Source organism: Malania oleifera, chromosome 5, assembly GCF_029873635.1.
Source record: "Malania oleifera isolate guangnan ecotype guangnan chromosome 5, ASM2987363v1, whole genome shotgun sequence".
Taxonomy (NCBI): Eukaryota; Viridiplantae; Streptophyta; class Magnoliopsida; order Santalales; family Ximeniaceae; genus Malania; species Malania oleifera.
In genome coordinates, this window is record NC_080421.1 from 51,470,371 (window position 1) to 51,614,549 (window position 144,179).

The window sequence follows — 144,179 nt, forward strand, 5'->3', positions numbered from 1 at the left end:
TCCTGTTTATTATCTTCATATTATTCATCTTATTATCGTGATTCTGATTGCGTGCCTACGTTTAGAGAATTACAATTTGAATATATTTGTATTTCTAAACTGTTGAGTAAAATGACCAAAGAAAATGATGATTTGAAAAAGAAATGTGAAAATTGATTAAAATTGTTTGGTATTACAAAAACCCCTTATGCTTCTATTTTAAAAGAAAAAGATGTGACCATTGCTGAACTTGAGAGAAAAGTGGAGGATAGCTCCAAAATTATTTTAAAATTCACCGAGGGCAAACAAAATTTTGAAAAACTACTTGGTGCCCAATGGAATTCCTTAAGTAAAGAGAGTCTTCGTTTTAATGGTGTTGAAAATGTTAGACGACCTTATCTTTACTTAGGACATTTCACGCGTGAGTTAAAATCTCATGTCCCTCCTAAAGATCTTAAGTGTAGAATAAAATGCTTTAAATGTAAACAAATTGGTCATATTCAGTTTGATTGCCCACATAGGAATATGAATGCGAAAATTAGAAAAGTATGGGTAGTTAAGGAAGATCCAGCTATTAACCCCTGTGGACCCAACAAAATTTGGGGACCAACATCAGTTACTTAGTTTATCTTGAAGGTATTCCTAAGATCGTCCTCCTCCAAGGACAGGTGGTGCTTGGATAGCAAATGCTCACGGCACATGACCAGCGACAAGGGAAAATTCACTTCAATCATTCCCAAGGATGGAGGTTATGTAACATTTGGCAACAATGCCAAAGAACGCATCATCAGGGTAGGTAAGGTTGGTAAGGATTCCTCTCTTACTATTGATAATGTTTTATTGGTGGATGGGCTAAAGCATAATTTACTAAGCTTAAGTTAATTGTGTGACATAGGATATAAAGTATCTTTTGAAAATGATAAATGCATAGTAGAAAATAAATCAAATCACAAAGTGTTTTTTTACTGCCAATCGCCATGAAAATGTTTATACTACTGCTCTTGACAACTTAGCTTCACAACAAGTGACTTGCTTTTTTACTGTAAATGAAGCTAGTTGGTTATGGCATAGGCACTTAGGGCATGCTAGCATGGACTTGTTATCTAAACTGGTTAGAAAAGAATTAGTAAAAGGTTTGCCTAAAATGTCATTTGTAAAAGATAAAATCTGTCAAATGGGTAAGCAAACAAAATCTAGCTTCAAGAAAAAGAAATTCATACCTACCACTAGACCTCTTGAAATGCTTCATTTAGATTTATTTGGTCCTAATTCTGTGCAAAGTTTTGGTGGAAAATCATATGCTTTTGTTATTGTAGATGAATTTTCTAGGTTCACATGGGTGTTATTTCTTGCACATAAAAATGAATCATGTGAATAGTTTACCAAACTTTGTAGGAGAATTCAAAATGAAAAGGGGTATGAGATCATTCATATAAGAAGTGATAGAGGCATGGAATTTAAAAATGAGGGTATAGAAAACTATTGTGACTTAGAGGGTATATCACATAACTTTTCTGCTCCTAGGACACCTCAACAAAACGGAGTGGTAGAAAGAAAAAATAGGTCACTACAAGATATGGGTGGAACTATATTGAATTAACATGACTAACCTAAATACTTTTGGGCCGAGGCTATAAATACTGCTTGTTATGTCATGAATAGATGCTGATTAGACCATAAATTAATAAAACCCATTATGAATTGTGGAACAACCATAAACCTAATATTTCCTATTTTCATGTGTCTAGTTGTAAATGCTTTGTGCTTAGGGATAATGAACACCTAGGGAAATTTGACTCTAAATCTGATGAAGGTATTTTCCTAAGTTATGCACTTAATAGTAAAGCATATAGGGTTTTCAATAAAAGAACACTGACTATCATTGAATCTATTCATGCTGTGTTTGATGAATCTAATCCATTTTCTAAGAAAGATGATGGAGAAGATATTGATATTAGAAAATGTTTAGATAAATTATCTCTTGAAAACAATGCAAGTGAAAACCCAGAAGCAAATGAAAAATCATCTGAAGATAATGAAAATCAGGAGTTGCCTAGAGATTGGAAATTTATTAGAAATCATCCTATAGATCAAATCATAAGTGAACCATCTCGTGGTGTAGCCACAAGATCCTCCTTGAGAAACCTAGTGAATCATTCTGCTTTCTTATCCCAAGAAGAACCTAAAAATATTAAAGAAGTCATAGAGGATGAGTCTTGGGTGATGTCCATGTAAGAAAAACTTAATCAATTTGAAAGAAGCAGAGTATGGACCCTAGTTCCTAGGCCTAGTGATCATATCATCATTGGAACTAAATGGGTATATAGGATTAAGAAAGATGAGAAAAGGGTACTAACTAGGAATAAAGTTAGACTAGTTGCCCAGGGTTATAATCAGCAGGAGGGGATTGACTTTGATGAGACATATGCTCCTGTTGTTAGGTTAGAAGCCATTCGTATGCTACTTGCTTATGCCACTTTTAAAAATTTTAAATTGTTTCAAATGAATGTTAAAAGTGCCAATGAAGAAGTATATGAAGAACAACCACCCGGTTTTGAAAATCATAAATATCCAGATCATGTTTACTGGTTGTCTAAGGCCTTGTATGGATTGAAATAATCTCCTAGAGTTTGGTATGAGAGGCTTAGTGGTTTTCTACTAGAAAATGGGTTTACCCGTGGAAAAATTGACACTACACTCTTCATCAAATCCAAAAATGATGATATGCTCCTTGTTCAAATTTATGTGGACGATATCATTTTTGGAGCAACTAATGATGAGTTAAGTAATGAGTTTGCCAAATGCATGCAAAGTGAATTTGAAATGAGCACGATGGGTGAACTTAGTTTCTTCTTAGGGCTACAAATTAAACAGGTTAAACATGAAACTTTCATATGCCAATCTAAATATATCAGTGACTTGCTTAAGAAATTTAATATGGAAGATTATAAAATTCTTGGTACACCTATGAACTCTTCCATTAAGCTTCATAAAGATGAGCAAAGGATCCCTATTGACGTAAACATGGCATGATTAGGAATCTCCTATATCTTACTGTTAGTAGGCCTAATATTATGGTTAGTGAGTGTATGTGTGCTAGGTTTCAGGTTGCCCCTAAGGAATCCCATCTAAAAGCAGTTAAACGAATCCTTAGGTATCTAGTTGGGACTATAGAGTTAGGCTTATGGTACCCTAAGCATACTACCTTTGAGATTGTGAGTTATACTGATGTTGACTTTGCCAGTAGTAAGGTTAATAGAAAAAGTACCAACGACACTTGTAACTATTTAGGACAATCCCTTGTTTCTTGATTCCCCAAACAAAACTCAGTTGCCTTATCCACAGCCGAAACAGGATATATTGCGGCTGGAAGTTGTTGTGCCCAAACTCTTTATATGAAACAACAACATAAGGATTTTGGATTGCACTATGATACAATACCGATTAAATGTGATAATACTAGTGCAATCAACTAGAGTCACTATATCCACTGTATTTAAGTTTATACACAATACACAGCCCAAAAGATGCCCTAGGGTCACTTCTCAAAAGTCCATCCGACCCTATCTAAGTACTTACCCTGTAAGAAGGGCAGATTGAAAATAACTACCTCAGCGGAGCTTTATCTGCTCTCCTATCAGGGGTTCTTGAAATGTTTATGAAATTTTGGGGTGAGACACCTCTCAGTAAGGGAAATAAACTAATACTAGTGTGTGGCAACATGAGTATTTCTGTGTTCTATATAAAATCATACATAAACATATCAGTATAGTTGTTTGTATCATATCTGGGAAGCATATATTCTCATTTCATGGCAGAACATACATGATTCTCATAAACATAATTCATCTCATATAAATATAATATAAAAACAACCCTGGTAGGTTAGTTGGCTGTTGTCATGTATTACCCCAACATGACCAGGTTGTGTGGCCCGAAGGCGGGACCTGACAATGGTTGGTCGACCACAGCCAAGTTAAAAGTACAGTCTGTAAGTCCGAAGGGTTTACCAGACCTAGTCCATACACCAGGAGCGCTCACACTTCTTAAAACCACATCGACTATCCATCCTCACGCTATTCCGTACAGTAGCGTTAACACAATATCGTGATGATCACGAACACATAGTAACAGTACCATGCAAGTACTAGCCTAGACCAAGCCAACCAGGTTTTGATAACATATAGCATATACTGAAACTGTGATACATGTATATTTCATACCATTAATTACCAAATCAATATCATCATATCATTTTGCATATTTACGTATATCATGAAAATCATCAGCCCGTACGCCAATATTTCATATTTTACCATAGATTGGACCATACGCTGGCAAACATATCCATAGCTTGGCTCGTATGCCGGCAAACATTTCCATAGCTCGGCCCGTACGCCGGCAAATCATATCCATAGCACGGTCCGTACGCCGGATAAAATATACCCATAGCTAGGCTCGTACGCCGGAAAATCATATAAAAATCTCGGCCTGTACACCGGTCTTCCATTATAAAAATTTATATCTTTATCATATTCCCAAAAAATGGTATTTCATTATAAATTCTACTCATGTCACATGAAATAAGTTTCATACATATTTAAACATATCATCTTTTACAGCAGTATTTCTTAAACATAAAGCATATATAAATATATCTATTTTCTTGAAATTAGATGTTGTAATAATATGCATACATTTTTTATAAAATAACTAACTTAGTTTATCCCTTTACCTAATTCCTGAGAAGCTTCTAAAATAAACAGTCCTGCACCTGCAGGGTTCCCCGATCGATACCTTGAAAATGACATTCCCCAGAACAAAACTTCAATATTTCTATGCGTACTACGCTCTCTATAACTGTCAAGAAGTCAAATATTGAGTAGAAAGTCATACCCTGAATTTGGGATGGTTTCCAACTCAACCCCATTGATGATCCACTCCAGTAGATTTGAAGAGAACTTTCCCAGGAGTGTCGTGGTGGCTTCAGATCGTCAAATTGGTAGAAATCTGGCCCAAAAATTGAGAGAGAAGAGAGGGAAACCGAAGAAGGAGAGAGAGAGAGAGAGAGAGGACTTATGTGGCAAAAATCAGCTAAGAAATGGCGTTTAGGGCTAGTTATACATTGGCCTTCATCGATTAGCCACGTCACCTTGTCGACGAGGAAGAAGACAATTTATTGACAAACTCTCTCTTCATTGACAAAATTTAGAATTACCTAAAACCTCTTTCGGTATTTTTTCGTCAATGAAACGTACCCTCATCGACGAGCCCAATTGTAACTTCGTCGATGAGGCCTACAGCCTCTTTATTTTCCTTTACATTATTATTTAAAATATTATAATTATTCGGGTCACTACATTCTCCCCTCCTTATAAAATTTCATCCTTGAAATTTACTATCCATACAACTTATCATTCCTTAAAACAAAGCGATCTATTTATTTTATTACTTACCTTCACTTATGGCAGAGGAATACCGTGGTTACATTCTGTGTCTTGGGAGATTACATATGTAACAACCTCACAATTTATATCATTTTTTTTTTCATATCTATGCCGTAGATATACAAGTCATAAAACCATATATACTAAACAATATCAGAATTTAGTACATTCAAACCATAGCCGTATACAATAACTCCCTCCAATATCACCATAGTCATATATAATAACTCCCTCCAGTATCATCTACCCCAAAAATACAAAAACCCTATCAAAAACTTACCCTACAACCAGGGTAACCTAGTCAATTCTCTATCCGCGAGCGTAATATGTTCGCCTAGCTGACTCACCTGAAAAGTGGTAAAGTAATGGAGTGAGACGATGCTCAGTAAGTGGAAATATGCTATTACTAGTGTGTGGCAACCGAGTCATAAAACTATATTAATAGTGTAGCATGCATATGATAAAGTCCAATTTATTCAAGGTAGAATCAGTGCAGCACTTATGAAGCACTTTATGGTAGGATATGTCATTCTCCTTTATATTGGAGTGAGCTTGGTGAGAGGCGAGTTTTGGGACCAAAAATAGTGTAGCATGCATATGATAAAGTCCAATTTATTCGAGGTAGAATCAGTGCAGTACTGAGTCGGCAGAAAAGCTACGTGGATACTCACTGTCAGGAATTGGAATTTGAAGTGGGCGACCATGTGTTCTTAAAAATAGCATCACTGAAGGGAGTCATGAGATTTGGGAAGAAGGGTAAGTTGAGCCCTAGGTTTATTGGCCCATTTGAGATACTTGAGAAAATTGAGTCAGTTGCCTAACGGCTAACTTTACCACCAACTCTATCCAAAATATATGATGTATTTCATGTTTCTATGTTAAGGAAATACATCTCAGATCCTTCCCATATTATTAGTTATGCAGAATTAGAATTCAGTAATGCTTTTGCATATGAGGAAGTTCCAGTATAGATCTTGGATAGAAAAGAACAAGAATTGCGCAGTAAAAAAATTCCACTAGTAAATGTCCTGTGGAGGAATCAAGCGGTAGAAGAAGCTTCTTGGGAGTTTGAAAATGAAATTAGGCAGAAATACCCACATTTATTTAGTGGGATATAGTAGTATTTTTTAAATTAAAGTAATGTTTATTTTATTTTATTTAGTACAGTGTAATTGTAAAGTAGAGTATAGGATAGGTAGTTTTTTTGGTTTTGGGAGAATTTTTCTTTTATGGGCATAATTGTAGTCTCCCAGGACCTTGAATATAACCACGGTATTCCTCAACCATAAGTGAGGGTAAGTAATAAAATAAGTAGACTATTTTTCCTTAGTGGATAGTGCTCAACATAGAAAGTAAATTTCGAGGATAAAATTTTATAAGGAGAGGAGAATGTAATAACCCAGAAAATTAAGCAGAGTCTCGTCGACGAACACAGGGAATTCGTCAACGAGAATACATGAGGGTCTCATCGATGAGGACACATCTCGTTGATGAGAAGATACCGAGAGGGGATTTTAGCAGTCTGAAATTCGTCAACAAGGGGTTCATGTTTGTCAACAAACTTTCTTCAGGGCCTCGTCAATGAGATGACGTGTCTCGTCGACGAATCTAGATCTATAAGTACACTTAAACTCAAATTTTCACATGAAAACCTACGTAGGAAAGCTCTCTCTCTCTCTCTCTCTCTAAAACATCCCTCTTCCCTTCTCTCTTTGATCCCGGCTTCGTTTCTCGTTGGATCGACGATCTGAAGCCACCACGACACTCTTGGAAAAGTTCTCTATAAATCTACCGGAGTGGATCGTTGGTGGAAGTGGTTTGAATTTCATCACAATCTCAGGGTAAGGGATTTTATTTAGTATTTGCCTTTTTCACAGTTATAAGAAATGTAGTATACGAAGAAATACTGATGTTTTGTTCTGGGGAATGTTATTTTCAAGGTGTTTAATAGGGAACCTTGCGGGTATAGGACCAGTTGTAATAGAGGCTTTTTAGTAATCAGGTAAGGAAAATATACTATGCTAGTTAAAGTAGAGATTTTTACCAGTAAAATAAAGTATTTGTTCGTGGGTTTTCAGAGCAGGAATTTACATGGTTTTATAAATTATGTTTAATGAGTTTTAGTTATGTGGCATGAGAATATTGATATAGTACAAATTTTTATACAACATTTTACAGAATTACAATCATATAGTTTCTACAGTATCATGATTTACAGTATATACAGATAGGAAGATGTTTTTACAGTTTTTTATAGTACCATGACTACACAGTTTCACAGAAACCATGACATACAAAAATACAGTTGAAATAGAATTACAGTTGATACAGAATTACAGTTTACTACAGCGTCATGGTTAATACAGTTAATACAGAATCATGGTAAAACAGATAGATTTTATATAGAAATGTATTATATAGTATCAGACCCTGATGAACCATTATAAATCAATTTACAAAGCATAGTACCGTAGCTATATTCAGTTCAAAGTGCGACCACATTACTCAGATAGTATGTGGTATTCAGTAGTCGATCGTGCCTACGTTGTGGACAGACTCCACTTCAGATAAGAGTTGAGGAGGTCGTTCTGACTGTCAAAGTTCAGTTGACTTATCCTGATTGGCTAGCCAAGATAGGTCCCACCTATGGGCCACACAACCCTATCATGAGGGCTTAAATCATGACAAACAATTATCCATCCAGGAAAGTTTTCTCAGTTATTATACATATACTTAAACTTACAGAAACAGTAGATGTAACTATGAATATTAGAAGTATTATGAATAGAAAATTTATAAGAACAGTTATGTTAAGTAACATAGGTATAATTTGTACTGAACATTATTTATACATGCTTTCTCAGATTCAGTTAACTATGGTATTTCAAAATTAGATTTTATAAAAATGTAACTCATTTTCCACACACTAGCGATAGCATATTTCATCTTACTAAGCGTCATCTCATCCAAGTGATTTAATATTTTTCAGGTGATCTAACTAGGCGAGCAGATCAAGCTCGCAGGTAGAGGGGGCTACAGTACTACCCTATCTGAGGGTGAGTATTTTGGGGATATTATTGTTGTTTGACCCTAGTTCATTTGGGGGTATTTTGGGGAATAGTCTTGTATGTACAGCTTGGGGAATATTCTAACACTCTGATATTGTAAATATATATGTGGATATGTTTTATGTAAACAGCTTCTCACTGCTTAGGTTGTTTGTTGTAGCACAGTTTTCATGGGTCCTATCTGGACCGAGATGTTGGTTGACTTATAATAATAGGTACCAAAGTAATGAAATTTCATAGCTTATATGTTGGGAAAAAAAATTATTAAATCAAGTCGTTACAGCTCTGGATAGTGAATTTGAAATTGCAATTGAAAATTTGAGTTGAAATTGCAATGTACACTGAAATTGCACCATTGTAGCAACAGCAATTTGCAAAACCCCAAACAGCAAAACTAAGCTCCTTAGTGTGTCAAGCACCTAAAGCCCAATCAGCTGAACAATCCACACCATAATCAAAACAAATAGTAACAAAATCACCGTCGTCAATGGTAGACATCTCGCAGATCTCAATCTCAAACTTTAATCTGCCACTGCACTCACAACCCCATGTCCAAAAAATCCAACATGGGACTCACAAATCAACTGGGATACAATCGAATAATCTAAGTTTATAGACCTCATAGATGACACAAACGACACAAAAATAGTCTGCGAAATCTATAGCACTGCACGACCTGCAGTTCCCTTTGCCGCAAATGATCGAACACTTGGTACATACACATCCAAACCCTTTGAAACAAATCCATCCCGAACCGATTTCGAATCCTAACTAATATTGAAAAGACCAGAACTCACATCTAACCCCAATGAAATCAAAACTGCAAGAACCTGTCGAATTGAACAACCATCCCAAGATCATAAATTACCAAAATGTTACTGAAAATATAGTCCAAAAGATGAGCACATCTTATTAGGTAAAGAAGAATCAGCCAAACTAATGAGCAATGCTCGTGAGGTCAGAAGACTGCCCAAAAAATGAACACAACTCATTAAGCAAAGAAGAATGGCCCAACTGATGAGCAACACTCGTGAGGCCATAAGACTACCCAAAAAATGAGCACAACTCTTAGGTAAGGAAGAATCGGCCCAACTGACGAGCAACGCTCGTGAGGCCAAAAGACTGCCCAAAAAATGAGCACAACTCATTAGGCAAAGAAGAATCAGCCCAACTGACGAGCAACGCTCGTGAGGCCTAGAAACGGCCCAAAATATGAGCACAACTCATTAGACAAGAAACGGAAAAAAAAAAAAAAAAAGCACGACTTATTAAGCCACAAGTAACCCAAAATGCCTCAAGAATAGCTGCTCGACAGGAAAAAAAAACTTCTTTCAAACTTTGGAAGCTAACTTCAAAAATTCGAACCTAAGGGGGGGCATCTGATATACACCAAATATATCACCTACCTAGAAAATACCAAAGCGCATCATTATAAGGGCAGTTACCATCCAAGTCAACCACCCAATCGGAGCAATTGATGCCCGCCTTATAATAAGTAAAGCGATTCATGCTAATGAGGTAAGAACCGGAGCGATTCACGCCCGCACCATAACTCGCTAATAAATGGTATTATACCCTTGGGTCAACCTCCGTACTATAAATAGGGATTTGGAGAAGAGGTTAAGGTATCTCATTCTAACACACTTTACTGTTGCATAAAAACCTCTCAATCTCAGCCCTTACTTAGGCATTGGAGAGGTCCCCCGTAGTACACACTGGGTCCTCAAAGTCACTTTTATTTATCTCTTTTCAGGTGGTCTTGATCAAGAATAGATTCGTGAAAATTGTTCAATTTTTGACTACAACAAAATTAGTTCATCAGCCAAACTCAATGATCTTTATTTCTTTGGAAGCACATGGTCCCAACTATAAATACTAGAAAGCTTAACCACTACCCAAGTTCGCAACTATATTCTCCTATGAAACAAAATCGGAGCATGTTTCCTTGTGCAAATTCAAAATCCAAAGGTCATTCTCAAGCTCGATTAGGTAATCAAATTACTAGATCCATCCTTACATCAACAAAATGCCTCCCAAGTTCAAAATTCAAAATTCTAGTTGAATTGAGGCATCATGAACCTTTTTAATTAATTATCCCTATGTAGAACCTTGTCCCAACCCATAGTTTACAGTGAATGTTATTTTAACAGAATAGCATGGAGAATGCATACCATACATCGTTTATCTTCGGTAAAAATAAATCACATAAAAAAAAAACTATAATTAAAAAGCCCCCACTCAGATTAAGCTTTCCAAAAACAAAGGTAAAAACCAAAAGAATAAACCATTTCAGATCTTCATTATTATAAATGATGTAAATGTTAAAACCAAAAGAAGAAAAAAAAAAATGCTAGAACTAGAGAAAAAAATTAAAAAAAAAAAACACAAAATTTAGTCCGCAGGAAAATGTTAGCTAGCGTTCTACGCTATATCCTTCACCCACCACTTCAATTTAATATAAACCTATTTCTACCCATCTATAAATGAAGAGACAGGTCAAGCTTTTGATCTTTATCTCCGTCATCGCGGCCGAGGCTGTTGCCCTTATTCATCATCGCTGATGGATGAGGGCAATCAGAGCCCTCATTAATATTGAAACCGCCGTTGCTTCTTATGCTTCTTTGCCAATTCTTGAAGCTTTGCTCGTACTCTTCACAATGATCATATGGCCTGTTGGCACCAGTGCTTGAGCAACCCCCACTATAGAACATCACATTGTCGAACCTGGGTGCACCGCTGGGTCCGAACCAGTTGGCGAATTGGTGAGTGGCTCCGGGCAGGTGGCCGAGGCTCGCCGCGTGGGCCGTGATGTACACCGAAGGGTTAAAGAGGCCTAAATGATGGCCGGGAGCGAGGAATAGAGGCTGCGTTACCGGAGATGATGGGAAGTGGGCGAATGCGTATTCGGAAGCCCTTTTGGCCTTTCTTGCAGCGTTCCTCTCCTTCTTGTGGGCGTTTTGGTGGCCTCCCAGGGCTTGTGAACTGTAAAACTTTCTTGAACAGAATAAGCAGGGAAACACTCTTGGTGTTGTGTCTTCTTCATTGGTTCCTCCATTTGCCGCTTGCGTCGTCGTTTTGTCAGCCTGATCATCAGCTTCCATGCTGTGTCTGCGTAAAGAAGATCAAAAAGCAAAAGGTTCAAATCTAAAAGAGAAGGAAAACCACTTGAGGAGGAAAGCAATTTACGTAAAAAATAACTGGAAAAACAAAAGATGCGATAGACCTTAATTTATAAATGGAGGAACGGGCTATGAGAAGTAATGGGATGGGGGAAGAGCGCGGTAGATGTAGCAGAATGGCAGAGGAAAGGAACTGTTGGGTGAACCCAATAATAACCCAACTTACTGACGACTGGGGGTACTTTAATTTGGCGTTTGATCTGCACAGAAGATTGGGGAGTAAAGAGAGTAGTTCAGAAGAAAGTTTTTTTGAAGGGTTGGAAAATGTGAAGAGTTTTGTGGTGAGTAGCGTAATTATTAAAGAGAGAGCTGGGGACACAAGACGGGGGTGTCATGGGCTTGGGAACAGAAGAGATAAGAGGGATAAGTGGTGAGTGGGCCGTGTAAGTTCCCTCCAATGCGTCTCTGCATGCTATGGTGAATTAAGACAGTACTGATTGGTGGGAGGACTTGTAAATATTGGAAAATGGAATCTCTCTCTCTCTCTCTCTCTCTCTCTCTGTTTGTGGGGCATTTTTTTTATCGGTTTCATGCATGGATGGGCGCTTGGGTTTCTTTTGCAGGCGGTTTCCTGCTGTAGCTTAGTTTCATTAAATACCTAGTTTGAATAGAATCAACTTTTTGAGGGCAATTAGTAGCACCCATTGAGTTTCTGGCTTTGACACTATTCTCCCTTTTAAGCCGGGGTACTTCCTTCAGCAATGAGGGGCAGTAAGACGTATCAAAATCAAGATGGAGGGCTCTATGTGTCAACGCATGGTAAACATCTAATCTTTCAGAGCAGTCAACCAATTAAGAGTGAGAAGTGTGAGAGAACTAATATGAACTATTAAATGGCATAAGGTTAGGTTAACTAATGAGAGATAGACAGAGAGAGGTTGAAATTTGGAGGAAAAAGAGTGAGGGTGTCAGAGTAGATGGGTGGGCTTTAGACGATCAGGTTCGTGATCCCCAATGGGGCAATGTGAAAGGATTGGGCAACTTAAAAGCCATAAACAGCAGTCCCCCACAGGGCTCTGAACGCTCTCTCTCAATGCAAATGGCTCTCCTGCATTTCCTGTGCTTTAAAAATAAATAGTTATGGGGGCATGCATAAGGGCCACTAGGCTTTCTGCATGTCTCAGCAGCCTGACCTCTCCACCGCCAATTCCATGCAATTTGTCACTTTTCCATCGATTCTTTTGCACTCACTGATACCCCTCCATCAGCTCCTTCCCATCCAAAATAATCTCATGCCCCTCCGATCAGAAAACCAAATGCCTCCGATTCCCTTACCAACCTCCCATATTTTGACCCACATGTTCTCTTACACGTGGCATAAATAACAAAAAACAACCCTTGCTAATTTAAGAGAATGGGGTTATAAGAATTAATTACATTTAAGTTTGGAAGCATGCTTAGAATTAAATTTGGATAAATTTAAATAATATTCAAAATAATTATATTTTAAATTGTATTCAAATATATACAAATCTAAATTAAATATCACTCCAAACATGAGGGCAAGGTGTTCATTATCCTATCCCCAAATAATTGAATTTTGAAGTAGACATAAAATAAGGTATAATTCCATGCATGGTAACCCCTAGCAGAGATCCATATTTTCGAAATCGATTATCAATAGCAAGTGCATCATTGGAAATTATAAATTGTTTAATGAGTGTCAACAGGTAATAAAGCATACAAATGCCTTAGCTGAAGCTCCTAATAAGTAGAAATAGAAGACCTCCCTAAATCTTTTAGAAAAACACTTTTAGCTTTGGGGTGATTTTTAGGCTCTATAACTAAAACCATGTAGATATCTAGGTACTTTAAAAAGGGTTTAATACTGTGTCCTCTTCATTAAAATAATAGCATTTTCTCGTATAATCACGTTAGGTTTAAATTATTAAGCACTACAGTTTTAATAAAAGGAGCATAGTATCCCATTACATACAATTTCAAGAGAGAATTACTTACTTTTTCTTGAAAAAATAAAATCCACCTATGCTTTCTATAATTACAATTGCCAAGAATAAGTTGACTCCATGAAAATGTAGAAAAATATAAAATAATTCCCTTCATCTGATTATTAAAAAAAGTAAATATATAATATATTAATAAATAATTTTTTATATTAGAAATTTAATTTAATTTTTACCAATTTTCATTCATAATTGAATAATGCTCAATAGCATTGGAAAAACAGAGATAAAAACAATGAAAAAATAATAATTTTTGTTCATTTTTTTGGATATATATCTAACAGAATCCTTGGCCCCTAAAAAATTTTTAAAAAAAAAAAAAAAAAAGGAAATAAAAAATTAAAAAATGTACCTCATACGTTCTAAAATTTGTAACCCTGCACTCAAGATCATAAATTCATTAACAGGAAGGACCATGAAACATGCAAATTAATTTCAACTCTTAAAATCATAACTCCACAGCCTAAGCCATGTTATGCAATCTAAATGGGTTCCACTTGAACTTCACGGTTTGACTTCAGACCACCGCCCCCATCCATCCAAGCAAAAAGCGATACACGAGCCACCAGCCCGAATCAAAGAAAACCCTATCAGTATCAGCACGGCAGCAACAAACAACTAGAGGAACCAATTCAGGGAATCATACCTGCAGTGCTTTGCAGAAATGCTGCAGCTTAATCTAATTGGCCAAATAGTAAAAACAATAAATAAATAAACAGTAAGTCTGGGATTGCTCAAATAAATATGGACAGGCTGCAAGTCTTTCCATAATAAGAGATAATGAGTTTAATTTTACGAGAACTACTTCTTTACTAACCAAAGCATACTTACAGGGTGAACATTCAGGGGGTCGAAAGCGCTTATCCGCAGTCTAAAAGTTCCAAGTTACCAGAAAAAGAAATAATAACAGTACCAAGCATATATCATATAATTATACTCTGGAGTATTCGGCACATTTGACAATCCTTGGTCCCCTACTAAAGGCTGTGCTATGTCCAGCTACAATAATTAGTATATGGCATTCACTGTTCTTCATCCATGGAGAATTCATGCTTTTTTAAAATCTTACTACTGGATGCTTTAACTGCAGTAAATGCAATGATGTACCACATTTGTTATAAGGATCCATTCAAGCATTACAAATATCTCAATAAGAAAGATGAAAGGCGTGAAATCAATTAAGATCTCATATAAATACATTGCATATTCTGGGAAAGAAAACCAAAACTGCAAATAACAACTCGTTTTCTGCATCAAAATGATATTGCCAGAAAAAATGAAGACAATAAGGTTATGGAATAAGAGGAGACCTATAACAGGATCCACAAGCAGGCGTACAGAAGTTTGGTTAGTTGAGAACCCCATGTTAATATTATGCTACAGTAATGATGTGACAATAAGATCAACAGGAGCCAACATCCACCCAAGAATTATGAACAACCAAAGCATCTACTTATGGAGAAAAAACTTGGTGTTACTGGTGCTGGTGATGACTCAGGCTCTGACTTCTTGCGAGGTAAATGTTTAAAGAAAGCTTTCACTGCTCCTGCGACCCCATCCTCATTCTGCATGGCATTTGCTAGTTGAACAGCACGCTCCTTCACCTGCATAAATTTTCAAGTTATTTTCTCCATCCTAGAACCCACAATATTTTATCAAACATACAACTCCTTCAGATTCTACAATCAATTTCATAAGTGCAGGAGCATGAGCTTTCAGGGGAATACAATGGTCTAGAACTTCAAATAACTGCGTTCGGCATTTAGGATTTTGCACTTCAATAATAATTCAAGTACATTTCGTGTTCTTGTCTGAAATTTATGTGAAAATATAATCTGAAATATCAACATAGCATCCACTAGAACCTCCAAATGTAGGCAGTCATTGAACAGCCTACACAAAAATCTGAGATCAAGGTAAAACAGTAGCATGTGGCTGCCTCATCTTGAAGAAATGTAATGGCCAAGTCATCACAACCCGCTAGCAGCTCTAGAAATGGATGGGAGACATTCTATGGGTCAATGCCAAGAGTTATCAGCATGCATGTACACAAAGACACACATATACAGAGAGAGAAAGAGAGAGAGAGAGATAGAATGCATGTACAGTACTATTGGACCCTGGTTTTACCAATAGTGCTTGCCAAGTCTCAACCATGTTCATGAGCATTGTCCCTTTGGTCATCCATCATTGAACAATTGAAGTTGCTTGTTCTATCATTGAAGCTGGCATCTGTCCTAGGGTATGAAACATGATAACTGAGTAAACACCCTGGCGTGTCTTACTCTCCTAGGGTGACTGGTAGAGTTATTGGTCCATTTATTCTGATGTATGGGTCCGACATGTGTCATGTCCTGTGGTGGATTCAGATATTTTGTTAATCTTATTGATGATTATTTAAGAATGGCATGGTATCATAGCTTTAACCAAAAGTCAAGTTCAATCCCCCTACCACATCCATTCTTTTAATTAAAATCCAAAATTTCAACCCATGGTATAGTAACTTGTGTTTTCTTCACTCGTCAAGTGTGTCCAGAGGCATGTTAGAGATAATTAAAAACTACTATTGCAGCAATGCCTAAAAGCTTAAGTTCATAAGAATTCAGGTGAATCAGTGGCAAGAGAGGCTGCAATAAAGCAATTCCTTTCCTCTTTCCTCTCCACTTCTCTTAATCCAACAAAATGTAAGGATCACCAAAATGCTCGCCAATGATAATTATTACACTATTACTGCTAATTGACTTGTTGGAATATGACAATTTTGCAAATCAGTGTATGTGGTGGTAATCACACTCAACAGGATTTCACTATAGGTGCAGACATAGTTTAGGATTTTGTTCATTGGATTTTACTTGCAGTATTTATTTTCAGGGATTTGATTATTTGATATATGCCTTTGTTAGATGTTAGGGGTAAAAGCCTATATGACGATTCTATTATGTAATGTTTGGGACAGCCAACAAATTCAAACATTGAGAACCCCAATTGTGTTTTCCCTTTCCTTTTTCACTCACAAATAGGTCCCGCATCAATTGGTATCAGAGCCTCACTTCAACCCACTGATATTCCATAATTGCCGTGTTCCATGATCCCTGCCTTTCCCCCCAACCATTTCTCCCACAGCCACAACCCTAAGATCCAGTCATCAACAACCCAGTCCTTACCCTATAAACCCTAGCCCCATCATCTACACCAGGTACAGCCCATGTCCTAGTCATTTCCCCTGAGAAAATAGCCACAATAATGTTCAACCCAAACCACACCCAAAGTTCAATTTCACCGGAAATAAATAAATAAATAAAAACCAAGGTTGTTGCTTAGAGCAATAGAAAGGAAAAGTAGCAGGAGCTTTTCATTAAAGAAAAAATTATGAAATCAATGAGGCCAGAGTTTGGCAAAAAAAAAATCACCTTTACTCAAAAAGAGGAGAAGAAAAAGAAGCAAGGGACAGGGGCAGGAGGGAATTCCTATTGCTGTCATCAAAGGTCAGTTTCGCCAGAGAAGCAGCAAAACTACATACCAGTGTCCTGCTGGAGAAGAATCCTGGTGAAAGGGTCTGAATCAAAGCATATTGCATTGGCTCTCTACCGATTGCTCGCCTTATTTGGAGCAATTCTTCATGCCATTGACCATCCAATCACTTACCACCAGGACAACCACACCTTATCAGTCCTTTCCCACTCTCCATGCATCTTTTTTCCCATTTAACCTTAAATGAAACCAGACTAAACCCATTCCATAACATCTTAACCGTACTTGAATACTTCACTGCTTCATACACCAGCTCTACCCATTGCCCAAGCCCATTTGTGAGCCAAGCCAAACTCATACTAAGGTAGGACCAACCCAGTTCTTTTGTACTCAGCCCTTCATCCATGTCAATTATTCAAAAAAAAAAGAAAAAAAAAAAGAAAAAAGAATTAGATCAAAGAGCAAAACAACCAAAAAAAATAAATAAAAGGAAAATAACTCCTTTATCAAGCTATCATATACCAGCTCTACCCATTGCCCGAGCCCACTTGTGAGCCAAGCCAAACTCATACTAAGTTAGGACTGACCAGTTCTGTTGTGCTCAGACCTTCATCCATGTTAATTTTTCAAAAAAAAAATCAGATCAAAGAGCAAAGCAACGAAAAAAAAAAAAAATGATCCATCTTCTTTCTGGCCAGCTTCATTCCCTTAATAATAAAAAAAATTTCTCGCTAATGACGCTTGGATCCTTCCCCTTTTCTATAAAACCTAATCTTACCTTTTACCATTTATCTAACCAGTTATAATAAGCTGACCTTCCCTATTCTGTCCTTTTACCTATAAAGCTCTACTTCATTTGCTATTGACTGAAGTCACTCGCCAGTGCTACCCCTTAGCTCACTGGCTTGTACTACTTCTGAGCAAGTTAGCAATTTCATAGAACTTGAATGTTGGATTACAATGGCTCAGCTGTTTGCGAACTTTTTACAAAGAAAATTTTTGGCAAAGTTTATCTGTGCTGGTTTGTTGATGAGCTCATTTGCAACTTCAGCATTTCAAAATTTTGGTAAAGGTATAAGTTCCAAGCCTCAAAATTGTTTTTTAGCATTCTCTTTGGTTGGTAGTTTGTACCCTATTCATCATGCCTCCAATTCTGCTAGCATATTTATGAGTCCAGAGCTGAACTTTTATAGGTGAATTCCTTGTCACCTACTTTGATGATGTTTTGATTTAGAGTTAGCTGAGAGAAGAGAGTTATGTCACCTTCTTGAGGAATTCCTTTTTTTTTTTGGCTAGATAACTTCAAGAGGTATTCACTTAAGAAATGCTCCTTTCTTAATACTCTGTTGTTTTCTTAGGACACAGCTTTGCCCAGGTGTTTCCGCTAATCTTGAGAAGGTCAAAGCAATTTTAGGATGATCAACATCCAAATTCATTTTTTGAGGTAATCATGGCCGATGCCCAAATCCATTTCTGAGGTGACCATGGTTTAGCTACTTTGTATAGAGAGTTCATCAGGAGTTATAGCACCATCATGGCTCCTTTCATTGATTGTATAAAGAAGAGGGATTTCAATGGTCAACTACTGCTACCAGAGCTTTCAATGAGACAAAGCTCAAGATGATTGACCTATCATAACATCAGTCTTCAAGATCACTTGCCATGCATCTGGAATAGGCATTGTGGGAGTGCTAAGTTAGAAAGGTCACCCCATAGTTTATCTACTTCAGCAAGAACTAAGTAATTCTAAGTCGAGGTGTATAACATATGAGAGAATTTAAGCTGTCATGTAGGTGCCTAACCATTGGAGATATTATAAACCTCAGGAATTTGTCATGCATTCTAATCACCTAGCACTTAAGTACCCTCAATCTCAGATGAAGCTTAGTGTTGCGCTACGCAATAAACTAAGGATACTAAGCCACAGTATATCACAACATATGAAAAATATTTCTAAGCTGTCAAGAAAGTGTCTGGGCATTGGAGGTATTATTTGCTACTCAGAAAATTGTCATGTATTCTAATCATAGATACCTTGATGATCTCTCCGGAGATTGAGCATACACCCTCTCACCCCTTGGCTCTCTTATTCTTCGTTAATCATTTTACCCTGCCCTCCATTATGCATGTAAATATTAGCTTCATTTCGAGACTATATTGTTCATAACAACCATTTGTTGGTTCAATTAGGTTGCTCTGAGCATTTCCTGTTGCATAATGGTGTCATTTTAACTTCATTATAAGTACATAATAGATCATATCACTTGTCTGTACTGGCATTGAACATTTTTACATTACATAATTTGCATGATTGCATGATCTTAATCATAGTTTATGCATATGCTCACCACATCATTTTTACCTACATAAGAATAAGTCCATTGATAGATTAAGAATCTATAGCCAGGAGAACATCTTCTTAACAAAATCTGGGATAATCCAGATAAAAAACAAAGACAATGAAGAAAACCAAAAAGCGAAAAAAAAAAAAAAAACGAAACAAAAACCAGCGCAAACTATCAATCCAACAAATATCGCCAATCGTGCTGAATATCCAGAAAGCTCACCCCATTAAAGTTCCCATGACCCACACACCAAAGTGAAGCCATATAATGAATTTTCTCCCAAACCAGCAGAAATGACAACTTCTTCCACGAGAAAATCCGTGCATTCCATCCACAGCCTCCAAAATACTGCAAAGAAATCACATTTCCAGAGTGCTGCCCTTTCCTTTTTCCTACCAGAACCAACAAAAGAAACTACCAAAAAATCCTCCACTGTCTCTGGACAAACCCAAAATTCTAAAACAAAAAAAAAAAGAAAAACAAAAAACAAAGAAACGGAAAAACGAAAAAACAAAAAACAAAAAAATAACAAATAACTAACTTGAAACCCTGCAAACAAAATCGCATTGCATAAAAATATGTGATGCTGATTCTGAACAATTAAAACAAAGCATGCAAAAATCTGAAGAGAGAACCTTCAAAGGTCTTCTACTCTGCAAGAAGTATTGGTATTGATTCTACTAAGCACAACCAGGCAAAGAAAAATCTTGATTCTAGGGGGTAACTTTGGCCTTCCAAATAGATTTTTATAGAGTAAAAGAAGAATCAAAAGTAGTCAAAAATTCACACAGGATTTGCAAGAATATACCCCCAAAGGATTCAAAGAACAGGACCATCTGCTTCCAAAGAGACCCAACAGTTATTCAACAAGACTGACAAAGAAGTTGACTCTTCCATCTTCCTATCATTCAAGACCCATGAAAGTGAAAATCCCATGGAGGTAAAGGACCACCTGGCTCAACAATAAAATAAGAAATGGTCCCATTCTGCCCTGAGCTCAGATAAAAGAGACAAGGAAAAGAGGTGGACAAAACAACATTCCTCAGCCAAAGGCATTTCCAAAAACAGATATTACAACCCCTGTGCAACAGGAATTTAATATGATGGGATAAATCTGAGAGGGAGTCCATGGACTTCTTGAAGAACACCTAGAACCCAAACTAGCATCCCACACATTCTTGTCTAGTCCAAACTTGCTTTTAACAACTCTGCCATAGGGAAGAATCTTCTAGCAGAAACCGCCAAAGCCATTTGCCAGGAGATGTGTGTTTTCAGACACCAAATTTCCCAGAACCCAAACTGACCCCCTGTTCAGACTTACACACCAGTGACACCACCCCCTACCTCACCAAATGATCCCTCAAGCCCCAACCCCAACCATAGGAAATTTCTCATTATTTTCTCAATCCTTCTAGTGACCCCCATAGGAATCTTAAAGATAGAAAATACAGCAGGATACTAGAAAGATAAGCCTGGATAAAAGTAATTCTACTTCAGAGAAAAAAAGGAGCACCCTTCCACCCATGTAAATGTGCAGGCACCCTCTCCACAACTGGGTCCCAAAAACTAACACATCTAAGATTCTTTTCCGCATATATGATTGCAGTTTTGCTTTCAACAGGCTGAGCCTCTCTTTCAGGAAAATTGATTCCATCGCCCAATGATTAGTCTTGTTTGCTGTCTACATTTTCTAAGGCAGTTGTGTTGAATTGGCTAAGCTGATGAACGTCATCCTAAATTTGTGCTGGGAGGATACTCTTGCCCTAACCGTGATATTTCTTATCAATGTAAATTTTCATCATTAACCATTCCTCTATTTTCACATCTTCACTGCATAATACCCACTTTGCTGCATTCTCTTAGCAAAATTTAGTTTCATTTATTTAGCTTCAACATTATCACATTTTACTACTAGACTTGGGTTCATTCCGTTTGACTTCAAGGCTTCATATTGGGATTGAAGTAGTATTCATCCCAATCACATGGATCTTATCATAATGGTCATTATCCACCATCCTAAAAATAACTCCAACCCATCCAGTGTATCCTTACCCCGGCCTAGTAACTACATAGAAACAAATGCAATTCCAGCCTATGGGTATGATCCAAGATGAGGCCAAGGAGGAGAATTTGCACCTCCTTTATCTCTTGAACCTCCTAGACTTTCACCACCTCTGGATTTTTAGGAGGAATAGAGGAATATTACGAATTTGGGCTCATCTAGTATCTGCTTTCGTATGGATGGGAAGATTATGCCCAATCTCACACTCAAATTGATAACAAAAATGAAGACTACCTCCACATCATTCTTTATGGTGGTGAGACACACCACCCACATCAGCCAATGCAGAACGAGTGTAAGATGTATGCGATAAATATAGACACTTTTTTCTCCTTGTTTCATGTCTCATATTTATTACTTGACAATATTAATTTTCTTTCCAAATTTTTTAATCATTAAAGTAGTGAAAAGTAGAGCAAATATCTTTTCCTCTTTGCCAAAAAATGGACTAAAATTTATATAAAAATTATTTTCACAACTAAAATGTGTTTGTAAGCCAAATGAACATGCTAGGAATATATTATGAATCATATTTTAGAATATTACATGCTTATTCTTCAATTTGCACATAGCTGTGCTTCCTTGAAAAAATTTCACGGCTACTACAACCGCTTCCCACCACTTAATATGTCTGCTATTCCTGCTTCCCATGACTCTGGCAACAGCATTATAAAACCATGTCCCCCACCTTGGGAGCAATGATGGGAATCATGCCTAATAGGATTTTTGCTTCTACCATAACACAGAAGTAATTTAGGCTTTCATCTACCAGATTTTATCCCACAGCTTTTGACTTTTATGGTTTTCATATTGTTTGTCCGGATTTTTGAGGAAAAATTTACACCAAGGTTCTATCATGGAATATTTTGGACAAATTGCAATATTGAGCATTGAGAACCCTAATTGTGTTTTCCATTCCTTTAATATTTCTTTATTTCATTCAATTTTCTTTTACTTTCCTTGATTTTCCTTCACAGTCTCTCTTGATAATTGGTCCTGTACCTAGTTTGGACTATGGAGACATAAAAAGCCTTACAGAAAACATGGGCGGTAGAATGGTTTATGTTTTTAGGATTTGATTACATGACTACTCATATTTCCTTCATTGTTTTAATTCTGCATCCATAGTCCCATATATCTATACACTACATTATGCACAAAAGTAAGAATAATGTAAATCATTTTGTGAATAAAAATATCCTTTTCCATTGGACGTAAGACCAAACATTCCTAAAAGAAGTAAATTTGTATACTATATATAGAAATATTAATAGAGGAAACCATTTTTTGGATAAAAATATCCTTACCTTTTAAGAGAGAAATAAAAAATTCATAAACAATAGTAATTCAATCAAATTAGATAAAATTATACTTAGAATATGTAGGAGTTAATGTCTGAACCTAAGAGAAAAAAGTTCCATTTGGTTAAAAATTAAATAATAATAATAATAATAGATAACATACATATAAGTCTATCTATATTGACACTATAAAAATATAAGTACCAATAGCCTTTTGTGACAAAAATACACATATTTAAAAATAAGACAAAACATTACTAAAAAGAAAGTAAATTCAACCAAATTAGATAAAATTACTTTATAAAATATATTTTAGATAATGTTTGGACCTAAAAGAAACTACTAAAAACAAAATAAAGTAGTATATATGTTTTTTGCATAACAAGAAAAGATGATTTCAGCAAAGGAAGAATGTACAAAAAGGAGAATAAGAAATCCTCCTAAACAAAACATTAAGAAAAATGAAAAACAAAGGAAGAAACATGAATCAAACCCACAAAGACAACCAACCCATTGGATGTCAGAGAATCTCACTCCTTTAAAGCACCCAGAACCAACACACGAGAGCAAAGCTAAGTAAGAAAAATGAAAAACAAAGGAAGAAACATCAATCAAACCCACAAAGACAACCAATTCCGTTGGTTGTCAGAGAATCTCACTCCTTTAAAGCACCCAGAACCAACACACGAGAGCAAAGCTAAGTATGAATCTTGTCCTGCAGCAAAGAAATATTTAGCTTCTTCCTATAAATAAACGCACATTATTCCAACCATAAACCCCACAGCGCTGCCAACAAATGCACATCTCCATAATGCTACATCATTCTTGTTTCTACTAAAACCAGAAAAAAGAGATGACCAACAAATTCTCCACCATATCAGCACAACCCAACTTTCACTCAATAAACCAAAAGGTTTGTTCCATGTGTCCAAGCAAAATCACCATGCATAAACAAATGAGGAACTGTTTCTGAACTGTTAAAGCATAAAAAGCACATGGAAAGTGCCCTCAAAGATCTCCTAGTGTGCAACATATTGTTGGTGTTACCTATATAAGCAAAACAGAAGCCTCAACTTTGGGGGAACCTTGACCTTCCAAATTATTTCGTGGAGCGAAAAAGAGAAAATAGAACCATCAAAAGATCGAAAAAATATTAGCAAGAATAAACCCCTGAAGAATCCAAAACCAAGAACACTATCCACTCCAAAGGAGACGAGAATTATCCCAAATCATCAATAAAGAATAAAGCTCCTCCACCTCCATATCATTAAGAGATCAATGGAAGTGGAAATCTCAAGAAGGTATAGGGCCATCCAAAACTAAAAAAGAAGAAATAACAGCATCATGCCTCAAATTCAAAAAGTAAAGGCATGCAAAAGAAATCGACAAAGCAACATTACCCACCCAGATATTTTCCCAAAAGCGAATTTGAGAACCCACACCCAAAAGAACATGAGGAATGAAAAGGGGAAAATCAGAGAAATAGACCCCATGGACTCGCCCAGGAACATCTAGATCCTAAGTTAGCATCCCATCTGTTTACATGCAATCCAAACTTACTTTTAATGACTCTATGCCAAAGAGAGGTATCCTCTAAAGGGGCATTTGGTTTACGCCTTTACGGAATCAAAAGTATTCCCATGGAATGACGAGAATCTCATTCCTAGGAATGGGATGTCTGCCTCAGCGGAATATTTTTGTTTGGTTCACGTCAATATTTGGTTTAACGAAATCAAATTTCAAGAAGATGACTATTATACTCTTGACATGTGTACAACCAATATATAAAAAACAATTATATTTTAAACACCAAAACCTACCCAGAATACATAATTAAATCCATGTCCTAAAATTCTCAAAAAACATAAATTAAAACTATTCAACACTTAAATAATAAATTAACTGAAATAATTGATGGTAATATGGTGTTTAAACATTAACCATCATATTATATTATTTTAACACAATAATAATATTGCTTTCATTATATAAACAATTAACTTGTTAAAATAAAATAATAGTGTAATAATACTATATTTTAAAGGCATTGCTGTCCAACCTACCAAAATAGTGACGGCAATTTGAGCAGAAAAGTAGGAATCCCATGGGAATGGGGTTCCCATGGAACTTGCACATGGGGGAGGAGGGAAGATGCCCACCACATAGGTTTCCAATGCCCAATCAAATGCAGGAATAAGATGTCATGGGCATCACATTCACAAGAATGTTGAAAGACATTGTGAACCAAACACCCTCCTAAGGGGAACAACTAAAGCAATTTAGCCAAGAAAGCAACATTTTCAGACACCAACTTTCCAAGACCCAAATCCCACGCCATTTTAGACCTACACACCACATTGCAAATTAATCAAATGATCCCTCTTCACCATGACACCACCAAAGAAAATCTCTCATAATTTTCTCCAACATATTAGCAATACCCACCATAATCCTAAAGATAGACAAGTAATACAGAAGGATACAAGCAAAACAAGCCTCAATAAGTGTAATGCAACCCCCTAATGAAAATATCGCCCCTTTCCACTCATCTAAAGGCTTAGACACCCTTTCCATCATTGGTTTCCAAAAGCGCCACACCCCCCCGCCCCCAAAAAAAAAAACTTAGAATTGCAACCCAAAGGCACCCCTAAATAAGGCAAGAGCCAATACAAAATACTAAAACCCATTAATGAGGCCAACTCCTGAGATATAGTAGCACCAAATTAATAGCAGCAACACCACTCTTGTCAAAGTTAATTTTAAGCCTAGAAACTCACTCAAAAAATATGAAGGCTCAAAATATTCGAAAAAGGTATGTGATCACCTAAAAAGAACACAGTATCATTGGCAAATTGAAGATAAGAAACAACCACCCCTTTCTCCCCACTTGTAAACCGTTTATCCGTTACCCTATTGAGCATTCTACTCAAAACATCAACCACAAACACAAACAAAAATGGGGAGAGCAAATCCCCTTGTCTCACACCTCTTGATGCACTAAACCAAGATTTAGGTTCACCATTCACTAAAACAGGTTAGAAAACATTGGACATGCAACCCCTCATCCGAGAACGCCACTTCTCCCTGAACCCCTCTCCCCTTTCTAACAAAAATCTTCTCCATGAAATTCCAAGTAAGCCTACCATAGGCCTTTTCAAAGTCCAATTTTAAAACCCCCTTCTTTCTCGTCCAAACATCCTCCACTATATAGCATACAAAATCTGCCTACACCAGACAAACACACTTTAAAACTTAGAAATAGTATTATCAAGCACAACAATCAATCGATTAGCTAGCACTATAGAAATTATATTCTAAGCTACTAGGTCTAGAATTAGCGATCATAGTAGATCTACTCTTTTTAGGCACCAAAGTGATGAAGGTGGAATTCATGTTCTTACTCGAAATTCCTTCCAATAAAATTCATTAAAAACCTTTAGAAATATCCGTTAATTAAATCCCGACAATCTTGCAAAAAGGCCATGTTAAACCCTTTTGGACCCAAAGCCTTATACATATCCATCTCAAACATAGTAACCCTCACTCTATCCTCCTCAAAAGGTCTTTCTAACCCAGGAATTTGATGCATACAAACGGGATCCCAATCTAACCCCTCAATCATAGACCTACAAGCATCCTTTTTAGTATAGAGATCAAAGAAAAACCAGTTATCTTAGAAGCAATCAAACAAGGATCCAAAGTAACCTCACCTATACCCAAATCAAATTCTCTAATCAAGTTCTTTCTCATCTTTCCATTGGCTAACTCATGAAAAATTTTTGAATTACAATCACCTTCTTTAACGCATTTAAATTTAGTATTTTGTCTCCAACTTCTCGCTTCCTTAAAAATCAAATCCTTCATCTAATTCTTCAAAGAAACCGGATAACCTTGTCGCTCTCTAAAAGACTATCATCTTCAACTTTTATATCTAGGTAATCCAACTCACTGAAAATGGTAGACTTTATGATCCTAATATCACCAAACACCACCCTATCCTACATTTTCAAAGTCTCTTAAAGACACTTAAGCTTCCTTATAAACCTCTACCTTTCCAACCCCTCTCCAAATCCTCACCCCAAGAATCTCTAACCAAACACCAAAAATAATCATGATCCAACCAAATATTCTCAAAACGAAAAGGAGTAGGGCCCCAAGTAACCTTGCTAGACTCCAATAAGAAGCAAAAACAATCAAACACAGGTCTAGATAAAAGAGTTTGGGAGACGCTCGAAACTCATCCTCCTACTGACTACAAAACAAAAACATGTCTAGCCGATTAGCAACAGACCTTGCACCACCAATTGACCAAGAGAAAAGTGTGTTACATACAGGAAGCTCTCTTAAGCCACAATCCCTAATGAACCTATCAAAATTCTGCATGCTTGAAGTAACCCTCCCAGCCCCTTTTTTCCTTAGGAAACCTGACTATGTTGAAGTCACCAACCACAATCCACCTAGGGGACAAAAGCTAAAATCAACATATATCTCGTTTCAAAAAGAAGTTCCTTAGGATCTAAAAGGCCCATAAGCCGAAGAGACCCATGAATGACCCCAACCTTTCACATCTACCAAGATCGAAAGGAAGAAAAAACCAACACTATCAACTTTGGAAATGGAACAAGTACCCACACAATAAAAATGCCCCCAGCCCAACTCCAAGAAGAAGAAATACCCAATCCTAACATCTCCCCTCCCAAATGCTCCTCACAGCCCACACCGCCCCCCCCCCCCCCCCCCAAAAAAAAAAAAACTGCACTGTCAAGCATTAACACACTCAAGCTTAGTTTCCTGAATAAACACAATATCAAGAGAATGCCTAAAAAAAATACTTCCCTAATCAAACCCCTCTTCCTAAAATCCCCTAAACCCCTAAATTCTAACTACTGAGCTTCATTTTTTTTTTTTTTAGATCATAAAAGAGGTATATTAGATTAAGAAAGAGAAGTAACAACCTAAGGAAACAAAAGGTCCACCTGAAAAAATAAAAAAAAAACAGAAATAAAACAAAAAAAAATAATAATAAAGATGAAAATTTAAAAAAAAAACAAAACATACTCCTATCCAAGAAAACCCCTTTTCAATCCCTTTCTGTCATAATTTACCAAACACTTTAAATTTGCAAGCTCCTCTGACCCTTCTTCGCCTTATACTTAACCCCATCAAAGCGCACTTCAATTCCACCAGCATCATACATTTTTAAATCCAATTTATCCATTATATCTTGAGCTTCTAAGTTCTTCCTAGAAATCACCTACACTGGTGTAGGTAAAATTCCATCATTGCACAGCTGTTTATTATCCAAATCATTGTTCTCAAAATAGGAACCCCCTCCCAACTTTCAATTGGGGCAGGATGTACATATGATAGATCCCCGAGAACATCACAGGAATCAGAAACATAACCATATTGTTCCTGAATAGCATGCAACAGCAAGCCACCACCACAGTCAAACTCGGTGATATCATCACTATTGTTATCTGAACAATCTCCCCATTTCTTAGCCTCCTTTCCTTTGCTAACTCCATCGCTTGGTGTATCCTCATCTTTGCAGGTGTATCTTCCACAATGCTCAACTCTCCATCAAAATCTCACCTTATAGTTTTTGGCTTTATCTCATTGGAATGCTCTCTTTCTGCTTGATATAATTTCTTCATTTCCACACCCATCATTGCAGCCTTTCGACAAGCGTACACTTTAGGAGCCTCAGATTTTTCAAAATTAAATCCTGAGACACCAGATTTCCTACCCAATCCAGCTTCTTCTTTTTTATAAATCCTGTCTACAACAGCCTCTAATCCCTTTTGATTTCCTACTTCCATTGCCTGCTCTTTGATGTTACTGGAACACCCCTCCTGATGCCTGCCAAGGATGTTATTTGAAGAAGAACGCAGCTTAGGATTATTATATTGTATCTTTTTCGAAAATAACCGCTGATCATCTTACTTCTGCTTTGAAAATCTCTGACCACCCATAGACTCCCCAGATTTGAGCTGGAGGACTTCCTTTTGGTTTGGGACCTGTAAGATCTTATGGGCCTGCTCTTGACCTGTCTCAATTTTATCTCTGCCCATGCCCAATGTTAAATCATAAAACTGCTCTTGGGCCTCCTTCATCAGTAGGCCCAGCAAAGAGTTTAAAAGAGGCTTATTATTCTCTAACAGCCAACCCAAATCTATGTTAATAGTCAGACCAAGCTCAGCCGCTCAATCTTTGTCAAACCCATCACCCCTGCAGGAAACCCTAGCCGCCTCTGATCTCAGCTGCTCAGCCGGAAGAGATACCCTTTCCGGTGTCGATTGGTCATGCAAAGCTGATGAAGTGAACTCCTCATTCATTCTTCCCCTGCAGCAAGTGCAGACCCCCTCATCACGCTCTTAGTAATCAAGTGAATTCCATCATCACTTGCAGCACTGCCTGAGACAATTTGACTCCATGAATGATTATAATTTCTCATCATCTGTTTTATTAGATCCAGACCAACAAGAACTATCCAAAGCAATGAACGCTTCCCTGGATTGAGACCATCCATCCCCTTTCAGCCCTTCAGGAACAAAAATGGAATACCTTTTGCCCCTCCATCCATGCCCTATTCCCCTACCCTAGTCGCATGAATCCCCATCCAATAATTGACATACCCCACTCGGACCCTTCGAAAACCCTTGCACAACCTACCGTCATGAGACAAGAATCCCAGAGAAGACCATGAAGTCGCAACTGAAGAGAGACATACCCACCGACTGCACTTAAGGTTCTTCTTAAAGACAAACAGAGCTCCAACCTTCCCTATCTTATCCAATCTCAGAATGAAGGACTTCCCTTCGATCTGTATTGAACCCACCATCAGTTCGTACTGTCACCATGATTTCGAGCACCAGCGAGCTTTCCACGTTTGTAAAATGGTCATCACCAACCTGAGCATCCTTAGAGATCTTCTTAGGACTACTTCCCTCAGATTGCTGCTTCTCATGCCAAAAGACATCTTCAGCCTTCAAAAAATCAATTTAAAAAGCGCAATTTGGAAGATTGGACAGATTATCCTCCCCTTCAAATCATGCTCTGCTGTCAACTAGTCTACCAACAAACCTTTATCAGAATCACACACACTGCCCATATCATCTTCTACCCCAAAGGACGAGCTTTCATCTGACTCAAAATCAACATGAGACCACGAGACATCCCGTAAAGCATACATCAACGACAAGAAAGAACAAACAGAGATATTATTTCCCGTCGAAACATTTTCAAGATCCCTCACCAACCGGTTACTAGATCCTTCTCTAAAGGAGATAACTTCCAGCTATTGTGTGGTCATTATCAATTGGCCTCTCAATTGCTGACATTTTGTATTATGCAGAACTCCCCACTGAAGTCTATCTGACCTCTACTCTTTGCCAGCAGCATCCCCATCTTCATTCAATTGAAGCCCGACATTATTAAACCCAGCTTTCTTAGCTGGGCCCAAAACTCCAGCTAAAACTCCAATGGTAGGCTTAGAAATCCTTTTCTTCTCAACCAATTTAAAAACATTCCTCTTTTTAATTAGTCCATGGCCCATTAGGTGAAGGCCAAACATTTATATTTTAAAAATGATTTCTACCATCAAATTGCGTAAGAGCAGGAAACAAGTTTAGAAGATTCCTCAAATCTTTGCCATTCCCAACAGCAGACCTCGAGGACAAGGCACAACCCTTTTGCCTGAAAATTTCTGAGAACATCAGCGAAGGAGAAGCCTAGCGAGAGCCTCAGAAAGGTGCTCACCATTTCACCATGTGATTTGAATCTCTTTTTATTAGTGGAACCGCAATTGATACAACGAAGCCAAGAGTTCACTGTTTGTATTGTCCCTGCCAATCGTAAAATCCTCCAAAGCAAGAAAGGACTGCCATCCTAAAGCCTTCGCTCCCTCAGGGCTCAGGCATGCCAACAACCTGAGACTTTCTTAGATCATTGAACTTCCCCAGACACAAAATTCCACCCTTCCACTGGACGGAATTTTCAGGTTAAGGGCTCCTCCAGCTAAACAAATCCTCAAGAAGTCTCCTGGATCCCTCCTCTTTCAAAGCACAGTGAACCCATCTTCCTTAGAACCCACACAAGTTCATCATTCCTCAACATAAGGAATGACTAATGCTACTCCGCATATTGCAAGATACGAAAGGCGACATTATCTAGATGATCCAAATTAAAGGTATAATGAATACCAATCAAGCAACTTCTCAAACACACCGGAAAGAAAAAACTTGTCTAAGAAGGTGGTGAGAGGTGGAACAAGAGAGAAATTGAAAGAGAGGGATGAGCGACAAGATAAGAGGAGAAAGCAATATATATGCATATCACATATAAAAGTATGAATAGTGCAAATCATTTTATAGACAAGAATATTATCTTTTAAAAGTAAGAGAAAGCATTTCTAAAAAAAACTAAATTAAATAAAAATTAGAACTTAAATTCAAAATTTTATTTTAAATAAGTTGAGGTTCTAACTTAAAAAAATCTATTTGATTATAAAATAAAATAAATTTACTGGTATTATATATACTAAATAAAAGATATATGACAAAATGATACATGTTGATTTGTCTAACATCTTCTACAATTATTGTGAAGTGTTCAAAATCATTTAGATAGATAAAAATATAAATCCTAACAGAAAAATTTTAGAAATAATATTATAGACCTATAAGTACCAGCCCTCCAAATAATAAATTTTTAATTTATTTAAAATTAAAAAAAAAAGTAACAAAAAATAACAATTATAAATAACTTAGGTACCAAATCACAATTTAGAAATTGCAATAAATTTATTGATGTTCTCATTTTAAGAAATTGTTTGTTGATATTTATTACAAAATAAAAAAGAATAAAAAAAAAGCATATGTATTTATAATTTTTTTATTATTATAATGTTATATAAATATTAAAATTTAAAACAATTTAATTAGAATATTAATTCTTGTCATATCATTCCCTATATTTTTAAGATTTTGTGTCCTTGAACCTACATGCAAGGACATAAATTTCAGATGAAACATCCAAATTTCAAGTCTTGGAGGGTGTCTAATGGAAACTCACTACCAGATTTACATTTGAAAATTTTCACCTGAAATTTCTGAATTTCAGTAAATTTCAACTGAATTTCCAAAATTTTAGTGAATTCTTCACCATAGCTCAAAAATTTTGATGAAAAATGAAAATAAATAAATATATTTTGATGCCCTAAACCAAGCATAACATATCACTTCATCTTCTTCCTCTTCCTCAAAACTCCAAAGAAACCATAGCAAGCACAGCAGCCCCTTGCTCTCTTCAAGCTTGAGTTGATTCTTCAAGCTTCAAGTACTACAGCTCCTTGCTCTCTGTCTCTCACACAGTTGCTGCAAGTAGCGAACAAGAAGAAGGGCATTGTTGTAGGCTAGAAGCTCACAGCCTCCCTTGCACGCAATCTCTGGACTCTTGTGTTCTGTCCTTACCTCCTCATGTTGTTGTCCAACAGTCCAGCACTAGATTAAAATCAACCCCCTCCCCATCTTTGCTCTTTTACCCATTCCAAAATCCCAAATTCCCAATTACCCCTTCAGTTACCTTTTCCCCACATATATAAACAGTAACTTCTTAGTGATTAGTTATGAACTTAAACGTTTATAACAATTACCCCTTATGTAAATTAGTACCAATCACCCCTTATTATTATTATTATTATTGAAATGCCGTGTACCCCTTGTTTTACTGCTTTATTCTTCCCAATTCCAGTTACGCTTTACCCAAAAACCAAATAAACACATACCCAACTATGGCTTTGTTCTTGTTGCTGTTGTTGTTGTAAGAAAACACCTAAGTGTTTCTTTTTTAAAAAGGAAATCTCATAGGAAATTTCCATGAATTGAGACCATCAAAATTTCCATCAAAGTCAAAATTTAAGTCCTTGCCTACATGGTTATCATAATAGGTCTCATATTTATGGTTGTATTATATAGTTTTAAACAAAATATAAATTTTTATAAATTATTTTGGACATTCATACTTTGATATTTGTAAACTAAATTATGACAACATAATTTCTAATTTATTTTAAAAATATATCTACACCATATTAAGATTTGTTAAAGTATTTTAAACAATATTACTCACATGTAATCACATGCAGTGCATGTGAAAATGTGACATATTTAATAGAAAAAGATAAACCTAAGAATTCTATTGTGTAAAATATTAGGAGTCATGTTCAACACCTTAATTGCTTGTTGAAGGACTACACTAGCATATTTTATGCAGATCATAGCTACTGGGATGTTTCTCACAATGTATTCTAGTTCTCGCCACCTCCAGAGACCTAAGGCTGGGTTGTTGTTTCAGAAAGCTAACATAAATTTTTGCATGTTGATTCTGGCCAAGCCATTTTTGCCTGTTGATTCTGGCCACATCATTGAAAAAAGGCAGGCTCTCTTGCACATAGTTTTAGGCTTTCAGCTGAAAAAATAAACCTGAATTATGAAATCCAAATGTTCAGAGAATTCATAATTACCTCAGGATCCAACATAAAATTTATTGCATCAACCAATTTGGGAAGTGAAAACTCCTCGACTGGAATGGGTGCAGGACCAACTCCTCTGGCATGTACTCGCTCTCCCCAAAAAGGTTGGTCACCAAAGAAAGGCACAATGGTTGTTGGGCACTATATTGCAATAGCGGTTTAGATAAACAACATCAGATCCCAACTTACATGGAACAGAATTACTGAAAGAATAGACCATGAAGTCATTACCGCAGCTTTCAGGCCGGCAGCCGTTGTTCCAGCACCTCCGTGATGCACCTGAAAGGCAAAGTAAAATGCAATAAGACTGGCCTTCAATATCTGGAAAGTGGAAAGAGACCATAATAGAGATCCAACAAGGGGAGTATTGGTCCTACAACATGATAAATTCAGGCTATGCTGCTCAGTGACATAACAAACCATGGATCCTCATAGTGTCAAATCAATTCATCCATAATTGAAGCAAAAGTATGGTGTAAACCCGTGCAGCCCTTTAGTAATGCTCAATTTACTCCCCCGCTAATTATACTGAGATATTAAATTTCAATTTCAACCCAAATTTCATTGCGTCAAAATTACAGAAAATTATATTTGAATTTTGATTTCAATTTTAATTAACTTGCTTTAATTTGTATCCATCCTAGAACTAAATTTCATAGTTCTCTTACACTGATCTGTTTTAATTTTTCTCTTAAATTTTTTAATGCATACATTGAATATCAAAATTCTTAGCAAGTGCTGAAATAGTCAAGCTTTACAGCCAAGAGTGATCTGAAGGTTGCAATCAATGCATTAAGTACTGATTATAGACCAGAATTATATGAAAAGCACAAATGACAAATAAATGACAAACAATTTGCTACAGATACACCACATTTGCAATAAACATCAAAGTGAAAATCTAAAAATAAAGCCTTACCACAGCTTTGCATTGCAAAAATAGCCAGTCATGAGGGCAATTGTCCAACAAGTATACAAAATCCTTCGGTTCTGGCACTATTAAGAAACAAAGTTTACTTAAACATATCATGTTAAACTCAAAAATGGTGTGTGTGTGTGTGTGTGTGTGTGTGTGTATGCACGTGCACTCGGGTGCATGTGCATGTGTCTGACTCTGAGTTTGGTGCATGCATGTGCGTGTGTGCATGACTGTGCGTGTGTGTGTGTGTGTGTAGAGATACACACTGACATACAATAATGATCCACTAATACCCAAGGGAGCATTTGGCTCAAGTTATCTTAAATGCCGTCCTGGAATCACTTTCCCGGAAATCTTACTGTAAACTATTTTTTAATAGAAATAATCATAAATATATATTAATAAATAATAGCAATAATAACTACTACAACAACAAAAACAATAATTATTTAACCTTAATAATGAAAAGAAATAATAATAACAATAATCATATTGAAAATTAATGATAATTAGAATATTTAAAATCAATAATAATAATTTATAGGTATTGAATACCCATGTAAAGGGAGCATCTTGCATCCCCAGGGAATCTGAGACACCTGCCACAGATTCCCATGAGTTTTCAATGATGGGTATCCAACATTCCAACATCACCTTCCTAGGAATGCAGACTTAACCATGCTATGAAATTTGCTAACATCTTTTTATTTTGGGGATAGTGTAGCATTAAAAACAATAATCTTTAGACTGAAAATTCATCTTAATCCTAATTTAGCAATTAAATCTGGACTCGATCCAATATTGCATGGACCTCCCAATACCATCAAAATTTACTTCTATTTTAAGTGTTTCTAAGTTTGATCGCATCAATCAAGCCCCATCCAATGTTCGATGGGGCACACATTCAACTAAGAAGTGTGAAAAAGGAAGCTTCAATTCAACTACCAAAAATTATTTTTTTGTGGCCGCGCGTGAATCCTACAAAAGGGATTCACAGAAGTTGATGACACCTAGGTGTTAGTACGGCATTACTGCATGCGCAAGAAAGAAATGAGTCTAGGCAACAGAAGATACAACTAGAAAAGGAACTTACAATTACCAAGGCCACCCCAGCCCTTGTTAATTATGCCCCTCTGCCCCGTAATTTGCAGTGCTTCCACAATTATTTGGGTCATTTTCTCCGGCTCTTGAACAGGCTGATATAATGAGAGAGAGAGAGAGAGAGAGAGAGAGAGAGAGAGAGAGGGAGAGAATAGAAACTTGAAATGAAAACCATAATTCACAAGGGAAGAGAATCGAGAGATGCTGCAGTTCAGAAACGGAATATACATTCACAACTGACAAAAAAATATTAAAATATTACACTGGAAAATTTTAAATTTATGGCAGCTCTATTAAAAAATTTCTTCCTTGTTTTTCCAAAATGTGATTCTAGAATATGATGCATCAGGGTTTATAAATATTTGAAAACAGAGGCAATATTTTGAGCACATAACATACATGAACAAAACTCATTTAATCCAAAAATTTTCATATAAACTCTAGATCTAAAATTTTCATTCATTTGCATCTATCTTTTATTTTATTTTATTTTTGTGGAAGATGTTAATTAAGGCCTTAAGGGAGTAGCTTAGAAGTCCACATCCTTGATTTTATTTTACTGTTTTTGTTTTCTTTTTTTTACCTCTCTTTGGGTGAGCAAGATTGGAGCATGGGGGTGATGCCTATGTACCCATAAAAAGGTGATACATCCTGAAACATTATTTACTATAACCTGATCAAAGAACATCAGTTGACTCTAAATATCTTCAAGTAACATCCATAGGCACCATGCGCCTAAACTTTTCCTTGCACAGGATGAATGATAATTTTCCTTAAGGGATCTCTTTGGAAATGCCCAAGTAATGGTGCAGTTCAAGATTCCTTTACCAAATTAAAATATTTGGCTAAAATTTAGTGCCTTTTGTAAGTCAATATAGTACCACAAAAAACCATTTAGTTATACATTATAGTATAATAGAGGACATCAATAGCACAACAGGTCAAAAGACTTAAAAACACAGATAAAATTGGGGAAAAATAGTCAGCTTCAAAAGATAGAAGATCTTACCTTCATAGAAAAAAAAATATTAAAAATTAAAAATAGAACTATATAAGAAACTCACAAGGCTACCAAATCCAATATAGATAGGCTTTGTACCAGCTTCAAGCCATTTAACAAGTGCTTGAGGAGGCTCATAATTTGAGGCAAGATCAAGGAAGCAAAACCCAACCACATCAACCTTAGGACCCCAATCTGCACCAAACAATAAAATGTAAATGCCAAATCAACATACTCTTAGTAATAATCCCACCTGCTCATTTGGAAAATAAAAAACTCATACAAAGCAAGAACGATGCAAATAGACTGTTTGCAAAATGTTAGTCACATGTCTTTTTGTAGGAGGCGTATTTTTATCTCATGAAATATTTAATCATTTATATTATAGAACTCATAAAACAATGTGCAGCTGTGGCTGGCCTGGTTGTGTATTCTCCCTCCAGCTGAAGCCTTCTTTCCCTTCTTCAGGTATTTCCTCTCCTTCAAGTCGTTTATTTTCTTCTTTCATGTCATGTATTCCTTCAGCTGCCCTGGTTGTGTATCCTCTCTTCTTCATGTCACGTATTTTCTTCTTTCTTCTTTCTCCTTCTGCTTTGCTTTCTCCTTTTATTCTCCTCTTCTCTGTTTACTCTCTCTCTTCATAATCTCTCTCTATAATCTGTCTATTTCTCTCTCTCTTCTCTTTCCCCATTAGCTGTCCCACATCAATTGGTACAGCATACTCCGTTCCAGCCACAAATCCCTGTGTTGCCACCACTACAGTAGCCCCTTATGGTCCATCCCAGGTCATTGCATCCACCAGTTCAAGCCCCTTCAATCCAAAACTCTAACCTTTTCCCCTTCAGCAACCCCCCCCCCCCCCCAAAAAAAAACAAAACCCTAACCTTTCCCCTTTCAACAAATCCCCTAAATCTGTAGAGTTGTTTGATTTATAAAATGAAAAGAACAAAAATAAAAAAATAAAATAAAACTGCTGCTGCTGCTGCAAAGACCAGAGAATAAGCAAGACACGGCAGGAAAAACAAAAGGGAAAATAGTTGCTTTCAGTTTTGAACTTTACGCAAGGCTCTGGAAAGACCAAAACAAACAAACAAACAAACAAACAAACAAAATAAAACAAAAAGGACTGCTATTGCTGCTTCAAAGTCACACCAGACAGGCAGTTTCATCACAGTAATCTTCCTTCACCAGATCCTTGGCCGGAACTCCAGTCTGTCATAACTCATTAGCACCATCAAATCTGTCTAGTGTCAACAACCATCGTCAAAGCTCATCACCTCACTTAAAATCCTTTCCACATGCAAAACCCTCGTCCATTCAATCATCATCAGAAGCCCCTTTTCCCCATCGCAAGCTGACATCATCGAAATACGTATTTGTAAGCCCTCATCCAGGTGCATATTTGTAAGCTCCAGCAGCACAACCAAGCTGGTGTGACCAGAGAGAAGACATATTGCTGGCTTCCTTAAGATATTTTGAACAGCAACAGAAAATACTGAATCTAAACTGAATCAGATCACAATAACCTGAGGCTTTCCCAGGAAATATTGAGGAATACTGAAGAGAAACTGAATGTGATCACTGATCACTATAAATTAAGGATTTGCAGCAAGATATTCAGAATATCAACAAGAAATAGATCCTGCCAGTACCAGTTCCGTATTAAGAAGAGAAGTTATTTCCATGAGCAGTCGGTAAGGTTATTTGGATAGGCAGTGCTTGTACTCGCTTGAAAGTTACTTTAATGTTTCTTATCTAATTGGTAAGCTTCTGAATTTGCACCAGGTCCAACATTTTCTTAATCCTTGCTTTCATAAAAAGAATTTTAAATTATTTCCTTGCTACTTTGCATCAAATCTTGATCTCATTTCCTTCTTTTTTTTCCCCTTATCATTGCATATCCATCCATTCCCCCGCGCGTGGGGGGGGTGGTGTGGGGTGGGGCGGGAAGAGAATGAGCCACTGACATATTTGGTTATCAAGTAGTTTGCAATTCTCATCAAGTGGCTGAGCCTAGGAGTCCCTTTTTAATGGTAGTTAAAACAATCACTATTTTTCAGATTGGTTATCAACGTGGTAAACTATTTTGATTGGTATGGATTTTCTTTTTACCACAAATGCATAAGCTTTGCTAATTCTAGACTTGTTGGATTGGCAAAAGAAAACCACCAATTCTGGAGTTTTTGGTTGTGTTTATTTTCTTAGCTCGGCCTAACTAGATCCCTAGGCTTCCGAGTGCATATTTGTTGGTTATTCACGTAAACAGAAGGGGTACAAGCATTGGAATCCTCAGTCTTGTTGACATGCAGTTTGTGCAGATGTCATTTTATTCAATGGACAATCACATTTTCCTTCATCTAGTCATAACAGGGGTTAGATAAATTTTCTGTCTGTGATTCTAATAGTCCAATAGTTTCCTTACTAGTTCCTCCTGGCCCATAGTCCAATCAAGTTCTCCTCAAATTATTCCTTTTGATTCACCAACTCATGGGTCTAATAATCTCCCTATTTGCTCTTGGTAAATAATAATGCATCCTCCATTCCTCAATCCTATGAACGTGATGTTTCTTTTTCTCATTTGTGTCCCACATATTGTTCCGTCAGTAATTATTTGTCTTTCTGTTCCACAATCTCATAGACAAGCATTGGACTTGTACAACATCCCTCCTTACTGGAAGCACACACTGGATGAGGAGACGGAGCATGACACAAGAATCAAACTTTGGAATTGACTTGAACCGAGGAAGCATATGGTTGAATTGACTGCATGAATTCAGTAAAATATCTTCCTGATGGAAGTATTGAGAGGCTTTAGGCTCTAGTAGTCGCTAAGTTTACACTTGGACTTTTAAGGTCAATTGCTTTGAGACCCTTTCTCCTGCAGCCCAACTTAATTCTGTCAAGACATCCCGTCTTTCGCTGTTGGAAAGGATTGGCCACCATATCAATTACATGTTAGAATATTTTCTTGCATGGTTGTTTACAAGAAGTTTACATTGAGCATCCATGAGGGTTTATTGCTTTGGGAGGAGTCATGCAAGGTTCACTGACTCAAAAGGCAATCTATGGACTCAATCCATCCCAGTGAGCCTGGTTTAATAAATTCAATATTCCTGTGCTGAGTTTAGGATGAGGCAAGAAATAATTGATCACCCTGTCCGTCTCTTATACAGAGTGACACTAATTTTTGTGTATGTTGATAGCATTGTTATTGCAGGTAGTGTACAACTGGCATTGCGCAATTGAGGAGCTACCTGGGTCAACATTTTTATACTAACAATCTCATAAAACAATGTTACCTCTCAAGAAGATAAGTTGCCAAATCCAAGGAAGGCAATGCTCTCTCCCAAAGGAAGCATGTTACCAAACCAGTTATTAAGAGACTGACCTCCTACGGGTCAAGCCAATGAATACGCATATGGATCCCGATATTAAATCTTGGGAAAATACCAGCCGATTGTTTGAAAACCCTGGAGATACAGAAAGTCTGTTGGAAACTTTATTTATCTAACTTTAACTCATCTCTTATATTTCTCTGCTGTAGGGAGTTTCCAGTCAATTTGTGTGGGGTCCTAGACAAGAACATTGGAAGCAGAGTGGCAAATTCTAAAATATCGCAAGAAAGCACCAAGGAAAGGATATTCAGAAGGGAACTTAGTTCCTTGGAAGAGTTAGAAGCAAGATGCAGTGGCAAGGTCAAGTTAAGAGACAGAATTCCAAGATGGCCCATACAACATTCTTGCATAAACAAACCATTGAAGATGTTCTGCGATAAGCAGGCTGCCATGTAAATAGCTTCTAACCATATTTCATAAAAAGACTAGACATATAGAAGCAGATTGTAAATTTGAAAGATATATAGTGATAAAACAATTTGTAACTGCTTAGTGAAGGGATCAAATGAAAGATATCTTCACTGAAGCTTTAGGCTGGGGATCCTCTAAGAACTTTGTAACAAGCTGGGCATCATAAATATCAATGCTTCAGCATGAGGGCAGTGTGGTCAGAGTTGTATTAGTTAATAAGGGAAACTAAGTAATTTATTATTATTTTACAAGTTATATAAAAAGGGGTGTGCACCTCACTGGGGCAATACTCGTTCTTTTTAACTTCTCTCCCATCGGCAATATTTTTATCTCTTCCATCAACCCTATGTCCCTAGTAAACCACAAAGTAAAAGAAATATAGCAGAAAAGTTACCTGCAGAAAAATATAAATGAAACTTTGAAAGTGTTGTAAATGAAATAAAAGAGGAAAAAAATTTTGGAGCTATAGAAATTCACCAGTCTAGTTCTTCAGGAACTAGATGTTGCTAATCATCTTATTATCTCATTTTATTGTAAAGCATGTCCTTATATGGGTGAATACATTGGCATCCCAAAGGTTAACCACATAATGAACCATTATGGGGGCATACTAAAAGTTGTAACTTATTATTTAGATAGTCATCCACATAAATATACATGTTTTATAAAACTTCCCCTTGGATGACTATACATTATGAATATGCCTCATTAAAACATTAGCTAAGGAAAACCCTGTGAGACAAAACCTTAACGATGGAAAAATAGTACAGTATTCATACTTCCCCTAAAAAATACAATCAATTAAGAAATGTCCTCAAGTTGTCACATTCCAATGTTATGTACAGGGTTTTTGAAATTTGAAGTTGGCAATGCTTTTGTGAATAGATCTATTGAGTTGTCACTTGAACGAATTTTACAAATGTCAACATCTTCTTTCTTCAGAAGTTCATGTGTAAAAGAATTTTGGTGAAATATGTTTAGTTCTATCACCTTTTATGTACCCACCTTTGATTAGTGCAATACATGCTGCATTGTCCTCGTACAATATTGTTAGCGTGTCATTCTCCAGTGATAATCTACTTGTCCCTTTAAAATGTGTTGGATTATATTTCTTCACCATACACATTCACGACTTGCTACGTGAACTGTCAATATTTTTGAAGAGGTAGCAATGATCGTTTGCTTTACAAATCGCCATGAGATAGCAATATCACCACACGTAAAAATATAGCCTGTTTGTGATCGAGCTTTATGAGAATCAAAAAGACATCCAGCATTAACATATCCTTTCAACACAAACTTTACTCCCTTTGGGTAAAACAAACCCATATCAGATGTGTTGCGGAGATAACGAAGAACATGTTTTGCTCCATTCCAATGTCTCTGAGTTGGTGTAAAACTAAACCTTACCAGCAAATTTACCGCAAAAGCTATATCTGGTCTAATGCAATTTGCAAGATACAAGAGTGTTCCTATTGCACTAAGATAGGGTACTTCAGGATCAAGGATCTCTTCATCATCTTCTCGAGGACAAAAAAGATCATTTTTCACATCAAGTGAACGAACAACCATCGGGGAGCTTAATGGATAAGATTTATCCATATAAAATTGTTTCAAAATTTTTTCTATATAAGATGATTGATGAATAAGAATTCCACTTGTTAAATGTTCAACTTGAAAACCAAGACAAAATTTTGTCTTCCCAAGATCCTTCATTTCAAATTCTTTCATTGAGTAGTCAACAGTCGTTGAGATCTCTTCTGGAATTCCTACTATGTTTATGTCATCAACATAAACTGTCACTATAGCAAATCTAGAATTTATCTTCTTAATGAAAACACAAGGACAGGTAAGATTATTTTCATATCTAATTTTGAACAAATATTTGCTAGACGATTGTACCACATTCGTGCAAATTGCTTCAATCCATACAAGAATTTTTATAATTTAACAAAATACATTTTCTGTTATTTTGGATTATATGCTTCAAGCATTTTAAATCCTTCAAGGATTTTCATATATATATGTCATTATCCAATGAGTCATACAAGTAAATTTTTACTACGTCCATAAGGCGTATGTTGAGTCCTTCAGAAACCGTTAAACTAATCAAAAATCTAAAAGCAACTGCATCCATAACAGGGGAATAGGTCTCATTATAATCTATACCAGGCCTTTGGGAGAAACCTTGTGCTACAAGACACGCCTTGTATCTCACAATTTCAATCATTTCATTTCTTTTACGTTCAAAAACTCATTTATACCCAACAAGTTTGACATTCTCGGGTGTTTGGAATACTGGTCCAAATACCTTATGTTTGGCTAATGAATCTAGCTCAGCCTGTATTGCTTCTTTCCATTTTGGCCAATCATTTCGATATCGACATTCTTCTATAGTTTGAGGCTCAGGCTCATTATCATTAATAATTTCTAAAGCAAATGCATATGCAAACACATTATCAACAACAACTTCATTTCTTCTCTACATATTTCCAAATTTTAATGAGATCTCATAATTTTCCAGTACCAGAACCACTTCTGGTGTTGCTTTTTTGGATATATGGGATTGTTGATCTATATTTCTTTTAACCTCTTCTTGAGTGTTAAGGAACTCTTTTGGAGTGTCACTTTTATTCATTTCCTTTTTCTTTTGAGGAACAATATCCTTTGCACCAATTGGTCTACTACGCTTCTGGCGCACTTTAGATTCATTAGTTGTTATTCCCATTGGGTGTTCTTCAGGAACAATCAATCTAGCAGGAATATTTGCGGCCGGAACATGTGATTGAGTGACCCTTTTGGTGTCTGTAAAAACATCTGGCGATTGATTTGCAGCATTCTGCAAATGAATTATTCTTTGAACTTCAAGTTCACATTGATTTGTGCGTGTATCAAAATTAGACAAAGTTGGTGTGTTCCAACAAATTTCTGTTGTTTTTAATCCTTTGTCTTTTCCTTCTCCTAATGACGGGAAAACTGATTCATCAAATTGACAATCTAAAAATCTTACTCTAAAAAGATCACATGTTAGTGGTTCAAGATATCTAATGATAGAAGGAGAATCAAAACCAACATAAATACTAAGCTGACACTGTGGTCCCATCTTACTTCGTTGTGCAGGTGCAATAGGAACATATACAGCGCAACCAAAAATTCTAAGATGAGATATATTAGGTTGGTGGTTAAACACAAGTTGTGAAGGTGAAAACTTGTGATATGCAGTTGGTCTAATTCTAATCAAAGACGCGGCATGCACTATAGCATGACCCCAAACAGATGCAAGAAGCTTTGATCGCATAAGCATAGGTCTAGCAATAAATTGTAAACGCTTAATGAAGGATTCCGCTAAACCATTTTGTGTATGAACATGTGCAATAGAATGTTCAACACTTATTCCTATTGACATACAATAGTTATAAAATGCTTTTGAAGAAAATTCACCTGCATTATCTAAACGGACAGTTTGAGTAGGATGATCAGGAAAACTTGATCTTAACTTTATTATTTGAGCAAAAAATTTAGCAAAATGAACATTACGGGTTGAAAGTAGACAAACATGTGACCATCGAGTGGAAGCATCAATTAAAACCATGAAATATTGAAATGGTCCGCAAGATGGATGGTTTGGACCACACATATCTCCTGTTCATCAGTCATATTCCCATAAATTTGGTGGAGTACAGAAAGAGATCAGGGTGAAACGAGAGAAACGATTTCTATGGTTTCTACAAGCGTTCTTATCAGTTTGTATTCGCCATGAACAATCTCGGTATGTATATTTTATGTTTTCCGCATTATAGATTATACACGTATGTGAAGATCATGATGATGAAGATCCTATGTTTATCTAATAGCAGCATTTAGATTTCTTACATGTGGTATCCCTTGTATTCTTTACAGAAAAATGGAGACTCTAAAGATAATTTAGATGAAGAAGGTCTAACAAGTAGTTTTCCTTAAGCACAAGAAGTACAAAAATAATCACCAGGTAAAAGAACTTTCTGATCCTTTAATGGATGTCCATGTGTATTTTCAATGATTCATCGCACCATAGTTGAACCAGGATGGCCATGACGATCATGCCAAAGTATAAAACTTCTAAGCTCGGAGCACTTCCGGTGCATAAAATTTGATTCAACCATCCTTATTTTTGTGAAATATAAGTCAGATGAAAAACTTGAAATTTTTTCTAATATGATCTTCTGGTTTGAAACTATAGATGTAATAAAAAGATATTCCATATCTCCTTCATTTTTGGTTTCAACATGATATCCATTGCAATGTACATTTTTAAAACTTAGTAGATTTCTTCGGGATCTACTAGAATACAACGCATCATCAATATACAATTTTGTCCCATTTGGAAACATAATGTGAACTCTTCCAGAGTCCTCTATTACATTTGAAAAATCAGATATTGTATTAACATTAATTTTAGCTAATGTTAATTGCAAGAAATATTTTTTAACACGAATAATTGTGTGAGTCGTGCCACTGTCCACCAAACACATGTCATCCTCCATTTTATCAAGTTTATTTTGTATGATCTAGTAAATGAAAAGTAAAATTTAAGAATTAGGAAAGAAAGCAAAATATTACCAAGCATATTATATGTAAAACTTTTAATAAAAAAATTACATAAGTTAATTTTTTTCAAAACAACATAAACATAAAGATAATTTAATAGTAGACATTTCCATCCCCAATCAAATGATCAATTTTGCCACTAGGATCCTCAAAAAAAAATCAGAAACATCCAAAGAAGACTCATACTTAGCATCAATGGGTTTAGACAAATTCACTTCAACATGTTTCCCTTTTCCTTTTAATGATGCCTTGTAAAGATCAACTAGATGTTTAGGAGTGCGACATATTCGAGACCAATGACCTTTTGTTCCACACCCATAGCAAATATTGTCATTATTTTGCACTTTGTTATTTTTTTCAGAGCTTTCTTTATTCTTTGCCCATTTCCTTTGAATCTTTTCAGCACCTTTGCTTTCAAACTTTGAAGGATGATCATCATGGGTCCAACAATTTTTCCTACCACGACCCCTTTTACCACCACGACCTCGTCCACGACCTTGAGAAAAAACCACATTCACTTCAGGAAATGGTGTTGAGCTAGTTGGACGAGATTGATGATTTTTCAACAAAAGCTCACTATTTAGTTCAGCCACAAGTAAACAAGAAATTAGCTCAAAATATTTTGTAAATCTACGCTCTCAAAATTGGTGCTGCAGGAGCACATTCAAGGCATGAAAAGTTGAATATGTTTTTTCTAACATATCATCATCGGCAATTTTTTCTCCACATAACTTCAATTGAGAGCTAATTTTGAACAAGGCTGAATTATATTCACTTACAGTTTTAAAATCTTGCAGTCGTAAGTGTATCCAATCATATCGAACTTTTGGAAGAATTACCGTTTTTTAGTGTTCAAAATCCCCTTTAAATTGTTCGAAAGGACTAATGGATCCTTAATAGTAAGGTACTCAATTTTCAATTCTTCGTGTAAATGGTATCAAAGGAAAATCATTGTCTTTGCGCGATCCTGTAGGGATGCTTGATTTCTTTCTTTAATTGTACTTCCAAGATTCATAGCATTAAGGTAAATATCAGCATCAAGTACCCATGGCAGATAATTTCTTCCAGAAATATCAAGGACAACGAATTCAAACTTTGTGAGGTTTGACATCATAAAGTCACTTTGAAAACAAATAAAAATTCAAAGTTAGGTAAATATTAAATAGAAATGTTATTCTCACATATATCCCAACATAAAAATATTTAAGGACACGTACTCAAGATAAAAGATATCGTTAACATATAAATATAGTTTGACGAAAAACTAAAGTTATATAGAAAACAAATGTTAAAGGAAACAAGATTCTTACCTTAGAATAATACCAACGAAACTTACTATACCATTAGAGACTTGATCGTGCTGATAACGTGTTGTAAATGAAATAAAAGAGGAAAAAAAAATTTGGAGCTATAGAAATTCAACAGTCTAATTCTTCAGAAACTAGATATTGCTAATCATCTTATTATCTCATTTTGTTGTCAAGAATGTCCTTATTTAAGCAAATGCATTAGCATCCCAAAGGTTAACCACATAATGACCCATTATGTGGGCATACCAAAAGTTGTAACCTATTATTTAGATAGTCATTCACATAAATATGTTTTACAACAGAAAGAAATTTTGTTGAATTGATTAATTTTTCATTGCAGTAATAATCAACTATGTGAAAAATCATGGGATCCAAATTGCATATTACAGGGGTTCAAAAGACCTCAGTTTTGTGACAATTGAATAAACAATGATGATAATATTGAAAAAGAAGTTGCAAAATAGATAAGAACAAATTAGAGATAGAACAAGAAAAAAGTATATTGATAAGCTGCTGACAGCAGCACCAACACAAGGACCATGCAAGAGAAAGTCGTCTAAAAATAGCCTTCGTCCATAATAAGTCCAGATATGGCCAAAGAAGAATCACCTAAATGCAGTCCTAGTCATGTACAACAGAGATGAATGATTGTTCCATAGCCATTTAATTTAGTGATAGGACAGACAGACCTTAACTAGGGTTATTGGCAATGCAGACCAGGCAGCACACCAGTGAGAGAGGTGCAATTGATGTTGGATGCTAGGAGTACACATAGAATAATTTTGATTGATGAAGCAAGAAAGAATTTTATGGCACAACAACTTTTTGGATGTTGCTCTAATTGAGCACAACAGCAAGAAGTGATGCATAGCTTACCACACCGGGTGGAACTTAAGCATTTTCTTTTCTTCTTCTTGTTGTCATATGGTATTAGGGCGTGTCCATGTGAGGGTCACATCGTCATAGTCATTTGGTCCTGATGGCACGTGTGTGCATGTGAGGGGTGGGGGGGCAGAGAGATGAATATGAGAGAAAGACAGTGAACGAATGAGACTGCTAGAAAATTTTTATATAAGCACCGAAATAAAATAAGTCTTAATCTCATCAACAACACATTTCAGTTTTATAAATAAGAACAGAAAGTTTAAAAACTTAAATTATATCCAACAAAATAAATAATCCACGAAGCAGAAATTCACTGAGCAACTTCACCCTCAAAATGTTTCAAGGAACAGTTAACAAAACCAAATAGAAAGCAGGAAAAGAACCAAAAGGAACAAATGTGAAATAGTACATAAGTAATTAAGCTATGTTGCAACTTAAAAAGCAAAAAAAAAATTTAAGCTGAAGCAATCCAGGAAAATTTTTTCTCAACAATTGAAAGTGAATCCTAAATGGTATACCACTATGCAGCACAAGCTATATCAAACCACCTTTTGGTTTGGGAACTAGATGAGGACTCCATATGTATGCATGTGGCACATCAGAGTCAGATCCTTGCGAACCACTTAAATATGTGACAGGCCGTAGCTTCAACCTTTTCTTCCTGACATCATTTATCATGTCTCGTATTCCAAGCCAAATCAACGAGTCAACAATTTGATATGAAAGCTGCAAAATTCCCATAAAGCAAAAAATTATTTGAGAAAAACCATGATTCTAAAAAGTAAAAGATAGGAGGAGAGAGAGAAACAAAGAAAAGAGGAAGGGGAGCCAAAGCTGCCATAGAACCAGACAACCAACGGAATTCAACTATTCAAGGGGCTCACTCTATATCCAGCAGGTTGCTTGACACGGGACAAAGGATGTGGAAATTCACTAGTTGGCCTGGTGACAAAGAGGATATAAATAAATGAAAAATAGATCTCCAAAAAGCTACTGTCTAACCATATGGTGCAATAAACAACCGATAGGTTCATGAAGGAAGCTCAAATTTCAAAAATTAAACCATAGCATTGGCTGCATAACAACGATATATTTATCTTCGTAAAATTACATTACCCATGCAAAACTTACGTCCATGGCATTGTGAAAAATATATGAAGCGGTACTTTTAATGCCTCTGCAACATGAACATGCCCTGAAGAAACATTTAGTCAAATTAGTAATTTTTAGCAAACAAATTTCAGTTGAACAAGTTCTTTTGTTAAAAATGATCAATGGAGTGGAAATATACTAAAACAGAGTTATTTCAGAAAATAACAGAAGGCATTAACCTTCCAAGAAAATGAAATGCTCAAAAGAAAGGATGTACAACTGCAGAAATAAATAACTTATGCTTTCACAGAATATAAATTCCTACGTAGTGAAATAAAATAAAATCATCACAATGGATGCTGATAAGAAACTCAGCAAGGCCAATCACAAACTAAATAGTCCTCAGAAAGACAAAGCCGGAAAGGGGAACTAAGATATTAATGGCCAATGATTTAACAAATATAGTACCCATAGATCAAAATAGTGCATTGGAACTCATGCAGTGAATCTGAAATCGTTGGGATCAAGCCCAAACAGATCTACTCAATTACCAAACCATGACATAAAGTGAATGCTGGGTACAGAGTCAATTATTATGTCAATTTTTTTGAGCTCTCATCAATTTCTATTTTTCCATTGTTCTGGGTGATAAATGAATATAGAAATGCAAACAAGTCAAATGATATATTAAAATTTGCAGAATCTAACCATATGCAGGTGGATTGGCAATAATTGCATCTGCTTTAAAGGGAACACCAGAATCAGGATCAGGGTCTTTGCATGCAGGATGTAATGAGTATATAATTTCCTTCATTTGATTTCGCTGAATTGGTATTTCAGAAGGTCCAGATGGCAAGAAGCCTTTATTTTTAACCATATCTGCAACCAATAAAAGAGGACACATTACTGGAAAATTAACTAAGCAATCCAAACCTCAGCATTACAATAATCATTTTCAAAATTATTTACTTGGCCACCAGAGCAGAAACTTATGTTTCAAGCATTCATTCCAATCAAAAAACAACTTTCACTCCCAAACCTATTGATTATTTAAACAAAAAAATACAACTGACAGCGCAAAAAAAAAAACTATTTTTAATCAAACAAAAGCATGCTATAAGGCAGAGAATGAATGAGATACATTCATATTTCACATTGTATAAGTACAGATCGATGTATCTGCAGATGAGTACGCACCCACATGCACATATAGCAACTCCTTAGCATAATATAGAGTGATGTAGCAAAGCTTAGAAAACTAAGCTGCAATGTTGCAGATTTGATAGCCATGAGACAGAGAAAGGATTACAGTGAATTTAAGTGAGATGTGCAAGGGCTTTAAGGTTAGAAGAAGTGGCTGTTGACTGGCCAACACAAAGGAGATAGATTGCAGGAAACTCAGGAGCAAGAAGACTAGAGTTCATTTTGTTGCAATTGGAAGCCAGAATAGGTCCGGAAGTATGTTCAGAAGTCAGGGTTTGAAAGATGTTAGAAGAGATCATGTTATTTTAGCAATATTAGGTGAAGTGAGTGCGGATAATTTGTCCTTCACGCCCTATTATTGATATATCATGAGGGCAAACCCGGAGCTATACTTAAGCCCTGCAGGGCTGCCAACTGTTCTTCTGCCTGTAACCTCTTCTTCCCTACTTCCCTACTTCTCTTCTCCCTCTCGAACCCTAAGCATTGTATTTTCTTCATTAAAACTTCAGCTTATATCAGATTTGCAACATGGCTTCAGAGCACTAAACTTCTCCAAACCTTACTAATCTGACTTAATTGCAGCCACTTCTCTTCCTTTCTTCCTTTCTCTCCCTTGTTGACTCTCAAAATATAGATCTTTTCTCTGGTTCGGAAATAATTTACAGTTTCATCTCCTCTTCTCAGCCATGAGCAACTCCTGTGGATGTTATGTGGCTCATGGTAGTTTGCTGATGTAAATACAGTCACAATTTCTTGCAGACTGCTGCTGCTGTTCGGATGCTTCATCTGATTGATTGTCAAGTGATGATACTGTTATGATGTTACAAGCGAACGTGATCTCCTCATCATGCCTGCATATGCTCCTAGCTGCAACCAGATTTTTTTTAGTGTTCTGAACCACTGTTAGTCCCTGCAGTTCCTGCTCCATTCTGTGTGGTCAAAGCCAACTAGGGCAATGAAAGACCATTGATGTCTGCGATTCCTTCTTGGAGACGGTAACTTCAGTCCAGTGGTCATTGCTACTTCTTGAAGTTCTAGAGTGCTATTTGTGTTGATATGTGGTGCCTGATTCTGCGTTGTTGATGTGTTGTTCATTCCTTGTATAGTGTGTGCTGATTGTGGTGTATTGGGGATGGTTCTGATGGTTCCGTACAGAGAAAGCTTCTGCTGATCCAATTAAAGTGCAAATCACACGTATCAAAGTGGTTGAGTCGTTCAATAACTTCTTCTGCACTGTGACTGCACATTAAAAAGGGAACCCCAGGTATCTGCTGCATTCTCCTCCACCTCCACAAAGGAAGGATAATGAAGACTAGATGAAAGAGAATGCATATTGCTTGTATGATTGGGGAATAGCATGGAGCCCCGAATTGAAATGGAACATGATAAGAGCCAAGGTCACATGGAATGATCTTTGTGAAAGGTTCTCACAAGTCACAAGATAAAAATCAAACCCAAGTTTTTTATCTGTCTGAGAAGTTCTTCAAATATTACAAATAAGGTAAATCCATTGAGTATTATAGCACAGTGTTTGAGGAATGAACTCAATGACTTCCAACCAGTTAGTTCCATTGTTGAGATGATTGAGAGGCAATGAGCAGAGTTCTTGGCTGCCAAGTTTTTGTCAGGGTTGAGTATTGAGCTTCAACCCATATGTGATCAGATTCCTGCTGGGGAATCCAAACCATCCACCAATGAAGCATATGCTAGAATCCAACGGATCAAAGATGGCTCTCAGCCCTCTTCTCAATTTCTTTTCCTGTGTTTGTTCAGCCATGGTTGGGATGGCCTACAACTGTAGTATGGAAAGTGCTGAAGGACAAGGATGAGGTTTGGATGGTAGTCGTGGCAAAGGTACTATATCAAGATGATGAACTCGTCAGGGAAATCCTCGCATTTGCACACATTGTGACGAGGAAAACTATGTTATTCATCACTTGGGATCTCCATGGACATACTTTTCCAATAAGTCTCTTGCCAAGTGCAATTCTATTGCTAACTTGGAGTGCACACAACCACTTGGAAGTTGAGTACATCGTATATCATATCCCAAGAGTATAACAATCTTGTCCACATGGTTGAACAAATCAACTCAGTTTTAAACAACTCAACTCAGTTTTTACTATGGCTCATTCACATAAAGTTGGGCCTCTAACGTTCTAACCTCTTCAACATCCTCACCCTAGATTATTCAATCCGGCGCCTCGTCCCAAGTGACAAGGAGTCCTAATTTATTTCAATCCTCAAAACCCACTACTTTACACTCTAAGGTTACTCTTGTAGATAGTATAGTTAACATCGGTTTCTAGTTGAGGCAGTATTCTTTTGCTTCCTTCCGTTCCTCTTTCATCTATAAATTTCTCTGTAACATGTCATTAGCTAGTCAATTAACTAAACCCATAAGTGCTCCTAACCTTCTTTCGTTCTTATAGTGTTATTTAAGAAGAGGTTTGGTGGAGGGCTTTAGAAAGATGGCATGCACTATTTCAGTGGTGGAGATGGTAAGCCAATTCCTTGTCATACAGATTCTTCAATTTCTATTCATGCTGTTTCTCTGGATCAATGGCACTACACTTGTCTGGGAGTTGCAAAGAAATTGGAGGAAACTTGAGTTGAAGGATGCGTTACTTTGTTATAAATGGTATGCAAGAGCACTGAGAGCCAGAACTACACAAGGCACTCTTGCCCAAATCAAATATCATTCAACTCCTGTCTTTATTGCACCAACTTCAAATTTGAAAAACTCATACATGAATATAAAAAATGAAACTAAGGGACCAATTATTACCTTGCAAAGTTGAAACCCAACCTTAGAATAAAGACTTCTAGAAGCCAATTAAACAACAATATATAAGACACATAATTAAAAATTTATCAATAACTTGACCCCATGTAAGACCCAAGAGTCACAAGTATGACCTACAGTCAGCAACACAAAAGTTACCAAAATACCCCAAACATGAAACTCAATTAAAGTGACGATTTATTCGTCTGATGTTTCAACTGCTACAAAGGACACCTTCTCTTAGACCAGAAAGACCCCTCTGCTTATGAAGAACCCACAACCACCAACTCTATTCAAGGGAACTTTGGGGTTGGAGAGGGATTCGGGCAACAAAGGAGAAGAAAAAGGCTTTGTCTCTCATTCCCTACGCAATTTTCTAGTGCGCTTGGAAAAAAAAAAAAAAGGAGTGTGTTTATTCAACCTCGACGCTTCAGACAAGCAAAGAGCAATGGTTAAAGGCAGTTACTAGCTAGCAAAATGGACCCCATTCAGGATGATTGATTTGCTGTAATTTGGGCTGGCATCCCCTTGATACTTTTTCAATAAATTCAATTTATTTATCAAAAAAAAAAAAGAAACAGAATAATTTTTATCCAGACAAGTTATAGATGTGTCATCAGGAATTTATCAACAATCCCACTCCAAGAAGGCTTGAGCTTTTGAAAAAATATACTAGCAGAGGTGAAACATTAAAATTATGATTTATGAGAACTTGTTCAAAGAAAAAAGTAGATAGCATGCTATTTGTAAGTTCTCGTGATGGAACAACAGAAAGGAGAACCTTGATTGCAGAAGATTCACAACAGTGAGGAGGGAGAGAGAGAGTTTATGGGAGGCTAGGGTTTAGGGAGAACCCTGAAACCAATTCCAAGAAAAAAAACATCAAACTGAGGAATTTGGTATGGAATATAGGATTCATACCCTATTACAATGCAGGCACAGAAGTGAATTAAAAATTACATTGATGGTGATGGATAATGGATATCCAAAAGAAACCACAGCCTGAAACAAAATTTCAATAGGGCACCACTATTACTAAACAGAGGCCTCAATGAAATTTTTAATTTAGAAAAAAAAATAAACAAAGAATAATGTTTTTATCACTCTGTGAAAGAGTTGCAAATTAATTGAACTAGGTACAGATTTTAACCTGGCTTCAATTCAAAATCAAAATTTTAACCACCATCCTTTCACTCTTGTTATATGGAGGCAATAATGTTTCAACTAAACAAAGCACACTATAAACTTCAGTAATAATTGTGTTAATATTTCAAAAGCACAAAGCGTGGAAATAATAATAATAATAATAATAATAATAATAATAATAATTATTATTATTATTATTATTAAAAATGAATAAAAAATGAAAAAAAAAAAACACTACAAAGATAAGAATGGCCATAAATGTCAGCATGGTTCAAACTTCATTGTCTAAAAAGTTACAAAATAATTCAAATGTGGCTTAAAAAAACAAGAAACAAGGAAGTTTTGACTAACTAAATAAATAATAAAATATTCAAATTTATTATATTTATTGCTTTTCAATTTCAGAACAAATCTTTGTCTTCGAAGGTCACTAAAATAGAAAATGCACATCCTAAAATGGCACAATAAAAAAACAACCCAAAACAACTATATTGGGAATTACATGGCAGTGTGCCATTTTCCCCAAAAGCGGGACCTCTCTCTCAACCTAGTCAACTCTTCATCATTTGTGTCTTGACAAGTAAAAAAGAAACCAAATATCATTGAGTCACAACAAGCCAAAAATCTCTCTTTACTACCAGTACATCCATACCTTGAATTCACAAAAGAAAATAATATCAATGTAAGTCCCCTTTAATAAATCTATCAAGACCTACAAGATTCTAGCACACACATTAATAGCAGTTGTCTCAGTACCAAGAGCGAGACCTGATAAGCATCCAAGACACAGATGATATTCCCAACATGATTCCAAAGTACTAAGTTTCCTCAAGGAACTTTAATCAAAATGAAGGTACGAAAGCATTACATAGGAGTTTTTAAGACCAATAAATAACATTTGCATTATTCATCGCAGCATCAGAATGTCGATCATATTTTGGAACTCTAGGGGATATACTTGATTTTGTAAAACATAATATATTCAATGAAGAAACAATAATACATATTCTTCAAAAAATTACCGGCTGTATACACATATTGAAGGATGCGCAACATTAAAGGACCAAATAATGTTTCAATTAATACAGCCTTATAGCAATAGAAGACATAACATTCGGTATATAAACTTTTGTTTGTGAAGAACTAAACTTTTTTTTCCTGCAGAGGAGAAGGGGCAGGTGAGTGGGTGAATGTGTGCGTGTGTGCGTGTGTTGTTTATTTGCAATTATCTCTCTGTAAATGTGCACCTGTATATGTTTAGTTGACGATGTTATCGTAACTGATCAGACAAAGAATGAATAAATGCTAATGGCAAGAAAAATAATAAAAAAGGTAGCAAAATCAACATGTTATTGAATATAATTTTTCAAAAAAAAAAAAATGGTTAAAATGTAAGTGGTCTATGCAAAGAAAAAGAAAAAAAGATTCTCACTATATCCAAAGTCCCATGCCATTGTAATTTGGATTCTACTAAATTTAAGCACAAATCACACATGATAAATTAAATGTTAGTTCTTAAATGTTGATTACTAAACCACAGCAACTTCTAAACTTTAATATTAGAAGCTTCTACGTAAATAGTAACTGATTTCCTTCTTTAACAGAAAATCTCTTCCATATTTTAGAAGTTTGTCTAGTTTCCCATGCCAAGGGGGCTTGCAAAGAGGACCATAGAATTCGTCCTCACACTATGTGTGCACATGTGCATCTCTATAAGGGATGACAATATAATTCAAAGGAACTAATACATTCTGACATGATTCGTCCTCACGCAATGTTTGTGTGCATGTGTGTGTGTGATAGTATTAATAAGATGTACAAGATGACAGCTAATTTATTGGTAAAAAGGCATGTCAAGAAACATTCAAAAAAGAGGAAAAAATAACACTTTTTATATAATTCTAATCAAGCATTTTTTTTTTTTTTTGGGGGGGGGGGGGGAGGAGGCAAGGGGAACATTGTATCAATAATCCTTCAATAACAATGTCTTCCCAAAAAAAATAAAAAATAAAAAATAAATAAATCATGCCTGCATCATTCATTCGCAATTTAAAGTCAAATATTCAAAACTTGCATTACCCCTTATTCGCAACATGAAGTGAGATATTATTAGCATTTACATCTCAAGACCTATGGGGATTGGGAAAACAGCATTGGTTTGATGAAATTCAACATTGTCACCAGGAACCGCGGGGCCCAGATATGGCTCAAAATCATATGAAAAAACAAGACAATGATTTATTGCATCAAGTGCTTCATATAATGCCCAAAAGATACTTTTCAAGTGCGCATAAGAATCCACATGAGATCATCCAGTTGCATGTCAAAAGAAATTAGCATTGAGGTACATACAACCAGCAAGAACTTTTGGATCTCCGCCTAAAGGAAAAAACTCCAATCCAGCAGTCAAGACAAACTCTTTGAAATTTGAATGAGTTGCTAGCCTGACACGATGGCCATAGTCCTGCATGCAAATATCCTCATAAATAAACTCAAAATTTAACAACCATATCGCCGTCTATTGTCTCTAATAGCATAAAACAAACAATTGATTATCACTATAAAACAGCACGCAAGCCAGCATATTTCTATTTTTTGGTAATTTTTACTGTAATTTTTCTAATTTCTTTGGAATTGTTTTCATTAGGATGACATCTAGATTCTGCATACTGTTAGTTAGAAATGTAGATTTTTAGTTTATTCAGGCTTCTAAAATTATTTTTCTTGCTTTCAAGCATCATAAGCCTGTAAAAGCCTGCATGAATTACGTCTATGAAAAGTTCAAATCAGGATTCACAATGGATCATGAGGGTATTCCAGCTATGATCTTCATGGCAAGCATTCACGTCCTCATTATGCCACACTTGCCCTTGCTACAGCTACCAAATATAAGAGAGCCATTTTATGACTAAGTTAGACTTCTGATAGTTTTGCGCTTATTAAGTTAGACATCTTTAACTCCAAGATGCTGCTCAACATCATAATTTTCAATAAGAATGTTGTTGTAAAGTTAGAGATGGAGGGGAGAACAAGAGAAAGAGAGAAAAGAAGAGAAGAAGAAGAGAAAAGAAAAGAAAACTGAGCTGCAGTTTCCTGGAATCTACATACAGCTTCAGGTCTGCCCTCTTAAATTTTATTAATAATAATAAAGTATTAAGGACAAAAATACCCCCATTAACATAACCTAATTACCAAAAGCCTAAAATAACATATTCTCTTCTAACACTCCCCCCAAGTTCCCCCCAAGTTAGGGGTGTGTACATATCACCTAACTCCAACTTGTAACAACCATTAGGCAAGGCGAGCTTAAATAACGGCTTTGTACAAAGGGAGTCCTCACAACCTTCTTCAACAGAGAATCCCTCACAAAATGATAGTCAACTTCAATGTGCTTTGAAACACTAGATTGCTAGCAATATAAATGGCAGCTTGATTATCACAAAACATATCTATCGGCTTCATTAAGAATCCCATCTCTGACATATAACAGACTGCAGCCACATAAGCTCGCTCATAGTACAGGCCATAGCTTGATATTCCGCTTCAGCACTAGATCTTGCAAGGTAGTTTGTTTCTTGATACGCCAGGAAAGAAGATTACCTCCCACAAATGTACAATATCCAGCAGTAGACCTTCAATCATCAACAGATCCAGCCCAATATGCATTAAAGTATCCTGCAATATCAAAATTTATATTATATTTATATATCAAACCTTTGCCGGGAGAGCCTTCGAGATACAGCAAAACCCTACAAACAGCATCCCAAGGCGGTTGATTAGGATTTTCCATAAATTGATTCACCAGCCCCACTGTAAAAGATGTGTCAGGTATAGTGATAGTCAAGTAGATCAACATTCCAACCAACTTCCTATACTGACATTTGCCTACAAATTCCAATCCAACATCCCTTGACAACTTCACATTGGAATCCATAGGAGTATCAGCTAGTTTAGTTCCCCACAAACCAGTCTCACTTAACAAGTTCAATGTATATCTTCGCTGAGATAGATTCAATCCTTTCATAGATCCAATCCTTTCCTACACTGTAGAATCTCAATACCAAGAACGTAACACAAAATACCCTAGTCTTTGATTTGAGATTTTGCTTGAAGCCACAGCTTTACATCTGCAATCCCGCTTTGGCCACTTCCAGCAATGATAATATCGGCAACATAAAGCACTAGAAGTACCACACCTGTCTCCATTTTGCAGACAAAAGACGAATGATCAGAGTAGCACTGAATAAAGCCACATGCAGAGACTACAACACTAAATTTGTCAAACCAGGCTCAAGGAGACTACTTAAGACCATAAATGGCCTTATGCAACCTACATACTTTACCATCCTCCCCCTGAGCAACATACCCAAGATTGGATTTGTCCCTCCACTTTGAAGGCTTTTTGGAAAATGGAAGGACAAGAAAGCCTTGTGGTATTGCTCTATTATGGGTATTACTTGGTGTGTTTGGCTGGAGAGAAACGCCAAAATTTTCAAAGGGGTGGCCACAGCTAATAATTTAGTTTTGGAGTAGAGTGGCTTATATTGTGTCTTTGTGGATCTCGGGCTAATGGCTGTCTTTGTCAAGTTTCTCGAGGAGACCTGCAGCAGGACCGGTTGGCTCTACTTCATTGACTTGGCTATCAGATTATGATGATCTCCTGATGTAATTTTTTGTTATCGTTGTAAAGGGAGGATTTCATATGGTCCTGGTTTTCTCTCTTTTCCACTTTCTTCTGTTGTACATTCTTATCTCTTCTAATAAATTTCTGTTTATCAAAGGGGAAAAAAAAAACCAAACCAGTCTAGCAATGTGTGCACTTGCACTGTGATAATCAAGCTACTGCCTGCATTGCAAATGATCCAGTTTATTATGAGAGGGCAACCCATATTACGGTTGACCGCCATTTGAGAAGCTCGAAAGTGGAGATATATGTGCAGCTTACACATAATCTGTTAATTAACCAAATTTTTTAGTGATCTTAAAATCAGAGAAATAATAAGAAGCTAAGCCATCACAATGTGTATGCTCCAGCATAAGGGGAACTGTTAGTATATTCATGCTGATTCTGCATTGCATGTTCTAATCTTCCTCAAAGGATAAATATCCCCACAATCAAGAGCAATCCTCCTATAAGGTGTCACTCTTACTAGTCATGAACAAAAGAAGAAGAGAAAAAAGCTCCTTAAATTTCTTATAATCACCGTGAACTTATCAAATTTCATTTAGCATACCATTTTCATCGATGTAGACCAGAGCATAATAAGAAAAGTTTAGATGGCCTGTTTAAGTAAATATGTTATAGACTAATGGATTACGAGGATCATATTCCAGTACTAGGACTGGAAATTATTTATATTTAGTTCTAGTTATCCACATATAGAACTCCAAGGAAGAAGAAGATGATGAAGACAAAGATACACTGGTGACAATTATAAACTTGCAAAAAGACAAATTATCATAACCTGCAAACGTTTTCCGATAGCAATAAATGGCTGCACATCACCACGTGTTCCAACAATAAGCACTACTATTTGCAACGGCGGTATGTACTGAAGGTCCATTGACTCAAGAGGTTCGTCATCAACAACTTCATTACAAACATCTTGAGATTTAACACCAAAAGTTTGGTCTTCAATATCCCCTGGTACTTCAAGCTCTACAGTTCCATCATCTTTCACAGTAGCTATTCTGTTCAACAATTTAAGCTGTCCAGATTCAAAAAGTTTATGGTCACATAAGTACAACAAATTGAGTTGTGATGTTTAAAAAAGAAAACCATGCTTCAAACAAATCAGTCAAAACAATAAGTTAAACAGAATCAACAGTTCATAGGGGTGCATGAGGAAATGTAACATACAAAAGATATTGTAATCATCAATGATTCTCACCTTCGCAAGGAAAAAAGAACATTGAATACCATTATTGAATTAAAATTCCGATAAAGCATGCCAGAGCCAAAAGAAAAAAATATGTTGTATTATCCAAAGGACCACAAACACAACTAAATTTAAAACAAATGTTTAATAGAAAATTAAATAACACTTGCACATCAAATTTATAGCTGCATAACCGTATACCTAAATTAAATTAGAGAACCATATGCTCACTGTGCATTGTCGAGTTCAAGGAACTCTATTTAGTAGGAGCAAAAGGATGCTAACAATATGGAATTAAGGGACTGCTTAGGATGACAACTATGTGGCTTATCACCCAAAAAAATCCACTTAAGATAGAAGAAATATCAAACCACAAAGCCTGAAATATCAAGAATTCTAGAAGCGGATTAAGAGAGAGATAATATTGGATTACCACTTTACCCAAAAGCTTAAGATGTTAAGTTGTTGCGGGCTGACAACATATATCAAGCCTTAGCACTTGCCCGCATGTGCAACCCAATTGCACATGAAGAAGAAACAAACAATGAATAACAGCCATATTGGGAACAGACTAATATTTTAAGCATACATTAAACACGCGCAACAAGACTGGAACCCAGGACCTCCTAGCAACCATAGCTCTGATTAGTAGTGTACTCCGTTCAGTGCGATTTGGTTATGGTTCTGTGCAGTTCAGTTATGAGCAAAACCGAAAACCCATCCAAAACTTTCAGTTATCTAAATTACTGAACCAACACCAAACCACAACCGGCGGTTCTCTTACTGCACAGAAATACAGTTTTACAGTTCGGTTTGGTTATTGAACCATTTAAACCATTTTCAATACACCATAGGCATAATCCAAAGTTCTGCCATTAAATTCCTATTAAATATACAATGAGCCAAGAGTAGTTGGACATGCAAGCCTTGCCTGAGCAGTGAGCAATCTGGATGGGTGGTAACCTATATTTATAAGAAGAGAGAGGTTGAATTTTTTCAGCATTTCCGACGTGGGACAATAAAGATGGGATACATGCAGAGTAGCACTGGGTATTCTCTCACTTGGTTGACCTTGTCCCACATCAAAACTCATAAAGTGGGAGAGCGGCCTCATCTCTATATAATCATCCCTATTTAGCACTCACACTTTAACATTATTATTAAATTAAAATGAGTATTCAATAGATGACAGGAAGAAACAAAATCATAAAAAAATAAAAGACAAAGGGGATTCATAGGCAAAATATTATTATAAAATACTAATATTTTGCAACTCGAATTTATTAATATAAAAAACATTTTGCAACCTCGTTTCAACATATATTTTACACAACTTATATATTATTTTTATTAGATAATTCAGTTTATTGATTTTTCAGTTCGGTTTTGGTTTCGGTTTTGGATTCAAAACCAAAACCGAACCGAAAAATAAAATCTCCTATTTTCAAGAACTGAAACTGAAACCAAAAACTGGAAAACCGAACCAAAACGCATTTCGGTCCGGTTTCGGGTCAATTTTCAGTTTTCAGTTTTTCAGTAAATTTTGTACACCCCTAGCTCTAATACCATGTTAGATTGCCACTACCTAAAAGATTAAGCTATTAGGTTGTGGGCCAAAATGCATATCAAGCCTCAGGGGAAATAAAAAATGGTTGTTTAGAGACCGAATAACCCAACTAGTTCCTTAAACAAGGTGGTAATCTTCAAATTCATAACCCCTTCAACAAAAAGTCAAAGAAAAAAAAGTATTCTATCCTGGCGGCACTGCTATGCTTCCTTCCCTTCTTCAGTTTATAATTTATAGCCACGCCCAAAAGTTTGTCTGCACATAAGTATAACAAAATTGGGTTGTGACGTTTAAAAAAACAAATCAACCTTCAAGAAAAAATCAGGCTTCAAAAACTATCAGCCAAAACAATAATTCAAACAGAATCAACATATTCACTAGCGAGAATGGAAAAAAATGTAAAATAGAATAATCATCACTCCAACTTTCACAAAAACAAAGAACATCAAATATCATAATCAAATGAAAACTTCAATTAAGTACACCAGAACCAGAAAGCAAATATGCTATATTATTCATAGGATTAAAATGTGGAACATTCCTTCACAACAGAGATGTAAAACAATTGGTCAATATAAAATTAAATAATGCTTGTACATCCCATTTAAAGCTGCATGACCATGTACATAAGATAAATTTGACAACAATATGCCCACAGTGCCTTATCAAGTTCAAGGAACTCCATTCAGTTGGAACAAAAGGCTGTTAACAGTATGGAGGTAAGGAGGCATTTGAGATGACAATTATGTCACTTACAACTCAAATAACTAAATGTTTTTTGTAACTCAAATAATAAGAAGTAATTTATTTGAGCAAACACCTCCTGAAACTAAGAATACCTACCAAGCATGGAAAGAACAAAGATACAGACAAACCAGACTGGATTAATCCAATACTACAGCATCAAGGACCAAAAGAATGCAATGTTGCCAAAATCGAGATTCTAGAAGGATAAATAGGCATCTTCAAAATCTAATCATAGTAGGAACTAAGAACCAAATGACTCAGTGAATTTTGGGGAAACAAAAAGATGAATACGTTAAAAATAATTTTGACGAGAAATAAGAATTTACCAAAAGAGCGGAAAAAATGGGAAATTCAAGATAAGGGAACAAGAATTCCTACCTAAGTGTTTCAATGAAAACAGCCAATAAAATAATAAATAAATAAATAATATAAAATAAGATAAAACAAAAAGATAGAGAATAACAGCCAAAATCATGAGGGGTACGGCGAAGGTATAACAAATTTCCCCTTTGTTTCCAATAAATCCACCAGAAAGGATCCATCCAAAAATACATGTGAAACATCAAACCAGAGGCCTGAAATATCAAGATTTTCTAGAAGTGCATTAAGAGAGAAAAAACCACATAGCTCAATCAGTTCCTTGAACAAGTTAGTAATCGTCTAAATATTAAAAGCCCTCCAACATAAAATCAAAGCAACAAAAAGTATTCTCTTCAACAGGGTTCCATTATAAAGAAACTCAAGCATGATTTGTTTGCATTCAAACAAATATAAAGATTACTGTGGTAAATAATACCTTCTGCTGGACAGAAATTTTGTCATCAAAAATTTGTGCTGCTTCTTCTGCAAATATGTTATGATGTCTATGCCTCTCAGTTTTGGACCTGTCTAATTTAAGCTGACTTGAACTTGACTCTAATCTGTCAACATTCAATATCCCCACTGGCAAAGTGTTCACTCTAGGTAAACTCCTGCCATCAATCCCTGGACAAAGTATCAAAAACATAGAAAGAACTAACGTGGTTAGCTCCTCTCTTAGGTATTAAAATTACAGGCTAGATTACTGTACAACATACTCAAACTTGGGACATCCAGAGTGACCAAACTATGTGGCATATCTCCCTAAAGCCAAGCCACATTCTAAGAAAAAATATGACAGCAAAAAGAAAGCAGTACATTAATTTCATCCCAGAGAAATTTTGCAAAAAACAAGAATAAAAAAAAAAAAAGATTCAAAATCCCCCCATCATTTTATCATGTATCGTCCATTTTAAATTCATACAATTTCAAACTATTTCACCCCAACCACCACCATAAAATAGAATTAAGAAACCCAGCACCAAGAGGTAAAGTGACAAAGTAAATCTATCCCCTTCCAAAACAGAATGACCAAATTGAATGTCATTCCACAGCGAGGGAAAACATAAGTCAAAGCTAGTAACTTGAATTGCATTTAAGGACACTAATGAATAAGAACTGAACTCTGGTTAAACAAAAGATGAAGTATCTATAAGAAAAGCTTCTGCTTGATTTGAAGCTCAACTAAGGCTGCATATGGAGTCACAAGCTAAGTTACACTGGAAGGAAGAAATAACCTTCATAGGAACATACCAGCTGATTCCTATCAAAGTTAAATCCTGTAATCATTCGATTTCAAAAGAAATTAAAGCTCCAAGCAAGGTCTTAAATTTTGATTTCGACTCAAATTTCAAAGCTCCATAAGTACAGAAATTTTGATTTTGATTTTAATTTGAAAAAATAACGGAAATCAGTAGTAAAGCATGGAATTCTTTGTGAAACTTATTGTAGTATATGGCTCATATTGAGTGGAACACATATACGCAGAAAGCATTCTGAGTAAAAACAAGGAAGCTGGGCTACAAGAAGAAACAGCCGACGGTTTGATCGACGGTTACATCGACGGTTTAGCCTCAGGAAGAAACCATTGACGTTTTTTTGTGAAACCATCAACAGTTTCAGTCTCAGTAAGAAGCCGTCGACAGTTTCAATTTTGTTTGGCATTGGTTTTGAATTTTGAATTGGGAAGATCAAAGGTTGGGGGATTCGGATGCAAATCCTCTGGGGATTGATACAATGGCATTTGGGGAACTTGCTAATCCATTTGTACGTGTAGGGTTAGCATATATATATGATATTGTAACCCTGGTTTTGATTGTTAGTAAATTTCAGCTGCTGCTTGCTCCCGTGGACGTAGGCACATTGCCCGAACCACGTTAATTCTTGTGTCATTGTTTATTTGCTTTCCTCATTTTCTATGTGATAGTGTTTTTCATATTTTTCATCATTAGTTGTTGCATTACACGATCCGGATTTGTTTCCGTTGCGCATTAATTTGCACAACAAATTGGTATCAAAGCTATTGGTTACAATGACTAGGATTTCTTCAGCAAAGTTTGACATTGTCTAGTTCGATGGATCGGAAAATTTCAGACTTTGGCAAAGGAGGGTTAAAGGCTTGTTAGTGCAGCAGGGTGTGGTGAAGGCATTATACGGAAGGCATCCGAAAGGCATGGGCGACATGCGTTGGAAGGAATTGGAAGCGAAGGCTGTGGCGACTATCAGGCTTTGTCTAGCTAATGACGTGATGTATCACGTCATGGATGAGGAATCACCAACGGCAGTTTGGCTGAAACTAGAGAGTCGGTATATGTCCAAGTCAATGACGAACAAGATGTATCTTAAGTAGAAACTGTATGGGCTTAAGATGTCAGAGGGCTTGGATCTGAATCAACACATCAACGTATTCAATCAGATCATCAGTAATCTGAAGCAGGTTGATGTGAAGTTCAAAAACGAAGACAAGGCGTTTATGCGCTACTGAATTCCTGACCAACATCTCCTACGTATGAAATTTGGTTACAACTCTAACATGGGGAAAAGGAAATTTTGGTTATGTTCTGATGGGAAATGATGCTTCATGCAAAATTGTCAGAATAGGGAATATTAGAATCAAAATGCTTGATGGTGTTGTGAGAACATTATGTGATGTTAGGCATATACCGGAGTTAAGGAAGAATCTGATTTCATTGGGCACTTTAGACTATAATGGGTTTACAAGTCTACAATTGGGGTAATGAAGGTGAGTAAAGGTGTTCTGACCGTGATGAAGGGGCAAAAATTACCAGGGAATATCTATACACTGCTAGGTACCACAGTTGCTAGGTGGAGCTGCAGCTGCAAAATCTGAATCGGATAGTACTGTCTTGTGACAAATGCAGTTAGGGCATATGGGTGAGCGTGGAATGATGGAACTTCATAAGAGAAATCTTTTGAAGGGTGTCAAAACATCCAAGCTAAATTCCTACAGATATTGTGTGCTTGGAAAACAGAATAGGGTGCAATTCATGATAGCCACACACAAGAAAGAGGGAATTCTTGATCACATTCATTCAAATGTTCGGGGATCGATAAAGGTAGCATCACGAGGAGGACATATGTATTTCATGAGTTTTACTGATGATTACTCACGAAAGGTCTAGGTGTACTTCATGCGGCACAAGTCAGAGACATTTGCCAAGTTCAAATTGTGGAAAGCTGAAGTGAAAAACCAAACCAGGAGGAAGATCAAATGCCTCAAGTCTGACAATGGTACTGAGTACACAGATTCAAGGTTCATAGAGTTGTGCGAGCAGCATGGCATTAGGAGACATTTCACAGTACGCAAGACACCACAACAAAATGATGTGGCGGAAAGGATGAATCGAACTATAGCTGAAAGAGCTCAATGTCTCAGGTTGAATGCAGGGCTTACAAAGAACTTTTAGGCAGAGGCAATAAATATGGTGTGTTTCTTGATTAACAGGTCACCAAGGGCAGTACTAGATGGGAAAGTTGCAGAGGAGATATGGATAGGCGGCGCAGTAGACTACTCTGGTTTAAGGGTGTTTGGATGTCCAGCCTATGTGCACGTTTAGTGAGGAGAGATCGAAAATTGATGCAAAGTCTAGACAATGCATGTTTCTAGGATATCATAAACGGGTGAAAGGGTTCAACCTGTGGGATCCGAAGGCAAACAAGGTGGTGATCAGTAGAAATGTGGTTTACGATGAAAAAGTCATATTGCAGCGTACGAAGAAGAAGAAGAGAAACAGGTGCCAAAAAACTGCAACAGCAATGAGCATGTGGTGCAGGTGGTGTTAGAGACTCGAGATGGAGATGACAATGTTCAGAATGCAGGGAGTTCTAGCTCAGGAGACCAGCAACATCACAATATAGCTATAGACAGGCCCAGACGCACTACCAGGCCACCCCCCAGGTATGGATTTGATGATCTGGTTTCTTATGGACTCATTACTAGTAGTCAGGATCCTACTACTTTTCAAGAGGCGGTGTACAGCCAAGAGAAAAGTAAATGGATGGGTGCTATGGTGAAAGAGATGGAGTCTTTGCATAAGAACCAAACGTGGGAGTTGGTGGAGCTTCCGAAGGGGAAGAAAGCGATAGTTTGCAAATGGGTGTACATGAAGAAAGAAACGGTATCAAAAAAGGAAGGAGAAAAGTTCAAGACTCGATTAGTAGCAAAGGTTTACTCACAAAAGAAAGGGGTTGATTATGATGAGATATTCTCCCTTGTGGTCAGACACACTTCCATCAGGACAGTGTTGGGATTGATGGCGCACTTCAATATGCATTTGGAGCAATTGGACGTAAAGACACCGTTTCTCCATGATGATTTGGAGGAGTTGATTTACATTGTACAGCCAAAAAAGTTCAGTCAACCTGGAAAGGAACATTTGGTCTATAAACTGAGGAAATCACTTTACGGGCTGAAGTAGTCTCCGAGGTAGTGGTACAAGCGGTTTGACTCCTACATGATCCAGGTTGGCTACAGGAGATGTGAGTATGATTGCTGCGTTTATGTGAAGAGTGTTGATGATGGTGCTGCGTTTATGTGAAGAGTGTTGATGATGGTTCATTCATTTTTTTGTTGCTTTATGTGGATAACATGTTAATTGCTGCAAAAAGTTTGACTGAGGTCAACAAGTCGAAAACCCTATTAAGCAAATAATTTGACATGAAGGATTTGGGTGCGGCTAAGAAGATTCTTGGGATGGAGATTCACAAGGATAGAGCTTGCAGGAGATTGTGGTTATCACAGCGTGGCTATGTTGAGAGGGTGTTGAAGAGGTTTAGCATGGATAATGCAAAACTAGTAAGTACACCGTTGGCGAATTATTTTAGATTGTCTGCCGCCCAGTGCTCGAAGTTAGATGATGAAGTTCATGACATGTCAAAGGTCCCATATGTCAGTGTAGTGAGGTGTTTGATGTATGCTATGGTTTGTACAGGGCTGGATATGGCACAAGTTGTCAGTGTGGTGAGCAAGTTTCTTTCAAATCTAGGTTGACGGCACTGGGATGCAGTCAAGTGGATTTTCAAATGCTTGAAGAGTACTACAAATTATGGCATTATGTTCAACAAACAATAGAGTGATCCTTCAGCGGTAGGATATGTGGATGCAGACTATGTAGGGGACTTGGATGACAAAAGGTCTACCACAGGGTATGTATTCACCCTTGTGGGAGGGCCTATTTGTTGGAGGTCCACGGTTCAGTCTTTAGTTGCACTATCTACTACTGAATCGGAGTATATGGCAATGGCTGAGACTGCCAAGGAAGCGTAGTGGCTTACAGGATTGGTCAAGGAGTTGAGTCTTCAGCAAGGTGGAGTTCAGCTGCATTGTGATAGTCAGAGTGCCATTTATTTGGCAAAGAATCAGGTGTATCATGCGAGGACCAAGCACATAGATGTTAGGTTTCACAAGATCAGGGAATTGTTGGCTTCTAGTGAACTATTGCTTGAGAAAGTTCACACTTCTGAGAATGCAGCAAATATGTTGACAAAGCCTATTACCACAGACAAGTACAAGCATTGCTTGGACTTCATCAACGTCTCCAATTGCTAGATAGGAGGCATCCCAACCTATCGTCCCAAGTGGAGCTACGGGTTATGTTTTCGTATTTCTCCCAAGGAGTGAATATTTGCCAAGGTCATTGTTGTAATATGTGGTTCATATTGAGTGGAACACATATACGGAGAAAGCATGCAGCGGAAAAATAAGGAAGCTGGGCTATATGAAGAAACAGTCAATGGTCTGATCGACGATTGCATCGATGGTTTAACCTAAGGAAGAAACCGTCGATGTTTTGTCTGAAACCGTCGACGATTTTGTTTGGCCCTGGTTTTGAATTTTGAATTGGGAAGATCAATAGGTTAGGGGATTCTAAGGCAAATCCTCCGAGGATTGATACAGGGGTATTTGGGGAACTTCCTAATCCCTTTGTACATGTAAGGTTAGCATATATATGATGTTGTAACCCTGATTTTGATTGATAGTGAATTTCAGCCGCAGCTTGCTCTTGTGGACGTAGACACATTGTCGAACCACGTTAATTATTGTGTCATTGTTTATTTGCTTTCTTTATTATATGTGTAATTGTATTTTTCGTAATGTTCATCGTTAGTTGCTGCATTACACAATCCGGGTTTGTTTCTGTTGTGCATTAATTTGTACAACAAAACTTTAGAAATGGTTAACAAACATAATAATGTAAGTTTTAGTTTTAATATATTACAAGTTAAATACATCAATGTTGTGTATGAGGTGGAAAAGTTGTAATATAGTATATGTATCAAACATATTTGTAAGATAATCTACAACATACATATTCAGCTAATACAAATGAAATTCATAAATCATTTAAATATTATTTATTATACAAATAATGATAATTTAGACAATAATGGTTAAATAAAATGTTGCTGTAAGTTTATTTTTTCATATAATTTCAAATGCATTTGTAATAATATTTTGTTTCGATTAAAATAAATTGAGAGAAATTTCACTTCACTCCTAAATCTCTTATTTGAATTCCAAGGATATTTCATTGTATAGTTAAAAATTCAACAAGTTTCACTGAAATTTCGAGATTTCGATAAATTTCAGGATGATTCGTTGATTTCAATGGAAATAATGCAAGATGGAAATCGACTGCCATTTCAATTCCGAGGGTGACGGAAATCAGAAATTACGAAGAAAATTTCGACAATTTCATGGAAATTTAAGACCATGGCTCCAAGCAACAATAGTTGAATGGACTCAAATTTGCAGCAATTGTGTTAGAAGAATGAAAAGAAAAAGCAAAAGGTAATAAGATAAAAATAAAATAAATTTCTCAGCAAATCAAAGTTTAAAAAAAAAAATTGATTCTAGAGAACAATTTAAAATTGGTGACTGCCATAACAGCCATTATGCAATGTCATGCTGCCTCCAAAACCATCAGGAACTTTTTCTCATCAGATCCATAATTACCATTACAGTCTGTTGTACTACCATAATGGCCATTACTTTTACACCACTATAACAGCCTTTTGCAGGTTGTCATGAGAGAAGTGGCTGTGAATGCATAAAATGGGGTTTGAAGCCCCAATTTTTGCATTTTTAACTCTTTTTCCCACACTAAAGAATCAAAGATTAGGAACTTGATTTTTTAATTTAATTAAATTTAATTTTTCTAATTTCCATATTTAGTTTTTGAAAGGCTTAATTTACTTCAAAATTGGGTTTGCTTTCCAATGATAACTAATCCTCAAGCAAATTCAGTTTTTTTTTCACCTCAAAACATAACGAGCTATTTGTTAATGGTAAAGTTATTTTAATTAAGCTTTCTATGTTATTAATTGTGCTTATTTAGTAGCAACGAATTGATTAATAATATGTTTTATTTGCTTGTATGAAACTATGAACATACTAAATTTTATGTTGCATTGATAATACTTATAATCGATAAAGCAGTCAAAAGTTTAAATATACAAGGCTTTCTTGACTAAGAATCTAATAAAATATTTAATAATAGTAATAGTTTTACATAGATTGATTAAAGCAATAATTACACTTTAACCATGTACAGTTTGGTCCAATTCCACTTTTTCCTGCTGTGATTTTAGAAGTTGCAACTAACCTACTTGAGGTCTGCTCCAAAAACCACTAAAGTCCTGTTATCCACTTGCATATTCAAATAATTACATGCATGTGGATCAGATACCACCTTTAAAATGATAGGTGAAAAGTGGAATTGGACCAAAACTTAAGGGGGTAAGTTGCAAGTGTACTAAGTTGTAAGCTCTTTTTGAAGTAATATGCATGTGGAAGATGAGACCTAGCAGCTCTAAATGGTGCTTGACCAAGGGCAATTTAAGTTCAACTTTTAATACCAGAGAGGCAACATGACAATTGGCCAAACTACCATATTGGAAAGTGCAATTATCCCAGGTTAAAATTTAGTAGAAATCATTTTAAGACATCAGCATTCAAGTTTTGGGGGTAAAAACATGTGAATATATATGTTCTTTATGAATTCGCTCATGGAAAAAATGAATTCGCAAACACAGTATCACTACCATTACGCAATTTGTTACGGCTATGTCCACTACAGTACACCACAACAACTTTGATGAACTATCCAAAGAAGATGGTGTAGGGACCCACAACCTCACACAATGGGATAAACCCATAGTCTTAAATTTCCACGAAATTGTCAAAATTTCCGATTTTCGTCACCCTCAAAATCGAAATGGCATTTGATTTCCGTCTTGCATAATTTCTGTCGAAATCTCAATGAATCATCCGAAATTTATCAAAATCTCGAAATTTTAGCGAAACTTGCTGATATTTTAACTATACAATAAAATTTCCTTAGAATTCAAATGAGAAATTTAGGAGTGAAGTGAAATTCTATCTTTATTTATTTTATTTATTTTGTCGGAACAAAAGATTATTACAAGTGCTTTTGAAATTATATGAAAAAATAAACTTACAGTAACATTTTATTTAACCATTCATGTCTAAATTATCATTATTTGTATAATAAATAATATTTAAATGATTTATGAATTTCATTTGTATTAACAGAATATGTTTAATGTACATTATCTTAAATATATTTGATACACATACTATTTTACAACTTTTCCACCTCATACAAAACATAGATGTATTTAATTTGTAATATATTAGTCCTAAAACTTATATTATTATGTTTGTTAACCATTTCTAAAGCTTCACAAAGAATTCCATGCTTTATTACTAAATTCTGTTACTTTTTCAAATCGAAATCGAAATTGACATCGAAATCAAAATTTCCGTCGAAATTTGAGTACTTTTGGAGCTTTGAAATTTGAGTCGAAATCGAAATTTAAGACCTTGGATAAACCTCAATACTTGAAAAAATTCAATTCATAATTCAGCTCTAATATTTATTATAAAAAAAACTATCACAATCACATATTTATAGGGCCTCATATGCATGTAAATCAAGCAAATAAATTAAGGAAACCTATTGCTAGGACACTTCTTTACCATCAAATAAAATCCTAGAATAAAACCCTAGAATCTACTAGATTATTAGCTAATAAAATACTACTATAAATGCTGCAAAAATAAGGGAAAAACTGAAAATAATAATAATAATAATAATAATAATAATAATAATAATAACTACTTGCCCAAAAATCTTTAAAACCCCAAATGATATGAACATGCTTCTGACACCACAAATAATACCATCAAAAACAGTCGTAATTTTCTCAAGTCATGTTTAAAAGCCAGTATCTAGCACAAATGTGATGAACTAACCAAAGAAGATCCAGGACCTCACATGCTGGAAACACCTACAGTTCTAGAAGCCTGACGATGTCCGAATCATGTCAGATACCAACACCTTTTCAATACTCTCCAACACGTGTCAGAAATTAATTAATTTACTTTTATTTTTGAACATGGCTGAGACACTTCCTGACATGGTGAGGACACCTTCAGGAAACTTCTTGCACTGAAACACTGCTTTTTGTTGCCCCTTTAATTTTGTTAAGAAAACCCAAAAAAAATTTTGAAGAGAAGTCCAGAGACTTCAGAGTCAAGAGGTTTTTGACATTGGAGTTGTTGGATTTTGGAGCCCTAGCACCACCACAACAGCCTCATAGAGCATCGTAGACCACCCAGCCCCCAGAATCCCCTCCTCTCTCTAAAGCCACCACTGGTTTGCAACTCTTTGTTGATTTTTTTTTTTTTTTTTTTTTCTAAAATTCCTTGATGAACCATGCCCATTGCCCACAATCAACCATGCCTTCAAATTGTTATTTTATTTTTGGACCAAGGACTGAGCAGAATTCAATGAAAACCAAATTCATCGACTGAAATAAAATAGTTCGGTTAAAATGGTTAGCTGAATATTTGGAGTTAGGGCGGTTCGGTTTAGTTTTAGAAAATTATGCTCAGTTAACCTAATTAATCGACCAAATAACATATATTATATATTAATATATGTGTACTGTTTGTGTACTGTCCTGTAGTTTGCCAAAATCCAAAATAGGCTAAAACAGGAAACTCCCTAATCCCTATTCCCCCCCCTCTCGGCCTGCTCAATCAGCGCGCCCCTCTCCTTCAGCACAATGCATCCATGTTGCTGGCAAACTGTCACCGAAATCCACCATGGCTGCCGACCAATTCCCTCTCGAGTCTCAGGTTTCCAAATCAGAGCTCAGATTCTCAGACATCAGAAGAGAAAAACTCTAACTCCAAACTCCAGTCACCCTATTCCCTCTCATCGTCGAGTCTCAGCCTCCCCACTCCACTTCCAGTCTTCTTCGGGCTTTAGCGGCTCCAGGCCTCCAGCCTCCAGCCCTATTCCCTTCAATTTTGAGTCTCGGCCTCGCCACGTCACCATGCTTTCCAGTCGCCACCTCATTGCATCACCATGCAGCTTGGTTGCCACCCACCATCACTGATTCACTAGTCATCTGAAGGTAAAGTTTTCTCTTTTGCCACCTCTGTATGGATTGAATCAATCAATTCTCAGTGGTTATTTACTTATTTCCCTCACAAAACTAATTTACTGCATGTATCATTAATCATGAATGGGGCAGTTTATTTGATGTGAAACATTACGCAGTTTGTGGGAAATGAGAATTTCAGCAGGAGAGGGAATTCCTTTGGTTAATTTCAGCTAATTTTGGTTAACTGAAATTAACTGAAGAACAATCAGGCAATGTTCGGTAACAATCTTTTATTCGGTTTGGTTAAGGGGTATGATTAACCAAACACTTTCAGTGAATTCAGTTAATTCACCAAATTCACCATAGAGACCATTTGCATAGTCCTAGTTGGACCAATATGCTATAATATGAATGGTTGACAGTTGTATAAGTGTAGTTTGCAAAATGTATAATTGGTAATTTTGCATGAATGGTGCTTATAATTTCAAATCAAAATTACCACAATATTTGTCATCTAAAAAAACATGCCTAAATATTTATTTTTTAATATTAATTAATTAATATATCCCTGTCGTGTCATATTCTCATTTTTTTTGAAATTGTCACATCACCATGTCAATATCACATCATATCCATGTCTCGTGTTGGTATCGGTGCTTTCTAGATCATATATGCCCAACTTGTTAGAAATATAATTGCCTCCAGACCAACCTTCCCCACTCCCCTCTCCCCACCAACGCGCGAAGAGAAAAGAAAATTAGTGAATAAAGCATCTGATAGATCCTCAAGTTTGACATAAGTTGTAAGAATCAAGTTGTGCATGAATTTTTTTTCCTGAAACAAAGTGACAATCAATTTCAACATGTTCTTCCTCTCATGGAACATTGGGTGAGATACATGAATAGCTACAAGGTTATCCCACATCAATCTCATATAATGTGAGTATTTACACCCTATCTCTTTTGACATATGCTTCAACAAAAACCAACTCACGAGTATTATGCTCCATGGCTCTTATGCTCGAACACAAACACAATATCTAGCAAAAAAAATTTTCTTCTTGCCTTCCCAAACACAAGGTTGCCTCCCACAAATACACATTATTCTATGGTTGACCTCCAACTAGATGGAGAACCAACCCAATCAGCATCCATCTAATCCCTCAATATGAATATATCCACGATTAATGCACCATTAAGATACCTTAGAATGTGCACATAGCTTGTGGAACCTTCCTGAATTGACTTAACACACAACATAGGCAATGTCTAGAAACAGTTAAATAGTTCAACCTCACAGCCAATCATGTATACCATCCAAGATCAGCCACCAACTCTCTCAGATCTACTATAAGTTTAGTGTTAGGATCCATAGGAGTGTTTATACGATTAGATCCCTTAGCATCCCTCTCTCACACAATAAGTCAAGAACATATATTCAAGATAAAGCCCCATTGAAAACTCACAACCTAAATACCCAAAAAATACCATAGTTGACCTGAATGCTTAGTTCAAAACTTGCATTATAAAAATTCTTATAAATCTATTCCTCCATTATAATCTTCTAAAGTCACAAATCAACCAAGGTTATAGGGATCCTAGGTAGTATTCACTAGGATGGTGAGCAAGATCAGTAATGATTTCGCCCCAACTCTGTTTAGGTGTTGTCCGCTTTGGCCCACTAGCCGCACGGTTTTGCCCTCTAAAAGGTTCCTCACAAGGTTGAAGCCTAAACCATCTTTTTATGGACAAAATCTCCCTAGTACACATTCAATGTGGGGCCATGCTAGGATCTCTTGTCTGACCTAACGCCCTTGTGTCAGTGGTCCACACCTCTGTGTGTGAACTACACCTCTATATAGGATCCACCCACATGATAGGCTACAAATAAATATGAGAAAGGCATTTTATGTTGTTTTTTCATAAATATCTATAATATAAACCTACAAAAATTGCTAGTAAGTGTTGAAGAGTTAAAAAAATACAAGTAGCCCTCTGATAAAGCCCCATATTACCCAAAAAAAATAACTGAGGATGAAGTGTTGTTGCATTCCAAACTAAATCAAATTGGCTTATAATGAAAAAGAAATAAAAAAAATTTGTAAAAAATGCAAAAACATCTTTTCTTTTTAACAAGACAACATGAAAACCATTTTTTTCTTATAAAAAAGGTCCTAGCAAACAAAAACTAATCTATCAAGCTAGATTCTATCATAATGTAAGCATCCAAGCCACTATTTATCTCATTAGTATAACTAAGACCATCGTCAAGAGCTTTATCCAGCCCATAATTAAAATCATCACCATCATTACCATTACTTCATTCTTAATGTTTTAAAGTTTGCAAGACTTAATAATCGCCAATGAATCAAAAATAAAATTTTGGAGTCATAATTTTGATAATATAAAACAAATCACTTCCTAAGTAATCCATTTCATATTTAAGTTACACCACACAAAAACCAAGCCTATAAGACAAGTCATTTAGCAATGAATTTAAAAATATAAGTGTATTCTACTTCGATCCTACCAGTTTGCCATTCTAAGTAGGATCAAGATTGTTTTTGGTAAAGTAGGACCATACAATCCCATGATCTAGATCACAAATATAACAACAAAGAAATCTACAAAATTTTATGCATCATAGAATACCGATAGAACATCAAGGGGTCTACTCCACAATGTTGAAGAGAAAATGACATCACAGCATCACTAAATCTAGCAAACCAAGCTCTAGCAGACTGCTTGAGACCAAATAAATATTTCTTCAATCAATACACCAACCCTAACTCCCCCTAACCAACAAACCCACGTGGTTGCTCCATATAATCCTCTTTTGAATAGGTGACAAAGAACCATTTGTGCCACTTCTTTAGCATTTTATAAAATGAGTAAGTTTAAGTTGGTTATTTTATATAGTTTGGGACATTAGCTAATTTCAAGAACTTCGACTATTTTAGGGTTTTAATTTCTATATTCAATTAGTTCAGGGTTATTTTATAATTTTGTACTATTTTGCGGTTATTTTGTAATGTTTTATTGTTTTATTTTTATGGTTTCTTAGTTTCCAATAAATATAAATATAGATTTATGATGTACAGGATAACTAACCTTTGAACATTGACTTATTTTTCTTCTTCTGCCTCCCCTTCTCTCTCCACCATTTCTTCACCTATTTCCCTCTCTTCTTTTTCTTTCATCTCTCTCGTCCTACCTGTCATATATCAATGGGGATCAGAGCAAACCAATTCTGCAGACATCCAGACAACCTTTCATCCCAAGCCTTCATCCCCACAAAAGGCCCCTTAAATCCAAGTTCAAGCTACAGGAAACAGAAAAAACAAAAAAAACAAAACAAAACAAAAAAAAAAACCAAAAACAAAATCAATCCTGCTAACTCTCAAATTCAGAGGAGATTCCAGAAACTAATAATAAAATGAAGTCAAGAAAAGTTGCACCATGCAGATTTCCTAATTTACCCAATCAAACAAATGCTAAGCAAGTTCCAAAATGAAGGAATTCTACCTTAGCAAGGGCCTACAAGCTTGCTACCAAACTAGATTAGTCCGTTCTGTTATTCCCAGAGCTCCATCAAATTTCTCACAGGAAAATCGAATTTCTCGCATATAGATTCCAAAATATCGAAGTAGAAATCTCAAAATGTGCTAGCAGATCTATTTCTATTCTGGATTCTGAAAAATATTGCAGCAAACAGTATCTTAGACAGCAGATGCAATTTCTCTTCTGTTTTCTTCAAGATCTCAGAGTAGATCTTCAATTTATCATGAACAGACCAAATTTCCCTTAAAATACAGTAAAATCACAATGGCAGTCAAAATGTCTCTCCTAAGTGGAGTTGCAGTCAATTTCTACTCCCTAGTCAAAATCTCCTTGTCTCCAGCAAAATGCGTTGGTTAAGAATTTAAGATGATTGTTACAGAGATCGGGGTTCTCTCCCTCACAGAGAGAACTATTCTCTCATCAACAGAACTGAAATTGAAAATTAGAGCTCTGATGATGGGGCTACACAACTGGGTGCCGCCATTAATCGGTGATTACAGTGCCTGAATGATGTCAAGGGAATGGCACTATAATGATCAGAGCGCTTCAAGCAAAGGTAGATGAGTTCGATGATGAGAGATTTGACAATGGTTCTCAGTAAAAATTCTGGTGCAGGTCATAATGAGCTAAATAATGACTGATTTCTCAAATAAACCTTATTTTCCAGTAAGAATTCTGCTGCAGCAGCAGTACTCACAACAGTTTTTTCCCCTTTTTATTTTTCAGTTGTTCCCGGAACTTCCTTTGGATTTCAGACTGGCAGGAATGATTTTCTTTATTGATGCTTCTGCCACTCTGTCTTCCTGTCCCAACGACAATTGTCCAATTTTGTAGCTGTTTTCTAGGGGTTCTGCTGAAGGATAAAAAGGTGGGGGTTTTGTTTTCTGGGGGATCCATATGCAGGACTGTTGGCTGTGCGCAGCAGCCAACAATTGAAAGGCCAGGATGATGCTGATATCAGTGCAGATGGTGGAGAAGAGAAATGGGGAGAGAGAGAGAGAGAGGAAAGGAAAGGAAAAAAAGGCAGCCCAGTGCACAAAGCTCCCGCGTATGCGGGGTCTGGGGAAGGGGCGGACCACAATGGGTCTATAGTATGCAGCCTTACCTTATATTTTTGCAAGAGGCTGTTTCCATGCCTCAAATCCGTGAGAGAGAGAGAGAGAGAGAGAGAGAGAATAAACATAGACTCAATTAATCATCCAAAAATTAAAGCCTCCTACATCATAAGCCTACACTTATAGGTAACTAAGAAATTCTAAAGATAAAACTATCAAAAAAACTACCAAATAACCTCAAAACAATAAAATAAAATAAAATAAAGTTATAACATAACTGCAAAATAACCAAGAATCTCTGAAATAAGCTGATATCTCCAAACTTATATATAATCTCTAATTTCTTAAACCTGCACCTTATATAGAACTGTTTAAAAGCCCGAAAATGTGGTCTGCTATCATAGTTTCTATGAACATATCAGAAACAGGCCAAGAGAAAGCACAACAGGCCATACTTTAGCTTTAAATAGCAAACAGTGCACTGCAAACAGCAAATTTTTTCCATGAAACAGCAGCAGAACATTGCAGGCAGCAACTAAGCCAGGTGTAACAGTAGAGAAAATTTCATCACACCAAACAAAATGCCAATGTGACAACCAAGAAATCCATACAGCAGCCAACAACAGCAGAGACAGAGTCACAAAACAGGCACCTCAAAAACTACCTCAGGAAACAATGTTTTTTGGCCTTGTTAGACTTCAAAGGCTAGAAAAGGTGGCATACCCACACTCAGCAAGAGGCAGTGGCCCACACTGGAGCAGAGATCACGCTTCCAACCCACAGTGCTGACATAAGCACTTGTGGTTGCTGGCCTCAGAAACTAATTCTAGTTTGACTCAAGACTTCTTTTCCTATTGTCTGATGATGATCACCACAAAAGAAACTGGTAGGAGGAAAAGAAATGAAGTAGGAAAGGCCATCAACGTGCGCGTGTGTGTGAAAGGGACAAGGGAGGGGGGGAGAGAAAGTGTTGACCTTACGTGTTACACCCTGTTTTGATTATGACAAATACTCAAGTATTTAATGATTGTCAAGTTGATGTGTAGGTTTATCTTGGCAGTATCCTATGATGGCACTCGGAGACCCGGAGGAAAACGAAGACCTTGAAGACCCTTGATATAATTGATTTGTTGTAATTTATATTCGGGTCTTCAATATTTAAGTAGGAAATGTCTATAATAGTAATTAGGGCATTCGGGTTGTAATAAGCTCACACACACATCACATGCATGATTTAATCTGTAAGCTCAAACCGAACCATAGAAAGACCTTAGGGTGAACCCTCGGTCGACCTTCGGTCGACCGACACCGGACTTTTTCGGTGATTTCAAATTAGACCCCAAGTGACCTTAGGACACACACATATGCACATATGTTTATTAGGCACTTGAAATAGACTTATTTGGGTCAATTTGGGACCGAATTGCACACTTTGTGCACCTTCGGTCGACCGACCATTTCAGTTCAAATTGGTCCGGTCGACCGAAACCGGTCCGGGTCAACTATTTGACCCTGGCCCGGTCGACCGAGCCCTTATAGCTCATTTGACCTCGGTCGACCGAACCACCTGGGAGTCAACCGTTTGACCTCCCGGTCAACCGACCACTCTTGTACTCCAACTACCTGGTCGACCGAAGGGTCTTGGGAGAATTCCCAGCGGTCTGGTCGACCGAGCATTTCAGTTCAAAAGTCCCCCGGTCGACCGAACCTCGGAAGTTTGGGAAATTTCCCTTTCCGGTCGACCGAGCCATGTAGTTCAAAAAGTGTCCGGTCGACCGAACCTCGGAATATTGAAAAATCGCCCCTGCCCGGTCGACCGATCCCTTAGTTCAAAATGCCCCCGGTCGACCGAGCTACTTGAGTCCCGGTCGACCGAGCTACTTTTGGTCGACCGGACCTCTCGGGTTGTTCCCATTTTTACCGTGGTTAATATTTTTCTAAACAGGGTTAAAATGCATTAAACTCCATTAAACTTTTCTAATAATACCCTATAGGTCCCCAACGGTCATATTTTCTCCCTTGCCTATATATATGTCTTCATTTGCAAAGATCAAAGGGTGATTAGCCACCTTGATTAGGGAAAAATTCTTTGAAAAACCAAAACCCTATAATACTCATTTTATTACTCAAACCACTCATACTTGCCTTCTAGCATTGCCTACATATTTTGTAAGTTGATTGAGTGTTTTGCTTAATAGGTTTGCTCTCCTTGTGTTACTCGTTTGATTTTCTTGAGAGCCAAACCTTAGGATTCTTAGGAGGCTTTTGCTAATAAAGCATTTCCTAAGAAGACCTTGTTAGATCTTCTAAGCTTGCACCTTCATTGCAAGATCTTGAGAAGAGTGTATTTGCTTTTGTCTGCAAAAACTTTTCAAAACACCTTCAAATATCTATTGTACTTTTATGTTGCAAAATACTTTGAAGAGATATTTGCATGTGTGATTGTGATCTTTGTTGCAACATTCTTTCACTCATATATCATTTGCTGAATACAAAGATTACACGTCTTTTGCAAATCAAGCATATACATCGTTTAATACTTACATGCTTGAAATATCTAAATGATCGAAATATACAAGACTTGACATCTTTGTGTGAACCTATTTATTGAACATATCTTGTGATACAAAGACTGTTAGTTCGACACTCTCACGTACACATTACACTGATAGAATATACTTTGAGAGTTGAACCATATTGACCACATTGAGCTTACAAATTATTTCATATTTGTGGTGTATATTATTGTGCGAATTTGGGTACATATCTGCTTTACTTAAAAGCACAATCACTGTACCAGTTCATTGTAATACACTTTGATTGTATTTCCAGGCACGGGCCTGAAGAGGGAGACTAGCCCTGGAATAGTCCCGGATTGGCTTAGACCCGGTTAGGAAAGCTAGGTGCGTCGTCCTGTTAAGGCGTGTAGGTTGAGGTCAGCCCTGTGTTAATTTGACCTGGTTAAGGTTGAGGTCAGCCCTGTGTTAATTTGACCTGGTTGTAAACGGTGCCGCTCCACCCTTAAGTGAGCTATTAGTGGAATCCTCTAGCTTGCGAGCTTGAGGCGGGGACGTAGGCGCGGTTGGCCGAACCCCGATAACATATCGTGTGTTCATTTATATTTTCGCACTTTATATTTACCGCACATGTATGTTATGGGTGAATGATGCGTATGACTTAAATTTCACATTATACTTATCTACGCATTTGGAAATTGAATAGGCATACCCTAGGTTGTGTATATACTGCTATTTATCCAGTTCAACCTAGGTGATAAATTTTAAAATTCCAATTCACCCCCCCTCTTGGGAATACACAAATTCTAACAGAAAGAGATCACAATAATGTTTCATTACTTAACGGCAAGGGCGTTATTCTATCATTGTACTAATCTTGGAATACAGGAGAGAAAAAACTTCTCTCTCCTCTGCAATATTTGTACTAGAAATAGTGAGAGATTGCAGACTTGCAGTAATGCCCCTACTTAAAATTAAATCAGTCATTTAATATTCCATATATGTTCCCACTATATAATATCATGAATTTCAAATAACTTGGGAGTTGGGACATATCCACTTGAAAAAAGATTCTATCCTAAGAAACCTTAAGGTGCTTAACAATAAGGAGATAACCCAAGGCCTCACTATGAACGACAAAACAAGAAGACAACTTCTTGCAAGAGAGAAGTCCAAGGCCATTAATATAGAAGAGACAGCTTGCAGACAAAAATCTAGTGCCTTATGGCTAAAAGAGGAAGACTGGAACACCAAGTTTTTCCACCAAACAGCAAATGTCTGCAGAAGGTCTAATGCCTTGAGTGGAGTTGAAATTGATGGGCAGATCTCTTGGAGGAGGAAGGGACCATTAAGAGAGGTATCTGTGATTTCTACATGAATTCTCCATTCCAAACCATGGCATCACCTTCAGCAAGTTAAATTAGTCAACTGCCCAGTGACTTGAAAGCCCTTTAAGCGAGGAAGAAACTCACCAAGCCCTTACAAAGGGTATTGGTGACAAAGCCCCAAGCCTTCACAGCTTTACAATAGCCTTCTTTCAAGCAAATTGAGATACTCTCAAACATGACAAAATTTTTCAGGATTTTCACAAATCAGGTCAACGGCATAAATTTAACTTTTATTGCCTTGATCCCTAAAAAGGCATGGAACTAAAGGAAAAATCTACAAAATTTAATCCAAGGTGCTCGCTTTGAGACTCAAAAGAGGGATTCCAGAAGTTATTGGCCAGCACCAACATGTCTTTGTTGGAGGCAAACAGAGTATGCCTTTGATCATGTTTTTTGGGACCTTCTTCTATACATTCTTAAAAATGTCTTTCAGGGATTTATGGTGCAAACAGATCCAGCAATGTATCATGATGCTGCCCTCCTCCGTTCTCATCAACAGCTGCCCCTCGGGTTTCCTCCTCTCCCATAAGGCTCGCGGCAAAGTGATCCCCTTTCTTTTTTGTTATTTATCATGGTTGTGGAAGACTAGAGTCTTTTACTGCAAAATCCACAGGGCAGAACTTTTTTAAGGGCTTAGAGTTGGAGAAACATTAGGGAAATGGAGGTTTCTGGTCTTAAGTTTTCAGAGGACAACATAATATTTTGTGAGTCAAAAACTCGACAAGTTCTTAATTTAAGATGTATGCTTCTCTGTTTTGAAGTAATTTCAGGATTGGAATTCAATGTTGGTAAAAAAAAGTGAGCCTTTTTCCCATGGGTGAGGGGATCAATGAAACTTTTCTAGAAGGAATTTTGGGCTGTCGGCTAGGTCTTTCCTTTGAATCATTCCTCTCATAACCAAGTTTAAAGATAGAAGAGTTTGAGAAACCATAATGGAGAGATTTATGAAAAAAAATTGCTAGTTGGAAGAGCTCTAAAGGATGACGACTCACCTTCATCCAGAGTACTCTCTCAAACCTTTTGGCGTCCCGCTTCTCCCGTCCACACCAGGTGGCCTAAAATGCTATGTAAAGTCTGCCCATCTTCCCCATACCATGCTAGGTGGCTGAGAATACCATCTAAAGGCTGACTCATCAATAAGTTTGAAGCCACAACCTCAAAACTGAGAATGTGACCACATGTTCAATGGTTGATTAATTGACCTGACCTGAGACGAGGACTTTGTAGCCCCTTGGAAATGGATGCACTTGATCAACCCATTGAGGATATAACTTTCTATTAAGCTGAGCCTCTATGTCCATTGGATATATCATATGGTCCTTGTGTAGTGGGCTCACTAGTTGGTGCAAGGATACAAGTTGGATGTTAATTGCCTTGCGCCCATCACATGTCCTGTTGCTCAGCCATGGCCTCATTCTATTGGTTTTGGCCCTAGGTGAAGCCAAAGAAGGCAACTCTCTAAAGCCCAAGTCCTAGGATATCACCCTAAAAGTGAGCCCACTCATTGCCTAGTTACCTGAGGCAAGTCAAGAATTACTCCTCTTGGGCAAGCACTTGAAGTAATAGAGCTGGCGATGTTGCACAATTAATAACATGCAACCCTCAAGAGCCCTAGTCCTAGGATATTGCCCTAATGATGAGCCCACTCATGGCCTACATGATTGAGGTAATTCAGGAATTACTCCTCTTGGGTGACCACATAAAGTAATAGAAGTTGATGTAGGCCAACGACGTTGCACGGCTAATGACAACTCTAGCTCATCCCCTGATCTCTAGGTGATGGTAAGTGGTAACATGACCATACTTAACTCTAGGCGAGTACTCATTTTCGCTTTCACAACTCACAAGCATCTATTCTTTACAGCCCATATCTCCAAACATATGTTACATATCTCTCGACATATTTTCAAGCTAGGATATCACATCTGCCTACAAATCTTCAATTATTGGTTTCATTTCCCATCAACACCTCCAACAAGTTTTGAGATGCTGCTTGACAATTCTCTTGTGGTACTAATGGCTCTCAAATCAGTACTGGTCAGCCTAGTGGTCACTTGTAGCAGTGGCAATAGCCGCACTAGCACAATTTGAACAACAGAGTCAAACCCAGCCGCCTGCACGTCATAACCACATGCCACATGATCTTAAACTCTCACATCTCTGCAATCATCGACACTTTTCCCTACACTTCTGCCAGTGGCTTAGTCCTCTTATTAAGCATGCCAAAAAGGTGTTTATAACAAAAATATACTCATTTTACAAGGTTAAAAAAAACATGAAAATGGGAACTTCATCCACCCATGTCAAAAGGGCAGGTACCCTTATTTGAGAGGCCCACTCGTTTTCCTTTAGAATAGGAGGGATAGAAAGAAGGGAGGGGGGAGAGAGAGAGAGAGAGAGATAACATCAAGATTAGGAGATAGGAAAATAAAATTTTGTATATTGATTATGATGGTGCCAAAGAGCCTCTACAATATGAATTCAACTAACTATGCCTTCCAACCCTAGAAATACAGCATCTAAAGCCTGTCTCACAACTTTGATCATTATCTTAATCATTTGGAATCCTCTTAGATCTACAAATGACTTGCTTGAATTTGATTTTAGGCGTGATTATGTCTCACATCCTATAATCTTCATGACAGTTAGCATTTGACCTTATTTGACTAGCTCTCTCTTTCGGCCAATGGCACTAACGATGTGTCAAGTAGCGCAGGCAATGTCTAGGCGAAGTTCCTAAATCCTTTCACCCATGGCATCATCAAAATACTATCACGTCATTTCCTTCAATAAGGGTGACTTGTTACCTTGATCCTCAACCCCTAAATGACTTTCTCCTAACCTATTGCCATGTGGCCTATCGCAACATGGTCATTCCCCTTCTCACCAAGTGTCTCCCTTTGAGGTGAACAAAAATGGAACAAGCAACTATATCCTCTTACCATCTGTTGGATTGTGTGGAGAGAGAAACATATGAGCTCTCGATGGATCAACCACGTCTCTCACAATTCTCAAATATGGATGGCTTACCACCCTAACTAGTTAGTTGGTTTAGTGTATTGTACATGTTAGACACTCACAAACACTTGCATAATTCTTGACTCCTTAAGACTCATTGGATCACAAGTGAGCCTTTCCTTTTGGCTTTTTTTTTTTTTTTTCTTTTGTATTTAAGTGCACCCCTAGGTGCCTTTTAATGAATTTTGTTTTTGCTGATCAAAAAAAAAAAAAGGTAGTATCCAAATCCACTAAACAAATAGCACCATGGTCCCAGATGCCACATCCCCAAATACAAGAATTTACAATCTACCTCAAGCAGTTAGACCTTACGATAACAATCTAACTCGATTTTCTTCCAAATGATGTGTCATCCATAAACCTGATACATGAAGATTAGAGGTGGAGTGGTCAAAAACTCTAAATCTAACTAACGTGTTTACCATTGTAACAGACATATGGACCCCAAAATGGAAGCCAACCAATGTAGATTAAATTGGGATAATTATCAAACCATGACAATATTTTTTTTTTTTTCCCAATCATCAATGCACTTTCTTTCTTTCCTAATGGCTAGATTATAGGGATCTTATGCTAATGATTTTCCTTTTTAAAGGAGTCCAAAGTATTGTCTTGATATAAGAATTGAGATGATTTCACCCTTTAGAAGTACCCAAGTGACAAAAGTACACCCATCCTCATCAATATTAATGCATATCATGCAAATTTTTACTATGGATATAATCAATCAAAATTGAGATGACATCAAAGACGCTTTTTAGGAGAATAACAAGCCCATAAAGAACAGAAAAACATTTTCAGGAAATTGTACATGAATTTTCCCTTTCTTTGCCAAAGGAGTCCACTTGGATTTAATTTTTCCCTTTCAAGGTTTTAGCCAACACTCCAAAGGAATGTTAAACTGCCCCTTTTTTCAATAAATGAAGGCATACCACTTTACGTCCTACACTTGACAAGGTCATATCTTAAATCCATAACCTACAGATAAGCCAACAAAAAGACACCAACATTGATTTGTCTAAAGGGAATCCAAAACCTTTACAAAATTTATTCCTTAAATTAAATAATATAATTAAATCTTCCAAAAAGTATATGCATAATTGTTAGAACCAGTGCCACTGAAAATTCTAATGCTATAAAAGCATTAGCAACTAACCCAACTAATAAACTGCCCCTGCCCAAGCCCAAGAACTTTGCATTGTGCATCATTCTAAGTAATTGAATTGCTCCCAAAAACTAAACAAAGCTAGCTGCCCACACTAAATGTAAATGGTAGCAATAAACCCATTTACACCAATAATAATTAGTGAATAAGACATTAAATAATGTCAAATACTTAAATGTGTGCATAGACAAATCTAGGTCAGTTATGCAGAGTACAGGCATCACTTAAGGTACCAGCAACCTTACTCTCCACTGTTTTCTTTTCTTTCTTTTTTTCATCTCATACTAGTTCCCAATACTTCTGGACACACTTTCTTTTGGTGAGATTAATTCTAAATACATGAGACCCAAATGAATCACACAAAAATGAAGAGTAGTTAGATGCAGTGAAATAGCCAGAGGAATTGTTTATTAAAAGAGAGTTGATGGATAAGATCCAGCTCCAAACAATTATAGAAAAAACGTGAGTTCCCAACTCAAAAGCACTAGCTGAAAATTGCAAAAGGAGCTCATTTCAAAATCATCAAACATAAGTTTTTGGCGTCCTTGTGTCCTTCGGCCCTTACAGCTAAGTACCACAGAGACGCCCCTTTTTACTGCACTGCAACTGTACATTACATAACAGCACTATTCCACGACATTCTAATTGGCTCGTAAGAAATATAGGGAATTTTAGTTAATTAAACGAAAAATTCAAGTCTAGAAATAGAATAATTTCAATCATGGGGAAATAAAAAATGGTAATTAAATTTACTTTTCCACTCCTTCTCCCCCTCAAAGGAATTAAACGACTTCGGAATAAAGGTAAAATGTGAAGGGGGGAAAACAACTTCAGAATTATACAATCGCTGTTTAATTGCTGACAAATTAAATAACAATGAAAGAAACAAAAAAATATCTAGTCTATTTATTTTCCTGCGTCTTCGCAGCAACCAAGCAAGTACTTGAGACAGATAGGCAAATCCACCAACCTGAGGAGTTACGGATACTGTCACCATTGGAGACTGGACCACCAGCCGCCACACTGCCATCCAACTCAGCACCACTGCTACTCCCGCCCGCTATCTCCCCCTCAACTACGACCGAAACCTCGCCGGAATTCGAAGAAGAGCTCTGCTGATCCTTTGGCGAAGACGCCGATTCCGTCATCGCTGCCACCACCGACTCCCGCGAGCTCTCTCCGCCTAGCCGCTCCTCCCACCGCCGATCCAGATCCACAGAACCTTATGTGATCGATATGAGAGGGAGAGAATTGAAGTCTGTCCAGATTCCCAGGCTGTTCAGATGCCTAGTCTGGAATCCGCAAGGGGAGAGAGAGAGAGAAAGAGAGAGGAGAACGTGTTCGAGAGAGTGGGTTAAGGTCTGCGAGGACAGTGGACTCGAACAAACAATAGTTGAAGCGTGAGCTGTCCGGTGGGAGGGGCGTTTTGGGAAAATGGGAAGACGAGCAAATCAGTTGTTTAACTGCCCCTGGTATTAAAACGGGAATACAATGGCCAAAATGCCCTGACGAACAGGTGGCAGTCTTTTGCAGCGAGTATTTGGTTTCTTTCTACTCCATATCTATGCTCCCATATACGTATGAAAAAGCCTGATACTCGCTGTGTACAGATTACACCTTTCAAAGTCGGATCATATCGGACAGCCCACGAGATGTCATCCGGTCTGAAGCACACCGGTTCAAAAGACCAAACGGCAGCTCGCTGGTCAAGGATGAACGGCCTTGTACTTCCGTCCCTGCCCCGTTGTCCTTTCAATGTTATGAACGTGAGAAATAAATTCTTTTATAATAGCGAGATTTGTCACGTGTTATTCTGAAAATTATTTTTTAAAAAAATTATTATTTAATATATTTTTAAAAAAATGATAAATCAGAAAATAAATTTTTTTTTGTAATAAATTCTTCTGCGTAATAAATTGAGAAATAATTTTTTTTAATATATTTTTTTTTAAAATGATAAATCGGGAAATAATTTCTTCTGCGTAATAAATCGAAAAAAAAATTCTTCTGTATGATAAATTTATTTTATGATTTATCGTTTTTTTTTTTTACAAAATATATTAAAAGAATTTATTTTCCAATTAATCATTTTAAAAAAAAATACATTAAAATAATTTATTTCCCGATTTATTACGTAGAAGAATTTATTTCCTAATTTATCATTTTTTTAAAATATTAAATAATATTTTTTTTGAAAAAATAATTTCTGAAATGACACGTGACAAATCTCGCTACATAAAGTAACAAGATTTGTTTAAATCTCGTTTAAACCTCACTACTTCGAGTAGTAAGATTACGTCAGAGTCATTCCGTGAATTATTTTCCTAAAAAAATGTATTATTTAATATATTTTTTAAAAAAAATGATAAATCGGGAAAAAAAACTCTATCAACGCCACCATAAAATGTCATAAATATATTTTTCAATTTAAAAATAATGAATATTTATTAAATAGATAATTTGAAGTTATGTGAATGAGGTACATTAATATTAATGAAGTAAAATCCAAATAAAGAAACCAGAACATAATGAAATGTGAATAAGCAATTGTTCTGACCTTTAAATTTATATGTTGAATTTAAATATAAAATTATATTAAATTTTATTTAAATTCATATAAATTCAAGTTTAAGATCGGAAGATGTTTTCAAATACCATCTAATTGAATGCGAAATTTTTTTTGTTTAGGTTATTTAGATTTAGTTTGGTCCCTTATATCTTTTTGAAAGAATCTTTAAAAAAAAAAAATTGATGAAAAGGAGTTTTTTGGTATTATATTAAAATATTTGACTCCTTCATAAAAAATAAAAAATAAAAGCTGTTAGAAAGCAAAAGTTAACTTTAAGTGTTTGGTAAAAAATTATAGGGTGTCTAAAATTATTTTAAATGACTAAAATAATTATGTATTTTTAGAAAATATAATTAATATATTAATAGTTTTTTAATATTTGGAAAAAAAATTTGAGGATAACAATGGAATTGAATAATTTATTTAAGAAAAAACTAGATTTTATCTTTTTAAAAGTTATAAATTTATAACTTTTTAAAATTTACTAAAAAATAAAAATTGACTTGTAAAATAAGAAAATTTGTTTACCAAACATATAACATCTAGCTTTTACTTAAAAAAAAAAAAAAGGATAAAAGTCAATCTCAAGTTATACCAAAAGTCACTCTTGAATAAGAGTTGTCATATATATATAAATGAATTCCCTATTGCTTAATTTAGCTCTTTGTCCCAAAATAGCCTTAATTTCTTCTATTTGTCTTCATCTCCCACTTTCAATGGGCCCAACTAGAACAAAAAGACAGCATTAACCCTACAATTGCATTTGCTTGCACATGAAGTGGAGGACAGGAAACATGAAGAATCATCATATTTAAGTGAACCACCATTATATTTTGAAATATAAAGAAGGCTTACTATAAAATACAAATGAGATATAAAAACACTTGCTATAAAATACAAATTTTTTCTTTGACATTATAATGTTTTAGAAGAAAAATTAATCTAAAATGCCTTCGAGAAATTAAGTGAGTGGGGAAAAAAGGTAGAGAAATTGAAAAATCAGTAAACTTTGGTACGCTAGAGAAGAAAAATTTAAAAGATAGCATGGTAGATATCAAAAGATCAAGATGGTCTTAGATCAAGTGATAATAAATGTCATTAGTGTTTATGCTTCTCAATTAGGCTTAGTAGAAAACCTTAAGAAATAATTTTGGGAAGATAAGGATAGTATTATAAAGGTTATGAGAGAACACATGGTGAATATGGTTATGGAGACAAAAATGAGTCTGAGGAGATAGTCTTAGACTTTTTTCTATGTCGTATAATTTTATTACAATGAATACTTGTTTTAAGAAAAGAGAAGAACACTTAATAACCTTCAAAAGTTGAAAAAGTAAAAGTTAAATAGATTTTTTCTTAACTAGGACTTTAGATCATTTATCATGTAAGGATAATAACTACACAACATAGAATCTTAGTATTAGATATATGTATGAAAAAATGAAAAATAAATTAGTGCAAAAGAACTTGGTAGTGGAACCTAAAGGGATAAAATATAATAAAATATAGAGGTAAAATGATCAAAGATGATAATAGGACTTTAAAGGATGGTGTAGACACAAAACACTCTTTGGAGTGAGATAGTTAGCTCTATTAAAAAGATAACAAAAGAGATTTTAGGTAAATCAAAAGGAAGTTTTCTCGAATAGCAAAGAAAGTCGACGGTGGGATAAAAATGTCTAAAAGGCTGCAAGGACAAAAAGAAAAAGTAGAAACATGGAAAACTTTCAAAAGTATAAAAAGGTAAGAAAATATGCTAAAAAGGTTGTTAGTGAAGTTAAACATAGATGATTTAACAATATATATGCTAGATTAGATACAAAAGAATGAGAAAGAGACATATTTAAACTTGTTAGAACTAGAGATAGAAATAGTAGAGATTTAGGTAATGTAAAATGTATAAAAAGTGAGGATGATATTGTCTTGGTCGAGGAAGAAGACATAAAAGAAAGATGATGAAATTACTTTAGTAAGCTATTTAATGAAAACCAAGTAGAAGTCTTGAACTTAAAATTGATAAATGAGGACAAGGTTAAAAGTATGAGATTTATTCGCAAAATTAGAGTTAACAAAGTTAAGTTTGCACTAAAAAGATAAAAAATGGAAAAACTATAAGACTAGATTGTTGGGAGAGATATCAAGAAACAATCACAGCGGAATAATTCTTCTCCCTATATACAAGCAAATATAGTGTATCTCTACTTTTATACGTGCTAGAAATAATAAGAGAAATAATCAATCACACCAAGCCACAAGAACACAAGTAGTTTTTTACGTGGAAAACTTCCCCGGTGTGAGGAAGAAAAACCACAGGACCTAGTCCAGTGAAAATCTCCACTATCAATAAAATAATGGGTACACAAATTCTTCTCTAATCATAATTAGAGGATACAAAAATCTTTCATCAAGATATCTACAATCTTGGCAAATAAAAAGAGAATTGGAGAGAATATACCAAATTCGTGGTTACTGTTCACGGGAAAAAACCCCATCTCCTAAGCTCCAAATCCGATCTCCACCGTTCAGATTGTAGCTCCTTGAGTCGTAAACCTCTGCTCTAAATTTCAGCTCGATCGGACCACAGACGAAGCGGGATCGAAGTCTTGATGAAATCTGGGCAGCATGAGAAAAAACCACGTTTTTCTCTCTTTCTTTTGAGAAGTGACGGCTCCTCTCTTCTCCCCTCTTTTTTTTACAACTTCCTTTAAGTTTTCCACACTAAAAGGGCTGGAATTTAGTCTTTTAATAAAGATCACTTGGGCTTTCCTCCACATGGAAGGAAATAACCCAACAAATCTCCCCCTTTCCGACTATGTGGAGGGAATCGCCATCCCGGCGATCGAACAGCAAACTTCAAGCTTCTCCCTTGGTAGTGTCTTTGTCAACATATTAGAACCATTATCATCAGTGTGAAGCTTCTCAAGTTCCAATAACTTATCGTTCAACGCATCTCTAATCCAATGGTATCGTACATCAATGTGCTTCGATATTGCATGGAAACTGGAATTCTTAGCAAAATGAATAGCACTCTGGCTATCACAAAACAGCACATACCTCTGCTGCTCAAAAAAAGTTCTCTCAAGAACTTTTTTGCCCATAACAACTCTTTAGTCGCTTCCGTTGCTGCAATGAACCCTGCCTCTGTCGTAGAAAGAGCAATGCACTTCTGAAGTCTCGATTGCCAAGCTATAGCCCCACTTGCAAAAGTTATCAAATAGCCCAAAGTACACTTACGAGTGTCGACATCCCCAGCCATATCTGCATCTGTGTAGCCAACTAAAAATGGTTGTCTATTTCCCAAACCAAGTCTCAAATTGGATGTGTCTCGAAGATACCTCATAATCCACTTCACTGCATTCCAATGCTCTCTTCCCGGATTTGACAAGAATCGGTTAACTACACCAACTGCATAGGCTATATCTGGTCTTGTGCAAACCATTGCATATATCAAACTTCCTACTACTGAGGCGTAAGGAACTATTTCCATGTCTTCCTTTTCCTTATCTTTAGAAGGACATTCCTTTGTACTTAGTTTGAAGTGGGTAGCAAGAGGAGAGCTAACCACTTTAGCTTTGTCCATATTGAACCTCTGAAGCACTTTCTCAATGTACTCCTCCTATGACAAATACAACTTCTTGGCACTCCTGTCACGACTGATTCTTATGCCAAGAATTTTCTTTGCTAGCCCCAAGTCCTTCATAGCAAATGACTTATTCAATTGCTTCTTCAACTGGTCAATCCTTGAAGCATTCCTGCCAATAATTAGCATGTCATCCACATAAAGAGTAAGAAAATAAAATCATCATCAGAGAATTTTTGAACAAATACACAGTAATCTGAAGTTGTCTTCTTGTAGCCTTGCTTCCCCATAACAGACTCAAACTTCTTATACCACTATCTCGGTGCTTGTTTCAAACCATATAGGTTTTTCTTCAGTTTGCACACATAATCCTCTTTCCTTTTCACTCTGAAACCCTCTGGCTGCTTCATATAAATCTCTTCCTCCAAATCACCATGAAGGAAGGCAGTTTTCACATCCATCTGCTCAACTTCCAAGTCAAGACTAGCTGCTAAACCGAGTACTGTACGGATCGATGACATCTTTACAATTGGAGAGAAGATCTCATCAAAATCAATACCTTTTCTCTGACCGAATCCTTTGACAACCAATCTAGCTTTGTACCGTGGTCATGAAGAGAACTCATTTGGCTTCTTCTTGTAAATCCACTTGTTCTCCAAAGCTCTTTTTCCTTTAGGCAGCTTCACTAACTCAAAGGTGTGGTTATCATACAATGATTGCATCTCATCTTACATGGCCTCAACCCACTCTGTCTTGAGTTCATCTTCCATGGCTTCTGCAAAACACTGGGGTTCTCCCCCGTCAGTCAATAACACATATTGTTCTATTGAATACCGAGTGGAAGGATGTTGGTCTCTAGCTGACCTCCTGGATGGAATCTCTGGTGGAATCTCTGGCACTGTCAACTACTCATCAGTCTCAACATCTCCTTGAACCTGTAAGGGGACATCCATATCACCTCTACCCCAGTGGTCATCCTGAACATCATTCTCAACCTGAGATGAAAAATTCTTCAAAGGAACTGGATCTACATTAATCAAATTGTCACCCTGTTGAGACATAGATTTCTCTACCTTCTCAATATCCTGAATCGTCTTATCTTCTACAAACATGACATCTCTGCTTCTCCCAATTTTCTTCTTAACTGGATCATAAAACTTGTATCCAAATTCATCTTGACCGTAGCCAAGGAATATACATTGTCGCATTTTCTCATCAAGTTTGACCTTTCATCTTTTGGAATATACACAAATGCTTTGCACCCAAAAACATGTAAATGATTATAGGAAACATTCTTACCTGTCCAAACTCGGTCTGGCACATCAAACTGTAGAGGAACACAGGGTGTAAGATTCAACACATGAACTACAGTGCTCAATGCCTCCCCCCAAAAGGATTTTGGCAACCGGGCTTGTGAAAGCAAACATCTCACTCTCTCAAGCAGTGTTCTGTTCATCCTTTCTGCTATGCCATTTAATTGAGGAGTTTTCGGAGGAGTCTTTTGATACCAAATACCTTGCTGTCTGCAATACTCATCAAATGGACCAGAATACTCTCCACCGTTGTCAGTCCGGATGCACCTTAGTTTCTTCCCAGTATGTCTCTCAATTAGGGCTTGAAATTTCTTGAACTCGGCCAACACTTGGTCTTTTGACTTCAAGATATATACCCACAACTTCCTTGAATGATCATCTATGAAGGTTACAAAGTATCTGGAGCCACCAAGTGTTCTCATCTTCATAGGGCCACACACATCCGAATGTATTAAATCCAATATCTCTGACTTTCTCAAATGAGGGGAAATCTTGAAGGAAACTCCGCTTTGCTTCCCTGACAAACAATGAGTACACCTTTTCAGAAGTGTACTTTTCAGTCCACATAGTAGACTTTTCTTCCCTAGTAGAGCTAATCCTTTCTCACTCAAGTGAGCTAGTCTCTTGTGCCACAACTCTGCTATACCATTATCCTCCATCGCATTAATAATGTCGTTGGAAATCTTTGCTTGCAGAATGTACAATGCAGAGTGCTTCATGCCTCAAGCCACAACCATAGCACCCCTGGTGAGCTTCCACTGGCCATCACTGAAAGTGCTGCAGTACCCTTCGTTATCAAGTTTACCTGTAGAAATCAAATTCAAACGAATGTCAGGAATATGCTTCACATCTCTAAGAACTAAACTCGTGCCATTATTTGTCTTCAGATACACATCCCCAATTCCAATGACTTTAACCAAGCCATCGTTTCCTATCTTTATTGTTCCAAAGTCACCAGATCTATAGGATGTAAAGAAATCATTCCGAGATGTAGCATGAATGGAGGCACCACTGTCAATCACCCAACTGGTCTCATGATATGCAACATTTATCATCTCATCATCATAAACAATGAGGAATTCTGTAGGAGTGGTAGTAGCAACTCTATCATCACCATCTTTGTCATCTCCATTCTTTATTCCCTTCCCTTTCTCATTATTGTTTTCTCTCTTCAATTGCCTGCAATATTTCTTGATGTGTCCCTTTTTCCTACAATGATGACACTCAACATTTGCAAACTTGTTGGACTTGCTTCTGTTGTTATCTCTGTTCTTCGGACCTCTGCTCTTACTTCTCCCCCTCTTTTCTATAACCAAGATCTCTAACTGTGAAGAGGACCCCTGTGTTTTTCTTCTCATCTCTTCATTTAGCAAACAGCTTTTGGCCATATCCATTGTGATTACACCTTCTGGAGCAGAGTTAGACAATGAAGTTCTGAGCGTCTCCTACGAGTCCGATAATGAACCAAGTAACCACAACCCTTGTATCTCATCATCAAACTTAATATCCATTCCAGCCAACTGATTAATAATTCCTTGGAATGTATTCAGGTGATCAGATAAAGGAGTCCCATCTTGGTACCTCAAAGCCATCATTTGTTTAATCAGAAACAACTTATTATTTCCAATCTTTCTAGCATATAACTGTTCAAGCTTATTCCATAGAGAACATGCATTTGTTTCTCCACTAATATGGTTCAAAACATTATCATCTTCCCATTGCCTGATATACCCACACACCTGTCGATGTAACAAAGTCCATTCCACATCAAACTTTTTTTCTGGTTTTTCAGCACTAAATACCGGTAGGTAATAATCTTTCACATAAAAAAGATCCTCCATTTTTCCTTTCCATATGTGATAATTTAAACCATTGAGATTAATCATTCTACTAGTATTTGCTTCCATAACTCAAACTACCAACCTGACAATCAGGAAATCGGGCTCTGATACCACTTTGTTGGGAGAGATATCAATAAACAATCACAACGGAATAATTCTTCTCCCTATATGCAAGCAAATATAGTGTATCTCTACTTTTATACGTGATGGAAATAATAAGAGAAATAATCAATCACACCAAGCCACAAGAACACAAACAGTTTTTTACGTGGAAAACTTCCCGGTTGTGAGGAAGAAAAATCACGGGACCTAGTCCAGTTAAAATCTCCACTATCAATCAAATAATGGGTACACAAAGTCTTCTCTAATCGTAATTAGAGAATACAAAAATATCTCATCAAGATATCTACAATCTTGGCAAATAAAAAGAGAATTAGAGAGAATATACCAAATTCGCAGTTACTGTTCACGGGCAAAAACCCCAACTCTCGAGCTCCAAATCCGATCTCCACCGTTCAGATTGTAGCTCCTTGACGAAGCGGGATCGGAGTCTTGATGAAATCTGGGTAGCATGAGAAAAAATCACGTTTTTCTCTCTTTCTTTTGAGAAGTGACGGCTCCTCTCTTCTCCCCTCTCTTTTTTACAACTTCCTTTAGGTTTTCCACACTAAAAGGGCTGGACTTTGGTCTTTTAATAAAGCTCACTTGGGTTTTCCTCCACATGGAAGGAAATAACCCAACATAGATAAAATCCCAATTGAAAGTTGGGAATGCCTAGGTGATTATAAAATTATATGTTTGACTAATTTATTTAACACAATTAATAAAACTAAGTAAATGTTAGACAAATGGAGGATAAACACTTTAATGCCTATATACAAAAATAAAGGAGATATTCAAAATTGTAACAATTATTGTGGAATTAAACTTATGAGTTATATAATGACACTATAGGAAATGATAATGGAACAAAGATTAAGATTAGAAACGAAGGTCACAAAAAATCAATTGTATTTTATGCCTAGGAGTTCTACTACAAAAACTATATATCTTTTGAAAATATTAATGCAAAAGTTTTGAGAAAAGAAGAAGGTCTTACATACGGTTTTTATTGACTTAGAGAAAGTATATGATAGGGTACCTAGGGAAGTTCAATTATGGGTCTTGGAAAAAAAAGGTTTTTGTAGCAAGAATACTATTGTTATTAACGATATGTATGATGAAGTAATAATTAGTGTTATAATTATAGGTGGAGAGATCAAAGAATTTCCAATCACAATAGGTGTAAATCAAGGATCCGATATGAGTCTTTATCTTTTTGCTTTAGTGATTGATGAACTGACCAAAAGTATCCAAAATGAGGTTCCATGGTGTATGTTGTTTGCAGATGATATTTCTTAATTAATGATACTAGGGGTGGAGTAGAATCTAAGTTAGAGTTTATAGAGAGAAGCTTTAGAATCTAGAGGTGTTGGGATAAGTAGAAATAAAACAGAATATATGAAATGTAATTTCATTCATAATATGAGTAATATTGCAGACAGTCAGACAGAGTTAAACTTGATGATGAAGAAATTAATAGCACTAGTAGATTTCAATATCTTGGATCTATTATGTAAGCTGAAAGAGAAATTGAAAAAGATGTAATGCATAGAGTTAAAGTAGGTTGGGTGGAATGAAGAAGTACTTCAAGTGTGTTGTGTGATTATAGAATACCCTTAAAATTAAGAAGGAAGTTTTGTAGGATAACTAAAAAACTAGTTCATTATATGAATCAAAATGTTAAGCAACTAAGAAACAACATATCTAAAAAGTAAAAGTTGTCGAGATGAGTGTTAAGGATTTATACTAAAAGATATGCTACATGCTTTATGTAATCGGTTTTGTTAGCCTTGGTGTATTCCCAAGAGGGGGGGTGAATTGGGTATTTAAAAATCAATCTCTAGGTTCAACTAATCTAGCAAGCGGTATTTCACAAGCCTAGGGTCTTTCTATGCATTCATAATCCCAATCAAATATTAAACGATAAACATAAACATACAGGTGCAAAAAGTAAATTGTGGAAAATAAAATCAACACCAGATATATTATTAGGGTTCGGTCAACTGTGCCTACGTCTTCGCCTCTAGCTCGCAAGTCCAAGGATTCCACTAATGCTCACTTAACGAGTGGAGCGGCACCTAATACAACCAGGTCAATTAGCACAGGGCTGACCTCAACTTTTACAAATTCTCCTTGGGGGCGGAGAAGGCCCTAACAATCCTTACGAGCTAGATTACCGCCCCCTCAGGCCGCGCCTAGAAATACAACAATATTCCTCACAAAATAACCGGTACAGTGACTATGCTCCTTAAGTAAAGCAGATATGTACCCAATACGCGCAATCACATACACATCAATAATGTGGGTAATGTAAGCTCAGTGATGTGAATATATGTGCAAATAACGTTCAACAAGATATTATCACAATAATGTTCAAGAGTGTTCTAAGCAAGTTGTATCTTTGAAACAATCTAAATGAAATCTTAATAGTAGATCAGGGTTTTAAAGATGTTAATCAAATATTTAAACTTAATTCAAAAGATTTTCCTTCAATGTAATGAGCACAAGAGTAGTTTGAAAATATTTTAGCTTGTAGAAAAATATTTTGCACACCAAAATCAAAGCTATGGGACACTTGCAATGACAGTGCAAATATCCTAAACTTACCAGTTTATCCCAACACAAGATTTATAATATTGAAATCTCTGGGATAAACTTAACTAAACTCCCAAAAAAGAATCAAACAATCAATCAAACAAATGAGAGTATTAGCACTATATAATAAACACAAGAACAAACAATAACCTCTCACAATATCAAGATCTATTAAGGGAATAAATATTTGAGAGTATTTTAGGCAAAATGAGATTTTGAGATAGAGAGGATTTTTGCTAATTATTTTGACTAATGTCATCCTAATCCTCACAAATGAACTCATATTTATAGGATAGGGTAAAATTATAACAATTTAGGATCCATAGGGAATTATTAGAAAAGTTTTAAAGTGTTTAGGAAGTATTAACCCTCATTAACCCAAATTTACCACAGTTAAAATAATTTTAACCCAGCAAGGTTTTGGTGGCTGAACTGAGGTTTGGTCGCCCGAACAAACACAATATTAAAAGGTCTTTAAATAGGTTTGGTAGCCCGAGTTTCAATTCGGTGGCCCGAACAAAATTCAGGAACATTTCTTCGTAAATTCGGGTGCCCGATGATAGGTTCGATAACCCAAACTCATGTGTTCGGTCGCCCGGAGCTCAATTTGAATTAAATTCCTCAGTGGCCTGAGTTGGTGAGGGGTCCTTTTCAAGTGATTCGGGCGCCCGTGGACAATATGCACAAAATTGTTCGATCGCCCGAGAGCCTAAGTCAATTGTTGACTTCTCAATAGTTCAGGCGCCCGAGGAGTTTTGAACTCCTAAGGTTCAGTCACCCGAGCTCTCTCAAACTTCCCTATGATATTCAATTTTAATTCATTTTTAACACCCCTCAATTTTGTATGATATATGTGCATAAGTGTTGGGACCTTGAGTCATACTAGGGTCTTGCTGAGGTTGTTTTGAGATAGTCCTAAAAATCCGGCGGCGGTCGACCGAAGGGTGCCCTGAGGTCATTCAGTCCCTATGGTCAATCTACGGTCATTTTAAGCTTACAAAACCTACATGCATGACATGCAGATATTATTACAGACCGATATAAATTATTATAGACCCAAATAATATAAATTACAACAAGAAATAATCTCCAGGGTCTTCAGGCTTTACTTCGTGTGCCACATGCCATTATATGAGTATTTGCCAATAAGAACCTACACACAAACTTGGAAACCATTAAATACCTGAGTATTTGTCATAATCAAAACAGGGTATAACCCACGGGGTCTATAGGTTTTAGTTTTTTAAATAACTTCAGTTATTCCATTTTAATGAAAATCTTTGTGAGCAATGTTTGCCGGATATTATTTATTTAATGATTATGCATGTGTGTCTTTTATTCTATATAGTAGGTGATCTAGTGTGTAGAGTACGACTTATATACAGAAAATTAGATCATCAGTTCTTAATGAAATATAAGTTTATTGTTCACAGTCTTAAATGAAATTGGACACACCATTGGTAGGATTGTAGCATAAGCTTTTAATAGGTCCGTTTTAACTATTGGGAATGGTACAGTTCCAACTCCTTGTGCTAGTACACTTTGTGTGTATTGAACAAGACTGTCTTGGAGTAATTGTTTTTATATTGACTATATAAAACAATTAATACCTTGTGGTTATTATGAGTGCTTATGCTCTTAATCCTGATATGATTATTGAACACGTGCATATAGTGTTTATTACTTTTATTCATAGAAGAGTGAGATTCTTTATAGGTCAATAAACTCGGTGAGTTGGGTGATGACATTATGTGTATGGTAAATATTAATTATTGATGGAATCCATGTCTCGGTATTGGGATTGATGATACTCCCTTGAGGAAGCTTAAAAGTTTTGATTGTGACAAAAGCTGTAGGGGGATTTTGAATCCGACGCATCAAATAAGTTAAGTGGAAGGTCTCAAGGAATTAATATGTCAATTAATTAAATTGTCAGTAATTTAATTTAAAAGATGAGTATCTGTAATCTTTACATGGGGAGATAAATAAGCATTTAATAATAGGAGTTCGAAATTTAATTTTGAATATGAAAGGGAGTGCAATTATAATTCTTTAGTGGTATGAATTATAATTAACGTAATTAAGGATAAATTTGGTTCGAATTATGAATTCTTAATTACGTGGGAAGCCCTAATCATATTTGCCCAGAAATTCCTATTGTAGCCTATATACACGCGCTTCATTCAGCAGTTAGGGGAGACGAAAAAACTCTCACAGAGGTAGATGTTTTCGTGAGAGAAAAAAACCATAGCAGAGGTGACGTGGCTCGTCAACGAATCCCCTAGTATAAATAGCCTAAAACTTCGTCTAAACGCACAAAACTGAGAAATTCTCACACACTCTCTCCTTTATGCCCCTCGTACCTTCTCTTTATGATCTCGGGTCGGATTCTCACCGATTTGATGATCTGAAGCCACCACGACACTCCTGGCAAAGTTCTCTCCAAGTTTACTGAGGCAGATCATCGGTGGGGCTGAGTTGAAAACCATCCCCCATCCAGGGTAAGGCTTTCTACCTAGTATTTGGTTTCATTGTAGAAAGCGTAGTATGCGTAGAAATACTAAACTTTAATTCTGGAAAATGTCGTTTGTCAAGGTGTTGAATGGGGAGCCCTGTGGGTGTAGGAGTATTTCTCTTAAGGGCTTCTCAATACTCAGGTAAAGGGATAAACTAAACTAGTATTTTATGAAAAATATGTATATTATTACAGCATTTGACTTTAGGAAAATAAATATATTTATATATGTTTTATACTTGGGAAATACTGTTGAAAATGATGGTATGTTAAATATATGAAAAATCTGTTTTGTGTGGTATGAGTTGAAATTAATATGAAATACTATTTTCTGGGAATATGATAAAGATATGAGTTTTTATAATGGAAAATCCGCATACGGGCCGAGATTTTTATATGTTTGCCGGCGTACGGGCCGTGTTATGGATATGATTTGTCGGCGTACAGGCTGTGCTATGTATATGATTTGCCGGCGTATGGGCCGAGCTATGGAAATGATTTGCTAGCATATGGGCTGTGTTATGGATATGATTTGCCAGCGTACGGGCTGAGCTATGGATATGATTTGCCAGCGTATGGGCTATGCTATGGATATGATTTGCCGGCGTACGGGCTGAGCTATGGTAAAATGTGAAATACCGGTGTACGGGCCGATGATTTTCATGATATACATATATATGCAAAATGATATGATTGATTTGATAATTAATGATATGAAATATTCATGTATCATAGTTTCAGTATATGTTATATGATATTAGAACTTGGTTGGCTTGGTCTAGGCTAGCACTTGCATGGTACCGCTACTATGTGTCCATGGTCATTATGATCATAATATTTGTGTTAACGTCGTTGTACAGAGTGGTGTGAGATTTGATGGTTGATGTGGCTTTAAGAAGTGTGTGAGCGCTCCTGGTGTACGGACCAGGTCTGGTAGACCCATCGGACTTACAGACTGTACTTTAGACTTGGTAGTGGTTGACCAACCATTGTCAGGTCCCGCCTTCGGGCCACATAATCCACTCATGTAGGGGTAATACATGACAATAGCCAGCTAACCTTCCAAGAATTTTTGTTTTGTATTATTATTTATATGAGATGAATTATGTTATGGAAACCATTATGTTCTGTCATGTTTTGATTATACTTGTTTTCCCAGAAATATACATATAGTTTTACTAGTTATGTTCATAATTATGTATATATATATCACAGAAATGCTCATGTTGCCACACACTAGTGTTAGTTTATTTCGCTTACTAAGAGGTATCTCACCCCGGATTTCATAAACATTTCAGGAGCCCCTGATAGGAGAGCGGGTAAAGCATCGCTGATCTAGTACTGTTGATCTGCCATTCCAGAAGGGTAAGTGTTTTGATAGGGTCAGATGTATTTTGGGGGATGGCCTTAAGATATCTTTTGGGTTGTGTACTGTGTGTGTATATAAATACAATGGTTGTAGTAACTCTGGTTTTGTGATGTATGGCATAATGAGATGTATATGATTGTATGTTTCCTGCTGCTTAGACTTTCGTTATATGTTCTGATGTATCTCTGGTACCCACGGGTCTAGGTGGATTATGATCTGTTGAGTTCTGTGATTTTGATTTTGGTTTTTATAAAAAAAAAGATGTGAAAATTAAGCTGGTCATCATAGTTAAGCTTAAGTTCTCCCACTGATTTTATCTAATAAATCTTGTGTGGGAAAACTTAGAGGCTTGTGGGTGCTCGCATTGATATTGCAAGATACCTTAACCCTTATTTTTGTGTGCAAAATATTTTCTTAAGCTCGCATTCAAACATATCTTGTGCTTAGTATATTGAGAACATATTGTTGAGGTTGTTTGAATCATCTTGCTAGCATCTTTTGAAACCCTAAACGATATTGTGATATTCCATACTGTGGTTCAAAGTTTGCTTAGAAATACACTCTAGATCTTGATTGTTGTTGACTTTTTTAGTCCAATCCCTATTTTGATGCTGACAAAGCACAAGTATATCATGTGTGCATTTAGTGTTTTTAAACACGTTCATGATTCAGCACACACATGAGATAAAGGACATGGAAGCCTGGACGAACATAAAGATCATATTATCCGGCGTATTCCATGAAAACTAAAGAGAAAAAGACGAAGACGTTCATTTTAATTTGTATATGCATTTAATTTTTATATCTTGGTCTGTAATAATGCATGCATTTGTATGATATGTTTTGTATACTCAGAAATGTCGAGATTGACTATAGGGACCGAATGACCTTAAGGTAAAGGTCGACCGACGCTAGGTTTTTGGGTGTATTTGAAAAGACCCTAGGTTCCTACACACTGTGCACAAAGTCCCCAATATCACTTAACATATCAGGGGAAATAATTGATTTAAAATTGGACTTAATAGGCAATCTTGTGAGAGGTCAGGTGACCGAACGGTTGGTGTTCACAACACCTCAAGCGCCCAAAATACTGGGAAGTCAGTGGTGTGACCTGGCTTCGGGTGACCGAACCAAATATGAACATACCATCTACGAGCAACCGAATCCCAGGCTTGACACCTTTTCACCAACCTGGGCGACCGAACCTTATGTTTTTACCCCCGGGCAACCAAACCCTTCAGTTCAGTTAACCGAAGTATAAACCGAGCGATTGAAACGCGGATAGAATGATTTTCGCCTTGGGTCAACCAACCGAACCCAGACTCGGGCACCCAAACTTCAAAATTGCCTTTTTCTGTTGTGTCTGTTCGGGCGACCGAACCTATTGTTCGGTCGACTGAAACTCTTGAGTTGGGGTATTTTTTAAATGCTAAAACGGGTTTAAAATTAATTAAAATTTTTTAATAATACCCAGCATGTCCCCAAGGGTCAAAATTTTCCTTAAGTCTATATATACCCCTTCATAAGCCAGGATTAGTAACTTTGATTAGCCAATTTTCTCTCTAATTTTTATCTTAATCAAAGTTCCTCCAAAACTTGTTTTTATTGCAAAATCTTTTATGAGGTTTTATTTTATATTCTCCATTCTCTTCCATTCATTATTTCGAAAATCTTTTTGAAGAGAACATTTTAATTTAGGCATTCATTTTGATTTGCACATATATTTTTTAAATGCTTGTATTTTGTTTTGTAGTGCAAAATCATTTGAAACTAAAACCCTAGGTTCTTCAGTTCGTTCTTGAAAAATATTATTTGGAGAAAATCTTTTGTAGGGTTTAAATCTTTGAAGCTTTTTATTATATACATACTTTTCAAAGATTGCAAAATCATTTTTAGAAAAGCATCCTTACTCTATTGAGCATACATTTTATATCATCTTAGAGTGTTTGCATTTGAGCTTAAATGTGTACATTTATGCTTGTATGTTTCAGAAGCATTTTCATGTACAAAAATTGTTTTAAACGTAACGGTTGGGTTCAGCCCAGAATTGAACTGGAGAGTCTTAGCCCCGTAAGTGAGACCGATTCAGTTTAGCCCAAAAATTGAACTGAAGAGTCTCAGCCCTGTAAGTGAGACTAGTTCGGCTCAGCTTAGTAATTGAGTTGGGGCTTTCCTCGCCCCGTAAGGAGAGGATGTAAATGGTTTTTGCTCTACCCGTAAGTGAGCACGCTTAGTGGAATCCTTGGGGGGTATGCCTAAGGTGAGGACGTAGGCTGGTTTGACCGAACCTCGATAACAAATCTTGTGTCTCTCTCTCCCTATCTCATTTAAATTATTGCACTTTAAATTCAGTATGTATATGCCTATGTTGAATCATGTGTAATCCCAAGAGGGGTGGTGAATTGGGTATTTAAAAATACTTTGGCACTAATTTATCGCTTAACCTCTTCTTATATATTTACCAATAAATTCCTGTTACTCAATTACTTTTGTGCAAGACTATCCAACCTACGCATACACTATACACAATTTAAATGCAATGTTGAAAATAAATAGTAAAGGGAAGAGAGAAGACAAACACAGTTTTACGAGGTTTAGCCGACTTGGCCTACGTCCTCGCCTTGAGCAACCACTCAAGGATTTACTAAAACCCTGCCCCTTAAATTGGGACGGAGCTTCCCTTACAATCCGCTGCTTACAAGAGGCACAACTTTCTCCTACTCCGCTACTTACTAGAGATACAACTCTCTCCTCACACACCGGTTCACACACCGAACCGTGTATACAATAGAATTTGAAAATTAACACTCAAAACAATGCTTCTAACAAAAGCTGGTGAGTACAATTCAAAAACCTAATACATTAACATATGATATAACTTGAAGCTCATGAATGTATGAAAAATGATACAATCGTTTTATGTATGATATGCTTCAACACACAACTCCCTATTTAACCAAAACTCCCAAGTAAAGATATATTTAAAATGTTTTGGATTCGACTAGGGTTCTTGGTTCACTTTGCAAAAATGCACAAGTATGTTTGATGTAAACTAGTTAACAAAAAAACTTTGTCTTGAATAGAAACTCAATCAAATTCACAAAGTTTTATTTCATGTATTCAATCACAAACTGAGTATATTAATTTTCAGAAAATATCCCTCAATTAAATGTATAGTTATAAGTACCAAGGATATTTAATAAAACTTTAATATATCTAAAATAAAAATCCTTTAGAAAACACCCTCTTGAATAAAAAAATCAATCAACCAAGTTAAATAAGTTTTCTCAAGTAATGATATTTTCAAAATTCAATTTTTATACGAATATGTACACTCAAGATCAAAACTTTTCTAATGATAGTCAAAAGCACGTAATAAGATGAGATGAGATGTTCTTAATAATAATAACTTGAAAGATCAAACCTCAATACTAGATTGAAGTACAGTTGAGTAAACAAGTTCCCTTTGAGAATCTGAGTTGATTTGCCCAAACTTGAAGATTCGAGATTGACGTGTAGGCAATCGTATAGCACTAGGAGCAGATTTTCAACGTTCTTTCAACAATGTGTGTTCTTCTCTTTCTTGTGTGTCTAACATGTGTTCTAGGGTTTAGATATTCAAAATATATAGTATATTACCCGTAGGACTGATCTCAGCCGTTGGATCAATAAAATAGCTCGCGAGTCCTTTTAATAAAAATATGATTTTTAGACTTTCCCGCGACTTCAGGCAACCGAAGTGGGGTTTAGGCTCCTGAAGTGGCAACTTCAGGCGCCTGAGGTTCCAGGGTTAGGCGACCGAAGTACCTCTGCTAGGTTCTATTTTCCCATTTAATTCTTCAGGCTACCGAACTTAATCTTCAGGCAACCGAAGAAATTCTTTAGGCGACTGAGGTTGAGTTCAGGCTACTGAAGTCCCCTTTTTCTCACTTATTCATTTCCAGTTTAAAATTCTGTTTTGCTTCTTTGCTTGGGTCTTTTATAAAACAAGTTTTCCATGATTTTAAAAACCTTTCTAAGCCCATGTAAGTTCCCTAATGATGTACATGAAATGCATGAATCCTAAAATCATTCTAAGTTATGTTGAGCCTCAAATTAAATCATACGAAAATTTAAGTACATGAGTTCTAAATACCCATTCCCAAGATGATCTTAAACTTTGACGCTTGCATCTTGATTCTCGTACTCTTTGAGTTCCATGGATCTTGCCAAGATTTGTTAGCTTTACTTTGTGACTTCCATGACTCGTTATCTTTCCGTACATGCTTAATATGGTTCCTGTTCACAAACTCAATGCACAGATCAAATACCAAGTGATTTGTTATTATCAAAACAGGATTGAACTCATATAGTCAACAATCTCCCCCTTTTTGATAATGACAAATGCACAAGCAAAAATATATATATATAATGGGTTACGCCTAACAAGGCTCCCCCTCAATTAATGCATCAAATATTCAGTGAGTGACAATATGCTTATGTTCATATACAAAGTGTTTAGCCCGAATCCAAATGAAATATGAAATATGCTCATGATGAATATGCTATGCTCATAATAAATATGCTCATGATGTTTCTACCATGACATTAATTACGATTTCTTATTAACAACGATTTCTCCCCCTTTGTATATCTCACCCTTTGCATAACTTCAATCACAATTTTGCTCTCGATTTTTCTTTGCTTCTGATTTGTGTGCGTTATTATTTTTGCTCCTGATTTTTCTCCCCCTTTTGACATCAACAAAAAGGTATAAACAAATAAATCATGAGTAAATGTACCCTTATGTTTTTCCCCCCTTAGAAATCTTAAGGTTTTAAATATGTCCAATTGTTGATTAATGCAATATCAAGTGATTATATCGTAAGTGACGTTGCTCCCCCTGAATTATATCATCTAACATGATTCTAAGCAACCTCTCGACTATGCATAAAACCTAATTCACGCCTAATTTGGATGAACCTATCCTCCGCAAGTGGTTTCATGAATATATCTGCCCATTGTTCATCCGTGAATACTAATTTTAGTGTTACATCCCATTTTTGTACATGGTCACGAAGAAAGTGATGTCGTATTTTTATGTGCTTAGTTTGTGAATGTAATATGAGATTCTTTGAGATATTTATTGCACTCATATTATTGCATCTTATAGGGATTGTTTCATAGCTTAATCCAAAATCCTTCAGTTGTTGCTTCATGTAAAGCATTTGAGCACAACAACTACCCACCGCTATGTATTCAGCCTCAGCAGTGGAAAGAGCAACTGAAATTTGTTTCTTGGAAAACCAAGAGACCAAGGAGTGACCTAAGAAATGACAAGTACCACTAGTGCTCTTCCTATCTACTTTGCTTCCTGCAAAATCAGTATCTGAATAACTAAGAATCTCAAAGGATGTGTACTTAGGATACCAATACCCAATGTCCATGGTTCCTATCAAATATCTAAGTATCCGTTTAATAGCTAGCAAATGAGACTCTTTTGGAGCAGACTGAAATCTGGTGCATAAACATACGCGAAACATTATATCTGATCTACTGGTAGTCAGGTATAACAAGCTACCTATCATTCCACGATATAGCTTGATGTCTACAGGTATACCTTATTCATCTTTATCTAATTTCAATGAAGCGCTCATAGGTGTACCTAGTATTTTTCCGTCTTCCATATTAAACTTTTTGAGTAAGTCTCTGATATACTTTGATTAATTTATGAATATTCCATGATTTGCTTGTTTGATTTGAAGTCCTAGGAAGAAGTTTAGTTCACCCATCATGCTCATCTCAAATTTATTTTGCATGGTATTGACAAATTCATTACACAATTCTTTATCTGTAGCGCCAAATATGATGTCATCTACATATACTTGCACTAGGAGAATATCATCTTTCTTAGACTTTATGAACAAGATTGTATCTATCTTTCCTCTTATAAATCCATTTTCTAATAGAAAGCCGCTTAGCCTTTCATACCAAGCTCTAGGAGCTTGCTTTAAACCGTACAAGGCTTTCGTCAGTTTATACATGTGATCTGGATTCTTATGGTTTTCAAAACCTGGGGGTTGTTCTACATACACTTCTTCATTTATATAGCCATTTAAAAATGTACTTTTCACGTCCATTTGATATAGCATGAAATCCTTAAAAGCTGCATATGCTAAACGCATTTGTATGGCTTCTATCCTAGCTATAGGGGCAAATGTTTCTTCAAAATATATACCTTCTTCTTGATTATATCCCTGAGCTACTAATCTAGCCTTATTTCTCACAACTACTCCATGTTCATCTTTCTTATTCTTATACATCCATTTGGTCCCTATGATTGACTTATCCTCTGGTCTGAGAACTAAAGTCCATACTTTGTTCCTTTCAAATTGATTTAATTCTTCTTGCATGGACAACACCCAAGATTCATCCTCTATAGCTTTACTCACGTTCTTAGGTTCTTCTTGAGATAGAAACGCAAAATGAGTAACCATGTTCCTAAGAGAGGAGCGAGTGGCTACTCCACGTAATGGTTCACCTATTATTTGATCTATGGGATGATTCTTTATGTATTTCCATTCTCTAGGTGGTTCATTAACCTCATTTGTAGTTTGATCAATTTCAATGGATGGTTCTTTAAGCTCATTTTTCTTTTCTGAATCATTCTCAATTGATAGTTCTTCTATTTCCTTGTTTAATTCAATTTCATCTTCATCAGTTCTTTTGGAGAAGGGATTTGACTCCTCGAACACTACATGAATAGATTATATGACCATCAATGTTCGTTTGTTATACACTCTATAAGCTTTACTATCTAAAGCATACCCTAGGAAGATACCTTCATCTAATTTCACATCAAACTTTCCTAGATACTCATTGTCTCTAAGCACAAAACACTTACATCCAAAGACATAGAAATATGATATGTTTGGTCTATGACCATTCCATAATTCGTAAGGAGTCTTATTAAGTGATGGTCTAATTAGAACTTTATTTAGCACTTAGCAGGCGGTGTTCGTTACCTCAGCCCAGAAGTATTTAGGTAAATTATGTTCGTTAAGCATTGTTCTGGCCATTTCTTGTAATGATCTATTCTTTCTTTCAACTACACCATTCTGTTGTGGTTTTCTAGGAGCTAGAAAATTATGGGCAATTCCTAATGAATTACAATAGTCTTCCATGCCTTGATTTTTAAATTCTCTACCCCTATCACTTCGAATTTTAGTAATTGTGTATCCCTTTTCATTTTGGACTTTCTTGCATAGGTTTATAAATTTTTCACATGCTTCATCTTTGTGACCTAAGAATAGTACCCATGTGTATCTTGAAAAGTCATCAACTATGACAAAAGCGTATGATTTTTCTCCTAAACTCTGAATTTGGTTTGGTCCAAATAAGTCTAAGTGTAGCATTTGAAGTGGCCTAGTAGTGGAGATCTCTTTCTTCTTCTTCTTAAAGCTTGTTCTTTCTTGTTTTCCTAGTTGGCATGCATCACAGATTTTATCTTTCGCAAATTTAGTCTTAGGCAGTCCCTTAACTAATTCTTTCTTGACTAGTTTTGAGATTAAATCCATGTTTGTGTGTCCTAGTCTCCTATGCCAAATCCAGCTTATTTCATTCATAGCAGATAAGCATGTCACACTCTGTGAAGTTAAGTTATCAAAGCTTGTGGTATATACGTTTTCATGACGCTTAGTAATGAACAGTGTCTTATTATCAGTTTTGTGTTCAACTATGCACTTGTCATATTCAAATGATACTTTGTAGCCTTTATCACATAGTTGACTTATGCTTAATAAATTGTGCTTTAGACCTTCAACTAATAAAACATCATCAATAATGAGTGAGGAATCATTACTGACTTTACCGACACCTGTGATCCTTCCCTTAGCATTATCTCCAAAAGTAACAAACCCTTCATCCTTGAGTATGATAGATATGAATTTTGCTTTATCCTCGGTCATGTGGCATGAGCATTCACTATCCATATACCATTTGTCTTTTGAGGATGTTGATCTTAAGCAAATCTCAAGGTCATCATGTGCCATTAAACACAGATTGGCAACCTCGTCGTCGCTGGATTCAGATTCTGAACTGCTAGTGCTGTGTGTATCCCAGCCAACTTTCAGTGCCTTCTTTTTTTTTCTTTGAAGCTTTTATGAGCTTGGGACACTCAGGCTTGATGTGTCCAACTTCTCAGCAGTTGTAGCATGTTGGTGGATCCTCCTTCTTTTTCTTCATGCTCTGCTCTCCTCTTTCCGATTTAGAGTTCCAGAATTTTTTGTTGAACCTTTTATTCTTCTTCAAGAACTTCTTTGTTAGCAAGGCCATGTCATCATCCGTTTCGGAATCGCTTCCTTTACTTGAATAGCTTGATGATGCCTTAAGTGCAGTGACCTTCTTGGCTTTGCTTTGCTCATTTTTCCTCTTGTTTATTTCCAACTCATAGGTGATGAGTGATCCAATGAGTTCGTCCACTAACATCTCCTTGAGATTTCTCCCTTCTACTATTGCCGTAGCTTTCGCTTCCCACACTGGAGGTAATCCCCTGAGTATTTTTCTGATCAACTCATAAGTAGGGTAAGTTTTTCCAAGAGCATTTAAAGAGTTAATAATATGTGTGAATCTAGTGTACATGGATTGTATGGATTCATCAACTGTTATTTTAAATGCTTTATATTTACTAGTGAGCATGTCTATCCTACTATCCTTGACTTCCTTAGTGCCTTCATATGTAACTTCTAGTTTTTCCCAAATTTCTTTAGTTGAGTTACATGCTATTACCCTATTAAATTCATTGACATCTAATGCATAGAAAAGTAAGTTCATGGCAGTGGCATTGATTTGAAGTGACTTCCAATCCTCTTCAGTATATTCATCTTCAGTTTTAGGTACATTAATCTTATCAATTACTTTAATGGGAATGTGATTTTCCTTAGTCACTATTTTCCAAACTTTCCTATCTACGTTCAGTAGATATATGCTCACCCTACGTTTCCAATAGGTGTAATTTACACCACAGAAAATGGGTGGTCTAGTGGATGAGTGTCCCTCACTGAATGGAGTTACACCAATATGTGTCATGTGATCATTTTACAAATTAACTATCAAGTCTAAGTAAACCCGCTCTGATACCAAATGTTGAATCAGGTGTAATCCCAAGAGGGGGGGGGGGGTGAATTGGGTATTTAAAAATACTTTGGCACTAATTTACTGCTCAACCTTTTCTTATATATTTACCAATAAATTCTTGTTACTCAATTACTTTTGTGCAAGACTATCCAACCTATGTATGCAATATATACAATTTAAATGCAATGCTAAAAATAAATAGTAAAGGGAAGAGAGAAGACAAACATAGTTTTACGAGGTTCTGCCGACTTGGCCTACGTCCTTGCCTTGAGCAACCACTCAAGGATTCACTAAAACCTTGCTCCTTAAATTGGGACAGAGCTTCCCTTACAATCCGCTACTTACAAGAGGCACAGCTTCCCCCTACTCCGTTGCTTACAAGAGATACAACTCTCTCCTCACACACCGGTTCACACACCGAACCGTGTAAACAATAGAATCTGAAAATTAACACTCAAAACAATGCTTCTAACAAAAGTTGGTGAGTACAATTCAACAACCTAATACATTAACATATGATATAACTTGAAACTCATGAATGTATGAAAAACGATGCAATCGTTTTATGTATGATATACTTCACCACACAACTCCCTATTTAACCAAAACTCCCAAGTAAAGATATATTTAAAATGTTTTGGAGTCAACTAGGGTTCTTGGTTCACTTTGCAAAAATGCACAAGTATGTTTGATGTGAACTAGTTAACAAAAAAAACTTTGTCTTGAATAGAAACTCAATCAAACTCACAAAGTTTTATTTCATGTATTCAATCACAAACTGAGTATATTAATTTTCAGAAAATATCCCTCAATTAAATGTATAGTTATAAGTACCAAGGATATTTAATAAAGCTTTAATATATCTAAAATAAAAATCTTTTAGAAAACACCCACTTGAATCAAAAAATCAATCAACCAAGTTAAATAAGTTTTCTTAAGTAGTGATCTTTTCAAAACTCAATTTTTATACGAATATGCACACTCAAGATCAAAACTTTTCTAATGATAGTCAAGAGCACGTAATAAGATGAGATGAGATGTTCTTAAGAATAATAACTTGAAAGATCAAACCTCAATACTAGATTGAAGTACAGTTGAGTAAACAAGTTCCCTTTGAGAATCTGAGTTGATTTGCCTAAGCTTGAAGATTCGAGATTGAAATGTAGGCAATCGTATAGCACTAGGAGCAGATTTTCAACGTTCTTTCAACAATGTGTGTTCTTCTCTTTCTTGTGTGTCTAACATGTGTTCTAGGGTTTAGATATTCAAAATATATAGTATATTACCCTTAGGATTGATCTTAGCCGTTGGATCAATAAAATAGCTCGCGAGTCCTTTTAATAAAAATATGATTTTTAGACTTGCCTGCGACTTTAGGCAACCGACGTGGGGTTCAGGCTTTTGAAGTGGCAACTTCAGGCGCCTGAGGTTCCAGGGTCAGGCGATCGAAGTACCTCTGCTAGGTTCTATTTTCCCATTTAATTCTTCAGGCTACCGAACTTAATCTTCAAGCAACTGAGGTTGAGTTCAGGCAACCAAAGTCCCATTTTTGTCACTTATTCATTTCCAGTTCAAAATTCTGCTTTGTTTCTTTGCTTAGGTCTTTTATAAAACAAGTTTTCCATGATTTTAAAAACGTTTCTAAGCCCATGTAAGTTCCCTAATGATGTACATGAAATGCATGAATCCTAAAATCATTCTAAGTTCTGTTGATCCTCAAATTAAATCATATGAAAAAGTAAGTACATGAGTTCTAAATACCCATTCCCAAAATGATCTTAAACTTTGATGCTTGCATCTTGATTCTCGTACTCTTTGAGTTCCATGGATCTTGCCAAGATTTTTTAGCTTTACTTTGTGACTTCCATGACTCGTTATCTTTCCGTGCATGCTTAATATGGTTCCTGTTCACAAACTCAATGCACAGATCAAATACCAAATGATTTGTCATTATCAAAACATGATTAGACTCGTAGAGTCAACAGCCTATTTATTTACTATTATATTTAGTTGCATGCACACATTTACATTGAATGAGATACACGTGTATGCATGAACCAATAGCTTAATCATTTTACATACACGCATTTAATATTGAATGAGATATGTTTTGTGGTGAATCGGCGAAACATTTAAATTAGCCAAAAAGTTTTTTAAAACCCAATTCACCCCCCCTATTGGGATTACATCAAAGTCAACAATTGCTTATCTATACTAGATTAAGTGTTTAACACACATTATTAGCACTGAGCATATTTACTATCATTCATGCTTGCGTTATTATTTGAGCTATATTGTGGTACATATTTGCTTATTTGAGAAACATATTTCCTTGTATGTAAATTTTCATACATTTGTTGTATTCCAGGCGTGAGCCTGAAAAGGGAGACCAGCCCTGTGGAATAGTCCCGGATTGACTTAGACCTGGTTAGGAAATCTAGGTGCACCATCCTGATAAGGTGTTGTTAGGGTGAGGTCAGCCCACTAATTGACCTAGTTGTAACCGGTGACGCTCCACTCGTGAAGTGAGTTTATAGTGGAATCCTTGTGCTGGTGAGCCAATGCGGGGACGTAGGTACTTTGGTCGAACCTCGATAACATATCGCGTGTGCTGTTTATTCTTCCGCATTTTATATTATCGCATGTGTATGTTTTATTTATGATTGCATAGACAGACCCTAGGTTGTGTAATACTACTGCTAGACTAGTTGACCTAAGGATAAATTTTTTAAATCTCCAATTCACCCCACTCTTGGGATTGCACCAAAGCTAACAATATTTTGTATTTACAGTTGGTATCAAATCATGAATGGTATGTGTACATTCTTTTGTGCATATTAGATGCAACTTGTTAACCACATGAATTTTTTTCAAACTATATTGAACTAAATTTGTTGCATGCTTGAAAATATTTAGGGGAGCTGAGCTCCATTCCTAGAGAAAAAGCATAAAGAACTCAAGTGCATCATAGTATTGCTATAGTTGGTCTAAAATATTTTACAATGATTGCTTATATGACTTTGAACTAGTAGTGAAATTAATCCTTGATAAGTATAAGCATTTCATTCCATCTACGCAAGTATTTAAATTCATAGGGGGAACATCTGGAAATTATTTCCTATCTTATTATGCTTACCAATATTTCTTTTGCTTAGATATGCAGTGAACTTTCTGTGGCATGTACTCAATTATGGTGATCTTATTGAATCCTCTAAATGAAAAATATATTGATTTGCGACAAGTTCCTTGAGTTAACCATATGATCTTGTTTTAAAATGCATTGATATAATTAGGATCTGTATGGTTAATTTTTCTAGTTATAATTCCTTTTTGGAATGTAATTAAAGTAAAAAAAAAAATTTTTAAAAATAAAATAAAAATTTTAGAGCACAATTTTTTTCAAAAGGTGAGAGATATGTATGTACTTGAGCAAATATTTTTTTAGATCTAAAGGGGGAGAGAATTTTTTTTAAAATTGCATAGTCTACAATGTGTATGAGCTTAAATGAAAAGCAAAATAGGTGGAAAGTGTTTTTTTTTTTTTTTTTCAAAAAGGGGGAGACTTTTTTTTGAGCTAAAATAAAAATTGTTTCAAAAAGGGGGAGTCATCCTTTTTAAAGCTAAGAATTTTTGTTTTTTTGTTTTTACACTTAACTTAACCCTTTTGTTGATGTCAAAAAGGGGGAAGAGGATTAATGACAAAAATGATATACTCCTTATGTTTAGTGAGAGAGGATTTTTAAGGAGAGATTGTTGACTTTTTGAGTCTGATCTCGTTTTGATGATGACAAAACACAATTATCTCATCTGTGCATTGAGCTTTTTAGCAGGTCATTATTTAGCATGCACGGAAGGTGAGGAAGTCATGGAAGCCACGAGGATTAAAGCATATACAACCTGACATAATCCATGGAACTAAAAGAGGAGAAGAATGAAGATGTAAGTGTCAAGTTCAAGATCGTCATGGGAATGGGTATTTAGAATTGAGTGTATTTGCATATTTTATATGATATAGCTAGAAGCTCAAAATATACCCTAAACTGACCTTAGGACACATGCATCTCATGAAAATATTCTAGGGTTAAATATAGACTTAGAGACCTTATTTCAAAACCCGGAAGACATCAAAGCAAGAGAGCAAAAATGATTTTGAAAACCAAAATGAAAATTCTAAAGTTGGTCTGCCCAGACGATTGAGGTGTACCCTCAGAAATCTGAAGATGCACGCTCAGATGACTAAAGTTTTACTTCAGACGTCTGAAGTATTTCTTTAGAAGACCGAAGAATTAGTTCAGTCTACTGAAGATTTATTTGTTGAAATACAGAACAGGCAGAACACCCTCAAAATACTGAACCTTCAGTTCAGTCGTCTGAGCTGAGACTTCAGAAGACTAAACCTACAGTTCAGTCATCTGACCCTATGTCTAAACTATAATTTTCAGTACTTTAAGGAACATCTGAAGACTGAACCCGATAGCTCAGTCGACTGACCCTGTGGTGATTTTAAATTTTGAACTTCAACGAAAATTTAAATGTTATATAACTTGGGGGATATTCCAAGTATCTAGGGCAATAATGAAACTCACTCTGTAAACACTCCCAAAACCCTAAAAACACAAGCAACAAGAGTTTTAGAGAGATATTCACACATCCTGTGCTACGTGTGCCTCCATACCAAGACTTTGCCAATATTCTACTGATTTCATACTGTTTGGGAAAATCATCTAAGCTTTTCAAAATGATTTCATTTACACATCTTGAAAGCAAGCTTTGGTGATTGAGGTTTGGTAAACAAGGGATTGGTTTGTGTTTTCAATATTTAGATATCTTGAAGATTTTTCATATCTCATACTCATACATCTATTATTCTTATTGAGAAGAAAAATCCTTGTATTGTTACATAAAAAATTATTTGTGAAAGGATTTTCTAAACATTGAATATTTGTTGATCTTCAAGTTCCTATTTTCATTTAAAGACTCGATATTTTGTTATTGCGAAATCTATTTGATTAAAAAGTCTAAAGCTTCTAAATATATATTCGTGAGAAATATCTTGTGAAAAGTTTTGTTTAAATCTTTGCATTATTCAAAGTCACTTATTTTAGTCAAAGATTCAATCCTACAAATTATTGGATAGCAAGAACATATATCTGAGAACTATTTAATATTATTTTAAAGGATCTTATTTTTGGTTCTTGCATAAAGTCTTTTGAATTTAAACCCTAAGATCTCCAAAGTTCTTATTTAAAAAAAAAAAATCAAATTTTGGGAGATGTTGATTAAAGGGTAATTTTTTGAAGCATATCATTCATATAACGATTACATTGTTACATACATACTGAGTTTCAAGTTTTATCATATGAATATGTGTTAGGATTTTCTATTGTACTCACTAGCTTCGTTAGTAGCAATATTGAGTTTTACAAAATTGTAATTCTATATTGTAATCACAATTTGGGCTGTGAATCGACTTTTGAAGAGAAAGTTGTATGTCTTGTAAGCAGCGAAATAAGAGGAAGTTGTACCTCTTGTAAGCAGCGGATTGTAAGGGATGCTCCGTCCCGGTTAAAGGAGCATGGATTTAGTGGAATCCTTGAGTGGGTTGCTCAAGGCGAGGATGTAAGATGGGTTGGCTGAACCTCGTAAAATCGTGTTTGCATCTCTCTTACACTTAACTCCTTTTTAATTTTCGCATTGTATTTAAATTACTTGTTACATCTGTGAGTAATTGAGTAAAAGTATATGCTTGACAAAGACACATATTAGATTGATTAATTGTGAAACATTAACCTCGTTGTTAGGTAACTTGAAAGTTTGTTATTGAAGGTTTTTCAAAATTAGATCTTAAAGGTCATAATCTTTTAAAAATACCCAATTCACCCCCTCTTGGGATAACATTGTAATTCACAATAATTAAGCGCGAGAAGCAAAAAATTGTAAAGTAAAGCAATTCTATAATGACATCTCTATAAGCAACGTAAGTTTAGCGAGAGAGGTAAGTAGGCTAAATGCATTTACAATGGCTAGTGATTTTTATAATGTTTGATGAGCATTCGCCCTATCGTAAAGAATTTTCTACGCTATTCTAATTCTAGTATTAGGGAACACCAATTTGAATTAGGAGTCATACGCCCTTTTTCGACTAACAAACTATCCTACCTAAAGAATAAATCCTACACTACTATCAACACTTGCAAATCAGGGATCTAATGTCTTGACAAGGATGAAAACCCTAAAATGATTCTTTGCAAAGTATATAATTGTATTTATGTTTAACGAAATTGTCATTAACATTTTATTTGTCTTAGGTGTGATTAGATCACCTAATTACTATCAATTATTTGATCTCTAAACTAAATTAGGACCAAGAAATAAATATTCATGGTCTGTGTAATTAGAGTCACTTCTTACACACCCGTCCTACAAACCGTACCTGATTATCTTGATATTACCTTTGAATTTAACCAAACAAGTATTTGGTTCTTTCCTTTGAGTGTTACCCAACCTTTTGAATATTGCACACCCCCGATTAAGAAAAAAAACACCCTTCCCTTTAAAATCACAAGAGCATGCACAAGACACAACTCCGGTATCCTTCGTCAAAATAGTTTTAGCATGTATTGTTATTTGAAAATTATCCATTTGTTGACTATTGGGTGACTCCGCACAAGACAAAACCCCCCACCTTGAGAGTCATAAAAGTATACATAGGACATAACTCTTAAATCTGTTGTCAGACTAATTGATTTAGGATTCTTTGAATTCAATATTAAACATGAAATTACAATCATATAAGAATGCGTGAAATAATTAAGAGTCATCTACTAATGAAACAAAGGCAACCTAAACATTCCATAACCGGGGAAAAAAAAACAACATACATGAGGAATTGAAAATGGTAACTTTACCCCCATGCATTAAAAAAGAAAAAAACACACTACTTACAATAACCTATTAGAATGAGAAAACTGAGGCCTTGTGTCTAGTTATCAAAATATAAAAGAAGTTACTATATAAAGTCAAAATACAAGTTTCCTACATCACAGGATTTCAATCTTTCTAAGATAAAATGGGAAAAAATGAGTGTAACAAAATCAACTTTTACATACAAAAGAAAACATTTCCTTCTTCTTCTTCATTTTTATTTCTTTTATTGGTCAAATAAAAGAAATGCAACTGTTTGTGGACCAAGTTTTAGAGTACCTAGTATCAAAATCTACCAAGATGTTGACCACATAAGTGGGGAAATGTCATGAGCCAAGCTTCTTAAATGGAGGGTGAGTGTTTATCAATCTTGTAAAACTCACTACCTACTTGCCTCCCTTTCTAAAAACACATTGCTTATACCTGTGATAATGAATTATGTTGCTTCAATATTTACTTCTTGATTGCTATTTGCTTTCATAAATTGCTTGCTACTTCTGCTTACTTTACATTCAATTGCTATGAATGTTTGATTGTGGTAAACCACGATAAGCTTTTGTTAACTAGTTAAACAAGAGTATTTTAGCTAGTGTCGCACAACTCTTCACAAGGTGTGATATATTGAGCCCATGACACCTCCCAATCTCTAATTAATGGGTAATTGAATGAAAATGAAAGAACTAAAATTCTTGATCAATTGAATTCAAAGGTAATTTAAAGTCTGTTAACCCTAGTGGCTATGGTTCTTCATTCCAGCTTGTTTTGATGATAACAACTTATTAGTGGTTCTTAGGTTAGTTAATATTTTTCCTCAAATTCAGTTCAGATAAAGACAATACCAAAGGGACTCAATTAATTCCATGTTTACACGATTTACACGTATAACAAATGGCTTGAAAGCACTTGGTAGGAAATATTCTATAGAAGACCATGTGCAGAAAGTGCTTCGTTCGTTGCGCGAATCATGGCATGCAAAGTCTACAGCAATTGAAGAAATAAAGGACCTATCTATGGTCACTCTTGATGAACTCATCGGGTCTCTCATGACTTATGAGATCAAGAAGAAGAATGCTGCAGCTGAAGTAGAAAAGTCGAAAAAGATAACTGATATGGCCTTAAAGACAGCAAGAAAAAAGGAAATTATTGAAGAAGAAGAAGAGAGTGACAATGATAAAGAAATAACTCTCATCACTAGGAAAATCAGAAGATTCTTATTCAACAAAAAGAGCGGTAAGCAAAAGGATAAAGGAGAATCAAGCATAAGGTGCTTCAATTGCAAGAAGCCTGGACACCGTATAGTTGAATGTCTCTAATTCAAAAAGGGCAACAATCAACAAGGGGATAAAAAGAAATATAAGACCATGAACACAATGGAGTGGGACAAGCTTGATGGACTCTCTACTAATGGAGAAAATGAAGAATAAGTTGCAAACTTTTGCTTCATGGAGAATGAGCAAGATGAGGCAAATTCCGATGACGAATACTCTCCTTCATATGATGAGTTAGAAGCAACTTGTAAAAACTTTATAATGAATTAATTGCTACTAAAAGGAGAAATGAACATCTTGAAGAAACACACTCAAAATGCAAGAAAAAAAAAAAGATATGTCTTTGTTTTGCTTTAAAGGAAGAAAATGCATCTTTAAATACAAAAATTGAAGAACTTAATGAAAGTTCTCGAATAGATCATGAGTTTTTCCAAAAGAAAATCAAAATATTGAAAAATGAAATTTATGAAAGTGTTGAGGAAAACTTGTCTTTGAAGAAGAAAATTGAGGACCAAAGTAAGATTATTTACAAGTTTACTAATGGAAAGGAGAATTTTGACAAATTATTCGGGGCTCAAAGATTTGAGATTTTCAAAGAAGGTTTAGGTTATGTCTTTTCATCATGCAAATCTATTGGTTTTACAAATCTATGTGTCAAAAGAAACTCATTACCAAGCAAAAATCTAGCTCCCAAACCAAACCCTTTGCATGCGAATAAAACTTGCTTATATTGTGAAAGAAAGGGTCATATACGCTTCACTTGTCCTTTTAGAGGAAACAAAGGAAAAGAAAAGAAGTACGCATGGGTGATCAAGAACCCTAACCTCATAGGACCCAAGGAAAATTGGGTACCAAAAAATATCACCCAACTCTATTTGCAGGTTTGCTTGAAGACCTCTTCGATAAAGAGCAAGTGGTTCCTTGATAGTGGGTGTTCAAGGCACATGACGAGAGATGCTAGCAAATTCATTTCTCTTTCCTACAAGAAAGAAGGGCTCGTGATGTTCGGAGACAATGCCAAGGGAAGAATCATCTGTAAAGGTAAAGAAGGTAATTCATCTCTTTCTATAGATAATGTTGCACTTGTAGACACATTTAAACATAACTTGTTGAGTGTTAGTCAGCTATGCGATAAAGGACTAAATGTCTTATTTCAATCTGCACAATGAGGAAATACTATATTAATAGGCAAGCGTGAATCATACATCTACATTGTTAATTTGACGATATTAATTCTTGTGATATTAGATGTTTGGCCGTAACAAGTGAAACTAGTTGGCTATGGCATAGGAGGTTAGGTCACACTAGCATGGACCTTTTGCATAGATTATCTTTTACTGAACTAGTGAATGGCTTACCTAAGGACAACTATATTAAAGACAAAGTATGTGATGCTTGCCAATATGGAAAACAAAGTAAATCATCTTTCAAAATTGAGAAAATGATTTCCATATCAAGACCTTTAGAATTAATACACCTTGATCTATTTGGGCCAAATGATGTTGCAAGCATAAATGGAAAATTGTATGCATTTGTTATTGTTGATGATTTCTTAAGATTTTCGTGGGTTATTTTTCTAGAAAACAAAAGTGAGACATGTAGTGCTTTTATGCACTTTTTTGGAAAAGTACAAAACGAAAAAGGTATGCCCATTGTCCACATTAGGAGTGATAAGGGAAGTGAATTTAAAAACTAAGAGTTAGAAGATTTTTGTAATGAAAATGGTTATTCACACAACTTTTCCACACCTAAAACTCTATAACAAAACGGAGTAGTTGAAAGAAAGAACCAAACGCTCCAAGAAATGGCTAGAACAATGCTTAATGAACATAAACTTCCAAAATATTTTTGGGTTGAAGCCGTTAGTACAACTTGCTATGTTAGTGACCGTGTCATTATTAGATCCAAAATAGTGAAAACCCCATATGAGATATGGAAGGGTAGAAAACCAAACATGTCACACTTCGAGGTTTTTGGATGCAAATGCTTTATTTTAAATTATAAAGACCACTTAGCAAAATTTGACACAAAATCCGATGAAGGGATTTTCCTAGGCTATGCTATGTATAGTAAAACTTATAGAATATTTAATAAAAGAACCCAAATTGTTCAAGAGTCAATGCATGTTGTTTTTGATGAAACTAACCCATATGCACCCAAAGTAACAGTTGACTTGGATGATCAAGTGACTACCATGAGAATTGAAAAGGAACTTGAGCAAGTTAAGATAAATAATGAACAAGATGAAAGTTCCCAAGAAATTAAAATTGATCATCAAGAGTCATCACCTCAGGAAGAAACTATGAAGAAGAAGAAAATCAGGAACTCCCTAGAGCTTGGAAATTTGTTAGAAACCACCCAACTAATCTCATTGTAGGCAATCCATCCCAAGGAGTTAGTATTAGGTCTCACTTGATAAGTGGATGTAATCATATAGCCTTCGTCTTCCAAATAGAGTCTAAGAACTTTGAGAAGGCTAAAAATGACGAAAATTGGATCATTGTCATGCAAGAAGAATTTGACTAATTCGAAAGAAGCAAAGTATGAGAATTGGTTCTTAAACCTAAGAACACAACAATAATAGGTACAAAATGGGTGTTTTGGAACAAGAAAGATGAAGATGGAAATATTTTGAGAAACAAAGCAAGATTGGTTGCACAAGGGTATGATCAACAAGAAGGAATTGATTACGATGAAATTTATGCCCCAGTAGAAAGAGTTGAGGCTATTAGGATGTTGCTTGCATTTGTTTGCTTTAAAGATTTCAAATTATTTCAAATGGATGTCAAGAGTGCATTTATAAATGGATATATTAATGAAGAAGTATACGTTAGACAACCCTTTGGTTTTGAGAGTCATACTCACCCTGAACATATTTTCAGACTCTTAAAAGCCCTATATGGACTTAAGCAAGCACCAAGAGCATGATATGAATGTTTAAGTAACTTTCTCTTGGAAGATGATTTCACAAGAGGAAAATTTGATACTAACTTGTTCTTAAAACATAGGGGAAATGATATGCTTATAGTACAAATTTATGTAGACGATATCATTTTTGGTGCTACAAATGAAATCATGTGTAAAGAGTTTGCTTGGTCTATGCAAGAAACCTTTGAAATGAGTATGATGGGAGAATTGACATTCTTCCTTGGCTTGCAAATAAAATAGAGGAAAAATGGTATATTTATTAATCAAGCTAAGTACGTAAAGGACATGCTAAAAAATATTGGTCTAGAAATCAACTCCAATGAGCTTAACTACAAAGCTTGATAATGATGAAAATGGCAAAGAAGTTGACCAGAAAATGTATAGAGGGATGATTGGTAGTCTACTTTACCAAACCTCTAGTAGGCCGGACATCATGTTCAGTGTATGCTTATGTGCTAGATTCCAATCATGTCCCAAAGAGTCTCATCTCAATGTCTTCAAGAGAATATTTAGGTATCTAGCAGGAACATATGACTTAGGGCTCTTCTACCCTAAGAACGCTCCATTTGATCTCATATGCTATTCTGATGCTAACTATGGGGGATGAAAAATCGATAGGAAAAGTACTAGTGGTACGTGTCACTTTTTGGGATACTCACTTGTTTCATGGTTTTGCAAGAAGCAAACCTCAGTCGCCCTTTTAACCACTAAGGTTGAATATATAGTAGCCGTTAGTTGTTGCGCTCAAGCGTTGTATATGAAGCAGCAACTCGATGACTTCAAAATTTTAACAAAGGGTACACCAATCCATTGTGACGATACTAGTACCATCAACATCTCTAAAAATTCGTGCCTACACTCTAGGACTAAATATATTGAAATTTTGAACCATTTTATTCAAGACCACGTACAAAAGGGGGACGTTGAATTAGTACATGTAAATACCGAAAATCAACTAGCCGATATTTTGACAAAACCCCTAAAAGAAGAAATATTTAGTAAAATTAGATATGAGTTGGGTATGTGCACTTCAAAGGACCTATGATTAAAGCACCTAAATCATTTTGTTATTAAATGGCTCAAAATTGAATTCCAAGGCAGCAGTTTTAACTACACTTGTTGACGAGCCAAAGGCTCTCGTTGACGAAAATTAAAGAGCCACTTGTCGACTATCGTATATCCCACATCAATGATCGGTAAAGAGCCACTCGTCTACTAGCGTACATCACTCATCGATGAGTCTTGATGGGGCAATTAAAATTACAGCGCACCAGAACTGAAGTTTTTCAAACCCTAACCCTAGCCCTCTCACGATTCTTCCTCCATTCGTCCCTCTGAACTCAATACTCCACATTCCATCATCTCTTGAGTTCGAATCTCCCAATCCCTTGAATCCCTAAGCACCAAACGACCTCATGGAACCCTGATCAAAGAGGAAAGTCGTCGACTCTTCCCAACAACCAGATATTGACGAGGGTTCTTCGCGGAACCCCTCCTTTGAGTAGGCACGCAAAGGTTCCGAAGATACAAGTGGGCGATTTGTTTCTTCCGAGGCTGCATTCCACTACAACAACGATATTTCTAAGCGAAATATCATTCATGGTAAGATTGTTCCTTCAAAATTTCTTAAGGATAATTTACTTACTTTGTTAGAAAAAAATCAAAGCTATAGCGTAGGAAGTTTGTTCAATTTGTATGAGCCCATATATGATGAATTAGTTCAAGACTTTTATGCAAATTTTGTTTCGTCTTCCAAAGGTTGTGCAACTTATTCCACGGTTAGAGGGACAACCATTAGGTTAACTAATCAAGTATTTTTTGAGGTCCTATCTTGTGATTTTTACCTTGTTCAAAGCCTTCCCAAGGCCATGTGGCCCATGGGATACGACTGGTTTAACCCACACGAGGTGTTGAAATTAAAAACCGGCAACCCTGACATTCCTGAAATAGCCAAACCAAAAGCTAAGGACTTGATAGTTGATTTTAGAGTCTTACATCACATGATCACATACAGTTTCTCGCCGTAAAAAGGTAGGAGAGATTGGGAAACACTCGGAGAGATATTTTCTATGTTCAATCTATGGAATGGTAAGGGAATTTATTTGCTAACTGTCATTGTTCAGCACATGGAGGAAAAATTGAAAAGGCAAAGGAGGTGCTTGCCATATGGCCAATTGCTCACTGTATTCTTTGACCACTTTGGTATTATCTGAGTTGGTATTCCTAGTGTTGTACCTTCTCTGGAGGATATTTACACTGAGGCTACCCTTCACAGAATGCATTTTTTATGGGATGAGTAGGACAGGATCTAGAGGAAATCTTCCAAACTGGATAACGAATCGGTAGATGAAATAGAGGCCGCTATGGAAGAGGATGCTCCCGAGGCACAACCTGTTGATTCCATTTTGGAATGCCTTGACCAACTTGAACTAGAAATGAAATCTATGCAGTAGGAGCATCGCGTAGCCGTTCAAGCTCAAGAGGTTCATATGACTCACATCAATTCTAGTTTAACTACAATTCTTGAGAATCTTTGCCACAACCCATAGGATCCTCTCGTCTCTTTTTAATGATGTCGAAGGGGGAGAAGAAATTGTATTTTGAATATTTTTGTGATGTTAACTACTGTTTGCATCATTTTGTTATTTTGATGCAAATCATCTTGTCTTAGATAATTGTTCTGAATATGATTGTTAGTAGTACTATTTTGTAAGCATAATACATGCTAATGAGTACACACCAATGAAGAACAACATGTTATGGATTTCACTGTGTTCAACTAACAATTAATGAATATTACTTAACTTGTGCTTGTGTTGGACATACTAAAATGCTTGGACTGTAACGACCTGATTTTACTACCATATTTGTTTTTCCTTCCAATAAATATAGGCTATGAAATTTCACTACTCTGTTACCTTTTAATATAAATTAAACTATTATCATGGTCCAGATTGGACCCATAGAATCTGAGACACAACAACAACCTAAACAGCGAGAAGCCGAATTCATAAAACCATAACCATATAAATACATTACAATACTAGAGTGTCTCAACAATTTCCAAAACATACATACACAACTGTTCCCATAAATACCCTCAACTGAAACCAGGGCTATACAAAATAACCTCCCAAAAATACTCACCCTACTAATGGGGCAGTACAGTAGCCCCCTCTACCTGCGAGTCTGATCCGCTCGCCTAACTGGTTCACCTTAAAAATGTTAAATTATTGGGATGAGACAATGCTTAGTAAGATGAAATATGCTATTGCTAGTGTGTGGAAAATGAGTTACATATTCGTAAAACTTGATTTAGAAATATTGTAGATAACTGAATCTGAGAAAACATGTATAAATAGAGTATTGCATAGTTCATATATGTGATACTTAACATAGCTATTTCTATGATTTTATGTCATGATTTAACCCCTCATGACAGGGTTATGCAGCCCGTAGGCGAGACTTATCACTGGCTGGCCGACCAGGATAAATCACTATACTCCAACAGTCAGATCGACCTCCTCAACCCTAACTGACGAGGAGCTTGTCCACAACTTAGGCACGATCGACTGCTATAAATCCACATACTATATGAGTTATGTGGTTGCACTCTGAACTGTAAATAACTATGGTACTGTGCTATGTAAACTTATCTGTAATGGTCCATCAGAGTCTGATACTATATAATACATCTCCATATAACATCTATCTGTTGTATCATGATTCTGTATCAACTGTATTAACCATGATTCTGTAAAACTCTGTATTAATCATGACGCTATAAATAACTATATTTCTGTATGAATTGTAATTTTGTATGTCATGGTTCTGTAAAACTGTATAATCATGGTACTATAAAAACTGTAAAAACACCTTCCTGTACTATAACTGTGAATCATGAAACTATAGAGAATGTATTTCTGAATAAAATTGTATATTTGTATAAACTATGTATCTGAATAACTGTAATTCTATAATTTAAAAACATTTGTTCTATGAAAAATAATTTTATAAATCTGTATACTCATAATTCTATAAAAGCTATATAGAACACTGTACTATACCAGTATTTCTCATGGCACACAAGTAAATAATACATATTAACCATAATCAATAAAATTGTATAATTCCTGGTCTAGAAAACCCATAAACAATCACTATATTTTTTTGGTGAAAATAACTGATTTACTAGTATACCATATTTCCCTTACCTGATTTCTATAAAGCCCCTACAATATCTAGTCTTACACTCGCAGGGTTCCCTATTCAACACCTTGAAAACAACATCTCCCAAAAAAAAATTTCAGTATTTCTCTGACTACTACATTTTCTATAACTGTAAGTAAGCCAAATTATGAATAAAAATCCTTACCCAGAATCTAAGATGAAATTCAATATAACCCCACCAACGATCCGCTCCAGTAGACTTGAAGAGAACTCTCCCAGGAATGTCGTGGTGGCCTCGGATCATTGATCCGGTGAAGAATCGGCTCAAAATCTTAGAGAGAAGGGGGAAAGGGATGAAAGGAGAGAGAGAGAGAGAGAGAGAGAGAGAGAGAGAGCGAGAGAGAGAATTTCCTCGCATGATTTCTACGGAAAAATCTGGTTTTAGCATACTTATACATAGGCCTTCGTCAACGAGACACATCACCTCGTCGATGAGACACGTCACCCCGTTGATGAAGTCACGAAGGAAGTTTGTCGACGATGCTTATTCTTTGTCGACGAAATTCAGGGCTGAGAAATAGCCTCTCAATATTTCCTTATTGACGAAACGCATCCCCGTCGACGAGCCCAAATTGCCACTTCATTGACAAACGCACCGCGGTTGTCGACGAGGCCCCTGTTGAATTTCATTTACAATTTATTTTCTCTCCTCCCTCTATTATTTAAATACCCTAATTATTTGGGTCATTACATGGATATAATGAAATGTTTGTGTTGGACATTCAAAACCGTTTTGAAATTAGGCTTGTGTATTTATATACTGATCATCGCAGGAAATATTGCTGAAATGTTGTGTATGCTAAATTGCTTAAATCAATTAGGTTTGTATACATGAATTTTGTGGACAAATGCTGTATTTATAGACGATATGCTGCCGCAATTTTGTTTGAATTTTTCAAAATAAAATATAATATGATGGTCACATAATGCATACATTAAGGAGGGAGGAATTGTTAAATTATTTTTCAAAAGGTATGCAAATTTTGAGAGGGAGCATATTTTTTTTAAGAAAAATATTTCAAAAGAACGCAAATGGTTTGCCATTATCAAAAAAGGGGAGAATGTTAGCCCTTGTGACTATGGTTCTTCATCCCAGCTTGTTTTGTTGATAACAACCCATTAGTGATTCTTAGGTTAGCTAATATTTTTCCTTAAGTTTAGTTCAGATAAATAGGACAATACCAAAGCAAGCATAAGGGTCAGATGTATATCAAAGAAGTAATGAGCAAAGGGTTATAACCAAAGCACATGCATGGAACACCCAAAGCACAACCAACTGGAACATATATAAAAGCTTGTATTCTTTACATGTTTTTTTGGGTTATGTGTGAGGTAGGAATAATGCTGTAACTCTTGTGCATATGATGTGTATGAGAATATCTTGCAGGAATGGAGCAATTGCATTTGCATTTAGTTCATACTAGGTTAAAACATTAAAACCGAGTTTATACATGCATTTCGAGTCACCTAATTGCATAAGATATCAAAACGAGTTTTCAAACAAAATTTATCAATCAAGACATCTTATACTTGGTCAAAATTACTTTTGGATAAGGTTGGATTTTTATTAGAACAATCACACTTTATTTGAACTTGTCCTAGCACATTTAGAGACCTTTTTGAGAAGTAAAACAAAGTGACTAGTCGACGAGAATGAGGGACTCGTCAACTAGTATATGCAGGGGACTCATCGACTAGTGTAGGGCACTCATCGACTAGGAGATCACGAGACCACCTGAGATTGCAGAGGTGACTCATCGACGAGAACAGGGGACTCTTCGACTAGTGTCTAAAGGTGACTCGTCGACTAGAATAGGGGACTCATCAACGAAGAGATACCGAGACCTATCTGAGACCTACAGAGAGGACTCGTCGATGATAATAGGGTACTCGTCAACTGGTGTATGTGTGTGACTCTCCATAGACTAGTTGACGAGTGCCCTTAAGCAGACTGTAATAAATGCGCGATAATGGCTAGATTTTGCCTTGTCTCTTCTACATTAATGCCCAATGGCTAGCCAGCGACATGCTCGTCTTCTTGGCAATAAATATACCTCATTAGCATTCATTTTTTATTGATTAGGAATTGGTGGTTGAGCATATCCATTGTGCATTCATTCTAGGTCTCATATTTGCTCTCAAAGATCTCTTGCTCCTTATTCTTGTTTACACATCGTTTGCAATAGAGAGTAGTGTGAGGTTTATACTTGTAATATCAGCTCAAGCAAGAACATTTTGTATTGTACCTACTTGCTATTGATTCATTGTACTTGAAGGTTCCTTGAGAGCCATTTTGAAGGAGGTTCTTGGGGAACTCCTTGCTATTGCTCTTGGTGAGTAGCTGGAATAGGGTCCCGTCTTGTAAAGGCTTCTCCAGCTTGAAAGGAGATTGTTTAGTGGATTTGGGAATCCTTGGCTTGGAGCTAAGGTGTGGATGTAGGCTTGGTGTCGAACCACGTTAAATCATTGTGTTGAGCGTCTCTCTCTCTCTCTCTCTCTCTCTCTCTCTCTCTCTCTCTCTCTCTCTCTCTCTCTCTCTCATCTATTTATTTGTTTGTGTTTATTTGCCTTAGAATAATTGTGATATATTTCACTTGCTTCTTGCCTAGTCATTTTATTTTGTAGAAAAATTTATATACCTGCGAAAGGCGTCTATTCACTCCCCTCTAGACACACACCTGGGCTGACAAAGTCAATCAAATATTGCTCATGGAATGGGTATGTTGGGGGCGTTAGTACCTTTCCCTCAAATAACTACACTCCCGAGCCCAAGTTTGGTGACATAGATCTTGACTACTAGTTTCCTTAACCATATGTTTAACTTATGGATCAACTATTCTGTATTAATTAGGTGATTTAAAAATACCTAGGTAAACAAAAAATGGTTTGTGGCTACTCGCTCACAGTTATCATTGTTCCCCAACACATTACCGCTATTGAGATATTTTTTTGTTTTTAGGATTGCAATCCCTCTATGTTGAGGTCTTTTGAGACATGTCAACAATGACACTTTGCCATTAATGAATTTCAAATCCTATGTGCAAGAATCGTTTCTCTCAACTATTTGTCGATAGACAATAATATTATATTCTTTTAGAAGTAAGGCCAAATATTTCTAAAACAAATAAATTTTTATACTATATAAAAGTATGAATAGTGTATCCTTTTTGTGCACAAAACATCCTTATCTTTTGAAAGTAAGACCAAATATTTATAATATATATATATATATATATATATTATATGGAAAGCAAATATAAAAATATTATACAAAATTTCATTTACTATATATAGAAGTCATCACTCAAACATTAAAAAAAAAGTTTTAATCTAGTTAAAAAAAATAAACTAACAGTTTATTTACCTATGTTGATCTATGCCATAAATTAATAAAAGTACAAATAGGGTAAATAATTTTGTGAAAAAAAATATTCTTGTATTTTAAAAATAAGATAAAACATTCTTAAAAGAAAGTAAACTCAACCAAGTTACATTTATAAAATTTATTTTGCGTGAGTTAAAATTTTGAATCTCAAAAAACTTTATTTGGCTAGAAAACAAATTGAGCTAGCGAGTTTATACACATATCATATATAAAAATATGAATAATTTAAATTTTTTGTAGACAAAAAATATTATGATCTTTAAAAGGAAGACAAAGTATTTCTAAAACGCACTAAATTCAAGCAAATCTAGATAAATTTCCTAAATTTTTTAGATAGGTCAAGATCTGGTCCTACAAAAATCTATTTGATTTGAAAAATAAAATAAACATAATGATATTTAAAATACTAAATAAAAATTATCTCCTATAGGCAAGTATTTAAATTTCTTTTATGTCTTCTAAAATTACTGTAAAATGTTTGATATCGGTTAAATAAATAATAATATAACTTTTAAAAAGGAAATTTTAGAACTAAAATTGTAGGGCTAGAAGTACCCGAAATAATAAATTTTAAGTTTATTTGAAATTTAAAAAAACTTACTAATTAATCATTATGTTAGAAAAAATCATTGTACATATTTTAGGTAGAAAATCACATTTTAGACATTTCAAAGAATTTATCTGATATGCCCAAAGTATATCAGTTAATAAAAGGAAGTCAACACCTAACAATCACTCCCAAAGTCAAACCTTCTAGCGAGAGCAATCAACTCCAACTCAATAAATAGGGGAGAGATCCACACTGGTGCCTTAAACGCTCGGAGTGATACATGTTGGCACTTTATGACCTGGGAGAGATCCACACCCCACGTCATAATGACGAATCACCTCAAGGGTCAACCCTCCCCACTATAAAGAGGGGGACGCAAACAAGCGAAGGTAACTCCTTTTTAACTCACTTTTACTGTTGCATTGAACCTCTTTGAAGCATTCCCCTTACTTAGGCATCGAAGTGATCCCCCAAAGTATATCCCGGGTCATCTAAGCCTATTTTGCTTTCACCCTTTTCAGGTCATCGAAAGTCGGAAAGCAGTCTTGCAGGTCGTTGTCATTTTTATCCCGCAACAGTTGGCGCCATCTGTGGGAACCGCTTCTGAGAGGTGCTCATTTTGCTCCCGACCTCCGACACTCAAATAATGACAACCACTTACGGCTCAAGCTCTGACCCTACCGCTGGATGCACGTAGAACATTCGGGGGTCACTAAGGAGGAATTTCTCGCCTTCCAAAAGAAAATGGAGGATACCTTCCAAAAGAAAATGGAGGATATGTTCAACCTACTTTTGTAACAAAAAAAGTCAGGAAGAGCATGTCCCCCACCAACAACAGGTTAGCCCCAACCCACCTAATAACGTAGAGAAATTAGAGGAGAGTGAGGAAAAAACTAACCTCACTAAGAAGGTGGAAGACGCGAACAACTTAGGAGTCAACGAGTAAAGATCAACCGAGTTAGAGGAAAGGATTAAGAAGATAAACCAAATTGAGAAGATGATGAAAGAGGGCCAAACCAACCCCTTCTACGGGGAAGTTTCTCTAACATCCTCGAAGCTGCCGTTCACCAAAGAAGTGATGGAGGTCCCATTGCACAGCAAATTCAAAATGCAACCTTTGAAAGGTAAGAGGGTTTGAATGACCCGGTTGATCATCTGGACACCTTCAAGGTGTTGATGCAATTGCAAGGTGCACCTGATGCCATCATGTGCTGGCCATTTGTAGCTACCCTTAAATATAGTGTCAGGGATTGGTACCAAACCTTATGGCCAGGATCAATTGGCTCCTTCTTGGAGATGAAGTAGTTGTTCACCGGCCATTTCCTTAGTTTTCGGAGAATCGTCAAAACATCGGCTCATTTGATGAACATTGTTCTTAGAGAAAGCGAGACAATAAAAAAGTTCATGCACCGTTTCCTCACTGTGACCCTGGAGATCCGCAACTTGGACATGGGGGTGGCTTTGGCAGCTCTGACTAGGGCCCTTCAGCCGGAAAATTTCTTGTAGGGAAGAAGCCACCGAATGATATAGGAGAACTGACGGCTAGTGCACAAAAGTATATCAACTTGGAAAAAATGATGGATACCAAAGGAAATCAGATCGAGTTGAAAAGGACGGGTAACAGGGAGATGGGCGAACCTTCCAAACCCATGAAGAGGCAGGAGAACAGCACGCCGCATGCCAGCTCTAAGGTAGGAGGGCAACCTAGTAAGTCCCCCACTTATACTGCTCTAAAAGCACCACAAACCGATGTGTTGATGCACATAAGAAAGAAAGAGTATGTCTCATGGCCCGAACCTATGTGAACACCCTCTTATAAACAGAACATATTAAATTTCTGTCAATTCCATAGGGATCACGGACATGATACAGAAGAGTGTATTCAGCTGAAGAATGAAATTGAAGCCTTGGTAAAAAAAAAAAAAAGGCCACCTCTCGAGGTTCATAAAGAAGGCAGATCGTCAAAAGGAAGCTCGTGAGCTGAAAAGGCCAAATAGGGATGAGAAAGAGGAACATATTGTAAAAGAAATCGATGTGATCTTTGGAGGATCTACTAGTGGTAGAGACAAAGGAGGTATTTGAAAGAGGTATGCTAAGCAGACACTCTCAACAGAGAAAAGGGGGCCAAGCAGCAAAAGAAAAAAACAAGACGACACTATCACGTTTGATAGTGAAGATGAAGAAGGAGTACAACAACCCCATGACGACACTTTAGTAGTCTCCCTTCTGGTGGGTAACAACAAAGTGAGGTGCGTGCTGATAGACAACGGGAGCTCGGCCAACATTATATTCTGGTTAGTGCTCAAGGGAATGAAGATCGGTAGGGAACGCCTCAAATTGATCTTCACCCCCTTGGTAAGATTTGTAGGAGACATAGTACATCCTATGGGAACAATTACACTCCCAGTAACAATGGGGCAGCCCCGTAGTAAATCACTTTGTTGATGGATTTCCTGGTGGTCGATCGACCATTAGTATACAATATCATACTAGGCCGGCCCTCGCTCAATGTGTCCCGAGCCATAACGTCTTTGTATCACCTAAAGATGAAATTCCCTACTCCGCACGGGATAAGGATGGTCAAGGGAGATCAAGCAGCAGCTCGGAATTGCTATGTGATGGCGTTAAAAGGTATGGTGGAAGCAAGGGAGACCTTGACCATTGAAGACCTTAAGGTGAGGGGAGAGTACCCTCAAATTAGCACATTGGATGATGACTCTCACGCTGTGAACCCGCAAGTGGGTCCCAGGTGTGAATTTGAGTAACCTAACATATCTCTGTAACAAACTAAACATACATGATACAATACAAATAAGAGGGTCCGACCCTATGGGGTACACGGTTGCCCTATATACATACTCATACCAATCCATACTCATTAGATACACGGTAAAATATGGTCTTTTATACATAAACAAGATCATACTAGAGTCTATACAAACTAGGACATATATTCCCATAATTACAACACGTACCCCAGGTGTCTACAAACTATCCTGACAACCTGGATACCAAAACTCGTACCTAAAAGGTACTAGCAGTAGCTACGATACCCCTTGCTTCCGGACGCTAGGATGCTACTTACCGCTACCTGAAGGACCTGAAAAACATTGTACGTACATTCGGGGTGAGACACCTCTCAGTAAGGTAGAAAACAGTTTATATCAGTGTGTGGCATACTAGTGTCATTTTACATACTTCTTAACACTATACATACGATACAGTTTGAAACAATTCAAACAGTTTCATACAATTCCATACAGTTCCAGTATTTTCAGAAAACCATTCCAGTTCATACAATACCAAAACATACATATATACATACATACATACAGTCAGTGTCGTCACACTAGTTCGCAACTACACAAGGTCACCTCGTCTCACAGCGATTACATTGCTACATACGCAACTACGCTGCGACGATCAAGGCCCAATAGTGATTACATTGCTCAATACGCAACTACACAAGGTCACCTAGTCTCACATCGATTACATTGCTGCACACGCAACTATAATGCAACGACTCAGGCCCACAGTGATTACATTGCTACATACGCAACTACACAAGGTCACCTAGTCTCACAACGATTACATTGCCACATGCACAACTACGCGGCGACGACCTAGGCCCACAGTGATTACATTGCTACATACGGTGTAGAACACACCCTTCGGTGACCAGCCGGATCATACTGGTGATATTTCACACCCCAGATATAGAGCCGGCCACTCTCGCCCACGGTAGTTAACCGATACATGGCTATTTTATAAATCCCTGGAATCATTTTGGAACTCACGTTCCTATACATTTCAGCGTACGGTAATTAGCTGCCACATAGCTGTTTAACAAATACCTGGAACAAATACATACATCCATACATACCACACTTATTTGGTTTACGAAAAATCATATCGTTTACAATTTCAAGTATACAGTTTATGCAAATATGGATTACAGTCACCTCAATAATACAGTTTTAACATAACCAAGAGATTTCCAAACAAAATAGAGATGATACCTGAAATCCCCAATTTTCCTGAAAAAAAACTATAACCTGAAAATCCTGCATTTTTACCCGATAGATTTCCCCAAATCAGTAGTCAAAACATACATATGACCGTAGCCTACAAGCTTACTGATCCTGATTTCAAAAATGAACTCATATAAATAGAATCCCCTTACCTTAACCCGAATTCTAACTACGAACTCTACGGTCCTCAAAACTACGAATCGGGACTCCAAAACCTACAAACCACAGTACAGTTCATGCTTACAATCCATACTACTACACATATACCGAATCAGAAATGAAAATCGAGCCTTACCTTGATTTTAGCTCGAAACCCGAAATCCTCTGAAACGAGATTCCGATCTTCTAGAAACGTAGAGAATCCTTCACTGATCCTCGTAGTAACCTTAGATTTACAAACCGGACAACGATAGGCAAACAAAAACTAGAGAGAGAGAGTGTAGGGAGAGTTCTAGAGAGAGAGAGAGAGAGAGAGTATTTAGGAAACTTAGCCCCAAAGCAATCAAAATATCCCTTTATAGGACCTTTGACCCGAGTAGATTTGTCGACGAATTGTATCCTTGTCAACGAATTCTTCACTAGCCTCATCGACGAATCGGCAGCCTCGTCGACGAGTTAGATATTTCAACTTTTTCCTGAACCCCTCGGCATCTTCTCGTCGACGAGCCTCTGAATTCTATCAACGAGAAGCCTTCTACCTTCGTCGAAGAATTATGGCCTCGTCGACGAAGTCTGTAGCATTCCATTTTTACCCCTCTTTTACATAATAAACCCACATCTCATGGTTTGGGTTCTTACAACCTCCCCTCCTTACAAAAATTTCATCCTCGAAATTTGCCATCTCTCATTCACATACTCATACATACCATCACACATACGTACCACTATAGAGCGAAACTGGCGGCCATTACAGCATAGCCCCATCACAATCCATAGATACCTACTCTAGAGAATACGACGACCATTTATACGCAGCCCCATCACGATACATACATACATACTCTAAAGAATACGGCGGCCATTTATACGCAGCCCCATTACAATACATACATATATTTCCTCACTTATGGCAGAGGAATACCGTGGTCACATACGTACACGGTCTCGGGAGCTTACAATACAACAAGACCCTTCCAGAGGCTAACCACTAAATACAAGACGATAACAGAGGTTTACATACATACATACACATACCACCCTGCTATCCTAGTACTACTCAGAACAATTGCGAATACTTCCAGCGTATTTTCGCTTCTAGTTCCCAAGAAGCTTCCTCAACCTCGTGGTTTCACCACAATACCTTCACCAACGGTATTTCTTTGGTACGAAGCTTCTAAACTTTACGGTCTAGAACCTAAACAGGTATCTCCTCATACGCTAAAGTATCCCCAACTTCCATCTCATCATAACTAATAACATGAGATGGATCCAACACGTACCTTCTCAGCATGGATACGTGAAACACATTGTGGACCCTCGAGAGTGCTGGGGGTAGTGCAACTCTGTAGGCTACCGGACCCACTCGCTCAATGACCTTGAATGCTCCAATATGCCTTGGGCTCAACTTGCCCTTCCTTCCGAATCTCATCACTCCCTTTATCAGAGAGATTCTAAGGAATACTTTACCCCTACCTCGAACTCCAACTCACAGCGGCGAACATCCACGTAACTCTTCTGCCAACTCTGAGCCAATCTAATCCTCTCCCGGATCAAACCTACCTTCTCAGATGCCTGCTACACGAGTTCAGGTCCTAAAACCTGACGTTCATCGACCTCATCCCAATACGAAGGAGTTCGACACCTCTGACCATACAAAGCCTTAAACGGTGCCATCCCTATACTGGTCTGGAAGCTATTGTTATAGGCAAACTCCACTTGTGGCAGAAACTGAATCCAACTACCACCGAAGTCCAACATACAAGTTCATAACATATCTTCCAAGATTTGTATCGTCCTCTCCGACTGTCCATGAGTCTGGGGATGGAACGTTGTACTGAATGTAAGCTTCGTCCCCAATGCTTCCTGCAAACTCTTCTAAAATCGAGAAGTAAACCTTGGATCCCTATCTGAAACAATGGACACCGGTACCCCGTGCATTCTTACAATCTTATGCACGTACATATCAGCTAGCCTACTCAAAGGGTAGCTAACCTTTGTCGGTACAAAGTGAGCAGATTTCGTCAACTTGTCCACAATTACTCAAATAGCATTCTGCCCAGGAAGCGCTGGCTGTAATCCAAAAACAAAGTCCATGGAAATATGTTCCCATTTCCATACCAGAATAGGCAAAGGCTGCAATGGCCCTGTCGGTTTCTGATGTTCAGCTTTCACCTGTTGACACGTCAAACACTACTCCATAAACTAGGCAATGTCCCTCTTCATACCACTTCACCAGAAGGACTCGCACAAATCCCGATACATTTTCGTACTACCCGGATGTACCGTATATAGAGAACGATGCACTTCCCCCAGAATGGTCCTTCTGATCTCATTGTCATTTGGAACACACAGTCTGGTCCCAAACCTTAACACACCTCTATTAGAGATGTTAAAATCCGCAGCTAAACCCTGCTGTACTTTCTTTACAATCTCAACTTACTCTGCATCATTAGCCTGCGTGGCTTTAATACGCTCAAACAAGGTCGGTTGGACCACCAAGTTAGCAATGAAAGCTTGATGATCACCAGACACCAATTCTATGCCAAGGCTTTCCAGATCTCGCCTCACATGATGCTTAGCTACAACTGCAGTTACTGCTGCATGTTCTGACTTCCGACTCAACGCATCTGCTACCACATTAGCCTTCCCCGGGTTATAACTGATCGTGCAATCGTAGTCCTTAATCAACTCCTGCCACTGCCTTTGCCTTATATTCAGCTCCTTCTTCGTGAAAAAGTACCTGAAGCTCTTGTGGTCAGTGAAAATCTCACACTGAACACCATACAGGTAGTGTCGCCAGATCTTAAAGGCATAAACAACAGCAGCCAATTCTAAATCATGCGTAGGGTAATTCTTCTCATACTTTTTAAGTTATCGCGAAGCATAAGCTATCACCTTACCTTGTTGCATAAGCACACACCCTAAACCCTTCAGGGACGCGTCGCTATAAATCACAAAATCCTCATCCCCCGAAGGAATGGTCAATACTGGAGCAGTAACCAGCCGGTGCTTCAACTCAAGAAAACATTGCTCGTAATCCCTAGTCCAGTCAAACTTCACTCCTTTCTTAGTCAACCGTGTTAGAGGTCCATACAATTTAGAGAATCCCTCCACGAACCGACGATAGTAACCCGCCAGTCTCAAAAAACTTTGAACCTCCTGCACATTCTTCAGTCTAGCCCAGTCGACCACAACTTCAATCTTGCTAGGATCAACTGAGATACCGCCCTCAGACACCATATGGCCTAAGAACGTGACCTGATTCAACCAGAATTCACACTTCTTTGCTTAGCATACAACTTCTTCTCCCGTAGAATCTGTAATATTAACCCCAAATGTTCCACATGCTCTTCCGTACTCCTCGAGTATACCAAAATGTCATTAATGAATACCACTACGAATCGATCCAAGTACTCATGGAAAACCTTGTTCATCAGATACATGAACACCGCCGGAGCATTTGTCAACCCAAAAGGCATGACCAAAAACTCGTAGTGACCGTATCTGGTTCGGAAAGCGGTCTTTGCTACATCCTTAGATCTAACCTTCACTTGATGATACCCCGACCACCAGGTCGATCTTCAAAAAGACCTGAGTTCCCTGCTGTTGGTAAAAAAGATCATCTATACGAGGCAAAGGGTAATGGTTCTTCACTGTCACTTTGTTGATCTCCCGGTAGTCAATACATATACGCAAGGACCCGTCCTTTTTCTTCACAAATAATACTAGAGCTCCCTAGGGCGAAACACTCAGTCGAATAAAACCCTAGTCCAGTAGTTCCTGCAACTGCTCCTTCAACTCTCGAAGTTCTGTTAGAGCCATCCGGTATAGAGCTTTAGAGATCGGTGCCTTACCAGGCAGCAACTCTATCGCAAACTCCACCTCTCGATTTGGAGGTAAATTGGGTAGTTCTTTTGGAAACACATCCGGAAACTCGTTGACCACCCGAATGTCCTTGAGTCTCAACACATCCCGCGGCGGTTCCTTCATGCAAGCTAGGTACCCCTGACAACCATCCAAGAGTAACCTCCTCGCCTGTAGTGCTGACAGAATCTGTGGCGTCAGACGCACACACGATCTCACAAATTCATACTCCTTCTCCCCAGGAGGTCTGAACACTACTACCTTCTTACGACTATCAATCACCGCATAGCTGGAGAACAACCAATCCATTCCCAGTATGACATCGAAACCCGATATGTCGTATACCACAAGATTTGCTGGTAGCATTCTTTCCTGAATCACAACTGGGTAGCTTCCTAACATTTTACTACAAATTGTTACACTCCCAGTCGGCGTAGTCCCGGACAACATCTTATTCATCATACAGGTTTCCACCTCACATAACTTCACAAAATTAGCAGATATGAATGAATGGGTTGCCCTCGAATCAAATAAGACAACAACTCTATTTAAAAGCAATAACATGGTACCTATCACCACGTTCCCAGCGTGTTCTGCATCTGCTGGAGTAAGTGAGTATACTCTCGTCGGAGCCGTGGTTGCCTAGTAATTCACCCGAGGCACCTAATTACTCCCACGATTCTGGCTCTGTGCAGGCATAATCCTCCTCTGCTCCTGACAGCTTTTCACCATGTGGCTCGACTTGCCATAGTTGTAGCAGACAACCCAGAATGGCTTACATTTGCCATCTTGCCATTTATGGCACTTGGCACACGGTGCGAAGGATGGATCCCCCCTGAGCAATCGGCCGCTCGGTGTTCTGTCGATAACCAGAGCTATAGCTCTTCTTCTTCGTCCACTATCCTTGCCAAAGACCACTCTGAGGACCAGAAGATACTGGCCTCTTCCCCTGAACCTGCACTACCTCATCTCCCCGAAGGTCGGTCTCAACTATGGTGGCTTTATCCACCAAGATAGAGAACTTATGGATCTGCAACATCCCCACAAGATGAAGGATGTCTTTCCTCAGACCCCTCTTGAACCTCTGAGCCTTCTAGTGCTCATTCAGAACCAAGTACGGTGCAAATCGAGACAACTTGATAAATCTGGCAGCATACCTTTGCACCGTCACAGTTCCCTACATCAGGCCAGAAAACTCATCGGCCTTCGCATCCCGAGTGGAGACCGGAAAGTATCTCTTGCAAAATACCTCTTTGATGTGGCCCCATGTCATATCAGATGGTCCAGATCTCTAGCTCTCAAGCAGGCTCACTTCTGTCCACCGTCGCCCTGCCTCCCCAGTCAGTTGGAAGGTAGCGTACAAGACCTTCTGCTTCTCTGTGCAGTGGAGAACTTCCAAAATCCTCTCGGTCTTCTTGACCTAATCCTCCACTACTATCGGATCATGTCCTCCCGTAAATGTCGGAGGGTGCATGCCTGTGAACCTTTCAATGGTACACCCCGCAGCAATAAGAGAGCTCTCGCGTCTCCTAACACTCCGCCTAATCTCTCGGATCACCTGTCTCTCCAAACCACGAGGCATAGAAGGAGACTCATCACTTGCCGTCTCCTCGGAGCCACTTTCCAAGTTATTATCCTTAGGCTCCATTATGAAAACAGAATAGGAATCGGTTAGAATTCCTACATCGTACACAATTAACACAATCATAGATCTAATTATGTCAACTACTACTCTCAAAAGTCTAAGGCTGTCCCGTCACACCGACACGAATCCATCAATGGTCTGCCCTACCTTTATTGGAATCGTCATTCCAGGAAAAACACGGAATACCGTCGATACATCCCAATTTAGCAACAAAACAATCCTCGACCAACACTACCCATTTCCCACATCCTATACTCTGGTATGTACACATCAATACTCCTAACCAAGTCTAAGAGACCTAACAACCTGGTTAGCTCTAATACCAAGTTGTCATGCCCCAAACCCGCAAGTGGGTCCCAGGTGTGAATTTGACCAACCTAACCTGTCTCTGTAACAAACTAAACATACATGATACAATACAAATAAGAGGGTCTGACCCCGTGGGGTACACGGTTGCCCTATATACATACTCATACCAATCCATACTCATTAGATACGCGGTAAAATATGGTCTTTTATACATAAACAAGATCATACCAGAGTCTATACAAACTAGGACATACATTCCCATAATTACAACACGTACCCCAGGTGTCTACAAACTATCCTGACAACCTGGATACCAAAACTCGTAACTAAAAGGTACTAGCAGTAGCTACGACACCCCTTGCTTCCTGACGCTAGGATGCTACTTACCGCTACCTGAAGGACCCGAAAAACATTGTACGTACATTCGGGGTGAGACACCTCTCAGTAAGGAAGAAAATAGTTTATATCAGTGTGTGGCATACCAGTGTCATTTTACATACTTCTTAACACTATACATACGATACAGTTTGAAACAATTCGTACAGTTTCATACAATTCCATACAATTCCAGTATTTTCAGAAAACCATTCCAGTTCATACGATACCAAAACATACATACATACATACATACAGTCAGTGTCGTCACACTAGTTCGCAACAATACAAGGTCACCTCGTCTCACAGCAATTACTTTGCTACATACGCAACTACGCTGCAACGATCAAGGCCCAATAGTGATTACATTGCTCCATACGCAACTACACACAGTCACCTAGTCTCACATCGATTACATTGCTACACACACAACTACAATGCGAAGACTCAGGCCCACAATGATTACATTGCTACATACGCAACTACACAAGGTCACCTAGTCTCACAACGATTACATTGCCACATGCACAACTACGCGGGGACGACCTAGGCCCAGAGTGATTACATTGCTACATACGGTGTAGAACACACCCTTCGGTGACCAGCTGGATCATACTGGTGATATTTCACACCCCGGATATAGAGTCGGCCACTCTCGCCCATGGTAGTTAATTGATACATGGCTGTTTTACAAATCCCTCGAATCATTTTGGAACTCACGTTCCTATACATTTTAGCGTACGGTATTTAGCCACCACATAGTTGTTTTACAAATACCTGGAACAAATACATACATCCATACATACCACACTTATTTGGTTTACGGCAAATCATATCGTTTACAATTTCAAGTATACAGTTTATGCAAATATGGATTACGGTCACCTCAATAATACAGTTTTAACACAACAAAGAGATTTCCAAAAAAAATAGAGATGATACCCGAAATCCCCAATTTTCCTAAAAAAAAACTGTAACCCGAAAATCCCTTATTTTTACCCGATAGATTTCCCCAAATTAGTAGTCAAAACATACATACGATCGTAGCCTATAGGCTTACCGATCCTGATTTCGAAAATGAACTGATATAAATAGAATCCCCTTACCTTAACCCGAATTCCAACTACGAACTCTACGGTCCTCAAAACTATGAACCGGGACTCCAAAACCTACAAACCACAGTACAGTTCATGCTTGCAATCTGTACTACTACACATATACCGAATCAGAAATGAATCCGAAATGAGATTCCAATTCACTAGAAATGTAGAGAATCCTTCACTGATCCTCGTAGTAAGCTTGGATTTACAAACCAGGCAACGATCGGCAAAAAAAAACTGGAGAGTGTATGGAGAGAGAGAGAGAGAGAGAGTATTTAGGAAACTTAGTCCCAAAGCAATCAAAATATCCCTTTATAGGACCTTTGACCCTAGTAGATTCGTCGATGAATTGTATCCTCCTCGACGAATTCTTCACTAGCCTCATCGACGAATCGGCAACCTCGTCCCCAGATATTTCAACTTTTTCCTGAACCCCTTGGCATCTTTTCGTCGACGAGCCTCTGAATTTTGTCAACGAGAAGCCTTCTACCTTCGTCGATGAATTATGGCCTCATTGACGAAGGCTGCAGAATTTCATTTTTACCCCTCTTTTACATAATAAACCCATGTCTCACGGTTCGAGTTCTTACAATGACCTTACATGTATACCCATAAACAGTAATTCTGGGAAGTGCGTGCAGATCGAGAGTCACTTACCCGATAGTGTGAGAGTAGAACTAAATGAGCTACTGAACGAATTCATTGACGTGTTTGCTTGGTTGGCCAAAAATATTCCAGGGATTGACCTGCAATCATGGAGCATAGTTTGTAGGTAGACCCCAACCATAAGCCCGTAAAGCCGAAGAAGTGGAGCTTCACAATGGATTGAATCAAGGTGATAGATGAAGAAGTGACGAAACTGGTACAAGACAAATTCGTTAGGGAGGTCAACTATCCAGAGTGGTTGGGGAATGTAGTTCTGATAAAGAAACTGATTGGAAAGTGGCGAACGTGTATTGATTTCATGAACTTGAATAAGGCATGTCTGAAAGGTAGCTTTCCCGTTCCTTGAATTGATTAGCTGGTGGATTCGACGTTTGGGCATGAGCTCCTGAGCTTTATGGATGCGTACTCGGGATATAATCAAATCTCAATGCACCAAGAAGACGAGGAGAACAAGATATTCAAAGACCAACTCAAAAAAATGATGAAGGCGTATGTAGATGACATGCTGGTGAAAAGCTTAAAAGCAGGGGAGCACTACAAGGATCTGAAGGAAACATTCGAACTGCTGCGTAGGTATAAAATGAAATTGAATCCTTCAAAATGCGTGTTTGGTGTCTTTGTAGGGAATTTTCTAGGCTTCATAGTGATGCATAGAGGGATAGAAGCCAACCCTAAAAAAATAAGGGCGTTGTTGGAGATGAAGGTCCCTTGAACGAAGAAGGAGATTCAAATCCTTACAGGAAGGATAGCCTCCTTGAGCAGGTTTGTCTCCTGTTCTTGAGACAAAGGTCTACCCTTTTTCAAGGCACTGAGAAAGAAAGAGGGATTTGAATGCGGGAGGAGCAAAGTAAAGCCTTTGATAAGCTTAAGCAGTACCTTGGCTCCCCCCCATTACTAACAAAGGCGAAAGTTGGAGAAGACCTCTACCTATATGTGGCTTCGACTCTACATGCGGTCAGCTCAATTTTAGTCAGAGAAGAAGAAAGGCAGCACAAACCCATATACTACACCAATAAAGTGCTGAGCAGGGCTGAGAGGAATTACAACACGGCAAAAAAGGAAGCCTTCTCCATCATCTGTGCCTCTAGAAAGTTGAGACCCTACTTTCAGGTGCACAAGATAATTGTGTTGACAAACTTACCGTTAAGACGGATCCTCCAGTGGCCAGGGAGTTCAGGAAGAATGATGAGGTGGTCAACTGAGTTAGGGGAGTTTGACATACAATACCAGCCAAAGCCTATGATCAAAGCTTAGGTACTAGCTGACTTCATGGCCGAATAGTCCTACGAAATAGAAGAGAAATCAGAAGTGTGGACATTGCATGTTGACGGGTCATCTAACGCAGTTGGAGTGGGAGCAGGGCTAATCCTCATGGCACCGGACGGTTCAAAGACACTATATGCACTGAAATTAGAGTTTTCAACAACAAACAATGATGTCGAATATGATGCCCTGCTAGCAAGGCTACGCTTGGCGGAGGCACTGGGGGTAGCACAAATTCAGGTAGCAAGTGATTCCCAATTGGTGGTGGAGCAAGTGAAGGAGAGTTTGAGGCTAGGGGTTAGAAAATGAAGAAATACCTAGCCAAAGCCTAAGAACACATCAAAGCATTTGCTTATTTTGATATAGAGCGTGTGCCACGGGCAGAGAACACGAAGGCTGATGCATTGGAAAGATTAGGCTCAATTAAAAATCCAAAATGGAAGAACGTCATCTACTTGGATCGAGTCAGAAAACCTTCATACGAGGAGGTCAATGTTCACCTGGTGGTAGCTGAAGTCAACGAAAGGGATTGGAGAGCTCCTCTGATGCAATACCTCTGCGACAAATCCCTACCAGAGGACAAGAAGGAGTCTTTAAAGGTAAGGAGGAGGGCGACAAAGTACACACTGATAGACAAAGAGTTGTACAGGTGATCCCTAACATTGCCATACCTACGGTGCCTGAGTACTAAAGAAGGACAATACGTGCTAGGATAAATTCATGAAGGAGTATGCGGAAATCATCTAGTTAGCAGAGCTCTAGCCCACAAGGTCCTACGACAGAGGTTCTATTGGCCCACAATGAGGAAGGATGCCATTGAGTTGATCAAATGGTGTGATAGGTGCCAGTGCGTGGGAATACCACACATGCCATCCAGTTTTCTCTCCCCCATGACCAGTCCTTATCCCTTCGCTCAATGGGGGCTAGATATCTTGGGGCCACTACCTCAAGCGACTGGGTAAAGGAAATTTTTGTTGGTGGCGATCGATTACTTCAACAAGTGGGTAGAGGTTGAAGCCCTAGCAGACATAACTGAGCAAAACATCACCCAATTCTTGTGGACGTCGGTGGTTTGCCGGTTTAGAATCCCGTGGGCTATAGTCACGGACCATGGGACACATGAACCGTACGATACTGCACAGTTTGAGGATGTGGCTCGAATCTTCACAGGGCAGATGGGTGGAAGAGGTCCCATCCCTAATCTGGGTGTACCGCACAACCCAATGAGTAGTAATAAGGGAAACCCCATTCAAGCTTGTGTTTAGAGTAAAGGCTGTTATTCCTTTTGAGGTTGGGATCCCCTCTTGGAGGAGGCAATACTTTAACGAAAAGCATAACAGTGAAGAGCTAAGGGCGGAGATAGACCTCCTAAATGAGAGACAAGAGCAGGCACATATGAGAGTTGCTGCGTACTGGAAAAAGGTGGTGTGGTTCTACAATACTCACTTAAGAGTGCGAACGTTCCACCTAGGAGAGCTGGTCCTCAGGAGGTGCGAACAAGCCTAACAGAGCCTGGACCGAACAAGTTAAAGTCAAACTAAGTGGGACCATACCGAGTTGCAACAAAAATAAAGTTAGGAACATACACATTGGAGGACCTAGAGGGAAGGG

The 144,179-nt window shown here is 36.9% G+C and overlaps 2 protein-coding genes across 2 annotated transcripts; both read right to left on the minus strand.

Moving 5' to 3' along the window:
• Window positions 1–10,845: 10,845 nt before the first annotated feature.
• Window positions 10,846–12,159, minus strand: LOC131155540 (protein LATE FLOWERING). Its single transcript, XM_058108760.1, has one exon. It carries the CDS (start codon window positions 11,593–11,595, stop codon window positions 10,972–10,974), a length of 624 nt encoding a protein of 207 aa, XP_057964743.1. The 5' UTR covers window positions 11,596–12,159; the 3' UTR covers window positions 10,846–10,971.
• A 2,631-nt stretch (window positions 12,160–14,790) lies between these two features.
• LOC131155541 (sterol 3-beta-glucosyltransferase UGT80A2-like) lies at window positions 14,791–86,321 on the minus strand. The gene is made up of 14 exons (XM_058108761.1): window positions 85,844–86,321; window positions 62,174–62,361; window positions 58,650–58,892; window positions 55,537–55,648; window positions 48,759–48,929; window positions 48,090–48,153; window positions 47,843–47,900; window positions 47,507–47,684; window positions 36,435–36,565; window positions 35,363–35,465; window positions 34,270–34,346; window positions 33,582–33,629; window positions 33,342–33,491; window positions 14,791–15,241 (listed from the first exon to the last, which is right to left on the minus strand). The coding sequence occupies exons 1-14, from the start codon at window positions 86,019–86,021 to the stop codon at window positions 15,068–15,070; spliced, it is 1,875 nt and encodes a 624-aa protein (XP_057964744.1). The 5' UTR covers window positions 86,022–86,321; the 3' UTR covers window positions 14,791–15,067.
• Window positions 86,322–144,179: the final 57,858 nt, after the last annotated feature.

Coding starts and splice junctions, on each gene's coding strand:
- LOC131155540 (XM_058108760.1), bottom strand. CDS start 11,595: ATGGAAGCTGATGATCAGGCTGACAAAACGACGACGCAAGCGGCAAAT.
- LOC131155541 (XM_058108761.1), bottom strand. CDS start 86,021: ATGACGGAATCGGCGTCTTCGCCAAAGGATCAGCAGAGCTCTTCTTCG. Junction 34,347..35,362: donor CTGGGGTGGCCTTGGTAATT/GTAAGTTCCTTT, acceptor GTTTCTTAATAG/TGCCAGAACCGAAGGATTTT. Junction 33,492..33,581: donor CTGCCGGCCTGAAAGCTGCG/GTAATGACTTCA, acceptor ATTGCAATATAG/TGCCCAACAACCATTGTGCC.